Below are 144,179 nucleotides of genomic sequence, written 5' to 3' on the forward strand. Positions count from 1 at the left end.
ATCTTTAGTCCTCCCTCTTTCTTCCTCCTCATCTCAATTGTCCCTCTTTCTCTTCCACTCCCATTCCTATCCCCTTTTCCCCACCTCTCTATTTCTGAGGCATCTTTCCTCCTTTTATTTCCTCTTTATTCTCCCTGAATCCCCCATTCACTTCTCCTTCTTTAGCTCACTATCCCTCCTGTCTAAGATTCCTTCATTTCCCTCCTCTGACTCCCCATTCCCAGTTCCCTTTTCCTCCTGCCTCCCCAGCCCCAATCACCAGATCACTTTTCTTCTAATAGAGAACCAAGTAAGTTAACTGGGCACAGAAATGTCAGAAAACTATTTTTATATAAAATAAAAAAAAATTACATTATTTAAATTGGAACTAAATGTAAAATTATGCAAACTTGCCACAGAGTTTGCCAACTCTTGCTGCAAAATCTGCCACTGGAAACCGGGTATTCCGAATATAGCTGGATCACCTATTTCCACTAAAATCTAATTCTAATATTAGATGTTTAAAAATCATTGTCCTTGGAATATCAATTTCTAGTTTAAAATTATTTAAGGAGATAATCCTATTTAAAATGATCAATAGAGTTCACATTCCCTAAAAGTACAAATGAAACTACAATTTGGCTCTCTCTCACACAATTATAGGCTATTCATATTAATAAGCACTGAATGTAAAACAATGGACAGAAATAACGGTAACATCCTTATTGTCCATATGCATATATTAAGCTATTAACTTAAGAAGTTACCATACTGGGTCAGACCATGGGTCCATCAAGCCCAGCATCCTGTTTCTAACAGTGGCCAATCCACTGCTTATTACCAATGTAGCTAATAATCAGTAGCTACTCCCTAAGTTAACTTGATTAATAGTAGTTTATGGACTTTTCCTCCAGGAACTTAGCTTAACTGCCTTTAAAAAAATTTTAGACAACTGCCTTAATCACATCCTCTGGCAATGAATTCCCTTAACTGTGCATGGAGTGAAAAATAATTTTCCCTAAAAAGTTTTAAATGTGCTACTTGCTAACGTCATGGAGTGCCCCCTGGTCCTTGTATTATCTGAAAGCGTAAATAACCGAGTCATATTTACCCTTTCTAGTCCTCATAATTTTGTAGACTTCTATCATATCCCCCTCAACCGTCTTTAACTTATAATTAGATGTCCTACGACGAAAAAGTTTTAAAAAATAAGCAAATCATCCAAAGCCTCTCCTACTGATGTAGGGATCTTTCAAACACCAAAGCAATTTTAATGAGAAAAAACGCATTTAAGAGACTAACTTTGGCTGATGTAATGCAAATCAATGGGGGGGGGGGGGGAGCGGAATAAATCAATACAACGAAAACGCCCCCAACAGAAAACGATCGCTTTCCCAGTGATAGTAGAAGGAATCACTGGAAAGAGATCCTGCAATCCCTCCTTCTACTGTTAACTTTTTAGCGCCGAGTCGCCATATTTATGTTTTATAGACTATAGGACTACAAACATGGTCGCTGGTTATAGCCCGTTACTGCAATCCTGGTGACCTCACAAGCTGTGTGCAAAACCCCCTTCACCTACACCTGTTTCCAAGTAGGTAGTTTTCCCGACAAATTGGGCTACTTTTTAAATTTATAGGTGGTTTTTCTGTAACAGGTTTTGATTTTTTTTTTTAATCACGCTACAGTCGGCAACGAACCACGACTCCCTCCCTCCCTCCTTGCTTTCACATTCAGCTCCCATAAACATCGAGGAAAGAGGGGTACAGAGTCCGACAGACCTCTGTCAAGTGCATGCTCACCAACACAGGCAGGTCACGGACTACCTTCCGGTAAGAGCCTCCTGGAATCCTACTACTGCTTCCGGTTCTGCAGTGACTACAACTGCGCATGCTCCTTGTAGGCTGCTACTACTCCTATCCTAGGGGGTGTGATTCCACCGCCGTTCCCGACTGTGTAGGAGTAAGCAAGGGTTGTGTTTTGAAACAACAGCGGGTCCACATGAAATAACTTGAGGGTGGTAAGAAATATTTAACCATCTTTACTGCAGGGAGTATTATTTTCTAATTTTATGATTATAGTTTGCCATAATGTCAAGGTTTGCCACAGTGCTACTCGGGAAGGAGCACTGTTGGTCTGTTGTTGCCATGAGAACGTGAAGCCCGAGCATGCGTATTCACCTCTGTGAAGCAGAAGACAGTTTTACTTTCTGAATCCTCCTTAAAATAAGCAGGTACATACTGGAAGTCAATATTTTTGTAATCAAAAAAACGCTCAATGGACCTCCAAGTCTGAAGTATACCCGTGCATTTAGAAAGCAAAATAATGATGGTACTAAGTTTGGAAGGAAGAAAACAAGTTTTTGAAGAGCAGATATGATCAGTTGCTTTTGTACCTACCAATTCCCACAGCAGTACTTTGTAGGAGCTAGAGACACTTTGCACTGTATTGTAAGATGCTGTTATATATGGAATTGCAGTAATTGATTTTGTTGGTGATTAGCACAGTAGTAAGATATTGTCCATTAAGGAAGTTGCAGAGTTGGTAGTTGTGGTGGAGGACCTTATGGGAGCTATAGGAGTTTAAATCAAATTTTTCATTCATGTCTCATAGTTCAGATCGCAGTTTTCTTAAATACATATGGGAAGAATGGTTAGGGTCTACCCAGACCTTTCCAGGGCCACCCAACAGCGGAGGAAGATGTTCATAACAATGCGCCCCGAGGTTTTGGCCAAAGGAGCAAGTTTCCTTTTACGGTTTCCTTGCAAATGTGTTATAAAGTCAGCTGGTAATACATATATTTTTTTCATGCCCGATCAATTGAGACAGTTTCTAGAAGGGGGGGGGGGGGGGGGGGGGGACACATAAGCCATGTATAAAGAGGGCATATAGTATGACTGAGGCCTAATACAGCAGCTATGTTATATCAATTTCCTTTGTTCTCCTTTGATTTTCTCCTTGTTCCTCCTCCCTTCTTTTCCAATGAAACGGAGAAAAAAAAGATTTCACATAAATGTATTAGTAAATACATGTGGAGTATGTATAATGTTTCAGAGAATTAAGTTTCTGTATTTCCTCACAAGGTTGGCCTTGTTATAATATTTGAAACGAATAAAATGTAAATTAAACAAATAAATAAATTTAAAAAAATACATATTTTTCACCTACACCGTACAGTATTTTTTATTTAAAATATTTATATTCCACAGAATACAATACATTTTTTTCTATTTATATTGAAGTACAAAACATATTACTGTATTAGGCCACTCAAATATTCAGAAATAAGGATCAACAAACAAGTTTATAGGCAGTGGTTCCTGAACTGGGTTTCATGGACCTGTAGAGGTCTGCAAGACCATCATAGGGAGTCTGCTGTAAAGGAGGCAAAGTGTAGCTGCTAAGAAAAAGAGCAGACTGACCTCACCTTTTAGGAGCTCTGCTTTAAGGCTTCTGCTATCTATTCCCACTGCCTTATCACATGCTGAGAGGAACATAAATTGTGCCATGCTGTATCAAATCTTTCTCCTGATCTAATGTGAGTAGTGCAGTCGACAGACCAGTCCTGTGGGTGAGGTGGATCAGATCCCAGACCAGGAAGATGTTATCAAATATGGTCCATCTTGAAATTGTGTAGGAATGGTTGGGGTGAATCACGTCTTCCAGCAGAGAAATGAGCTGCAGCAAGATCACTTTTGCCACAGACTTAAAGTCTGTGCACAGCCGCGAGACTGGACACCAGTGCTTCACATTGTGCATGTCTCCCTTTTTAGTTATTAGAGTTAACACTTCATGATGGCATGACAGCAATAACTCTCCGGTCTCGAGAGCTTCTGCTAGGACCCACAGAACGTTATGTCCTAGCTCACTCCAGAAGTGGCAATAAAATTCTGTGGTCAGCCTGTTAATATCCAGAGACTTGTTATAGGGCATCAAACTTGGGGCTTCAGGGTTCAGACAGATTTAGATGTCTATCTAACCTCCCTCTGTTGCCCTGACTGACCATGAGAAGCCCCTCCTATAAAATCCTGAAGGCACCTGGTTTCAAGTGGCCAGCGCCACAGCGCTAAGACAGCGACACCTCCAGGCAAAGGACACCGGGGCAGGCCCATCCACACACCACCAACTGCTAACAGTGCCAGCGAGAGAAAGAAAGAACAACAACAGAGAAATAAAGGCAAGTGCCTTTTAAATTACTGGGACCTCAGAGAGGGAGATCATGATCCCTAGCCACGCCCCCCCAACCCGACGTCGCCAGCGCTGCAGCGCTAAGACAGCAGCACCTCCAGGCAAAGGACACCAGGGCAGGCCTACCCACACACCACCAACTTCTAACAGCGCCAGCGAGAGAAAGAAAGAACAGAGAAATAAAGGCAAGTGCCTTTTAAATTACTGGGACCTCAGAGAGGGAGATCGCGATCCCTAGCCACACCCCCCCCAACCCAATGTCGGCAGCGCCACAGCGCTAAGACAGTGACACCTCTAGGCGTCGCGTGCCGTGCGTCGCGCGCTGAAGGGGCGCAACAAAGGGGCTCTCCCTTTTGTGCACTCCTTCGTGCAATCCGCAGTGCCAGCAGTACATAATCTCCAGATTTTCTCCGAACGTTAAGATGGCAAACCATCAACCCTCCACAATCTGCAAGGACAATAGAAATGGACCAAACACTGACAACAACTGGAATGAAAGAGGTACGAAATCTAAAACAAAACTTAAATATCAACATACAACCATTACTCACAACAACAACAACACATCTCTTTGTAACTATCTAACACTTTCTTTCCTACTCTTTAATGCCCAATCAATAATAAAAAAAAAATACCAATCATCAATGACCTTCTCCAAGATGAAAAAACAGACTTTATAACCATCACAGAAACATGGGCAAAAAACACAGACACAGTAATAATCAACCAAATCAACAACTTCACCTATAGAACTTTTTCTTTACCCAGACCGAAAAAGAAAGGCGGAGGCCTAATGCTCTTCACCAAAAAAAACCTACCGATGAAACTAATTCCAACAAGCAATTGCTCTTCATTGGAAATTTCACTATTTGATTCTCCACACTTACAAATTTGCCTAGTATACTGCCCCCCCCCCCCCCCCCCCCCCAATACTCTCGGAAAAAAAACTGCTCACCACTTATTAAATTTTTCCTGACCAAATTATCTATTAACAAACCCATAATTATTCTTGGTGACTTCAATTTACACATTGACTCTACCCCCTACTCGCCTGCCTGCTCCTCAGACATTGATGCACTATCATCACTGGGTCTCAATCAAATTATCAATGGCCCTACACACAAAGCAGGTCATACACTAGACCTAATCTTCATCAATTCCAATTTTTGGTCTAACCACCAAACGAAGATATCAAAAATACCATGGTCAGACCACTCTATCAGCCACACAAATCTATTTTCAAATTATAAACAGCACCACAAGAAAAAACACAATCAAATCCTTCTCCTATTGTCCACCTTTCTCTATTGAAACTCTTCAAGTAGATCTTCAAACTGAACTAACAAATATAGATCTATCAAACACAGAAAACGCAACATCTTCCTGGATCACCATAACAAAAACAATAGCAGATAAGATAAATCCCATAATAACAAAAATGATAAAAGAACCAAAAAATCAGAATCTCTGGTACAAAACAAAAACATCAGAGTAGCCAAAGAAACTCAGAAAAATAGAGAAATTTTGGGAGAAAAAACAAAACAACCACACTACTAAACACATACAGAACACAACTAGCCGAATACAAAAAACTCATCCATAAAACAAAAAAAGACTTCTACACAAAATAAATAACCAAATACCAACAAAATCCTAAGATGCTCTTCAACATAGTAAAAAGCCAGAGTGAAGGCAGAAGCTATACTTCGGTATATAAAAAAATCTAAATAAATAAAAATAAATAAATAACAAAATCATCTTTTGACAATCACTTTCAACACCAAAGATCAATAGCAATGACTTGCAGACTTCTTTAACGAAAAAATCAAATCCTCATAAATAACAACCTAAAAAACGACTCACAAGACCAGAAATTACTGAACATTCAAACAAAAACCTGGTCCAACTTTGAAACAGCATCTTCCTTAGAAATTGAAATGATCATTAAAAAAATGAACCCAGCTAACACCCCTATTGACGCCCATACCCATTACAACAATAAAAAATCTTGAACCACCAATAACCAAAACATTAACTAAAATTGTAAACCTTTCCCTCATGGAAGGAAACTACTCAGAATGCCTAAAATCGGCAATCATCAAACCCATTCCAAAAAAGAATAATCTAGATCCAGAAAATCCACTGAACTACAGACCTATATCAAACCTCCCATTCATTGCCAAAATCATTGAGAAAGTTGTCCACACTCTACTCACTGACCATCTAGATGAAAACAACATCCTCTTACTTGCTCAATTTGGCTTCAGAAAGCAACTGAACACTGAAACCCTACTACTTGCAATGAATGACTTCGTACTCAAAGGTTTTGAAAAAGGCCAAAGTTACCTTCTAATCCTGCTCGATCTATCTGCAGCCTTTGATACAGTAAATCACTCTATATTGATTAATCGTCTATCTGAAATAGAAGCTAAGAAAACAACCCTTCAATGGTTCTCCTCGTACCTGTCACAGAGATCCTACCAAGTGTTACTTAATGATTCCCTCTCAAAGAAAATCAACCTAAGCACTGGAGTTCCCCAAGGATCCGCTCTTTCAGTGATGCTCTTTAACATCTATCTGCTCCCATTATGCCACTTCCTTTCATATCTGAATCTAACCCACTTCATCTATGCTGATGATATTCAAATATTAATCCCAATTAAAAAAATCACGAGAAGAAACATACAAATTAACAGCCAATTACCTAAACAGCATAAAGGAAATACTAGCCAACCTAAAACTCATCCTCAACTTCGACAAGACTGAATTAATATTACTAGACAGAAAGAACAACTCTCCTCAAATACCACCGCTCAACCTCATGAATCAAAATTCGATCATATCTCCAATCAACCATGCCCGCAACCTCGGAGTAATTATTGACAGAGAACTTTCATTCAAAAACCATATATCAACAAAAATCAAAGACGGTTATCATAAACTACTTACACTCTGTCATCTAAAACCTTTTCTCTCCAACAATAACTTCAGATCAGTCCTCCAATTACTAATTTTCTCCAATATAGACTACTGCAACTCTCTTCTTCTCAACTTACCTCTAAACACCATTCGCCCACTCCAGATCCTGCAGAACGCAGCTGCAAGAATCCTCACAGGAGCAAAAAAGCATGACCACATCACCCTAACACTTATTTCACTTCATTGGCTACCAATAAGATACAGGATTGAATACAAAGTCCTATCCATCCTACATAAAATTATATATGAAGAACAAGAAAATTGGCTAAGCCCCTACATACAACTACATACCCCAAGCAGAAACCTTAGATCAAATAAAGGGACTCCTAAAAACACCACCAACGCAGTCAAATCAACTCACCTCAACCCAAAAAAGAGCAATCTCCCTTGGTAGCCCAAAACTTTAGAACTCCCTACCGACTAAGCTCAGAACTCAAGAAAACCTAAAAACCTTCAAAAAGGAGTTAAAAACGTGGTTGTTCAACAAAGCATACCAACTCACCCAATGAACAACACAACATCATCGCCCTCCAATCCAACCTCATGAATAATAAATGAAATTCATCACATCTAAGTTTTCATAAATAAGAAATGAAACAAAAAACTGAACTAAATCCTTTAACATGTTATCCCCTATGCTTAATAACAGTTTGTACTTTGCATCCCTTGTTTAACCCCCCTTATCCCTGTAACCTTATTTTGTGAACCATTATGATGGCGTTATTTTGACATTTCCGAATGACAATATATAAAACTCATTAAATAAATTAAAAAAAATAAGTGATCTGGACAGAAGAGAGCAGAGTAGAAGTGTGGAGCCCTGGATCCAATGCTCTCCGAATCCATAAAGAGAGACCCTTCCATAGACAACAGGCAAACTCTGCTTCTTTGCTCCCCTCCTCTTCTCCAACCCATATGTAACCCCCATGACGGGATGCATAAAATAAGGGGGGGGGGGGGGGGAATTCCCTATTGTTTAAGGGTCATCCCTTCCATCTTTTGTGTGAGTTCTTAATGGCAGGTCATGCAGATGGTGAAGTCAACCTGGTGGGGACAGCATGCTACAAATATCACGCTCATGTGCTCTTTACTGTATGGACAGGGAGGCCATCCCCTCACTCCCTTTGATGATCTCTGGCTGCATCCATAGACCCAGGCTAGCTAAATAATGGACACAAACACACTGTATCAATTCCAAACAAACTTGCAACTTTATTTTCTTGTATAGCCAGCCAAAAACTATTTACATGGATGAGCAGATGTTTCACATCATATTGAACAAGCCAGAAAATCATGGACTTCCATTCAGTAAGATTATTCTTTTGTTTATTCATTTCTTTGATTAATTGTCTCTTATTACAGTTATTAAAACAGAGTGGTGCACAATAAAAGCCATAGTACTAAAATAAGAACTAAAATAACTACTCCTGACTATTAGGGGCCAACCTGTTTCTCTCCACCATCTCTTCTCTCCTTCAGTCCTATTGGAGAGTCGGTTGGTTCAAACATACCCATATAACATTCTTATCCAATGGGCACACAAATAAAGAATTCTTGCACCATACAATACACCATTCCCTTTTTCCAAGGCGCTTCTCACCTTTCACCATGGTCATGGAGTTCTTTACCCCAAACTCCACCTCATCATTCTTTATTGCTGACTTCCCTGACTGCAGCATTAACTAGGGCACCTGGGGGCAATATTTTATTACAATTTGTCCCCTCTTGCACACAATTTCTTCACTCTGAGCATCTTACTTTGCACCTTTTGGCTAGTTCCTTAGAAAGACAACACTCCACACTTTGAGGCAGATTTTATAAATCTGCGCACACGCGTACTTTTGTTCGTGCACGCGGGATTTCAATAGATACGTGCGTAGCCGCGCGATTCCATTAAAATCCGGGGTCGGCGCGCGCAAGGCTGCCCAAATCGGCAGCCTGCGTGCGCCGAGCCGCGCAGCCTGCCTCCGTTCCCTCCGAGGCCGCTCCGAAATCGGAGCGGCCTTGGAGGGAACTTTCCTTCGCCCTTCCCCCACCTTCCCCTCCCTTCCCCTACCTACCCCCCCCCCCCCCGGCCCTATCTAAACCTCCCCCCTAACTTTGCGCGCGCCGGGCCAGCTGCCATGCTCCGAATTCCGGTCCGGGGGCTGGTCCGGAGGCCGCGGCCACGCCTCCCCCGCTGTGCCGTCCCCGAAACGCCGCGTCACTCTCGGCCCGTCCCCGAAACGCCGCGTCACTCGCGGCCCGCCCCCGACACGCCCCTCCATGCAAGCCCCGGGACTTGCGCGCGTCCTGGGGCTTGTGCGCGCTGCCGAGCCTATGCAAAATAGGCTCAGCGCGCGCAGGGGGGGTTTGGGTTAGGTTTTCGGGAGGATACGCGCGTACCCCTTTGAAAATCTACCCCTTTGGCAACAGGCCTCTCCATTTCATCACTTGCATTGGAAAAGGTACAAATAAAGGGGGTGGAACAACTCCCCTAAGAGGAAAGGCTAAAGAGATTAAGACTGTTCAGCTTGGAGAAGAGATGGCTGGGGGAGGATATGAAAGAGGTCTATAAAATCATGAGATGACTAGAATGGGTAAATGTGAATCAGTTATTTACTCTTTCAGATAATAGAAGGCCTAGGGGGGCATTCCATGAAGTTAGCATGTGGCACATTTAAAACAAATTGGAGAAAATACTTTTTCACTCAACGCACCATTAAGCTCTGGAATTCATTGCCAGAAGATGTGGTTAGGTCAGTTGGCGTATCTGGGTTAAAAAAAGATTTGGATAAGTTCCTAGAGGAGAAGTCCATAAACTGCTAATAGTCAAGTTGACTTAAGGAATAGCCACTGCTATTACTGGTATTAAGAGATGGGATCTATTTAATGTTTGGGTTCTTGCCAGGTGATTGTAACCTGGATTGGCCACTGGGCTTGATCGACCCTCGGTCTGACCCAGTATGGCAACTTCTTATGTTCTTAAGTTTATCTGAGGGAGAAGGCACTCTCTCATGTCCATCTGTGCTAGATTCCGTGGACCACACACATCCAGAACACTACAGGGCAGTTCCCCCACTGGATTAATTCACCCCACTCCTGCAGTTCTCCTTTTTGAGCCATTTGGTAGCTCCCCTGCAAGAGAAAGAGCCCACTTCTTGCTACTGCAGTGCTTCTCTGTTTTGGTCCAATCATGAATGGGAATGGACTCCACTTGACCTCTTCTTATCCTCAGGCCTCTTCCCTTAAGGAGGAAAGCTCCCTGCAAGGACCCATTCCCCTTAAAGGCTCCCTGGGCCTCCCAGCCTATGGGCTGCGTACTTCAGTCAGTTACATAACTGGAGGTCCCTAATCCCCACTCTATATATGAGAAAGCAGGGAAGGAAAGGGCGACAACCCACCATAAACTTTCCTCTCTATATTTCCTGCTTTCTAGAATCCACCAATAAGAGAACCCCAAACTATTAAGAGAACATACATGCTTTTTTCACCAAAAGCACATTAAACCAGCAGTTTCCAACCAGTATGTTGCAACACATCAGTGTGTCCCAAGCGCACACAGGTGTGTTGCCAGGCTTCCTGCTGGCCCAGCTGCACCCCCTGCCCCAGCAAGTTGCAAACTCTTCCTCCACCCGGACTTAAAATGCTGATAGCCTGGGCGGAACGTGGCAGGATTGCTGGAAGAAGCACTTAGCGGTACTAGCAGCATGGTCTCTTTTTCCCGTGACCCAGAAAAGGAAGTGGTATGCAGCGACCACACACACAGGAAGAAAAGACCATGCTAGGTACAAGTGCATGCAGCATCGGCCTGAAAGAGAAGAGCAGTGCGGCCTGAAGCAAAAAGAGGAGCCACATCAGCCTCCGTGGCTGATGGGACTCTTTTCTTGAGGTCTTAAAGGCTGGAAGAAGAGGAGACTGTTGCTGCTCATTTGTTCTTTGGTGGGGGAGAGACAGAGAGTGAGTGAGTGAGCGAGCATATGTGTTTGAGACTCTGTGTGTGTTGTGTGTGCATGACAGCATATATGTAAGTGAGTGATTGAGAGCATGTATGTGTAAGTGTGTGATTGAGAACCTATTTGTGTGACAGAGAGCATGTGTACGTGATTGAAATCCTTTGTGTGTGAGAGAGACAGCATGTATGTACGGTAAGTGTGTGATTGAGAACCTGTATGTGTAAGTGAAAGAGAGCATGTGTATGTATGATTGAGTCTGTGTGTATAAGAGAGAGAGTGCTTATGTGTAACTGTGTGATTGAGAGCCTACATAAGTGAAAGAGAGCATGTGTATATGTGTGTAATTGAGAGCTTGTGTGTGACTGAGAGAGGAGAAAGTTGAAAGCAACGCCCCCCCCCCCCCCCCCCCCCCAATTCACAACAATCTTAGGGCACCTGGAAATCAAACATTTCCAGGTATTGGGTTTTTGTGTCTGCTGTTTGAAATATTTTATTGGTGTCTGGAAGTTTTTGATATGAGTTTTTAATTATTGGATATTCCATTCATCAGCTGTTTTGAAATAACCTGTTCTTTTTATTAGTATGGTTTTCTCTGAGGACAAGCAGGATGGTGGTCCTCACACATGGGTGACATCAGATGGCGCTCTGATGTGGAAAACTTATGTCAGAGTTTCTAGAACTTTGACTAGGCCCACTGAGCATGTCCAGCATGCCCTATACTACGCATCCAAGTGGGATCCCTCTACAGTCTCTTCTTTTCCGCAAAGCTATAAGCTGTGCGGTGTGATTGAGCTTCACTTTGATTGTTTTTTAGCCTTGTAGAAAACTTTCTCTCTTTGCGTTTTTTTTTTCACTTTTTTTCTTCTGAAGTCTATCGCTGGGTCCCTCTCGGTGCCTTCCCATAGTGTCTCTAATCAGGGTTTTTGCCGTTTCAGGAAAGTTTCCTTTTCCGGTTAATTCCCCCCATGGTAGCGGTGCCTGTCCATCGGTGAATGCCGCCCGCCGCCATTGCTTTCGACTTTGCGGCCCTTTTTTTTCACCCCATGATGGCCACATCTGGTTTTTGCCAGTGCCCGGTGCCCGAGGACTATGTCTATCACTGATCCTCATGAGGTATGTATTCTCTGCCTGGGGGCATCACTTATGCGCCCAGATGATCCCAAAGGGATGTCAGCTTTGATTCAACAAGATGGATGAGCTTATTGGGTCGAGGAAGTGCGAGCCATCGGCATCGGCCATCAATGGACCTTGGAGCCGCACCGATGGACACTGCACCATCGACATCTGTGGGACTGTCAGTTCCGTCGGTGCCATTGGCAGATAGGGGAGCCAGAGACCAACCGTTGTCTATTCTGGGTCGAGGACGCCAGATTCATCGTCTTTGGGCCTCGACAGTGGGGAAAGACCGGGCCAAGCATTGAGGGATGCCTAAGAAGCATCCGCACCAATCCCCGTCAATGCATAGTGCCGGGCATGGAGATGCACCAGCTTTTGCAGCGATGCCCCTGAAGTGACCCCATGGCGAGGAGATCCCATCCTCTATCGGTGCCAGGGTCTGCAACGGTCTCCACCGGTCCTGTGCCAGTCGTCGAGCCACCTTGCGGTTCCAAAGAAGATCTGACCACTCCTCCTTTCTCTCAGTCGGTGTTGGCATCGGCAATGTTTGAGGAGGAGCTGGAGCATCGAGTCCAGCTGGCAGAGTCTCCTCATTCAAATTGTCCTAATCACGGATGCATCTACTCTGGGGGTGGGAAGCTCATGTAGATGCGCTTGGTACCCAGGGACTTTGGTCTGCCCAGGAACGCTCTTGTCAAATCAGCTTCCTGGAGCTTCAGGTGATCAGGTACACACTATGGGCTCTCTGAGATCGGCTGTCCAACAAAGTTGTTCTGATCCAGACCAACAACCAAGTTGCCATGTGGTATGTCAACAAGCAAGGAGGCATGGGATCATACCTCCTATGTCAGGAAGCGGTCCAGATCTGGTCATGGGGCCTATCCCACGGGATGGTGCTCAGAGCCATTTACCTGACTGGGACAGAGAACGTGGTAGCGGACAGACTGAGTCGGGCTTTCAGACTCCACAAGTGGTCCCTGGACCAGGAGGTAGCGAGTTGGATATTCTGCCTCTGGGGGAGCCTGGACATACATCTGTTTGCATCCCCCTGCAACAGGAAGGTGCCTCGGTTCTGCTCCCTACACAGGATAGATGGCAAACCAGCCTTTGATGCCTTCGTCTGTCATTGGGGCAAGGGTCTTCTGTAAGCGTATCCTCTGATTCCCTTAGTGGCAAAGACTCTCTTGAAGCTTCGCGAGGACAAAGGGACTATGATTCTCATAGCCTCCTCATTTGCTAAGATAAGTCTAGTTTCCACTCCTTCGGGAGTTGTCCATCTGGAGACCTATCAGTTTGGGGACTTCCCCAGATCTCATCATGCAAGACCAAGGCAGACTGTGGCATCCCAACCTCCAGGCCCTGTTGCTCACAGCCTGGATGTTGAGAGGTTAGTTCTGTAGCCACTTGATCTTTCAGAGGATGTGTCTCGGGTCCTGGTGGCTTCTAGAAAGCCTTCCACTTGTTGCGTCCATCGGTCTTCGACAGCTTCGCCCCGCCTACCTCTCTCTACTCTCTGCTCATCCTGCTCACCTTGGACTGATGGCCGCCGCGGCATCTGCTTGCCATTCTCTCTGGCGTCCCCGAACCGGCTTTGGTGCCTCCTCCCACCATTCTCCTTCAAGGTACCTCTAGGGCGCGCGCGCGCACGCCGCCCTCATCTTTAACTCCATGTTGGTGCGGACCTCAGGGGCGTCCCCCTGTTCTGACGTCACGACTTCCAGGTATATCTGCCTACAGTATTTGCTAGCTTGTTGAATTAGCAACAGGATTCTTACGGATGGGATTCGTTCTCCGTTCCTAAGCTACTCTGTCACTCCAACACTATCTGGAACTCTTACTACCCTTCGGGGTCTCTAATGGGGTACCGCTCCTCGGGGGCCTCTCTGCTTCTTTCAGGTGCTATCAGGAAAACGGTACTCGCTCCTCGAGGGCCCATGTTCCATGTGTCGCTGCCTGCAACCTCTACCCTTCTACTTGGAAGAACTAACTTACAATTACCATCAGTAAGTACAGAAACCATCTCTCTCCACAGTACTGCTTCACTGGAATCAGGTACTCGCTCCTCAAGGGCCTGCTCTCTGCTCTGGTGCCAGACCTCTCGTCTAGTGGAATCTCTGTTACTGCTATGTGAGTACAACGCTACCGAGTCTCTCTGCTCTAAGGGATCAGGTACTTGCTCCTTGAGAGCTTGCTCTCCATATCTCGGAGCTTCTCCTATTTCTACATTGGGACTCTGAATGTTAATCTTATTGTGTGCTCATAACTCTCAGTCTCTTTCCACTACAGCACTGCCTTGCAGAGGATCCGCTGATCCAGCGTTCTGTGTGAGACACGCCCAGCCGGGCTCTACAACCACTACTCACTACTGCCACCTCTGGTGGTCTTTCACACTGTTTAATAAAAGATTCAAATCTGTGTTTGTCTGTCCGGAGTCTAGCCTGACACCGTGGTCCCTCACGGGACTGCCCCCCCGTGGGTGCGGTCAGCTGCCACAGTGTCCAAGGATCCACCATAATACCACTATAAAGTCCTATGGACTGAAGTAAAGGAGGTTTTCCATGTGCTGTGAGCAGAAGGCCCTAGATACATTCTCCTGCCCCACACAAAAACTGCTTGATTACCTTCTACACCTATCAGAGGCTGGCTTAAAAATCAACTCCGTTAGAGTTCATCTTAGTGCAATTGGCGCAAAGCACCATGGTGTAGATCAGAGCTTTCCAAACTTTTCATGTTGGTGACACACTTTTTAGACAAACATAATTTCACGACACGGTAATTCAGTCTACTAGTAAACCAGAGGTTAAAGGTTAAACGAACGAAACATATTTCGACAATTTATGTATGTTTCCTTAAATATATACATAAATAAAATGTTTCACGACACAACCTATCTCATGAAAACCTTAAATTTATATTAAAAATATATATTCCGATTCATGTTATTGTTATAATTTCTGAGAAACAATAATAAAACAAATTGTCTGTCCCCCACACCCTCATCTCTCTCCTCCCCCCAGCACATGTCTGTCCCCCCAGCACGTTTGCCCCCCACTCACTCATCTCTCTCCCCCCAGCACAAGTCTGGCCCCCACACTCATGTACCTCGTCTTTTTGATTGTTGCCAGTTAAGTGCTTCACTCCCTTCCATGATCACCAGACACTGCTGCTTGCAGTCAGTACTCCTCATGGCCAGGCCTCATCGGCAGCAGCAGCCAATGCAAGGATGGCTGGGCTCGTTCCACCCACCAAGCCCCCCCAAAAAACGCGATTGACAGCAAAAATCACCCAATAATAAGCAACCCATAAACTGAAAAAAAAAAGTGAATCTCTAGAAAAAAAAAAGCCCAAACTCGCATCAGAGTTGACCGGGCTTGCGCGACACACCTGCACACTGCAGGCAACACACTAATGTGTCCCGACACACAGTTTGGAAAGCTCTGGTGTAGATGATATGCCCATCTCTGTACAGCCTATAGTTGTACATTTTATGTGGGGCCTGCTTCAATTGAAGCCTCCCCTAAGGCCTCCCACTGTGTCTTGGGTCCTCATCATAGGGTTAGCTCAGCTGATGAAAGCTCCTTTTGAGCTGCTGCTCACCTGTGATCTGAAGTACTTGATTTGGAAGGTCATATTTTTGGTGTTGGTCACTTCAGCAAGCTCCAGGCCTTAGTAACTTATCCACCTTATACTAAGTTCTATCATGACAGGGTGGTCTTGCATACGTACCCTCAGCTCCTGCCTAAGGTGGTGATGAATTTCCCTCTTAAACAGTCAATCATCCTGCCAATGTTCTTTCCCAGGCCCCATTCTCACCAAGGCGAACAAGCACTGCACAGTTTGATCTGCAAGCGAGCCTTAGCCTTCTGTTCAAGCGGACAGAAGCCCATAAACAGTCCACCCAACCTTTTGTTTCTTTTTTATTAGAAATAAGTTGGGCATTTCCATTGCCAAATAGACACTATCACATTGGCTAACAGATTGCATCTCCTTCTATTATGCCCAGGCGGAACTGTATCTTGGAGGTCAAGGCTCATTCTGTCCGAGCCATGGCAGCATCAGTGACCCACTTGCAAGCAGTTCCCGTGGAGGAGATCTACAAGGCTGCGACGTGGAGTTCTCTCCATACATTCACATCACATTACTGGCTGGATAGGGATGGCCAATGCAACAGTAGGTTCGGCTAGTCTGTCCTTCGGAACCTGTTTGAGGTGTAGAACCCAGCTCTCCCAACCTGGGGTTCATTGTTTGGGTTCAGGCTGTCTCCTCTCCTCTGTTACCAACAGCGCCGGTATTATTGTGCCTGTTATTACCTGGTTAGGTGTTGTTGGCCTCCTTTTTGTGTTGGGAAGCAGCCTATAGCTAGGAATTCACCCATGTGTGAAGACTACAATCTTGCTTGTCCTCGGAGAAAGCAGAATTGCTTACCTGTAACAGGTGTTCTCAGAGGACAGCATGTTGTTAGTCCTCATAAAACCCACCCGCCACCCTTCGGAGTTGGGTTTGTCCTATTTTTTTATTTTAATTGTAATACTATGGTACAAGACTAAAGAGGACACATGGTATAGGGCATGCTGAGCATGCTTAGTATGCCTAGTCAAAGTTCTAGAACCTTTGTCATAAGTTTTCCACATCGGGGTTCCATCTGTTGATGCTACCCATGCGTGAGGACTAACATCCTGCTATCCTAGGAAAACACCTGTTACAGGTAAGCAACTCTGCTTTTCTGCTATTAATATTATATTTCTTGATTTGTTTTATGAGGACTGGTGATGTTTCTCTTTTTCCTTTGTTGTACTGCAAACAGATTATCTGGCTTATTGCTGTTTCTAGTTCAGTTTTGGTCTGCATATTTTTATTTATGCTTTATGGTCTCTTTATTCTTTGTTAGGTGAGGGTCTGCCCATGTGACTGAGGTGAAGTATTCTGTTGGCATGTAGTTTCTGTGTAGGGCTCTATAGCAGCCTGACTTGTTCTGTTTTCCTAATAGGAGGAGTATTGGAATTTTAAGGCCTGATGTAATATTTTCAGTTTTGCATTTTCTTAGTAAGATGGTTACTGTTCGAGTGCTGGAAGCTGGTGCTGTTCTGGTATGGGAGGTTTATTATTTATGTAATTTCTGTTCAGAAAGATTGCTTATCTTTCCCGTTTGTCATTCTTAACCATAAAAGTAATACTGGGCCTTTTTTTTTTTATTTCTGCCATGGATTATAATGAGCAGTGTGTCACACTTGTGAACGTTGTCTGTCAGATGTATCATGATGGAAAAAAGTTGAGAACCACTGCATTAAACAATTACATCATGACTCCTTTCCCTAAAATGCCATCTACTGGTCATTTCATGGTATTACATGATCATTATTTAACATTTGTTAACTAATCAAGACATGATGAGGGTAAGATCTTCCCCACCCAGATGGTTTTATACATTTTGACAATCACTTAAATTATTCACAATTGGACCATTGGTAAACATTTGAATGGTGTTACAGAAAGTACCAAAAAGTCCAGCATTCTTATTCTATACTCAACGAACCTGTGTTGCTATGTTATGACCTTCATATTAGGCTTCATCGTATAGCTTTTTGAGAATAACTTTCAAACTCAGCCTTATGTATAATCATTGGTCATTAAAAGTTCATTTTTTAAAGATTTTTTTTAGAAAATAAGCCACATCCCCTTATTTGTGCAAATTAACTGTAATCTATAAGTTCAATTTTCTTCGTCTCATCACTTATCTTAAAGCTATTTGATGATTAAAGCCTTCTGCTCTGAGATAATTCTGCCCGGTAACTCTGCCCTACACGGGACCGTGTTTCAGATTTAACGATCCTTTTTCAAGGGCTTAAATCACTGCAATAAAGAAGGTTCACTATATGAAACTTTTTAACGTTTCCCTACTTTCAAGATGATGGCAAATGCTAAAAATTCAACGTATGACATTTAACAAATTCTCCTGGCACTTACTATTGCAGTCATTGTTCAAATATAGCGAAATGGCGTTCCATTTCTGATATCAGCGGAAAGACTGCATTTTTTTTCAGGCTTTTAAAGGACCGGACTGTCAATCATAACAGCCGAAGTAATTGAGAACTACTTAAAGTTGAAAAACGTGAATAAGTCCGTTCTTAGCTGGGTCCTCCGACCGGATAGGAAACTGATTAAGAATTTTTTGCATACTGACAAACAATCACAAATAAATCCAATTGTAATTGCAATTGCCCACCTCCCTCCTCACGAACTTCATGTATTAGACCAAAGAGTTACCAGTCAGAGTTATCTCAGAGCAGAAGGCTTTCATCATCAAATAGCTTGAAGAAAAGTGAACGTATAGACTACAGGTAATTTTCACAAATAAGGGGATGTGGCTTATTTTCTAAAAAAAATCTTTAAAAAATGAACTTTTAATGACCAATGATTATACATAAGGCTGAGTTTGAAAGTTATTCTCAAAAAACTATACGATGAAGCCTATTATGAAGGTCATAACATAGCATCACAGGTTCGTTGAGTATAGAATAAGAATGCTGGACATTTTGGTAATTTCTATAACACCTTTATACATTTTGACCCAGAATTTTAAAAAAGGGTCAACTCAAGAGGGTAGCCACACTTAGAGAAGCACAAGTCGCAATCCATTTCCAAAAGGTTGTGAGCACATGATCTGATGTAAACTCTCTGCCTTTGATAATCAATAAGATCCCAGAGGTTGGGCTTTTTCTCTTTATACAGAGTTTGCAGATCTTGATCCCTAAGCTGAGGCAGATGCTTCTCAAGATCAAGTATTTGTCCCCCCAAGCTTTTGAATCCCAGTATCATGTCTCCTGCTCTTAACAGAGGCTTCCATCACAGACTCAGTGAATAGAAGTCTGCCTTTTAGTCATTCCAATTATTCCTAAATTCCCAATCCAATGCCATGAATTCTTAGTGCTTCAGCAAGGAGTTAGTGAAGTGTCAATAGGTGGCTTGGGACTCTGATGACTGAGACCTCACAACTACAGTCACAGTGTTATGATCTGTGGATGGCACCAACCTAATGACATTAGACCGGGATCATGATGCCAATAGACTAGATAGATATAAGCTGGTTAGTTTGAGATTTGGTAGCAGAGGAGAGGAGACAGCCAACTAACCCAGTTGAATGTATTGGACGCTTTGGTGTGATATAATCACCAGCGTGTCAGCCAGAGAGAAGCAGCAGACTAAACCCCTCAAGGCAACTAATGAAGGTAGGTTAGGATGCCTGTTATTGTGGTCCTGTACCTCAAGGGTACAATTAAAATCATCTCAAGCACCATACCATCATCAGCATTTAAGCTGCCCATATAGGCTAACCCCTAGTAGAAGAACTGTTACCTCCCAGGCCTCTAATTTGAAGCATACACATTAAAGAAAGTTAATGATTTCACTCTTGAGGCAAACTCGGACATGCAGCAGTTGTCCTGGCCTCACAACCTTCACAAAGAGTACCTCAGGCTGTAATGTCTCTGCATACAGTGTCACCAGGAGAGACTTCATCCTTAGCTTAATTTTAATTGGTCCCTCACTACTCCAAGATAGTGTTTAAAAAAACTATAAGGGACCTGTGATTCCCCAGTGGTGGAAGCTGGAGGCACTGGACATGGCGCCTCCAAAACTGGGGAGAATGCTTCCATTAATGTGACCTGCACCGTCTCCAGTAGCACCTCTGAAAGGGTTATGTTCATTGTTGTTGCGACCTCAGGAGGCTCATTGATGGGGGAGGAGCAACCTCCAAAAAGACTGCAGGTATTGCTGCTTCTTCCTTCAGCTCTGTAGTAGTGGACACTTCCATTGAGTCAGTTTCTCTGAGAGTTTAGATACCCCCCTTCTCCTTAGCCATTACCTCTGGCTCCTATTCTCCTGAGGCATCATCAACATCACTGATCAATTTGAGCCCAGAGTCTACTACTGGGATCAAGTCTGGCCAGATGTTAAATTGAGGGACTCTTCCTCCCTCCCCTCCCCTCCCCCACCATAAACTGCCTGAGGCTCAAAGGCCTGCGAGCTGGCCACTGGTGATTGAAGGGGCAAGAGGTTATCTCCTGGAGGAAGAAGATTCTTTTCACTTATAAACCATTATGGCCTTGGAGAAATTTGCTAAAGGAAATCTGATAAAGGACTTCTCTACTTAGAAAAGATGTTCCGGAATCAGACCTCAGGTGGTGTATCTGCTGGGGGAGAGGTCTGACATTTCAGGCCCTCAGATCGTGGCCCCTCTTAAACATAGGGATTGGATTTTCTGGGTCCAGGCCACCAACTCAAACAGATGAACTGGACAGATAATTCATTGAAGACATCCATAAGGTGGGAAAGAAGGGTGAAGTGTTGCTCGTTGGAGATTTTAATCTGCCAGATACATATTAGAGTATCCCTTCTGTGGCATCTACAAGAAGTAGAGAGATAGTGGATACCCTTCAAGGGGTTCTTCTCAAACAAATAGTAATGGAACCCATGAGAGAGGATGTGATACTTGATCTAGTGCTCACTAATGGTGATAATGTTTCTAATGTTCGGGTAGGGGCTCACCTGAGCACCAGTGATCATCAGACAGTATTATTCGATTATGCAAATAGGATACACAGAAGTCACACGAAGACCTGAGTTTTGAATTTCAAAAATATAGACTTTGTCAAAATGGTGAAGTACCTGGAGGAATAATTGGAAGACTGGGAGGAAATGGGTGAGGTGGAACAGTGGGCCAAGTTAAAAGAATTACAAAGGCAACAAATCTATGTGTTAAAAAAAGAAACAAGTAAGAGGAAAAAGAAACCAATCTGGTTCTCTAAGGAGGTGGCTGGAAAAATAAAGGCAAAAAGAACAGTGTTCAAGAAGTATAAAGGATCCAAAAAAAAGGAATACAGGGAAGAATATCTGTTAAAACTGAGGGAGACGAAGAAAGAAATAAAGAAAGCAAAAGGTCAAGTGGAAGAAAGGATGGTCAAAGAGGTAAAGTGAGGCGATAAAACATTTTTCAGATCTTTTAAAGAAATAAGAGAAATAATATAGTGAAATTGAAAGGTGACAAGGAGCAATATGTGGAGAATAACAAAGAAATGGCAGAAATAATAAACAAATACTTCAGTTTGATATTCACTAAAATAGACCCTGGAGGAGGACCATTGCTCGTTAACAAGATCGTAGATGGGGACAGAGTAGACAAAACTCTGTTTACAGAAGAGAATGTATGGGAGAAACCAGGCAAACTGAAAGTGGATAAGGCATGGGGCTGGATGAGATACACCCCAGGATACTGAGAGAGCTGCTGAAGGACCTGTTCAATAAATCCCTGGAACAGGAGTGGTACTGCAGGATTGGTAACGCCCGGAGCAGGCGTTAATTGCTGAGCGCTACTAAAACTAGTACAGAAAAGCAGAAAACACTGCTTTTCTGCACTGCCTCCTACTTAATATCCCTTGGGACAATGCTCTTGTACAGGACCTTGGGATATTAAGTGGGAGGAACAACTCTTTAAAAAAATAATTAAAAAAAAAAAAGTTTAAAAAAAGTGCTGGCAGGGGTTAGGAAAATGGACGCTGGTTAATTCAGCGTCCATTCTCCAAACCTGACTACCAGCACCAGAAGGAGTATATAAATCAATATTAAAGTGTCGGGCACTTAATATTAATTTATTCACTCCTTCACTTATTGCCCATTGGTCCTTTTCACTGACATTTGTCAGTGAAAGGACCAATCCCCTTTCAGGACTGCCTTCTGAAAGGAGATTGGTCCTTTCACAGACATGTAACAGTAAAGGAACCAATCCGCCCAATTTTTATCACGTCTCCACCACAATAAATATTTATACAAGACATCCGGCATCTATCTCTTTTTGTTTACCCTCACGGCTTTCATAGATCGCCTACCTTTTTGTTTCTTGGTCTCTCTGGGCATTGTCATAGGCCCCTCCCTCCAGGGGAAGTTCTATAAGGTAGGGTAAGGCGGCAGCTTTAGGCGGTAAGATTTGGAGACGGTAAAATTGCCCCCTGAAACCTTCCTGCCATAGCAGCCTCACCCTTCATTCAGGCAAACGCTGATGGCAGGAAAACCTGCAGAATGGCAGCGTGGAGCAGTGACATGCTGGCGAGGTTTTGTTCAGTGCTGCTCCTCCGAGGGGAGGAGCTAGCAATTTATAATACTCCGTAGGCGGAGTTAATGGTCTGTGGTGGGTTGGCTCCCACAGAGTGGCAGTCTGAATGATACTACTCGTAGTGTAAGAAATGACCACTTGAAGAAAATGATGAATCCCTGGGCCGATGGCAGATGACAGTGCCCCCAGGAGATCCTGAGAGGAACCACCAGCTAGGCTAGAATATGAGATAACACAATAGTTCTTTAATAGACTGGAAGCTGGACCACCAGGGGTGGCAGTAGTGAGTCGCTGTGTTCAGCAAGGCTGAAGTCCTTTTAATACTGGAATATAATCTCTGGGTCGCTGAGCTGTAGAAAGAGACTAGAAGTAGTGAGTAGACAAAGTATAATGGATACAAGATGGTACACTCACAATAGTGGATGTCAGCAATGGTCTCTATGCCACAGAGAGTCTTCCGTATATTAGGAACAGGAGCCGTAGGCGAAGGGGATCTGCAGAGGGGAGTGTGAGGGGCACAAATCAGGGGGGCACCGAAAAAATCGGGTCAGGGGCTTCAGGCTGCTCCGGGAAAATAAAAGGAGAAAAACCTAAAATGTCCGCTGTTCCCGCGGTTTGGCGGCCTGGGAATGGCGGGGCTAAACATTTTGGAGGCCTGGCTCAGGGTCCAGAGGGCATCGGGGACTCTGAGGACCCTTCCCCACCCAGTAAGCATCGGGATCAGAGTCCTTCCCATGAAAGCCGGACAGAGGAATCCCCACAAGCTAAGCACAGAGGAGATCGAGGCATGGCCCCGAGGTGGGGGAGGAGCAGCAAATGAAAGAAGCTGAGCTGCCGGGGCTGAAGGAGCGGAGGCACAGAATGAACTCTGCATGCTCCTATCTCACTCTCTAAAGCTGCAAAACCAAAAAGGAAGGCAGGAGATTACTCCTGAGCCTGCCAGATAATACTGTTAAATATTGTTCTTTTTTTTGTTTTGTTTTTTTTTAAACCTCTGAGGAGGGACAAAAACAACCCTTGCCTTGCCATTGCCATTGCCATTCCGGGGACGACGAAGAGAGCGGCATGCAGACACGGCAGTAGCCCCCTTCCCAAGGCTAGCGGAGAGAGAAAGGTGAGGCACAGAGGTCGAAGCCGTCTGAGACCGGACGCAACAGTATGAGAGGGGGTGTGTGTGTGTGTGCGTATGAGAGGGAGGGTGGGTGTGGGTGGATGGCTTTATGAGAGGGTGTGTGTCTATATGAGATGGAAGGTGGGAGCATCTATTAGAGGATGTGTGGGGTGAGTATGTGTGTGTGTGTGTGTGTGTATGAGAGGGTGGTGGGGGTGATGTGTGTGTATGAGAGGGTTGTGGTGTGTATGTGTGTGTATGAAAGGGTTGTGCTATGTGTGTATGTATGAGAAGGTGGTAGGGGAGTGTGTGTGAATGAGAGGTTGGTAAAGGGGGTGTTTTATATATGAGAGGATGTGTGTGTATGTGTATATATGAGAGGTTTTTGTGTGTGTGCATGTGGGTGTCTATGAGGGAGAGTGCCTGCGCACGTGTATGCATCTGTGAGAGTACCTGTATATATGTGTGTGAGAGAGGTTAAAGTTTGTGCACCCTCCTCCAATCTATAACAAACTCAGGAGGACTGGAAATCTAAAGTTCCCAGATATGGAAAGTGGGAGATTATTTTTTTTATCCTTATTAGTTTTAATTATTGGATGTGATATATCTGCTGTTTTGAAATATTTTATTAGTGTTTTTAATTGACTGAATTTATCAGCAGATTTGACATTCTTTTTATTGGTATTTTTAATGTTTGATATTTCTTGATTGTGTTTGCATTGCTTACAGAGTTTGGCTTCTTGTGATTTACAGTTCAGTTTTTGTCTGCACGTTTCAATTTATATTTTATGATTTCTTTATTCTGTATTTGGTGAGAGTCTATCTGTGCTCTGCATGTGTGACTGAGGTTATGTATTCTTCTAGCATGTAGTTTCTGGGTAGGGATTTACAACAACCTGGCTTTAATCCAGTGGTCCCCAAACCTGTCCTGGAGGGCCACCAGCCAGTCGGGTTTTTGGGATATCCACAATGAATATGCATGAGAGAAAATTTGCATGCACTGCCTCCATAACATGCAAATTTTCTCTCATGCATATTCATTGTAGATATCCCAAAAACCCGACTGGCTGGTGGCCATCCAGGTCAGGTTTGGGGACCACTGCTTTAATCTGTTTTCCTAATAAGAGATGTAATGGTGTTTAGGGCCTGATGTAATATTTGCAGTATGGCTTTTTCATAGGTTGAGTGCTGGCAATTATGATATGGAAGGCTTACTATGTTGGAATTGTAGTTTAGTTTTTTCCTGGCTTTCTGTGGACAAAGTCCACACCCAAAGCACTTTACCATTGTTATGTTTTGGAATGGATGTGAATCCTGGGCCGAGGTGAGAGATGACTCCGCCCACAGGGAGGAACCCTGTAGGCCTCACCATCGGTAGGCACGGTCTCAGAGGCTTAGGACACAACTGTAAGAGAGACTTTATTATAGAGGAGAAATTGCAGAACCCGTGGAGCGGGGAACTGCAGTTAAAGAACAGTTCTTGAGCAGAACCCGTGGAGCGGAAACTGCAGTAGAGATACAGTTCTTGAGCAAGGGGTATGCCCAGGGTGATATCTCAGATGTAAATATCCTGTAGTGGCCCGCGGAGCAGGGCAAGCCAGGCAGCCTTCTCAGTAGTGAAGCAATTACCTCAGGTGTGCAGATCCAGTAGTGGCCCACAGCGCGGGGTATGCCGAGGATGACTGTACAATGATGGTGATGCTGAGGTAGTCAGAGGTAGAGAAGCTCAGAAGGTTCCTGAAGAAGTTGAGGCAGCAATCTGCAGCGCAGGGTATGGTGAAGCGAATCCTGCTGAGGAGAGCGCGGTAGTGGCCCGAGGCACGGGGTACACCGCAGGGAATCTCAGCAAGGCTTGGTAGAGTTGAAGTATGAAGAAGTACTCACGAGGCGTGGTTCCAAGGTAAGTCCTGAGAAGTAGAACAAACAGGAGTTCAAAGGCAGGAAGGCTCTCCGAGTAGCGGATAGCCTAGGAACCAGAAGCCCCTGAGGAGCGGGTACTCAGAACGCTCACACAACAAGCCAGGAACTGGAAACGATAGTCCAAGTGTAGTGGATTAGGCAACGAGGAAACTCCTTGCTAACTCATCAGTGCATAGGGCCGGTCTGCTTAAGTACAGGTAGCGAGACTACGTCATCTGGAGGGGACGCTCCCGAGGTTCCCGCCATGACGTGTACATAGCTGGCCCATGCGCACGCGCGCCTATGTGACTCCAGAAGCAAGATGGCAGTCGGCAGCGCTCACACCCTTCAGGATTGCCAGAGAGGTCAGCGGTGACTGGCAGAGGCCGCCACTCGTCCTAGATTTGATGGTGCAGCGAAAAAAGAGGTGAGCATGAGAGGTTGCAGCCGTCTGCGACTGGACGCAACAGTACCTCCCTTCTTAGGGCCCCTCCTTGGGGGTTTTGGTTTCCTAGGATGGAAAACTGGAATTTACGGATCAACTCCTTGACAAGGATATTGCTTGCAGGCACCCAACTATTCTCCTCTGGGCCAAATCCTTCCCAGGATATGAGGTACTCCCAGCACCTTCCGTGTTTTCTCACATCCAATATATCCTTGACCTGATAGGTGATGTCCTCTTCAGCTATAAGAGGTTGTGGTTCAGGTGTCTTCTTCGAAAATTTCGATAAAATGAGAGGTTTGAGAAGGGAGATGTGGAAGGCATTGTGGATGCGCAGAGAGGCAGGTAACTGTAAGCTGTAGGTGACGGGACCCAGGGGTGAAGCTGTGAGAAAGGCCCAATGTATCTAGGTGCAATTCGGGCAGAAGGCAGTTTTAGGCGGATGAAGTGGGTACTGAGCCATACCTTGTCTTCAGGTTGACACTGTGGAGCGGCTTGGTTGTGAGCATCGTAGAATCTTTTGGCCTTCTGTCCAGCCTTCTGAAGAAGTTCCTTGGTGTGCTGCCAGAGTTGATGCAGCTCTTGTGCCGACACCTGGGCTGCTGGAGACGGTACCGACAACGGAACTGGTAGAGGAGGTAAAGGTTGTCGTCCATAGACAAGTTGAAAGGGTGATGACCCTATATACGCTGATGGATGAGAATTCAATGCAAATTCGGCCCATGGAAGCAACTCAGACCAATCGCTTTACCTGGAATTAACATAGGCTCGAAGAAATTGTTTCAGTGTGTGATTTCTTCTTTCAGTTTGTCCATTTGCCTGTGGGTGGTAAGCGCTTGTGAAATCCAGAGAGATGTCAAATTTTCAGCATAGAGCCTTCCAAAACTTAGCTGTAAATTGGAACCCCCTGTCAGGATATGTCTTGGCAGGGCATGGAGACGAAAGACATGACGGATGAATAGTTTCACCAATTCTGGAGCCGCAAAATGGGCCATTTTATAAAAACGGTCAACTGTTACCCAGCTGGTGTTATTGCCGTCGGACACTGGTAGGTCAACTGTGAAGTCCGTGGCAATATGTGTCCACAGTTCAGTTGAGGCGGGTAGTGACTAAAGAAGTCCCCAAGGATGACCCGGCAGTGGTTTCTGTCTAGCGCAGATAGGACATGACTCCATGTAGGCCTGAACGTCTTTTTTCATGGAGAGCCACCAGTAATACCTTTTGTAGAGCAGCTAAGGTTCGGGATTGTCCGGGATGACCTGCGACGAGAAAATCATGGGCCCATCGGAATATCTTCTTCCGGAGGGTCTGTGGAACAACCGTTTTCCCAGCTGGAACCGTGTGAGTTACAGAAAGAAGTACCCTATTAGGGTCGATGATATGACGCGGAGTGTCAGGAACATCTTCTGTAGAAAAGGAACAGGATAAGGCATCCACGTGAGTGTTCTTGTCCTCTGGGCGGTACTTCAAGAGGAAGTCAAAGCGATTGAAAAATTATGACCAACGGGCCTGTCTGTGATTTAGGCTTTGTGTGTGACGCAAATATTAAAGGTTTTTGTGGTCGGTGTAAACCGTGTTTTGATGTTGAGTGCCTTCGAGCCACAGGCGCCATTCCTCAAATGCCAATTTAATCGCTAAGAGTTCCTTGTCTCCTAGCCCATAGTTTCGTTCGACTGGTGAAAAACGCCGAGAAAAGAAGGAACAGGGATAAAGGGTATGGTTGTCAGCATGTTGGCTAAGGACTGCTCCTACCCCAACGTCCGAAGCATCTACCTCAACAATGAAAGGTCGTCGGGGATCTGAGTGGCAAAGAAGAGGCTCTTGAAGGAACGCCTCCTTGAGTTTTTGGAAGGCGATCACGGCTTCAGGGGACCATTGAGAAGGATTAGCTCCTTTTCACGCCATGGCAGTAAGAGGCACGGTCAAGGTGGAATAATGATGAATGAATGATCTGTAGTAGTTGGTGAATCCAAGGAATCTTCTCAGAGCTTTAAGTCCAGTAGGTTGGGGCCAGTCTCGAATACTCTTGGTCTTTTGCGGATCCATCTGGAACCCCTGGCTGGATACCACATAGCCTAAAAAAGGAACTGATTCTTGATGAAAAGAGCATTTCTCTAATTTGGCATATAAGTGGTTGATTCTCAATCTCTGGAGAACCCTCTTGATGTCCAGTTGGTGGTTCTGGAGGTTCTGGGAAAAAACCTGTATGTCGTCAAGATAGACTACTATGCAGGTGTAAAGCATGTCCCTGAAAATTTCATTCATCATGTTTTGAAACACGGTCGGGTGTTATGTTTTAACCTGGTTTGTGGGCCCTTGGGTCGTGGAGAGAGCTGACTCCACCCACATGGAGGAGCCCTGTGGGGACTCTCCACGACAGGCAGGGTCTCAGCAGTAATGGACACAAGAGTCAGAGAATATTTATTATACAGCAAAGAGAAACTCGAGGAGCGGGTTTGTAAATTCAGTCCTGGAATTCAAAGACCTGGGATGGATTCTCCGGTAGTGGTCCACAGGGCGGGGTAACCCGGAGAATCCTTGCTTCTTGATAGGCCTTGTGCGTGGTAGCTCCGGTAGTGGTCTGTAGCACGGGGTAGGCCGGAGGCAGATGTAGGTAACTGATACAAGACAGCATGGATCCGGTAGTGGTCCGCAGAATGGGGAAACCCGAGGATCCACACAGCAATTCAGACGTGGTAATGTAGAGTAGATCTTGTACTCACAATGCAGTAGAGAATTCGTCGTAGCAGCAGTGGAGGTCCGATGCAGGAGAAGTCACTTAGCTGGTGAAGGTGAGACAGGCAGAAGAGGCTCTCCGAGGAGCGGATAGCCCTGAGTGTAGCAAGGCCCCCCAATGAGCGGGTACCTGAGTCAGCCTGGACCGCAGGAACAATTTCGTGAATAGTGTGGCTCCTTGGAGCCTATCAAAAAGTTCGGAGATCAATGGCAGTGGGTAGCGATCCTTCATAGTGATCTCGTTCAGGCCCCGGTAGTCTATACATGGGCGAAGGGAGCCGTTCTTCTTGCCCATAAAGAAGAACCCGGCCTCAGCAGGAGACTTAGAAGGTCGAATGAAGCCCTTTGCCAAGTTCTCTTGGTTATAGGAGGGCATGGCCTGGGTTTCCAAGAGAGAAAGTGGGTACATCCTTCCTCTGGGAAGCTCGGTATCAGGTAGTAGATTGATGGCACAGTCAAAAGATCGGTGAGGTGGTAGAACGTCTGCCGCTGCTTTAGAGAATACATCTTGATAGGCGGAGTATTGTGGAGGTAGCCCCGGAAGGGATGTGGTAGTGGTCATGCGTGTCATAGGAGTCACCACCTCAAGACATCTCCCATGGCAAGACTTCCCCCATTGGGATAGTTGAAGGGTGCTCCAGTCAATTGAGGTGTATGCAATTGTAGCTATGGTAATCTTGAGTACCACCAGATGTATTGCCTTATCTAGGACTAAAAAAAAGAAATGGTCTCTGTGTGAAGAGACCCCGTGCGGAGACGGATAAGTTGAGTGGTAAACGAGACCTCACCAGGTAATGGCTCGCCATGGATAGAAGACAAGAGCAGTGGTGTGGGTGTCCGAACGGTGGGAATTCGTAGGTGCTCCACGAGTTGCCTGAGTATAAAGTTCCCACCGGCACCGGAATCCACTAAGGCTAATGTGTGGAACTCAAGGGCTTCGGAATTAATAGAGACTGGAAGGGTCAGTGGAGGAGATGGAGAGGTTAGACCTAGGAGGAGTCCTCCGGCGGATCCTAGGTCTGCGAATTTCCTGGACAAGATTGGACAGGTGGGAACAGCGTGACCAGGTTGTCCACAGTACATGTAGAGCCCTAGTCTTTTCCAGTGATGCCTCTCTTTATCGGATAAATGACTGCGGCCCAGTTGCATGGGTTCCTCTTCTTCAATAATGGGTACTGGCATAGTCTGGGTAACCGGTGGTGGACGAGAGCGAGGAACCCCCAATGGCATCTTCTTGGAAGCTTTAAGCTCCTGTGAGTGCTCAAGTAGCTGATGATCAATACGTCCAGCTAAGTCAATGAGAGAGTCCGAGTGATCAGGAAGCTCACGTGCTGCTAGCTCATCTTTAATGCAAAAGTTAAGGCCTTCCAGGAATATAGTCTGTAGGCAATCCAGGTCCCAATGTAGTTCCGAGGACAAGGTTTTAAACTCAGTAACATAGTCAGTTAAATATTTGGTACCTTGTTGGAGGTACAGGAGTGCAGATCCAGTGACAGTCTTGCGAGCGGGATCATCAAAAACAGAACGAAAGAGAGCAAGGAAGCCGGTCAAATCTTTGAGATTTGGATCATTACGCTCCCAAAGAGGTGATGCCCATGCCAGGGCTTTCCCATCTAAAAGAGACAGGATGTACATAGTTTTGGATAATACGTCTGGAAAGTAGGTAGGTTGCAGGGAAAAATGCATACAGCACTGATTCAGAAAGCCCCTACATAACAAGGGATCACCTGTAAAACGTGTAGATGCAGGCAAGGGTACGTACTGTCGTATAGGCAACGCCTTTGAAGTGGTGGAGAGTTTGTCAGGCGTAGAAGTAGAGTCCAACTGAGAGCTCAACTGGTTGAAAGCGTTAGCCAAAGTCTCTAGTATCCTCTTTTGTTCGGAGAGTCGTTGGGCCAGGCCAGGGCCTGGAGGGCTGAGACCTGAGCTGGGTCCATGGAGTTAGCAATCTGATATGTTTTGGAATGGATGTGAACACTGGGCCGAGGTGAGAGGTGACTCCGCCCACAGGGAGGAACCCTGTGGGCCTCAGCATTAGTAGGCGCAGGCTCAGAGGCTTAGGACACAACTGTAAGAGAGACTTTATTATAGAGGAGAAAGAGCAGAACCTATGGAGCAGGAAACTGCAGTAGAGATACAGTTCTTGAGCAAGGGGTATGCCCAGGGTGATATCTCAGATGTAAATATCTGGTAGTGGCCCATGGAGCAGGGCACACCAGACAGCCTTCTCGGTGATGAAGCAATTACCTCAGGTATGTAGATCTGGTAGTGGCCCGCAGCGCGGGGTATGCCGAAAATGACTGTACAATGATGGTGATGCTGAGGTAGTCAGAGGTACGGAAGCTCAGAAGGTTCCTAAAGAAGTTGAGGCAGCAATCTGCAGCGCAGGGTATGGTGAAGTGAATCCTGCTGAGGAGAGCTCGGTAATGGCCTGAGGCACGGGGTACACTGCAGGGAATCCCAGCAAGGCTTGGTAGAGTTGAGGTACGAAGAAGTACTCATGAGGTGTGGATCCAAGGGAAGTCCTGAGATGTAGAACAAACAGGAGCTCAAAGGCAGGAAGGCCCTCCGAGGAGCAAATAGAGCCCCCGAGGAGTGGGTACTCAGAGTGTTCACACAACAAGCCAGGAACTGGAACCGATAGTCCAAGTGTAATGGATTCAGCAACAAGGAAACTCCTTGCTAACTCGTCAGTGTATAGGGCTCATCTGCTTAAGTACAGGTAGCGAGACTACATCATCCGGAGGGAGCGCCCCCGAGGTTCCCACCATGACGTGTACATGGCTGGCCCATGCGCGCTCCTATATGACTCCAGAAGCAAGATGGCAGTCGGCCATTCCGGGAATGCCAGAGAGGTTGACAATGACTGGCGGAGGCCGCCACTCATCCTAGATTTGATGGTGCAGCTAAAAAAGAGGTGAGCATGAGAGGTCGCAGCAACCATAGACCTAATACCATATGGGATCCAGTAAACAGCCTTGATTACTATGAGAAAGATAGTTTATTAAATCTATTAAACTATTTTATTGAAAGTGTGTTTTTTTGCAGTGCATGCCTATATAATATAATGTTGTTGTGAGTGATATTTTTACTTCAGAAGATTGTACTTTGAATGTCTGTTTTCCATATGCAATCTGCCTTTTTAGGTTGGGGAAGTTAATACATTTTAAAATGAAAAAGAATGCATAAGTTTTAATTATGTGGGGAGAGGAGGGAAGGGGAAATGAAAGGCTGTAAGGTTTGTCTAGGGCATCTAATAGCCTTGTATCAGCCCATAGAGAGAGTGTGTCTCACACACAGTGCACACACACCATTCATCAACTTCTCACAACCCCAGGGGTTGTGAAAAAATGGCGAAACTAAGGAGTGACCCGTCGGGCTCCTATGCCCCAACCCACCATTCCACACAATTGTTGCTGGCTCAGAAGACCAAGAAGCCAGTGCCAGGTAAAAGATCCATCACTGGAGCTTCAACCCAAACGTAGCCAACTCGAAGTTCCAAGTAAGGAACCAAGCATAAAGACAAGGAAAAACCCAAAGGGGTAGTCAGTCACAGTGGCATCAAGATCCACAAGTGGTATTCACTGCTGAATAACTGGAAGGTGGTTCTGAAGTAGACGTCCTAAGAATGACAGAGAGGTCTTCCTCTCCCTCGTCAAGGGACAGTGTATACTCGGGCCTTTCGCAGGTATCAAAGCATAAGCGACAGCGGCCTCAACTACAAGAACCCTTGATGAAGCAGCATAAGTACCGTCCAGAGTCTCATGTTCAATCATGGTCTCAAAGGGAACCAAACTCCGCCATCCTTCTAGCAGTACTACCATGAAAAACCCCATCTGAGCGTAGCCAGCCACATGGGGAGGAGTGACATCCTTCCCTTCCCAGGGGAAGGAGAGCAGTCTCACAGGCAATGTCCCAAATCTCAGATATCCTGAAGAACTTTTTTGACACAATGCCAGATACCCCTCAGAGCAAGATTCCCTCAAGCGAGTCAAGAGGACAATATCTCCACAAGATAACTGCCATCGTCCCCCTGGGCAATGAAAGAGTAGAGGAAACTACTCCCCAAGATTTTAGTCCTATGGATTAGAAAGGGGAAGCGAATGTCCCTACCTCCCCACCAACGTTTCCAGGATCTAAGGGGATACCATCTAAGGGGATACCTTCTGATCCACCAGGAGGACCGCCTGAACCGTCTTCGCCTCCCGAAGACTTAACATATTCAAAATTTATAGAAAAGGTAGGATCCTTTCTGAAAATTGAGACAAAAAAGATACCAGACCCAAGGGCGGAAGTTCATGGAATATTAAAGATTGTTGAGATTCCATCGGAACCAACGGTGCTCCTGCCACAGGCAGTTTTAGAGGACCTACTGGATAAATCCTGGGCTTCCCCATTTTCGGGTTCCACTGTTTTGAGAAAAACAGATTAAAAAATTTAGAATACATAAGTCCTCCCACTATGGAGCGGTGCAGCTGCCCCATGCTTCGGTTGTCATTGAATCAGCAATGAAAAAAGCCAAGAAGACAAGACTGTACTCTAATACACCACCAGGTAGAGACAGCAAATACCTAGATGACTTTGGAAAGAAGATGTTCCAGAGGCCCATGCTGAATACTAGGATTCAGCAGCACTAATTTTATATTACTCAATATTTGTATGAGTGTTTACAAGGGTTGAAGCAAGGAAGTCCTTCTAGTGCCGATGGGCAGTCACAAACACAGACTCATTCGGCTTGCGCCATCTACTCAGAATAGTTTATGAAGCCTTTGACACTTCGCAAAGATGTCAGCAACTGCCATAGAGGCTTGTAGAATCACCTGACTCAGAGCAAGCATCATACAGGACGATGTCCATGAAAAGCTAGCCGACCTCCCTTGCAAAGGGGATAATCTGTTTGGAGACAGACTCTGTGAAGCAGTATTGCAATTAAAAGAACAAAGCGCAGCAGTCTCCTCACTCACGTTCCTGACAGAACACTACCCCTCTAAGTGTTATTATCAGTCCTATAAAAGGCCATTCTTCCGACATCAATATAGGTCATTTACTTCTTATCGGACACTGCCTTATCAGACCCAAAGGCAACAGCCTCAATAACCACAGGCAGGGAGTCACTCAAGAGCCCCACACAACAAAAGGGACCAAGCCAAAAGCCACAGCAAAGTTTCTGAGTAGGACACGGCCACAGTCATCAATAGTGGTGGAAGGAAGAATATCCACTTCCTACCAGGAATGGTCTTCCATAACATCGGACCATTGGGCTCTCAGTGTGGTAAAGAATGGTTATCAGCTGAACTTCCACTTAGCCCCCCACCTACGCTCAGAGAGATTGCCAAAATCTGGATCTCCTTCACAATGAAGTAAAAGCGCTTCTGGAGCAGAATACCATCCAACCACTGCCTCTAAGACGGCACAGTCAGGGGTTTTACTCCCAATATTTCCTCATCCCCAAAAAGGAGGGGGCCACAGACCTATTTTAGATCTTCAAGCCTTGAACAAGTTTATTCAGAAAGAGAAATTCAAGATGACATCTCTCAAAACCATTCTGCCATTTCTGTAACCCAATGATTGGATGTGCTCTTTGGATCTCAAGGATGCCTATGCCTATATTCCAGTGCATCCAGTGTCATGACGATACCTTTGCTTTCAACTGAACACGACACACTATCAATACAAAGTACTTCCATTTGGCCTATCCTCATCTCCCAGAGTGTTCACAAAATGCCTAGCGGTGGCTGTGGCTCATCTTCACAGGAAAGGCATCAAGATATTTCCCTATCTGGATGACTGGCTCCTAGTCTCCTCAAGGCCAAAAACACTTCTTTCACACCTTCAGCAGACCATAGCCTTCTTGGACAAATTGGGATTCATAATCAACTACGAGAAGTCTCACCAGATTCCCACCCAAGTCCTCCAGTTCATTGGGACGTTGATAAATACCAAGCTCTGCAGGGCTTTCCTTCCGATGCAGTGAATCCAGACCTTTCGCAAACTGGCTTTTGCATTGAAGAATCATTTGAGTGCCTCGGCTCATCGAATTCTCACAATGTTGGGTCATATGGCAGCAGCCCTATATGTTGTACCACACGCCTATCTTCATATGCAATGTCTGCAGTGGGGACTCAAAGCTCAATGGTCTCAACACAACCAACCAATGTCTCATCAAGTTCTCATAACTCGCTCTATGACCTTGGACATATATTGGTGGCTTTCCCCCCAAGTTATGCAGATGGGAGCACCATTTCAAACACCAGAATACCAAATCATTATGATGACAGATGCATCCATCACACTGGGGTGCACACGTGCTACACCTAAAAACTCAAGGAATTTGGTCACCGCAAGAGAAACATCTGCAGATAAACCTACTAGAGCTGAGAGCTATCAGTAATGCAAGCTACACCTTTGTACGTATCCTCGCTGAGAAGTGAGTGATGGTTTACACAAACAAGTAGCCATGTTTTATATAAACAAAGAAGGAGGGTCCGGTTCGCGGCACTTTGCAAGAGGCAGTGTTGATACTAGAGTGGGCACTGAATCGCTCCATCTGGTTACAAGCCAGGGATATGGAACACAGAAGCTGACAGGCTCAGCAGAACATTCCACCCCCACGAGTGGGCATTGAATCAAGAGGTTGCATAAGGTCTAATCAGAAATTGGGGAACACCCAAACAGACTTTTTCACAACAGAATCCAACACAAAACTGCCACTGTTTTGCTCCATCTTCCCCAGCACTCGCAGAATCGCCCAGGACATGTTTCTACTACCCTGGACGGAAAATCTATTCTGTGCATTCCCACCTATACTCATGTTGGGGTGAGTGATCCAGAAGTGCATAACAAACGAGTCAGATCTCATTCTCATTGCACCAGCATGGCCCAGACAGCCATGGTAGGCCTACCTTGTCCATTTGACAATTCAAACCCCAATTCAGTTGGGAAACCGGGAGGACCTTATATCATAGGAAGGGGGCATGCTACTTCACCCCCTCTGCATCTGACGACTAGGGGGTTGAAAGGCAGGCCTTAAGTCACCTCACTCTCCCAGCAGACATTGAAGATATACTTATTTCCGCTAGGAAACCATCTACATGGAAGAATTATGCTGGCAAATGGAGCACTGGATCAGCAATAGACCCGCTTGGCAGCTCCCCACAGAAAATTCTTCAAGATCTCCATCTGTTGTATTATTTTGGACTAGCAGTGTTGACCATTAGAGTGCATCTCGGTGCTATCGCAGCATAACACCTTTCGTTGCATGGAGAATCAATTTCTACACATCCACTGGTATTCTCAATTCATGAAGCGGTGCTATAAAACTTCGGCTCCGATCACCAAATCAACGGTTCCTTGGGACGTTAACATAGTTTTGGAGAAACTTATGCACATGCCATTTGAACTGCTACATTCCACCTCAATGAAATTCCTGTCATGGAAAGTCTTATTTCTACTAGCCATCTCATCAGCAAGAATAGTCAGTGAGCTACAGGCCTTAGTTTACTATTTTCTGTATTTACAGTTCTACCATGATATAGTTAACCTGCGAACTAACCCAGTTTCCCTCCCTAAAATAGTCTCAGCATTTCATTTGAGCCAAACAATCACTTTACCAACTTTTTTCCTGAAGCCATATCTATGGAGAGAGAAAAAACTCTTCATACTTTGGAGCTTTGGCTTATTATATTCAAAAACTCAATTCCTGGGACGTAGTTCACAACTGTTTCTCTCCTTCAACCCGAATGCACCAGGCTTGTGTACATTGGTGAATTGGTTATCCCAGTGTAGACTCCCAGATGGAGTAAAAGCACATCAAATCCGAGCCATGGCAACCTCCATAGCTCACCTAAAAGATGTACCGATTTTGGATATCTGTAGGGCTGCTACTTGGTCCTCTCTGCACACTAGGGATGTGAATCGTTTTTTGACGATTTAAAACAATCGTCAGATATATTTTAAATTGTCAAAAATCGTTAGAGCCGCGATACAATAGCAATTCCCCCGATTTATCGTCAAAAAATCGTAAATCGGGGGGGGGGGGGGGGAGGGCGGGAAAACCGGCACACCAAAACAACCCTAAAACCCACCCCGACCCTTTCAAACAAATCCCCCACCCTCCCGAACCCCCCCAAAATGTTTTAAATTACCTGGGGTCCAGTGGGGGGGGGGGGGGTTCCCGGCGCGATCTCCCACTCTCGGGCCACAGCTGTGTTAATAGAAATGGCGCCGGTGGCCCTTTGCCCTTACCATATGACAGGCGCCGGCGCCATTTTGGTTCCTGACACCCGACGTCACGAGTGCAGGAGATCACTCCCGGACCCCCGCTGGACCCCCAGGTATTTTTGGCCAGCTTGGGGGGGCCTCCTGACCCCCCCACAAGACTTGCCAAAAGTCCAGCGGGGGTCCGGGAGTGACCTCCTGCACGCGGGCCATATTGCCAATATTCAAAATGGCGCCGGCGCTACTTTTGCCCTCACTATGTCATACGGGTCGCCGTATGACATAGTGAGGGCAAAGGTAGCGCCGGCGCCATTTTGAATATTGGCAATACGGCCCGAGTGCAGAAGGTCGCTCCCGGACCCCCGCTGGACTTTTGGCAAGTCTTGTGGGGGGGTCAGGAGGCCCCCCCAAGCTGGCCAAAAGTCCCTGGGGGTCCAGCGGGGGTCCGGGAGCGATCTCCTGCACTCGTGACGTCGGGTGTCAGGAACCAAAATGGCGCCGGCGCTACCTTTGCCCTGTCATATGGTAAGGGCAAAGGGCCACCGGCGCCATTTCTATTAACGCAGCCGTGGCCCGAGAGCGGGAGATCGAGCCGGGACCCCCCCCCTCCCACTGGACCCCAGGTAATTTAAAACATTTGGGGGGGTTCGGGAGGGTGGGGGATTTGTTTGAAAGGGTCGGGTGGGTTTTAGGGTTGTTTTGGTGTGCCGGTTTTCCCGCCCTCCCCCGATTTACGATTTAAAAAAAAAAAAACAAACCATGACGATCAGATTTCCCTCCCCCCCCCCAGCCAAAATCGATCGTTAAGACGATCGATCACACGATTCACATCCCTACTGCACCCCCTCACATCACACTACTGCCTCAGACTGCAGACTAAATCTGATGCAGCAATGGGAGAGGCAATATTATGCTTCGCTACTCACACTTAAGCTGTCCACCACGAAGAATTAATTCTCTTACACACTATTTCTTCCTCTTCAGAGAACACTGTAAAGACTCTTAACTTAGAGTATGCTCTAGAAGTTCTTAGCTGGGGACTCCCAGAGAGCATGGCTACTTCAGCCTGCTTATCTGGGGGAGGGGGAACAAGTTTGGTTACTGTAAACGGTGTTTTTCATAGATAGCAGGATGAATTACCCATGTGTCCCCACCCTTCTCCCCCCCCCTACACACACACACACACACAGCTTCTACCTTCATTCTATCTCTATTCTGTCCTCTTCTACGTTCACTGCAGGTTGATGCTTTGTTTTCACTGACAAGAGACATTTAATCGCGCAGAAACAGGCGCACAGGGCACAGCTCTGTATGAGAGAATTCCTCATCAGGCCGCCAGGGGGACATCCCAGAGAGCATGGCTAATTCATCCTGCTATCTACAGAAAACACCATTTATGTTAAGCAAACTTGCTTTTCTCCTCCTTTACTCTAATCCCCATTCCTTTTTCCCTCCTTCCTTTCTTACCTGCTAGCCCAGGGCTTCCCAAACTGTGGGTCAGGCTCCAAATAGAGTCATAAGTACTTCAAATGAAATAACTTTTCAGGCACCAGCAATAGCAGTTTTAGTAGTGGAAGTTATTTTATTTATTTATTTACAGGCTTTTCTTTGCCGACATTCGTAAGGCACATCATGACGGCTTACATTGAACTGAAAGGAAGAAAAGACAATAAACAAAAATACCATATCGTAATCAATGTGAGGAGAAACGATGTACATAATATGAGGCAATATATAACAGGTCTTGAAAGCAAATCAAAAGGCAGAAAGGGGAGAAAAGAACTTTGTACATTCTATACATCATTATCTTTATCCATGGAGTTTGTATGTTGGGGGAGTGTGGCTCTTTCTTTTCATGAATTTCTAAGGTAACAAGAAGTGCCACATGAGGAGGGATTAGGGCCCCTGCAAGGCCTGTAAGCTTGAGCCAGCCCACGGGCCCCATGCTGACTTTCATTAATACTACTGCTGCTGCTTGCAGATCACTGTAGGGCTTGGGATCAGCCATGAGGGGAGAGGAGAACTAAGTGTGCATTGGTCAGTGGGAGAGTGCTTTTCCTCTACTTCAATCAGAGATGTAGGTTTATAGTTTTTATATATTGTATCGGTTCGTACTTCGTTTTTCCTGCAGTTAACTTCATTTTATCCAAGTTTCGGAGTTTTGGGTTTTTTTGTATCACTAATTTCGTCCCATTAGCACACACTAACATTTTCAGTTAGCGCGCTCTAACGAGACTTAGTATGCGCTAATTCCTGTTAGTGCGCACTAACACAAAATTCAAATTTTTCCCGAATTTTGGCGAATTATTGTTCATTTCGGGGCACTCCCGAGTCAGGATGAATTAGACAATTTCTTTGAAATGAATGCACTTCTCTAACTTCCATCCCACACTAACATTTCTATCATTTATTTCCACCCCAAAAGGGGCTTTGTGCTCTTGGCAGCTGTCCCTTTTGCCCACCCCTAATTACTGCCCTGCATTTCAGGGACTTTGTGCATTCCTCAGCTGGAACCTAAGCACAAATTCTCCCTCCAGAACTCTGAAATCATGGGCCCTGAATCTGGCCATTAGATGACTGCCTCCCTCCCACCACCACCATCAAGAGATGTGAATCCTATTTCCACAGCAGGGCCAGATTTGACCCCCATAGGCAAGGTTGGAGAGAGAGGGACACCCTGAAAATCATTAAGTGGGTGAAGCTTCCCCACTCTGGATTCCTATAGCAGTGCCACTTTGAAGCAGACAGTAGGAGCGTGCTGCTCCTCTACAGAGTGGCGGTCCTCTTCTGCCAAAGTATTTGGCGTCTTCAAAATGTGGTACCCTAGGCAATTGCCTATGTTGCCAGTACCTAAATCCAGGTTTGCTCCACAGCATCTCCAGCCTCAGTTGACCCAGGGAGTAGAACTGAGTGGTTAGCGGCATGCTGGGCATTGTCAGTGTGCCTGTCAAAGTTTCCCGAGCTGGGCTCCATCCGATGATTCATCCATGTGTGAGGACTGACATCCTGCTGTCCTTGGAGAATACCTGTTACAGGTAAGCAACTTTGCTTTGTTTTGTTTTGTTTTGTTTTATGGAGCAGGTATCAACAGTCCACAGCCTCTAACTCCTTCCCATAGAAGGCCATGAAGGAATTTCTGGAAGGGTTTGTTCTTTGAATATACTGACCTAATATTTCTGGTTTTGAATTTGTCTGAGACTTAAGTTACAGGTGATTTGAGTGACTTGTAAGTCACAATCTTGCCTGTTTGCCTCCTGAGAAAGGGAAATGATAACTTCAATTTTATTTGCAAAAATGTATAAATTACTAAAAAAATGAAAAAGGAATAAATTGTTGACCCTATGATTAAGCATGACCCACTCTGAATGTGCTTATACAAATTTGTGATGTGTGTGGGGGTGTTATAATGGTCTATTGTAGCAATATTTCAGCTGTGTCTTAGCATATAAAAAAATTGTACTTGAATACTTTGAAGATTTAATCTTTTTGATGACTGCTGTATTTTATTTGATTTTCCATATGATTTGCATTCAGTATTTTTTACTCTTCTCTATTTTGTGATTTATAAACATTTGAATGTTTCTGTTTTGTGATCCCTTCTTTCCTCTAGTGGGTTCATTTCAGGGTTTTACACCTTTCTTTGTAGGACTTGTGCTGCAGACCTTGCATAATTTTAATAGCCATTTGATACAAGGTCTACAACACAAACCCTACAAAGAAAGGCTTAAATCATTCAAAATGTACTTGCTGGAAAACAGAAGGAATAGGAGGGGCATGATAAAAATGTTCAGTTATTTGACACGATTCAGTCAAGAACAGGCAGGTGAAATGTTCCATTAAAAAGGACATTCAAGGTCTAGGGGTCAGGATATGACTTGAGAAAATGCTTCTCTGCTGTGAGAGTGGTAGATCCTTGGAGAAGCTTACCTGCAGAGGTAGTGGCTATCAAAATCATGACCGAATTTGAACATTCTTGGGACAGACACTGTCCAAATCAGGTGGCAGTAACTGATAAATCTTGAGTGTTTGCTCAGTCTTTTGAAACTTTATGGAATGACTGTCTTATGAAGAAAGGCTCGACAGGTTAGGGCTCTTTAGCCTGGAGAAGAGATGACTGAGGAGACATGGTAGAGGTTTTATAAAATCATGAGGGGTGGGAAACAATTTGATAGAATCAGTGATTTACTCTTTCCAAGAGTTCTAGGGCTAGAGGATGCTCCATGAAACTAACTAATAACAGATATAAAACAAACTCTAGAAAATACTTTTTAAGTCAATGTTTAATTAAACTTTGGGATTTGTTGCTGTAGAATGTAGTCAAGGCTAGTAATTTAGCTGATTTTATAACAGGTTTAGGCAACTTTCTAGAGGGAAAGTCCATTAACCATTATTTAGCCAAATAGACTTAGGGTCTCCACCTCTCACTTGTGGGAGTGAGCAACATGGAATGAGCTTTCTTATTTGGTATATAATGGGTATTTCCAGGTTACACAGGCTGGCCACTGTTGGGAGATAAATGCTAGGCTTGATGGACCACTGATCGGACTCAGTTTGGTATTTTTTGTGTTCTTAGTGGGCCAAAAAAGGAATAATTTAAGCCAGTAGGCAAAGAGTCCAAACTGGCATGGAGTGGACATGGTTACAACGCTAACATCAGCAAGACAGCTGCATTCAGCTTCCAAAAAGACTGAGGTAAAAGCGACATGGAGCAGCCATAGTTATACCCCTGACACAAATGATCATGCTGAGGACAGAAGTGGGAACAGGGTTAAAAAGTCAGGAAAAAGACAGTGGGGAGCTGGTTTAAATGTGGAATTTATAGGCTCAAGGTGGTGGGAAACCAGAGACTAAGAAAACTGGGCAGATTATATGGCCACCTGGTCTTTATCTACCATCATGTACTATGTTACTATATATGTTGCTGTTTCGTAACCCCCCTGCTCCTGTCTGTTCTCTATCGAGTGTCCTGATAATACACTGGAGATTGGTTCTGTAACTCTGAAGATACAGCACAGGTCCTGGCAACATCTTGCTCATGTACTCCCCACAGTCATTGATGTCACTTTTAGCAACCATTTTGTCCTCTGCAGCTGCATCAACCGACTCCCATGCTACAGCCTCATAGAAAGTTTGTCCTTTCTTCTCATTTTCAGACTGCAGGGTTCAGAGCCTGTGAACAGTAATATATAAATATTAACTCTTTTTGGTTTTTACAGTCCTTAAGGGGTCATTTTGTAACAGCCATCATAAGAAAGTCAGCAAATATACACATCAATTACACTAGTTTTTACATTGGACTTGTGTTTGCTTAAGTCTCCTTTGAAAATTATCCCTGCAAAACAACGTAGCACAAAACTGTGTGTGCTAATTTGTGCAGAGGAAATTCTCAGGAAAATGTAAACACACAGTTTTGAAAATCCAAAAGTATGGGTTTTGAGTCCAAAGCCCGCCTGACCTCTACCCCTAGGAAAACCTTCACTCAGTCAGGGTAAAGCTGTGCACATACAGGACATACCCAGATACGTTTGCCTGCATATCGGGCTAGCAGTTTTGTACCAAGCCATTTTTATGGATAAAACTTCTATTTTACATGCAGAAATACCAATTAAAAATTACCCTCCCTGGACCTATTTCAAACTGGAGAGCCAACCTGTTTGTCCCATTATAGAGGTGAACTGCACATCAGAAAGAGCAGATTTGGCCAACTTTGGGAACTTGGTGCTGAAAGCCAAGTGAGTGTGAGCTATCTTACAGTGAGGGCTCGCGAGTCGCTATTGCTGCTGCTGAAAGCATTCACTGTTGCCATCAGTAGCAGAGCAGCCAGTGTATGGCAAAACTTCCCACTGCCCCTATTTCCAACAGTGTAGAGAGATGGTGGGGCTTGAGGCAGACTGCACCATAATTCATGGACCCCGATCCAGTTCCCTGAAAATGTCAATACAGATGTTCCCCTAAACAGTCTCTGTCCAGGTGAACTGGGTCTTTGACTCGGAAATGTGCTTAGTTAAGAAAGAGCAGGGGTGATATGAGGAGAGTTACTTTCACCTGAGGGGAATTTTCAGCATGAATTTCTTCTTTATAAGTGAAGTTTATTTTTTTAAGGTTTCTCATGATTTTTCCCTTTTCAAGAAAAATGTTAGTGAAAGTGAGCCCTACAGATGCTTTTAAAGAAGGCTACGTTTTTTATTCTTAGCTTTCTTATTTTTAGTATCTGTTGCTCTGTTCCTGGGGATGTACTTGACACTCTGCTCCCCAGGACTTAATACACAGGACAATTAAGCTAATTGCATTATGGAGCCATTGCCCATAAGACTCCTGAGGAGTAATTAGTGCCTAGCTGGAGATTTAGTCCACTTAATATCCATTTATCTGTAATAGTGCATTTTAAGGGCAACTCTTTTGAACAAATAAAAATCATAAGAAGAAATCTACCATTCCAGAGAAACCTTAGTTTTCCTGCAAACAGTACTTTTGTAGTAGAGCACAGCAAGGAAGAAAAGCCTGTCTCACAAAGGACTTTCCCATTAGCTAGGAACACCAGAGACAGCTCTCAAATCAACATTTATGACACTGTCTCCTTTAAGAACTAAAGAGCTTCTTGTTGCAGTCTAAAATCGGAGATTATTATCTTTGCATCCTTAATTAGACTTACCTTGCCCCACCAGATATTTCGTGTAGCCATCTTATTTTGCAAGGTAATTTACATGTTTGGTTTTACTTTGTGACAATGGACTGTTACAATGCGTCCTTAATGTGTAGCACATGCCTTCTGTTATTCCCACCCCTTACCCATTTTGCATAAGAACCCATCAACATTGCCATGGGGGGGACCTATAGGCTGCTATGCTCATCTTGTGGTAGCTGTACTAAATAGAAATTTGATACAGAGCAAGAGCTGAGCTAAATGATATCAAGAGGTGCAGTCATGGTTTACAAACTGATGGCTGAGGCATTGAGGGATGGGATTTGTTTTGGTTCATTTTTTTTTCTTTTTGGGGGGTTTTCATTTTCAGTTTGTTTTCATATTTATTTCAGTTCAGTCCGTTAGCCAAACTGACATAGACATTAAATTAAAAAAAAGAATAAACAAATAAAATGGGCCTCCGCAGGGCCCCTGCCACTTTCTCAAACCCCAGGGTTATCCTGGAGCATCCCTGGGCCCCTCTGCCTCCATGCCCTCCGCAAATAAATTGAGGCTGAGTCCTCCCGCAGCCCTCATTTACCCTTTCCATGGGGGTATTCCTCTGAAAAAAGGGAAGTAACAATTCCCAGTCACTCTTGCGCCACCATTTTCCTTTTTAAAACTGGTTCCGGGCAGCCTTGTGACCGTTGCCAAGTTTGCCATGAACATAATGGTGTCGGTCTCAGAGATCGCCAGTGCCATATTGTCATTCGGCCCTACAAATATATAACTATACAACAAAATGGTGTCAGCCAGCCGTGAAACCGGCAGCATTTTGTTGACTCAAACTTGGCACTGACCTCATGGTTGGCAGATGCCGTTTTTAAAGAGGAAGCCAGCAGGGCAGAAGTGACTGGGGAACACTCCTGCACCATTCATGGAGGAAGACCCCCATTAAAGGGGTAAGTGGGGGCCAGGGGAGGCCCCGGCTCTGGTTTATTTGACAGGAATGTCTGGGGGGGGGGGGGGGGGTGAGGTTAAGGGGCAAGGGAAGTCCCTGGCTGGGCTTGTATCAGCTCAGCCCAGGGAAGCCCCAGCCTCAGCCCTGAGTTGCTGGCAGGGGATGGGTGGAATAGAGGCCTGGGATGAACTCAGGACCTGGAGAAGCTTCTTTTTAAAACATTGTGTTAAATGTTTTGGAAATAAACATTACAACTGGGGTACTCCAGGGATCTAGTCTTTCCGCAACTCTGTTTAACATATACTTAGCTCCACTCTGTAAACTTCTAAGCTGTTTAGGTTTAAACTTTCAGATTTATTCAGATGACATACAGTTTTCCTTTCCTATTTTGTCTTCCTTAGCTGCAGCTTTACAGGAACTAGCATTATATATAACAGCTTTCTTGAGATGGTTATGTCATAACAAATTAGCCCTAAACATCAAAAAACTGAAATAATCCTCATTTTGAGGCAAATAAAGATTGAAGATCTACCAGCCTTTCATTTTGAGAACCAGAAGATAATAATTCCGAAAGTAGTATGTGATTTGGCTCTTTTTAGATACCAGACTCTCAATGAAACATCAGGTACAAAATTTAGTTGTCAGGCTATTGTAAATTAAGAATACAGAGAAAATTTAAAACTTTTGTAGAACCTGATGATTTTAGGCTAGTACTCCAAACCTTGATCTTTCCCGGCTTAGAATTTTGTAACTCTTTATTTCTTGGAAACCCGAATAATACCTTCAGACCCTTTCAATTGCTGCGAAATTCTGCGGCAAGAGTCTTAACAAGTACACGTAAATATGACCATATAACACCAGTGTTTTTTAAACTGCATTGGCTACCAGTACGATATAGGATATCTTATAAAGCACTCACCTTACTTCATTGCACAATTTACAATAGCGATGAGTCATGGTTAAGTACCGGATTACATCTGTATACACCATCTAGAAACCTTTGATGAGCAAACAAAGGTTTGCTATCTGTCCCTACTATTCAACAGGTGCACTTGGGAGAAGTTAGGGAAAGGGCAATATCAGCAGCAGGGCTCATATCTACAATATAAATGGGCTCTGACCGACAGCCCGCAAATGCGCAGTAGAGAGCGGCTCTGCCCGACATGCCGCACATACGCAGGTGAGAGAGCACATCAGTCAGAGCCACTCTCTACTGCGGGTGAGAGAGCACTTCGGGCCGACAACTTGAGCCTGTCCCTCCGACGCCGGGAAGGGGGGAGGGAGCTGGGATGGCAGGATGTCACGCACAGGGACAACAGTGAAAAGACTCATGACATCCCCCTTGGCCGCCGCTGCAGCTCCTGCCACAACCACCGCCTCTGGCCCATCGCAGTGTACGGGGGGGGAGAGGAGGTTGGTCCGACAACAGCCTGAGCCCATCCCTCTGCCGCTGGAGAAGGGGGTAAGGAGTAGGGACGGATGGACCAGCACGTAAAGGGACAGCAGTGAGAAGCTACAGTACACAGGGAGGGAGGTATGGAGAGAGGCAGGTCCCCATAGCAGCGCCCCTCGCCCTCTGCATCTCACAAGTTCAGCAGGGTTCAGCCGGCCCTGTAGAAGAGAACAAGAAGGAGTGGAGGAGGGCTGAGGGAGAGGGAAGGGGTTGTGGATGAGGTGAGAGGGGAAGGAAAGGGAAGATGAGAGGGGATGGAAGGAAAAGGGAAGAGGATATGAGTGAGTAAGTGGGAAGGGTAAGAAGTTGTGGAGAACAGAGCAGCTCTCTTTTTTCCTATGGGAGGGTTTTTTGTTTCGGGTTTTTTTTCAAACATTTCAGGAGAATAACACCTTGTGTTGGAAAAACTGATTTGCAGACTTTAGTACTAATTGTCCCCAATCATTAGGTGTAAACCTTTATATTTTTTCCCATGAAGATATTTTCCTCAGTTTCTGTGCATGCATGCTTCACCATTTCTCCTGTTAGACTCATGTCTCATGCCAAACTTCACTTAGCAGGTTCCATAACATCTTATGGTACTTTCTGTTCATCCCCTCTAGAATCCTCTAAATTACTTTGCCACCTCAACCTCTTCTGTCTCCGGTCTGAACTTTACCAATATGTGCATATGACAATTTTGTCACTCTTCATTGAACATTTTTAGTCCATGTTTGTCTTGTGTTGAGAACAGACTGGAGCCCAGTAAGCTTGTTGGGATCTAACTGAGATCTGACTGAAATGGACTTCCTATAACTGGCTTTGTTACTGCTCTCAAAGCGACACATCAGCCCACTCAAAAGTTTACTCCAGGTGAATGGAAAATGTGGTAGAAAGATACATACATTGTCCCAACTGTATTAGATACAACTGGTCTGATTTAAAAAAAATCTTTCAGGCACCTCTACACAAGTTGCCTGTACATATTGCACCCTCTGAGCTCCAGAAGGAAACTTTCTTTGGCACAGTGCAAGCATTAAAAAGGGCATTAGCAGTAACTTTGAGAGACTGAGATTACTCTCTCTCTCTATCTATACAAGGAAATCTTTCTTCTGTGGTGACAATGCTAACCCTTGCTGAGTTAAATCTGCAAAGTTTACACTATCTGCCGGGCATCAGATGACAGCATGTGGAGCAAGTCCTGAAATACAGATGTAAATAGCTTGTTTTGGTTCTTTTCTCACCCCAAGGTTTAAATCACCATAAAAGAGCAGCACACACCTGCCAGGCATCTGTAAAGGACCATGTTTCTCTGAAGGTCATGAGTTGCCTGGTCATCGTGATACAATCAGATTCTCAGTGATGGTACCATGGTTGAAAACAGGAATGTACTTACTCTATGTTATACATACTTCCGTCCTCGGGTTCTGGCTTGCTGAATTTCGTAATCCTGTATGTAACTCCCTGTTCAAAGTTGATAGGCCTGATGTGCTTTGAGATCTGCCAGTCAGGAATGGTAATTTCCTGGAACTTGTAAACTCTGCTGCCCTCCTGATGTTCCGTGATTTTGGTTAGCGGGCAATTTCTCTGCCATTCCACTTTCCGTGCAGCACTGGCCATGCTAAGAGGCTTCGCAACAACAACTGACAATTCACAGTAATGCCCACACTAGTCCTCAAAACTGCATCATCTTGTTTTTCCACTGACTGCTACATTGCCTTTGTAGCAGCACTGGGTATGCCCACCTTTTTATACTGTATCTTACACCCTGTTACATGATCGGAGTGCAACTGAGTCAGGGTGCCTAAGCTGAAGTTACACTGGCAAGTGACATGCTATCTCAGTGATTTGAGAACTTGCAGTAAAGGGGTTAAGGAAAGAAGAACTTGCCTTGTTTTATTTGCTCTCCTGTTACTAGACCTTCCAGTTCTAACCTGTTTATCATTGCAAACAGAATGGCAGGTACAATAGTGTGTGTGTGTGACAGAAAGAATGGTATTTTCCTGAAGTAACGTTCTACATAGGGCCAGTGCTAGCATTTTTGCTGCCCTGTGTGAGCAATTACTATGCAACCCTCTCCTCTGTTTTGTTTTTTTTGAAACACAGAATTTTTATTGTTTTTCCACTAACCAACACAGAATAGAGACTGTCATTCTCACACTCTGCCCCAAGCCTTCATCCCCACTGAAAAAGCCCTGCTTCCTCTAGCAATCTAAACTTTCAGAATTGACACACCCCCTTGAACCTATCTTACCCAATCTACAGGTCCAAAATGCCTAAATTGGGCAGGATTGATCCCCAGGTGCTCCTGCCCCACCAACTGGTATGTAAAAGTAGCATTCATTGGCTAGCACTGCATTCACTGCTGTGGTGCTATCTAGAAAAATCTGCAAAAAAAGAACCATATAGTATTAGGCCTATTGTAACACATGTTGGGTGTGGGTTTGGCCCTCGGAAAGTCTTGAGAAAGCTGAATGACAATAACAATATAGTAAACATTCCATACCAAAACAGTACTCACTGCCAGCATTCAAAACAGGAACAACCCTATCTATGAAAAGGCAATACTGCAAATATTACACCCTAAAACTCTAATAAGCATCTTATGGTGAAAACAGAACAAACCAGAATGCTATAAATTGCTACACAGAAACTACATGCTAGAATACCCCACCTCAGTCACACATGCAGAACACAGACAGACCCTCAACAAATACAGAATAGAGAGACCATAAAGTATAAATAGAAATGTGTAGACAGAAACCAAACTGTAAACTGCAAAAAGCCAGATTCTGTATCCAGTGCAGCAATGGAAAAACATATAACCATCACCAGTCCTCATAAATAAAACAAAATCAAGAAATATAAATCAGTCAAACTAGTAAAACCATACTCAAAACTATTTCTAACTAGCTGATGAATAGAATAACATCCAAATATGAACCCATATAATAAGTTTTAAAATGTTTCCAAATAACAGTAAAATATTTCAAAATGGCAGACAAATAAGATAACCAGTAATTAAACTAAAAAATCTCCCACTCTCCATACTGAAAACTTTTGAGTACAATAACCCTGAGCTTGTCATACATTAATCAAGCAGCACAAACTTTCTACATATACACACAAACACATGACTCAAGCAGCTACCCTTCACACAGACACACACAATTCAGGCTGGATCACATTCATATACACACACAGACAGAACCCAGACTGGCTCCCATTCACACTCACACACATACACACCTCAGGCTGTCTCACAAACACACACAACCCAGGCTGGCTGCCATTCACACATACACACAACCCAGGCTGGTTGTCATTCACACACCCGCACAACTCATGCTGGCTCCCATTCTTTCTCTCTCTCTCTCTCTCTCTCTCTCTCTCAAACACACACACACACACACACACACAGTCCAGACAGGCTCCAATTCTCTCTCTCACACACACCCACAACCTAGGCTAGCTCCCATTCATAGGCAAACACTCGCATAACCCAGGCAGTCTCCCATTTGCACACACAAGCTAGGTAGGTTCTCCTCTCTCTCTTACAGGGTCATTCTTCAATTTGTGATAGGCCGTTATCACGCGCGTTACGGCGTTATCGCATGCAATAATCAGCACATCGGAAATTGCATATGCAAATTTTAAATTTCTCGTGAAGTGGGAGGGGTTAGGGCAGGATTAAGGTAAATTAGGGGCTGGTAGTGCTGCGAGCGATGAAGTATCGCACATTAGCGTGGGGAATTTCACCGGAAATAGCTATACCTTTTTCGAGGGCGCTACGGGGGAAAAGGTTAGTAGTGATGCCAGTGTGATGTGGCAGGCTGCAAATTTGCCTAGCCACGCCACTTTTTCCAATGCGGTCACTATCTTTGCTATAAATATAGCATTTTGAAGAATCTAGGCCTTAGATAGGCAAGGTAACTCTTTTACCGGCAGCCCCAGAGCTTTTCCTTCTGCTGCTTCACATGCTGTTGCATGCCCATTTGTAGGAGGAGCTGATCTGCCACTGCAGGAGCCCATTCTGCTGTTCATCCTCTTTGTCGATCCTACAATATTCAAAATTTGCAGCCTACAACCTCCTCTATCTCTTATCTCTTACATCATAAGATCAGCATAAAGGAAGATTTAGTTCCGTGAGATCTGAATACTGCAGGGCTGGCATAGAAGACAAGCTGCGGAACAGGCTTCCTTTTCAGCTCCTGGAGGGGTCCTGTCATGTGGGTCTTTCTTCAATCACTGGTGGTATGGGGTCCACTGGTGGTCTCCTGGGCCTTATTTTCTTTTTTTGGCTGCCAGGGGGTTGTGGAGGTGGCAGTTGGGGCAGGGTGTTTCCAGGTCATGTAACAATTGGGAGGGTGGGCTTTCAGAGGGTACCCAGAGGCCATGGATTAATTTGGAATTTGAGGGGCAAGGCCCTCAATGTCAGATCTTTTTTTTTTGGGGGGGGTGCTTTGTGGGAGGGTGTTATGGCCCACATTAGTTCTAATTCTTTAGCAGGCTGAGGAATAGGGCCTTCCGGCCTTCAGTATTGGGATGTGTTTTTTTAAATTTTTCAATATAGCTGCTTAAGATTAAAGTTATCTAAGGAAATGATCTCAAATAACTTTAACCCTACTTCAAAGCATGTCCAGACTTAGCCGAGAAAGTTATTTGGCTAACTGAATATCGGAGTTAGCCTTATAAGTTATCTAAGTGAACTCCACCCTGGAATTATCTCCAGTTTATCCAGATAAATACCATACCAATAACTCAAAAGTTATCTGAACAAATCACTTTGAATATGGACCTCAATATGATTAGCTATAGATAGAGCCCCCAGTTTCCTGCAGCATGTGTTTTTTTCAAGATTCTATGGCAATGATTAGGAAATTTTGTGGTAGATTTTTCAATACAGCAGTAATGTGGAAAACTTGCATAAGTTTACATAAAGATTCACACCTCTGACTATGCTTAAAAAAAATCAGTTTTTATATTGAAAACCATTCATGTTGTGTGTGTTCAAACAATATGTAAACTATATAAAATAAAAAAGTACCATGTGCAAAACTCAAGAATTTATCAAGTTAAGACATACAAGTTATACACTTTTAACAGTGAAATGTCACTTCATTTTGAATTGAAATAATGTAACCATCCTTTTTCCATTTTCTTGAGAAAGTACTTGCTGTCTCCAAATATATGAACTCCTGGATGCTAAAAATGCCCTTAACATCAGCAGTTTGTCATACTGTTAATTACACAGAAAGATATGTGCACATTTATTGGACAAATAGTAACGGATACAAAAGGGACTGAATTAGTACAAGTTTGAAACTTGTCAGCAGCAGTGTCAGTCATCAAGGCTTCTATGAATTGAAATGAATGCTCTCTCTGCCGGCTGTAGGACACCAGCAGCTGCAGACTTCAGAAAACGCAGCCAGGTCTTTGTAAATGGTGTTTAATTGGCCATATATTCATTCTCACACCCACCCATCGACGACCACTGACAGAGGCCACCTAAGTCCAGCCGGCCCCGGCACCCAAAGGCTCAACCCGCGGGGAACGAGGGCTGGTATTGGTGAAGCGCCAGCCGGCCTCCGTCCGTCAGCCCTCTCTGCCTGCCGACGGTGGGGACCTGTAGGATCCCTCCTACGGGTAGCGTCAACCCCACCTCGGCCCAAGGGTCCACCTCCGGCACAACAGTTTCTGTCTACACATTTCTATTTATACTTTATGGCCTCTCTATTCTGTATTTGTTGAGGGTCTGTCTGTGTTCTGCATGTGTGACTGAGGTGGGGTATTCTAGCGTATCTTTGTATAAAGATAAAATCCTTCTGTAGGGACATTACACCATCCAGAAATTATATCAAAATAATCTTTGGTTGATAAGGATTTAAGAAATCTCCTCCCCCCTCCCCCCTTCACTTGAGGAAGGGAGTGGGGGAATAGCAAAAAGATGGTTCCCTTGAGGTTGTTTGTAAGAGGAGGAGAGCTGAGACTGAAAGCAGGCAGGCACCTTCTAGATTTCTTTAAAAGATTGAATTACGAGGTGGAATTTTGATTGTGTATCAGATTGTAAAATATATTGCAACAAGCTAATTATAATAGACAGTTTCTGTCCTGGCTGCACAATCGTGGGAGGCTAGAGCAGGGATGGACAAACTTTTTAAAACAGGGCCAAATTACTGGTGCTTATCGGAGCTGGGGGGGGGGGGGGGGTCGTCCCCCCCTTAGAACTCCATGAGTGGGAGGAGGAGGAGCAGGGGCAAGTACACCCCACATTGAGAGGATCAAAGTAACAACCATACCAATGAAAAGAAGAATTCTCTATACCTTGGCCTCTCTGCAAATGCAATTTGTTTGCTGCAAATCTGCCACTGCCAGAGTTTGACTGGAACAAGACTCAATGACCAGATCTCCCCAGTGCTCTCATCCCTTCATTGACTCCCTGTCACATGGCATATAAAATATACATTTCTATCCCTAATATTTAATCTACTCAACAATGAATTTACAGCCTGGCTCAGTACCACGCTCCAAGTATGTAGACCAATGAGACATCTACACTCCACCACCAAATGTTTACTGGAAGTACCTAGTCTTAAATTGGCAGGATTGGACATAACCAGGGACTGTGCTTTCTCCGTTGCAGGTCCATACTTATAGAACTTTATTCTGGACCACACCCGAAATGTCTCATGTGCTAAATCCTTTAAAAAGACATTGAACACATAATTGTTCACTCTGGCTTTTAAATGCACCTGTCAGGATCCAATGTAATGATTATTTATTTTTAATTTTTCTTTGTAAGCCTAAATTGATTCTGCTGTTGTCTGATTTTTATTGATGTTTGCGTTTTTAACTATGTATGTTTTCCTGTAAACCGCTTGGTAATCACAGTAGAGAGCGGGCTATAAATCTTTTAAAATAAATAAATAAAAATTCAAAACAGTTAACAAATAAAGTAACATCGAATAGTTAAAAGCTCATATAAAAATGTTCCAAACACCCATAAAATATTTTGGAACAGACACATCAAATAATACCCAATAATTAAAACTAGTAAGTATTTAAACAATTCCCCATTCTCCATAACTGGGAACTTTTGATTTCCAGATGTCCTGAGATTGTCATGGATTAGCAGGCAGAGAAGAAGGAAGGTTGTTACATACACATGTGCTCTCTTTCTGTCACCTACATACACATACACATGCTCTCTCACCCACCCATATTGACATGCTCTCTCTCATCTATACACTCAAAGCTCTCTCACCCACCTATACACACAATGCTTTTTCACCCATCCGCATATATACATGCTCTGTCACCCACACCCACACACATACACAAACACATATGCACATACCCAGGCAAGCTCCTATTCATTCTCTCACACAAACACACAGATGAGCTCCCATTCATTCTCTCTCTCTCTCTCTCTCTCTCTCTCTCACTCACACACATAGGCTTCCATTCATTCTCACACATAGACCCCCAGATGGGCTCCCATTCATTCTCATACATAGACCCCAAGACAGGCTGCCATTTATTCTCATCCCACCCCCTGCCCCAATCATGATCCTATTCATTCTCACACCCACACACAGACCCCCAGTCATGATATCCATAACTGAGATCAAATAAGATCTGGCTTCGCTGGGACACCGTGTGGACGATATGGACTCGAGAGTGGAGAACCACGTGGCGATGCTGTCGGTACTAGCAGGCCAGCATAAATCCTTAATGGCGGAAATTGAGACTTTGACTGACAAACTCGAGAATCTTGAAAATAGATCCAGGAGATCAAATCTGAGGATTCGAGGGATTCCTGAAAATCCTGACTATCAAAATTGTTCTGAAGTAGCGGAAGAGTTCTGTAAATACCCCTTATCTGGCAAAAATAATCTAGATGGAGAAGCACCACAGTCGGAATTCTGTGTAAAAATTGAATGGGCGCATAGATCCTTAGGCCCCGCAAAGACAACAGGCCTCGGGACATAGTGATCAATCTCTATAGCTTCCAACAAAAGGAAACTGTTTTAAATGCTCAAAAGAAAAACAATGCTGGTCATGGAAAGGACATGATGTGTTCATTTACAGTGATCTTGCTGCAAGCACGCTGCGGAAGCGCTATGATTTGCGGGAAGTGACTGGAGCCCTTCGGGCGGCTAATATCAAATATTGATGGCTGTTTCCTTTTGCCCTACTTTTTCAAATCAAGGGAACTTCCTTGGAAGCTGCCGAGGCCTTCAAACAAGCAGGACTTGCGGTATCATTTGCTGTTCCTTCAATCCCTTCACATTCCACGTTGGTGGTGGATCCAACTCCAAAATGGCGGCGTGCTGGTCAGGGGAGATGCCGACTATGCAGGTAAGAAGATAACCATGGCGCACATCTCTCAGACAAGGGCTGACTGCAGCAACAAGATAATCAACATCTGTTAAACTTTAGGGATTACCCTTACACATTTTTAGCTGCTAGTGGGAAAAATGCAAAATATGCCGGGACAGGCATTCTTATATCTGCTTTACTGGTGCATGACTTGTTATTACAGGTTACTGACCCGGGCGGTAGATATGTCTTGGTGAAATTACGCATATAAGGGGACATCTTTACTTTTCTCTCCTTATATGCACCCAATCAAGGTCAATCTCAATTTTTCTCACAAGTTCTTCACCTTTTGAAACACCGTGGTGAAGTCTTCATTGTTTTAGGGGGCGATTTCAATACTGTTCTTCAGCCCGACATGAACAGTTCTAATAAGCCTATTTCTAAATTACCCAGTCCTGGGAAGAGCTTGAAATCCCTTATGGGGACTGGAAACTTGTGGATGCTTGGCGCCATCTTGCACCGCAGGTCATACACATTTTATTCGGCACCACACACTACTTAATCTAGAATTGATTTTTTCTTATTAGATAAAACATTATTGCCCAGAGTTAAGGCAGCAGATCACAGATCAATCACCTGGTCCGATCATGCCCCAATTAGCATTGATATTAATCACCCAGCAGCCCATCGTAAGTCAAAACAGTGGAGATTAAATGAATCCTTACTCAAGGATTCTACTTTTGTAGCATCAACTGAGGATCACTTAATGGAGTATTTCCAATTAAACTCTCAGGATACCCTGTCCCCAGGAGTTATATGGGAATGCTCTAAAGCAGTCATAAGTGGTCTTTTTATTTCCAGAGCAGTAACTTATAATAGAGAAAGAGAAAGAAATTGATTGCCCCTCTTAAATTCTATAGAGCTCCTATCATGACAACACATGAACACACAGTCTCAGGGTGTCTACTGTAGACTACAGCTGGCTAGGGCCGAATTGGGTAGTTTGGAGGACCACAGTCTAGCTCATGCTATGGGTTTAGCTAAACAAACACATTATGAAGGGGACGACAAGGCTGGTCATTTTCTAGCTAGACAATTAAAACAAAGAACAGCTCAGAGCATTATTTCAAAAATTAATGATCAGAGAGGGGAAATTCATACAGAAGCAGCAGAAATAAAGGCATGCTTTACAGAGTTTTATGCCACATTTTATAGCAAAGACCACACTATAATGGATAGTGATATTGAAGATTACTTCATACAGTAGAGATGCTTTTTCTTAATGATGCCCAGCATCAAGAGTTGGATACCCACCATTAAATCTCTCAAAATGGATAAAGCACCAGGTATGGATGGTCTATCGCGTGCCTATTACAAAAATGTTTTCCAGGATCCTGGCGGTACCCTTGGCTGACTTCTTTAACAGAATCCAGCAAGGGGGTGCCATCCCAATACAGACTAATATTGCAGGGATTACTGTGCTTGCAAAACCTGGGAGAGACCCTACTTTATGTGGGTCTTATAGACCCATCTCGCTTATAAACTTAGATCTTAAAATTTTAGCAAGAATTTTAGCTCTGAGACTAAACAAATACCTTCCTCAATTGGTTCATTTAGACCAAGTTGGATTTGTGCCCCAACGCATGGCAGCTGACAATGTCAGGAAGATCATTGATCTGATATGGTGGGTCCACAGGGAACAGATCCCCTCCGCTCTACTTTCCATCACTGCTGAAAAGGCGTTTGACCTTGTACATTGACCATTTCTATTCAGGACCTTGGAGCGGATGGGATTTGGCCCTTTTTTCCGACAATGATACGTACTTTATATGATTCACCGTGGGCAAAAGTCAAGGTCAATGGAGAATATGGGGAGGAGTTCTTGTTTGGCAGAGGGACAAGGCAGGGATGTCCATGGTCCCGCCTTCTATTCTCCCTCTTCTTAGAACCCTTTGCATTTAAAATCAGGAATACCCCTTTAATTATGGGTGTGAAACTGGGGACTAATCATTTCAAATTGTCACTCTTTGTGGATGACATTTTATTCACTCTAACAAACCGAAGAACCTCACTGACGGCAGTGGAAGATGAGCTAAAAGACTTTAGCAAAGACTCTGGATTTAAGGTCAACTTCCAAAAGCCAGAGCTTCTTAATATCATTTCAATAGCTGATGAGGTGACTGTGATTAAGAAATGTTTTCCATTTCATTGGCAAAGACTTCTCTAAAATATCTAGGGCTACATATAGGACCTAATATCGAGGACTTATTTACTTTAAATTATATACCTTTAGTGTAATCCATAGACAGTGACATTGACCGGTGGAGGAGAGGCCCCTATTCCAGGATAGGGAGAATAGCGATTACTAAGATGTCCATACTTCCTAGATTCTTATATTTATTTTCATCCCTCCCAATTTTTATTTCTACTCTATTCTCAAAAGTTGGCAGAAGAAAGAATTTGATTTTATTTGGAGGAGGCATCCTCCAAGAGTAGCAAGACGTGTACTATTCTTGTCAAAAATGGAGGGGGGACTTGGAGTGCCCAACTTAGTTTGGTATTTTGTGGCCTCCCAGCTTAGAGCAATACTGGACCTGGGTCGTACATCCTCTATAAAACAATGGATTTGTTACGCCCGTCGGTCGCAGATGGCTGCGACCTCTCATGCTCACCTCTTTTTCTGCGGTATCTTCATTCCTTGGATGAATGGCGGCCTCTGCCAGCCACCGCCAACCAGCCTGGCGTCCCTGGGACAGTGTGGGCGCTGCCAACCGCCATCTTGGACCAGGGATCACTTAGGCGCGCGCATGGGCCGCTCTTGTACATGTCATGACGGGAACCTCGAGGGCATCCCCCTTGAATGATGTCATCACCTCCGGTACTTAAACTACTCGGCCCTTCACTGCTACGAGTTAGCAAGGACTTCCTTCCTGTTGAATTCTACTCATTGGACTTCCGTTCTAGTTCTTCATTGGGGTGAGACACTCTGGGTACCCGCACCTCGGGGGCCCTATCCGTCTCTGGTTATCCGCTCCTCGGAGGACCCTCTGCCTTGAACTACCATTGGTTCCTCTTCTTGGAACTCCCTCTGGAACTGCCTTCTGTGAGTAACTACTTCTTCGGACTTCTGTTATCTAAAGCCTCGTTTGGGGATTCGCTGCAGTGTACCCCGTGCCTCGGGCCACTACCACTTCTCCCCTGAAGAAACTACTGTGGTATACCTGACCTATTGACTTTTACTGCACTTCAAACAAGCCTTCTCTTTTTCATCTTTGAGACTCATCTCTGGCGTACCCTGCTTGCAGGCCACTACCGGATCTACACGTCCAAGTGCCCTCCATTACTGCAAGACTTTCTGGCATACCCCGCCCCTCGGGCAGCTACCAGATCATCATCTGTGACATCACCATCATTAGGTATACCTCCTGCTCTGAACTTTACTTTCTGCTATCAATAAAAGACTATTCCATAGCTTTGTCTGATGTTGCTGAGACCACGCCTGCCAGTGGTGAGGCTCACAGGGCTTCTCCCTGTGGGCAAAGACACCTCTCACCTCGGCCCAGGGGTTCACACTAGAACTAACATAAAAGGATTTTATTGGAGCAGGCAATAGTGGGAGGTATGCCATTGAGAGATATGTTTTTTGTAATTTTCCTCCTTTCTCAAGTTTATTGTAAACCGGCGCGATGTGCTCGCACGAACACCGGTATATTAAAAGCTGTTAAATAAATAAATGTTGTGGCAGCCACAGAAATACTGGCTTCCTATACAGACTATTCCTTTGTCCCTACGAAATACATTAAGGATATGGGAGCACTGGAAAACTCAACTAGTGGGCAAATATTCTTATTTTTATCAATCCGCACTATTTTCTAACCTAGCTTTTCCTGGGCATAGTTCACCTTTGTTTGCTTCTTGGAAGAAAAGTAGGGTCTACACGATTGGACACATAATCAAGTTAGGTAGGGTCTTATTGAGGGAGGAGCTGGAACAATTCTATGATATTGGGTCCATCAACTTCTTGGCTTATGCACAGATAAAGCATTTTGAGGACTCCCTGAAGAGAACCCAGGTGCTACGTGAAGGCAGATCTTTATTTGAAAACTATTTCTTACATAGCGACTCAATAAAGTGAGTTATTTCTAAAGTTTATAGGCTTCTTATCAATCAAGGCATCTACCCCCCTTCCCATGTGGCTGGCTGGGAGAAGGATTTGGGTCAAAGTCTGGGACCAAAGGCATGGGCAAGGCTTTGCATAGTGGCTAGTAAATGTTCTATATCGGTACGGCTACAGGAGCAATGCTATAAAATGATGTACTGGTGGTACCTCACCCCTGATAGACTCTATAGGATTTATCCACGATATTCACAAAACTGTTGGTGGCAGTGTGGAGAACAGGGGACCTTCCTTCACATCTGGTGGCAGTGTGATAAAATAATCGGCTTTTGGGGAAGGGTGTTTGAGTGGTTTGGGAAACTTCTTCACATCCCTTGCATACCTAGTGCCGCTTCAGCGTTGATTAATTATCCTATACCAAGATTGAATAAATATCAACAGAAGTTCAGCGTGCATGTCTTTATTGCAGCCAGACTCGTCATAGCAACTCATTGGAAACACGAGCAGACCCCACCTTTCTCTCGGGTTTTAGTCCATATGAATTGATTGTTCCAACTGGCTTCTTTAACTGCTGTTAAACATGATCGCATTCCCTCCTTTATGCCCTACATTAAGTATCATTCCTTACTCTTTTGGATATATTCTTTTTATGTAATACTGCGGACTGATGTTCCTTTACATGGATATTCTATTGGGCTTTTGTAACCTTTGGGAAAGACTCAAGAAGAGTATTTCAGTAAACAATTATCTATTGTCTCATTATAGTGCTATTGCTATCCCTAGTCTGGATTTTTTCTTTAACCTTGACTAACGGGAGGAGGATGGGAGGGGAGGGGTATGAGGGGGTACATTTGATTTTATGTGTCATGATGATTCAAAGATGTTATTGTTATGCTGTCTACTGAGGGGCTTTGTTGCCCTGTGGTTGTATTTTCTTTAATACATTAATAAAATCTTAATAACAAAAAAAAAATGCTCTCTATTCTTGGAAGTGAGTCCCATTTTAAAGGACATTCTGTTTAAAAACATAGATATGCCATACTGGGTCAGACCAAGGGTCCATCAAGCCCAGTATTTCCAACAGGGGCCAATCTAAATCACAAGTACCTGGAAAGTACCCAAACATTAGATAAATCACAAGCTACTATTGCTTATTAATTACCGTAATAGCAGTTAATGGATTTTTCCTCTAAGAACTTATCCAAACCTTTTTTAAACCCAGTTACACTAACTGCTGAAACCACATCCTCTGGCAGTGAATTCTAGAGTTTAACTATGCACTGAGTGAAAAAGAATTTTCTTTGATTTGTTTTAAATGTGCTTCATGCTAACTTCATGGAGTGCCCCCTGGTCCTTCTATTATCTGAAAGAATAAATAACCGATTTATATTAACTTGTTCAAGTCCTTTCATGATTTTGTAGACTTCTGTCATATCCCCCCTCAGTCATCTCCTCTCCAAACTGAGCAGCCTTAACTTCTTTAGCCTTTCCTCATAGGGGAGCTGTTCCATGCCCCTTATCATTTTTGTCGCCTTCTCTGCACTTTCTCCAGTGTAGCTATATCCTTTTTGAGATGTGGTGACCAGAAATGCACACAGTATTCAAGGTGTGGTCTCATCATGATGTGATACAGAGGCATTATGACATCTTCCGTTTTATTTACCATTTCCTTCCTAATAATTCCTAACATTCTGTTTGCTTTTTTGATTGTCACAGCACACTGGGCTGACGATTTCAATGTATAATCCACTATGATGCCTAGATCTCTTTCCTGGGTGGTAACTCCTAATAGAACTTAACATTGTGTAACCAAGGCAAGAGTTATTTTTCTGCCAAAAAAAATTTTGAGTAGAGAAATGCACCTTTTATGTAACGTTTGGATGGAGGACTCCAGAATTGTTATTATGTTGACTTTCTGAGCTATTTGAGACCAGAATCTTTGATCAGGCACTGTGCACGTGCTATCATTTGTCTTTAGGTGGAGAAGTTCCCTTCTGCATAGTGTTTAGAAATATGCCCTGTGGATTGGGTTTCCCCAAGATGAGCCTTCCTTATCAGCAAGGCAGCTTCTATTGTTCCATCCCCCTTTAAATTGAACTACTTGGAAACCTTCCCAGCACAAGCAGAAACACAACTCCCTTGTATGCATATCCCTTGCAGCAGAACTGCAGCATTCTGGTACTCTTTGTTCAATGAAGTGCTTTAATTACAGGGTGTATTTTCTTCACACTTCATGGTGCAGGGGCATCAGCATTTACTAACTGTTAAGTCTACTATAAATCTTGTTGTGTCCTCCATTTGGATTACATCTTATACAAAGGCTCAGGACAATTTCCAGGGTGTGCCAATGTTGCTTCATGCTTGAATATTGGGCCAAGCTTATAAAAGTTGAGTTCTTAGTTTGTTCCATTTAGGTTTTAAATGAAGAAGGAAAGTGAAAATGCATTGTAGAACCCACCTCAGGGATTGAAAGACCTATAGCTTTACTCATTTACAGGCCGATACAGTACAGTGCGCTCTGGCAGAGCGCACTGTTAACCCGCGTTTGGACGCGTGTTTTCGATGCGTTAACTTTACCCCTTATTCAGTAAGGGGTAATAGCGTGTTGAAAACGCGCGTCCAACCCCCCTGAAACTAATAGCGCCCGCAACATGCAAATGGCCCTATTAGTTATTCCCGCGCGATACAGAAAGTAAAATGTGCAGCCAAGCCGCACATTTTACTTTCAGAAATTAGCACGTACCCAAAGGTAGGCGTTAATTTCTCTCGGCACCGGAAAAATTGAGCGTCGGCTGTCAAACCCACTGACAGCCACCGCTCTTGTCCAAAAAGAGGTGCTAGGGACGCGCTAGTGTCCCTAGCGCCTCTTTTTACCGCGTGCCCTAATTTGAATACATTTTTTTTCTGAATTGCGCGCACAGGAGAGTGGCCTGTGTGCGCGCCGGGAGAGTGGGCGCTCGCCCGCTCTCCCGCGATTTTTACTGTATCGGCCTGTTAATCTTTTGACTTTCCGAGATTGTCAGTAAGGATGCCAATTACTGCTGAATTGTAAGAACATAAGAATGGCCAGGCTGGATCAGACCAATGGTCCATCCATCCCAGTATCCTGTCTGAAAGTGGCCCCAGAATCACCAGATGAAAACCAGAATCAATCTAATTTTTCCCTGTTGATCTATAACAGTATGAAGCCACTTGGCCTCTACCCAGCCTAAAACATCTGTTTATATCCTTGTCTTCCAGAAATGCATTTAGACCCCTCTTGAACCCTGTGTGCTGCTTGCTGTGACTACATATGGCGGCAGCTGACTCCACATTTTAACTACCCGTTGACTAAGGAAATACAGTCTTGTGTTCATCTTGACACTGCTAGCATACAGTTTGATTTGATGCTCCCTAGTCCTAGTATTTTTGGACAACATGAAGAACTACTTGCTTGTGATTTATTCATTTCCAATCATGATCTTTAAGACCTCTATTATGTCTCCCCTCAATCTTCTCTTTTCCAAGCTACACAACCTGAATATTTTAGCCTTTCTTCATATAAAGATGCCCCATTCCTCTCACCATTCAGGTCACCCTTCTCTATACCTGTTCGAGCACCAGCACATCCTTTTTGACATGGGGCAACCAGAACTGTATGCAGTACTTCAGGTGTGGTCACACCTGAATTCTGTAGAGAGGCACAATAGTATTTTCAGATTTGTCCTTGATGCCTTTCTAAATTATTCCTAATATACAGTTGGCATTTTTGGCAGCTGTTGCACACTGTACGACAAGTTTCAGCATGTAGTCCATGCTGAAACCATCGTTGTTCTCTCCAATCCCTCTCTCCCCTGACACTCCCTTCAATCCTTATGACGCTGAAATGTTAGTGATACGAACACCTGCCCGCTAGGAGCTGTAATGAGACCACCAACTTATTTTACGTAGGCCACTGTGAGGGAGTCTACAAGAAACTTCCTCAGACCACCTTAAGAGACCGGCCACAGCTATCTGGCCTGGTCCTTCTTACGTCCCAATCCAGCAAGGGATTCTGGGCCTAAAGAAGTTCCCATCAGCCTGGCATAAAAAGACAGGATCCAGAAGGGTAAGAAAGGCCCCGGGAGGCAGGCAGGAAACCAACCTACGCTAAAACCAGCTATGTTTGATGGTGTTTTGTAGCAGAGCAGCAAGGTGAGCTGCATTTACTTTTGGTTTTGCACTGTAAATAAATTTGCACAGAAGGAAACAGCCAGACTCTGCCTCCTTATTCCTCCTGGTTGTTTCCCAAGCTGCTATCACTCAAGTTGCCACACCACCAAACAACTATCCTATGGGAAATCTTTTATGGAACAGGAGAGGCATTCCTTGAAGCTCTGTGCTCATCTGCAGTATTTTCACCTAAAGCACCATGGACACACAAAAATTAATGTACCCTTGGTTGCTAACTGCCCAGCTTGAACTGGACAGACCACTTTTCTGTTCATCTGTACAGAGTCTGGTCAGAAGTACTGACTGGACACTAAAATTCTGCCACCTGCGGCAGGCAGCTCCTTTCCTCTACAGTTCTGCACCACTTCCTGTTACAGACAGGGGAGGGGACTAAGGCAGAACAAGCAGCACGAGAATGCTCTGCCCTATCTCCTCTCCCCATGCTGTGATTGGCAGCTCTGGGGCATTGGGGGTGGGACCTCACCTGAGCACACTCTCAGGCTGATACAGTACAATGCGCTCCGATGGAGCGCACTGTTAGCCTGCTCTTGGACGCACGTTTTCCCTTACCACTTATTCAGTAAGGGGAGGAAAATGCGCATCCAACCCGCGGCACCTAATAGCGCCCTCAACATGCAAATGCATGTTGAGGGCGCTATTAGGTATGCGCGCGGGATACAGAAAGTAAAATGCGCGCGGGATACAGAAAGTAAAATGTGCAGCCAAGCCGCCCGAATATTGTCCAACACAAAGAAAAGGGATCACATCACCCCCACACTTATTGAACTACACTGGCTCCCTATACAGTCACGAATTCTTCATAAAACCCTCTCGATCATACACAAGAGTCTATTAAATTCCAACCTCAACTGGCTTAACCCCCCCCTCTTACCCCGTACCTCCATGAGACCTACACGCCCAGCACTCCAAGGAACACTTCATGCCCAATCTATCAAATCTTTTAAGCTCTCCTCCACTATTAACAGAGCCTTTTCTCTTGCCGGCCCCACTATATGGAACTCACTGCCCCATGATATTCGCATTGAGACCTATACCCCCGCCTTCAAAAAGAAACTTAAAACCTGGCTCTTCCAGCAAGCTTACTCCATCACACCCCCTATTACATAAATCCCCCCTACGAATGTTACCCTACCAATGTTACACTGATATCCTGGTATGAACGCCTTTATGCCTGCCGATTTTGTACTGTGCACTAATCTGTATATAGTTATTGTTATAGTTCAATCCCATAGCATATACCCATAGCATCTAATCATTGATGTGTGTTTTATGTAAGGGCTCCTCCCAAAAAATTATTTATATGTTTCCTAGTTCACTATGTTATCTGTTATATGTAAGGGCTCTGCCCAATGGTTTTTGTTCACTGTAAACCGATGCGATGTGCGAACGGTCATCGGTATAAAAGAAACGTTAAATAAATAAATAAATAAATTTTACTTTCAGAAATTAGCGCCGACCCAAAAGTTGGCGCTAATTTCTTCCGGCACCGGGAAAGTGCACAGAAAAGCAGTAAAAACTGTTTTTCTGTGCACCTTCCGACTTAATATCAAGGCGATATTAAGTCGGAGGTCCCGAAGAGTAAAAAAAAGTTAAAAAAAAAAAAAAATTGAAGTCGGCCGGCGGCTGTCGGGCCAAAAACCAGACGCTCAATTTTGCCGGCGTCAGTTCTCGAGCCCGCTGACAGCCGCCGCTCCTGTCAAAAAGGAGGCGCTAGGGACGCACTAGTGTCCCTAGCGCCTCCTTTTGCCCGGATCTACCGCCGGACCTAATTTAAATACTGCATCGGTGCGCGCGCCGGGAGAGCGGGCCTACTCTGCTGCTCTTCCTCCACTGCCTCTCTCTACTGTGATTAGAAGATGTGGGGAGAGGAGATGGGAACACAGCTCAAAATTTCAAATCCCCCTGCTGGGCAAGTCACTTTTCCCTCAATTGACTCAGGTACAAACTTAGATTGTGAGCCCTCTGGGGACAAAGAACTACAGTATCTGAATGTAATTCGCTTTGAAGTGCTAAAAAGCGGAATATAAAAATTAGATAAATAAAATCTCCCTCTTCTGGGCTCCTCTAGCAGCACTTCCTGCATATCTCAGGAATTCCTCAGAGGAGAGAGAGAGGCACAGAGGAAGCAAATAAGATGGGATGTGAGAGAAAAATAAGAAGATGCAGGGAATGGAGAAGAGAGATGGAGGGGGGCAGGTACAGGCTGGAGGGGGTGGAATAGAGAGGGAGGTGCACAGGCTGGAAGGGAGAGCAAGAGGTACCACATGGAAGGAAGGAAGGGGAGAGAGTGGGCACAGGGAATGAAGGAGGGAAAGAGACAGAGGAGGGCGTAGCGGCTGGAGGAACAGAGACACAGAGGTTGTCACAGGGGATGGAGAAGGGAGAGAGTCAATAAGGCACAGGTGAGGTTGGAGGAAGAGAGAGAGTAGGATCACAGGGGCTAAGGATGAAGGAGGGCACAGAAGAGGGGAGAGAGAAGGTGCATTGGGTCTGTAGGAGACAGGAAAAGTGACAAGGGAGGGCACAGAAGACAGGATGGAGATAGATGAGGGGCAGTGGGAGAGGAAAGAAAGACAGTCGAGGTGCAAGGAACAGAGGGAAAAGAGGCAGGAGCAGGGGACAAATATATGCAAATTTATGCTAATATAAAAAGGGGATGGGGCATCTCCTCCTCCCAGTCCTCAAGTGTCCAATCATGGTCTATGAAAAAGTTGGTACCCTAATGTACCCTGAAATTCACTAATACTTAGAAGCCCAATTGCCGTTCTATCACATTACATAGAAACATGGAAATTAATGTCAGACAAGGACCAGAAAGCTTGGCCAGTTTGCCAGTTCCTGATACCACAGAGTCTACATGATCTTAGGCAATGGCCACTGCTTTTCTGTGGAAAAAATTTGGCCTTCAATGTCGCCAAAGTGAGGAAGTTCCATGTATCCACATTTTGTGAAGAATTATTTTCTTATGATTTGAATCCTCATACCAAGATCTCTTGTTCTAAAATTTCCTTTCCCCATTGAAAAATGCTTGCTTCTTGTACATTATGATTTCTATGTATTTTCTTGCATAGCAGGTCATTTTAACACCCACCTTGCACCAGGTTTTCACAGGGAAAGCTAATGTGCGGTATTTAAAATACTGAATGTTATCTGTGCATGACAGCATTTACCACACATTAAAGCTCTTTTGCAGCTGAATAAATGACTCCCTGCGGAGTGAATTTTCAAAGGAGTTACTCCAGTAAAAGTAGCATATATAGTAGCAATTTTCAAAAGCCCATATATTCACATAAAGTCTATTTACACCCATAAAACATTTTGAAAATTCAGAGAAATTTCAAAGGAGTTCTGCATGTAAAAGTACAAATTTTCAAAAGCCCATATTTTTTATTTTATAAATCCTCTTGAAAATTATCTCCTTAGATTGTAAGCCCTCTAAGAACCAGGAAATACCAATTGCAGGAATGAGCAAACTGGTGGGCGCCCCCCCATGGAAGCGTGAACAGTCCTGAAGGGGAGACACACTGGCTGCCCGGCCAGGCGAAAGAAATGGCTATGCCGAGGATGATCTGCAAGCTCAGGAGGGAGGGAGCTGCCAAAATGTAGTGACATTTTAAGAATGCCACAGCATAGCCATGCACCTCTTTTGGTGGGCCAGGGAAAGGAGCTGCTTCTGCCGTGGAGGACCCATGTGGAGAGCCACTGTAATGGTCCAGAACCCAGGAGAAGCTGCCACCCTCAGGCCTCAGCCCGAGTGGAGTTCCTGCTACTGCCGGGTTCCTACCCATGGAGAGAGATCACAGCTGCTGCCTACCGAGGAAAAAGAAGTGGTGAGATTAGGGAGAGGAATAGGTAAAGAGGCCAGAGTGTATGAGGATGTGGAGGGGTGTGGGTGAAGAGGTGGGGAAAGGAAAATAAAGGCAAAAAGTTAAATAACCAAATGAAAGCATGAGAAAATTAAAAAGATGAGCAAACTAAGAACATAAGAACATGCCATACTGGGTCAGACCAAGGGACCATCAAGCCCAGCATCCTGTTTCCAACAGTGGCCAATCCAGGCCATAAGAACCTGGCAAGTACCCAAAAACTAAGTCTATCCCATGTTACCGTTGCTAGTAATAGCAGTGGCTATTTTCTAAGTCAACTTAATTAATAGTAGGTAATGGACTTCTCCTCCAAGAACTTATCCAATCCTTTTTTAAACACAGCTACACTAACTGCACTAACCACATCCTCTGGCAACAAATTCCAGAGGTTAATTGTGCGTTGAGTGAAAAAGAACTTTCTCCGATTAGTTTTAAATGTGCCCCATGCTAACTTCATGGAGTGCCCCCTAGTCTTTCTATTATCCGAAAGAGTAAATAACCGATTCACATTTACCCGTTCTAGACCTCTCATGATTTTAAACACCTCTATCATATCCCCCCTCAGCCGTCTCTTCTCCAAGCTGAAAAGTCCTAACCTCTTTAGCCTTTCCTCATAGGGGAGCTGTTCCATTCCCCTTATCATTTTGGTTGCCCTAAGAAAGACACAAAAACCGAGAGAAAAATAGGAAAGACTAGTGGAAAAAAAAATGGGGGCAGGGTGGGCTAGAATTTTTCTCAGCTCCTAAAAAATGTTGGCTGGTACCTAAGTTTTTTGAAAGATGTCCCAGCCCTTACCATTGTGTTGTATGGCTTCTGTGTCTGGGTGTTGTGCTTTGGGGGGGGGGGGGGGGGAGCATTTTTTGTCTCTGTGTGTGTGATACGGTTTGTCTGCCTGTATCTGTCTCTGGGTGTGGTGTGTCTGCCTGTGTTTTTCTGTTTAGGTGTGGTATGTCTCTGTCTCTGTGCCTGTCTGAGTGTTGGGCTTCTGTCTTGCTATGGGATGTCTGTGTGTGTGTTGGGGGGGGGGGGAGTCTTTGTCTCTCTGTGTTTGTCTGGGTATGGGGAAATTGTGTTTGTCTGTGCTGTGGGATCTCTGTGACTGTCTGAGTATCAATTTCACTCTCAGACAGACACAGAGATCCCACAGCAGACTCTGTCTGTAGGGGTATGAGGTATCTGTCTCTCTGTGTCTGTCTGGATATGGGGTATGTCTCTCTGTGCCCATGTGTGTGTGCGAGCTTACTCTTTTCAACAACCTGAAGAGGAACAAAACCAGTGCTTTGAGCTACGGCATTATGGCTGCCTGGTGAATACCCTTCACGTAGTAACACGAACAATATATTGCACAACCCCAGTAAACCTTTTTACTACTTTCAAATAAATTTTCCAATGAAAATGCTTTTATTAAATTCCTTATAAATATACTGCACATGCTTTAGACCATCAGCCCTATTAAAAACCATTCATAATTCAGTCATACCAATCATACTGCATCCCACTTAAAAAAAATTCAGCACCCCTGCTTCGTGTTATAACAACTATGCTCTTCTATGCAATAATAATTCTCTATAATCCTCTCTTTCATGTTATTAGGATAAAAAGCACCACTGAGCAACAACTTAAAGTTCTGCTTATGAGTTTTTCTTATAGATGCTTTTTCTGCTTGCAGTATGATTGGTATGACTCAAATACAGATACCGGAAATCTGATAGGTGCCAGTGTGGTTTGTTTTGCTATAACTGCATAAATGGAAGGGGGTCTGTGTAGTTCAAAAGGTTTGCTAATCCCTGACCTACTGTATGTACCTGAACGTATTCCACTGTGAAGTGGCTGCCCAGTCATAAAAGATGGAATATAAATAAAAAATGAATGCAAGTAAAATAATTGTACCCTGGAATTTGCAGCAATAATATGTTTATTGTAAAAACTTGTTTTATTTATGGGATTTATGTGTTTTATTATAGTACTAATGCACTACACTATATTGTACTGTCAGAGGAAGACCAATGCTATTTTGTGATTTCCTAACTTTGCTTCGTAGCCATAAGCTTCCGTATTTGTCCTTGTATCTGTATTGTAAACGCTGGTTTGGGAGACCTCAGTGTTTTGCTCCCATTCACTGCAGAAAGTCAAGCAGAGACCAGATGAAAATCTAACATCTTCGATATAAATAAAAATGTAAAATAGTTTGGACGAAATCGATAATCTCAGAAACGACTGCACCAATAGCTTTCAAATTTGGACACAACCTTGCTTTCACTTTCGGCAAGGTTCTTCTCTATCTAGATTACATAGATGTCACACGGTTACAGATAAAAACATGTTTTTACATGTGTGTGGGGAAAACAGTGACTTCTGTTGGACAGACATGCAATACACGCTATCTACCTTGGGAAATGAAGCTGCTGTACTGCGCATGCGTGGACGGGAGCGCACGTCGGCCACAGCGGGACCAACATGGCGCTGGAAGGAGCAGCAGTGGCGGCGGACCGGCGGCAAATATCAGGCGAGGTGGTGTCGGCCGGCCGAAATTCGACATCTGGGAGGAGCTGCGGCGGCGATCTGGTACGGCTCACGTGCACGACAGGGAGGGATCCTCGCTGATCTCGTGCCTTCGGGAGCGGGCCACCGCAGAACCGCACAAGAGTGAGAGGGACGGGGAGGGGCAGCTGGGAGGGCATTGCGAGCCGGAGGGGATCAGAATCAGGGAAGGAGATTGAGAGAGGGTGCGGTGTCACTGACAAAAGGGTAGGGAATAGGTGGGGAGAGGTGACAGTGAGGGGAGGGTGAATGAAGGGGGCGGTGAGTGTCAGGGGAGAGACACAGGGGAGAGGTGAGTGTGAGGCGTGAGAGTTGGAGTGGGGACAGGGGAGTGAAGGGGGGGTTAGTGACAAAAGGGGGAGGGGTGAGTGTGAGGGGAGAGAGTTGGAGTGGGGACAGGGGAGGAAAGGGGGGGTGAGTGCCCAACGGGGAGGACGATGTGTGACTGAGGTAAATGAGCAAGGGGAAGGGGGAGGGGGGGAAAAGAACCTGACTCTGCCACTGCAACGCGTGGCGGGCCACCGCTAGTATTCACATAATATGTTTTTGCAGGATTCCCTTCATGTGTACAGGCAAGTCCGCATGTTCTGTCCCTAGGCCTGACAAAGGGTTCCAGCCAGGATTCCATGGCCAATTTCCTTTTTTTTTGCTCTGTACCATTGCATGTGTTGCAATCTACAGCACACAAAGGGGCCGATCTAATAAAAGTGTGTCGAAAACGGGTGCTCGCATTAGACGCCCATTTCCCTAATGCTCGCCCATCCGCCTCTCCTGGGTGCCCGATGCGATATGGTAATGAAGGGCAATGCTAAAAAGGATGAGCTAGGAATAAATTGTGTAGGGCACCCAGGAGACGTGGCTTTGCGGGGTAGGAAAAGGGATGCTCAATTTGAGAACGCCAGTTTACCTAACCGGCACACAGCCACGGGTTAGGAAAACTGACGCTGGTAAATTGAGCATCGGTTTCCCTAACCTGACCACCATCAAGACATATATTTTGTCATGATGCTGCTTTCTGTGGGCCCTCCTACTTAGTATCGCGATGATATTAAGTCAGAGGAATAACAGAAAAAGAGTATTTTGGGCTGTTCTGTTGAGGCTTGTAACGCCTCAAGACTTAACGCCAGCTCCTGGGCTGGCATTAATGTTTGCAGGTTAAAACGTGCTTGTTGGGCGCATAGTGGGGTAGATTTTAAAAGCCCTGCACGCGTAAATCCTACCGGATTTCCGCGCGCAGGGCACTCGCTCGCCTATTTTGCATAGGCCGCTGGCACGCGCGTAAGTCCCGGGGCTTGCTAAAATGGGCGATCCAGGGGTGTGTCTGGGGTCAGGGGCAGTCCGGGGGTCAGGGGGCGTGGCCAAGTGCCCCGACAGCGTGGCCTGGCCAGCCGGCAGGCGTAACTGCATCGAACAAGGTAGGGGGGGGGGGATTTAGGTAGGGCCAGGGGGGGTGGGTCAGATAGGGGAAGGGAGGGAAAGGTGGGGGGGGGGGGAAGACAAAAAAAAAGTTCCCTCCGAGGCTGTTCCGATTTCGGAGCGGCCTCGGCAGAAACGGAGGCAGGCTGCGCGGCTTGGCGCTCGCAGGCTGCCGATTTTGCGCAGCCTTGCGCACGCGTGCTGTTTTTTAAAATGTACCCCAGTGGGTTTTTTTGCATCGGGGATACTAGCTAATAGCCTCATCCACATGGCATTTACATGTACTGAGCGCTATTAGCTACGCACTGGTTTGGACTCGCTAATCCCATTATTGCGTCGGGAGTTATTCTAGCACTTCCAAAATGTGCATCCAACCAAGAGGCAAGTTGTGCACTAGGCTGAGTGCACTATATTGCATCGGCTTCAAATTCTGTAACTTTGCTGGGGTTTTGCTTTCCTTCCTCCCACACATAAAGGGTGTGTTCTCAACTGCAAGATATTTCTGACAAGAAAAGTCAGCAAACCGGCTGCTGCTGGTATTTTTTATTTTACTATGTTACCTGCACATTTACAATACCTTGAGGCATTTTCTCCTTTCACAGAATAAACAGGCAGTTCTTATTATATTTAAGCTTGCTGATTTTAATTTGGACAAATTATTTTGGCTGCCTTTAGTCCATTTGAACACCGAGAAATAAAAGTTTGACAAATAAAAACAAAACCCTATTTATTGGTCAAAAAAATGTACTGTTAGCCCAAAAAGATTTTATATATATATATTAATCTTTATTTCAGTAATTTGTCTTCACAGAGGCTAGCAGGATACCTGACTGGCTGAAGAAGCAATATTTGTAAAAGCCTGTTCTGTGACATAGCCCTATAAAAAAATAAATAAATAAATAAATTATATATATATATATATATATATATATATATATATATATATCAAACTGCCTGAGTAAGAATAAGATGCATAGAATTTTTCACAGGATTTACTGCATGGGATATTATCACTATGACGCATTCCATCTTGGATTACATAACCTGGGGAAACAAAGAAACCCCTTGTTACCAGCTGTGTATGTTAATGACTTCTTAGCCTGCATCATCAAGTGTGAATTTGCTTATGGTCTATTTGACCTCTGTACCAGTTTAAGGTCACAATAGAGGATCTTCATGGTTTAGGATATGTGAGATTTATTGGGGAGTGATTTGTCAATTATTAACCAGTACAAAAATTGCTCTAATTTTGCTTTGGCATTACCCTAAAACATGACATTTTCTTTGATAAAGACGGAGCAATAATTTGCACCTGCCTTCTGGTGCATACTGTTCTTCCAAGCAGGATCCCAATAAAACTTTACAGTTCAATATTTCAGCAACATGTGCAGCTTGCTCTAAGGTGGAGAGCATGGAAGAATATTTTTGAGCCCTAGACTGCATGCAAACTTCAAAAGCAGAAGGGGAAAATGAGAATTTTTTTTTTATTACCCAGTTATTTTTGTAAACTGTGGCACAAAAAGAGAAAACGGGTTACAGATAGTCAATGACTGAACAGAATTTTAACTTTTATTCCAGGAATTTTGATTTGTAGTGTAATGCTCAATGAGATAAATTTGCAGATATTGGGTCTCCAAAGTATGTAAATATGCCATCTTCATTGTAGATATCTTGCAAATCTAATTTGCTGTAGTATTGCTAGGAAAGCCCTGCTCTAACCACTCGACTACACCCTTTCTCTTAGGGCCACATCCTCTCCTCTGCTGGAAGCCCAGTATTTTGCTTCTTATCAGGCAGTGCTCACTTTTTGTATGATCTTGGTGAATTATGTTATGGGTCACACAACTCTTGACTGAGCATTAAATTCTGCCATTCTAGTGCTGCACTTCTCTGGTCCCAAGACTGCCTCAAGATGGCCTACTATCAAACCACAAAACTAACATTGTTCAACAGTCGGCATATGCAAAAATCCTGGTTTTCCAGTTTGCAGCCCATTAAATAAGCTTTACTCTTTTGACATAAGTGTGTGAACCAGAGAAAGCTGGAACCGTGGATCATTTTGATTAGCAATACCACATTCTAGCGTAGGAGCAGAAAAATCATTAAAAAAAAATGATAGTTGACAAACCCACCACAGGAAACAAGGTGGTACATAAACTAGTTAGCTGCACCCCTCGCCTTTTCCCCAAAAGTTTATCTATCAAATCCTCCCCTCACCAATACCACCCAGCCTTGCAGGCCCACAAACAGCTAAGAGCACTGCATACTAACCACCAGCCTTCATTCTGCAGCAGTGCATAGCACTACCAGCGCTTACAGCTTGCTCTCTGGCTTGCCATCCTGTAGCCCCAGCTGCCCTCTTCTCCACATCCCCATTGGCTTCACTTCAGCCCTCATAACTGCATCAGCACTTCTACCCTGCAGCCCCAGAACCTCCAGCCCAAGTCTGTAGGATCCATACCATCACCTCCAGGCTGTAGTCCATAGAGAAAAAGATATTGCTATGCAGGAACTCAGGTGCTCTCTCTGTTATGTAAAGACAACTCTGTCCTTTTACACAGCAGAGGGTGTCAAAAGGAATGGACAGTCCCATTACTGCTCATTCTATACCAATCTGACTCACAGGCCGATTCAGCACCCGTTTGGCCACGCTTCTATTACCCCTTATACTGTAAGGGGTAATAGCGCCTTGAAAACGCGCGGCCAACCTCGCAAAAACTAATAGCACTCACCACATGCAAATGCATGTTGATGAGCTTATTAGTTAGTCGCCCAGGATACTGAAAGTAAAATGTGTGGCCAAGCCGCACATTTCACTCTCAGGAATTGACGTCTGCCCAAAAGGCAGGCGTTAACCATAGAAAGCACCGGGAAAGTGTACAGAAAGCAGAAAAAAATGCTTTTCTGTACACCCTCTGACTTAATATCATAGCGATATTAAGTTAGAGGCCCCAAAAAATTTTAAAAAAATCTGCCCTCTGGTTGGCGGATTAAAAACGGTTGCTCAATTTTGCCGGCATCCGTTTTCTGAACCCGTGGCTTTCAGCGGGTTTGAAAACAGACGCAGGTAAAATTAAGCATCTGTTGTCGGACCCACTGACAGCCGCCGTCTCCTTATTGGCACGGGTCCTCATTTAAATACAAAATCGCGCGCCCAGGACACCTGGGCACGCGTCAGAAGAGCGGGTGCTCAACATGGTAGCGCCAGCTCTCCCGCACTTTTTAATGAATCAGCATGTGAGTTTGTAATGTTATATCAGTCCCTGTATCTTTCTGACTCCTAAGGTCAAAGTAAAGGCTCAAGCCACTGCTTCTCCTTGATATTGGCCTGGTGGGAGCCAGTATCATGGAAGCAGTCAGGAAGAAGCTGTGCTGAAACATGGATTCTGCCCATGGTGCTCGTCCTCCAGTTCCGTGACCCTGCAGTCATTCCTCCAGGATTATTAAAAAAAAATTAAGAGCTGAATGGGGACTGACCCAGACACATCTCAGTGCCGCCTTTGAGTTTACAGGACTGTAGACATGTAAAAATTGTTTACAGCATCAAACTGAAAACAGCACAAACTGACAGCCCAAGTAAAAACAAAAGCCCAGTGAAAATAAACACTTGCATGCCAATTATAACTGTGGACAGATTTACAAGCAATTGGACGCGTGTTTTGGATGCGCTAGACTAGCATCCGATGCCGTAAGATTATTGCATCCAAAATGCTTAGCCAATAGTGCTCATCTCATGTAAATTCCATGTAGATGAGACTATTAGCTATTGCCCCCCATGCAGAAAATTGCTGGGCGCTCAATGCGCACAACACAGCAAATTTAACTCCATCCCCGGAGCTGACGTTAAGTCAATCCACGAGTCAAGGGCTCAGGAGAAATTTAAAAAACAAAACAAATGTCCGCTGTGGTTCCTTCATCTTAGTATCTTTGCAATACTTAAATCTAGTGTTTTTAGTGTTCAAGAATAATGGCTTGATGAGAAGAAAAAAAAAGATTATGGACACACAATATACACGCTCCAGGATGATTTCACCATCACGTGTAAACTGTGCGTCCAGAATTTATTTTTTTTCATCAAGCCATTGCATTTCAAAACCTGAAGCAGGATAAAACGGATACTCGTATTGAGCGCCCGGCCCCTGATGTGCATTTGAGCGCTAGGGATGCACAATTCTTCCGTAGCATGTCCTTTTTACCACAGCAGCTCATTTAAATATTGCATCAGGCGCCCAGATGTGGCTAAACTCGCATTAAGAAAATGGGCACCTTATTGCATCGGCCCATTGAAGTCTGCTGGCTAGTCCTGCCACTACATACTGGAGTTGTCCCCAGAGGGATTGCCCTCTGCATATGACACAACACACAAAGGATTTTAAATTGAGTTTATTTTGCCTGCTGTTACATAGGAACCAAGAACTCACAGTCTGTGTTTCCCCAAATGGCGCTGCTAGCAAATGTGAATCAGTGAGATGTGAGATGACGGTTTGTAGTGTATTCCATATGTCCAGCATGGACAGAGCACTATCACTTTGTAGCACACTGAGGTTCTGAAAGAGCTGAGCCTGCTACTGCTGTGTGCGTTTCCAGGACACAAAAATGGAGATTTCTACAGTACAGTACTCTCACAGTCATAGAATTTTAAAAGCAGGCTGGTTCCAAAACCATAATTTAAAATAAAGTACAGCAGAAAAAAAAAAATGCAGTCATACGTCACAGTAAATACCCATTCACCTATATACCCTCTGTTCATCTTAGTTCCCCCATAGCCTTTCATATACAAATGTTCAGCACCAATAAGACTATACAGGTAATCATGTGTATATAACCACAGGTTTTTTTTTTACATTGGATAGCAATTAAATGGAACAGTTAGAATTCAGTCACAATTTTAAACTTCCCTAAATCCAGCATGCTTTTTTTTTTTTTTTAACTGTATTTTGGGTGCAGCCGTCTTCTCCTGCTCCATCTCAGTCAGAACTGACTCTTGGACAGTGGCAGAGGAGTCTTCATTTGCAACTAGCCAGAGTAGTTCCCCTATCATCATCTTCTCTGGTCCTAGCTCTCTTCAGAGCCTAGTGTGCGCGCACCCTAGTTCCAAACACTAGGTGTCACTGCTGTGAAATGAATGGAACTCCCCAGGGAGTGCTTCCTCTGTAGCATCTCCAACCCCGGCCAGCCTAGGGAGCACCAGGCTGAGCTAATAATCCAACCCAGTTTTTTTGCTAGGCAGCACACAGTCCTGCTGCTGAGCTTCCAGGCCAGCCCAAGTTTTGACATTTGGGCAAAATTGTAGTTTTGCTTAGAACATCTTACTGTAAATTTCTGCAACTGTTTTGCTAAACTTATTAAAATCTGAACTATAAAATTTTAGATTAATAGGTTTTACATTTCTTCAGTTTAACACTGTAAAACGTCATGTTCTGAAATACCTTTTTAAATGTTTATATATATATATAAAAAAAATCCCTGTGAGGTAAAAATAAAAAAAAATATTAGATAACAGTTAACTTGATCTGTCCTGAAACATTTAGATCTTAGATGATGTAAACAAGTTCTGCAGCTTACTGTCTTGTAAAAATGCAACAGGTTGGAAGTGCTTTCATGGCTAGGGTCCCTGCAGTTCTCAATATGAATGAGAGACAGGAGAACCAGGTTAGCACCTACTTTGAATTTAGACTCAATCCTGACAAAATCCACTCCAGGGCTTACTCATTTCAAAGTCTGAAAAGTGTTCTGTGGATCTGCAAGGTACAAAATACATGGGAACTTGGACTATTCACCCTGGGTTTTGTGGCAGACCAGATGCCTACTCTGGAGAGAAAGCAGGAGGGCAACCCAAGTGTCATTCTCTGCACTCTGATGTCAGTGGCATCAGATGACAAGGCTCGTACAGCCTCATGGGGCCTACAAGGAACAGTATCCGGTTAAACTCTGCCAATATGGCAGGTACTCTTGTTCAGGTGTTTACTGGTTTGGTTAGATGTTCGGCATTAAAATAGTTTGTAGTTTTCTGCAGCGCTATGAAGCATTGTAGGGTGTGCTGTGTGCAATATGGCTTGTTTGGACTGGCACCAGTGCTGAAGCTTCAGCATTACCTTTAGCTAATGAGCAACAAAAATGTCCAAGCTGGGAAGCCTCTATCATAAACTAGAGAAATGAAATCCTCTGCCCCAGCCACAGAGGGGGCACTAGGAATAAAACCTCTGCCCCAGCCACAGAGGGGGCACTAGGAATACAGCCTCTGCCCCAGCCACACAGGGGGGCACTAGGAATAATATATTAACATGATACAAGTGACCAATCTCATGCAATCTCTAGATACCACCTTTAAATAAGTTTAATATGCGCTTATTATATAAAACAAAACCGCCACTATGTGCATGCTGGTTGACAGCCAAATAGCACATATTAACTTATGAAACATCTTGAAATTGTGCATCTGTAAATGCTTTCCAATAAATTAGGATTTCACAGATTTATTTTTTTTTAAGCTGTCCTAGGGCCACGATCCTCTTCCGCCTGCAGTAAAATGCTATTCCAGAATTTGGGGGGCATGTCAGGCAGTCGAGCAGTTTGGCTGGCTGCGTGCTCCCTAGTGATTTAGAATTGTCACTCTTAGCAGGTTTGCTTAATAGTGTGAGGAACAATGTATTTTCCTCATCCTTCATCAATCAATTTACAAATTACCAAACTTGAAGGCTCTCCATTATCCAAACAGTTCTCATAAAAACTATTTAATGTTTTGCTTGTCACTATAATCTTTCCCACAAAAGAAAAAAAAAACAAAAACTCAGTGAGCTTAAAGAAATCATTGTCAAAAATTAAATTTCATATGGATACATAATCTCTATATACTGTATGATATATCTCCACATATAATCATGGCACTTCTATCTTAAATTATTAAATCATGATTTTCATTCGTTTATGGTGTCACCAGGAAAAGTCTGTACTGTTTTGTTTATTAAAGTATGGGCCATTTATACTAACAAGTTTTTTCTAATTTTGTGTCTTAGGTGTTTATATGAGCAGCATTCTTCTCGTAATTCGGCAAACAAGAGTAGAAAATTTCAGAAAAATCAAAATGCTTGAGTTAGACTAGGGCAAAGAATGTAAAATTAGTTACCAAAAATCAAAGGCACTTTTTGTTGCCCTTGTTGAACTCAAAACAGCTGGGAATATGAAGACTACGTTTTTGCTACCTGCTGCAGTTTATGCCATATGTAAGTGTGGGGTTTAGGAGAAAATTTGTTTAAGAAAACAAAAAAGGTCCTATTCAGGCATAGAACAAAAAAGAAAAAACACCCAGCGGTGATTTTTAACCTGAAAAGACATGGACAGCAACACTCTAGCACTTTTAAGCACCTTGCCGCCCTGGATGCTACCTACAGCTAGGTGTCACTATAGAGCTCAAGATACATGGGGTCCACATCACCCCGGATTTTGATGGTTAAACCACAACACTGTGGCAAATGGCAGGAATGGGTCAGTGGCCTGTTTCTTTGGAAACAGATAGCTAGACTAATGATAACCTGTTCGTCCTTGCTCTCTTAGCCTAGAAGAAACCAAGAGCTGAAGACAAGCGAACACACCACAGAGAGCAATACAAACAAAGAAAAAATTTGGAATTCAATCTTTTAAAAAAAAAAACAAAAAAACAGCTTTGTTATAAAGGTAGATGCACAAAAGCCTGAAACAGAGTTGCTGATGTCAAAACTCCAGTGATGCAGCATCCTTTTGCACCATCAAAACATCACAAACGGGGTATTCTATGACATCCTGGTTTTATGAAATCTGCAAGGTTACAACTCCCACTCCCCCCCCCACACACATTTTCAAACATATCAAGGGGTTCCACAATGCACAAGACAAATGTGTGCATTAAGTAGTACTTGCAAGTGATATTGCTACTTGGTATTAAGAGTTCCACAATATGCATTACTCTAATACCAAGCCTCTGTACACTAAAAACATGTAAGTGAACAAAACAGAAGTTTCTACACTGAATAAAAATATATAACCTTACATACATGATACTGTATTTCATGTTATTTTTGGACGATGTCATAGAAACTAGTTTGTGATCCAGTGATAGTGGAAAAGTGTTATAGAAAAAAAAATCAAGTATCTATGTTTTTACATAATTGTGATGTTATAGAAAATCACTTTAGATATAATGGCAGAACAAAAAGTATCAAGCATCTACACACGCTTACACATACCTCATTTGTCCTATACATTTTAACTGGCCGGCAAAAAAATGACCCTGAGTGCTCACATGATTTGAAATGTGTTCTACCTCTCAAGGTACATGTATTGTTTTATACTATTGTAAAATGAAAACAAAGTGGTCTTTAGTAGCAAGTGAATGCCACATTCACACTACATACTTCTTGTAGTTAATATACGAGTCCAAGTCATCTTTATCTTCCTTAGGAGAACGAGCACCTGCACCCAGAAAGGCCAGGTCCAACCAGCAAATCTTGTCTGAACTCCACTGGAATAATGCTTGCACAACCAGCTTGGACAACTGTGGTTGAACCCTTTTACAACACACAGGGAGGCAGCAAATGTCTTGGTAAATCCAAGCAACTGGATTGCAGTAGAAAGAAGAGATGGTTCAGCATACAATAAGACTCCAATTCAGACAAGAGCCTCAAGTCTCATGATATGGGTGCCAGCCCATAATGAAATTTACTGAAGGTGTAGACACCGCAGCTGTTCTCTGGCAGACGTACTTAGTCCCTCGTGCATTTGAAATGTGCCCAGAACAGCAGCTTTAGCAGCTAGCCTTGCCTTTATGAAATGCCCAGTCAATCTCATGGTTGGCAGCCCTCACTCCATGCATCACAAATTCTTAAGTCGATTGTACAGCTCTCGCTTGCTTTTCTCTCCTGCCCATGTTCTGCTCTTTGTGCGAAATTTTTTTAGGTCTTCCTTGAAATCCTCATGATGCATGGGACGGTATCCTTGTGGCTCACAGTGTACCTGTGGTGGAAAGTAATTTAGTTAATGAAAAATGTCAGTCTATAAGTCACAATAGGGTTATCAAGGCAAAAATCGAACCACACTTAATTCAAAGTAAGTAAATGTTATAACATACAACTGGATTTAAAAGGTTTTTCCAGGGTTAAGGTTTACACAGGGGTGTTTTCAGTTGGCTTAGTAGCTTTGCTGGAGTTAACCAATTAAAGTACATGAAAATTCTCTGCCACTGGTTAAAATGTTAATGTGATCTATGTGGTCTCTAGACTGGAAAGATCTAAGAGCATTAGAACATAAAATTTCCATGCCGAGTCAGACCCAGGTCCATCACACCCAGCACCCTGTCTCAGATCTCTTAAAGTAGATCTAATGGAGAAATTACTTACCTGATAATTTGTTTTCCTTAGTGTAGACAGATGGACTTAGGACCAATGGGTATAGTGTACTCCTGATAGCAGATGGGAGACTGAGTCAGATTTCAAAGCTGACGTCAGCCTACATATACCCGTGCAGCATGCTTAGCTCTTCAGTATTCTCCTCGAAAAGCAATTGTGGATATGTGTGCTTTAATAACTTGATTAACTAGGACTGGTTCAACTGATTTCCAAACTGGAGACCGCCAGTGCACTCAACCGGATAACACCGACACCCGGCAACTATGGATGTCTTGAACTAGGGGTAATACCTGGCTTACCCGTGCTTATCTTGATCTCTGGATTTTTCACCCGACGTTTCCGGATTCCGGGGCAGCCGTGGGTGGGATGCTGACTCCATCTGTCTACAGTAAGGAAAACGAAATTATCAGGTAAGTAATTTCTCCTTTTCCTAGCGTGTAGCAGATGGACTCAGGACCAATGGGATGTACAAAAGCTACTCCCAAACAGGGCAGGAGGCTGCCCTTGGCCCACTTAGCACTGTCCTTGCAAAGGTTGTCTCCTCCAGGGCCTGGACATCCAGGCCGTAGAACATGGAGAAGGTGTGTATGGAGGACCAAGTCGCTGCCCGACAGATCTCAGCAGGCGACAGCATCTTGGTTTCCGCCCAGGACACTGCCTGGGCCCTTTTAGAATGGGCCTTGACTTGTAGAGGTGGAGGCTTCCCTGCCTCTACGTAGGCCACCTTGATTACTTCTTTTGATCCAGCGCGCTATAGTTGCCCGCGAAGCCGCTTCCCCCTGTTTCTTCCCGCTGTGAAGGACGAATAGGTGGTCCGTATTTCGCACAGATTCCAGTCTTTCCAGATATCGGACTAGGAGTCTGCCGACGTTAAGATGGCGAAGAAGGCGTGAATATTCCACGTCCTTATGTTCGTCTGGAGATGTTAGCAAGTTTAGATGAAATTGAGAAACCACTTTCGGTAGGAAGGAGGGGACAGTGCGTAGCTGTATGGATCCCGGTGAGAACCTGAGGAACGGTTCCAGACAGGATAGCGCTTGAAGCTCGGAGATGTGACGGGCTGAACATATTGCCACTAGGAATGTAGTCTTCAAGGTCAGGAGCCATAGTGACAGACCACGTGTTGGTCTGAAGGAAGTTCCCACGAGGAAGTCTAGTACTAGATTGAGATTCCATAGGGGTACTGGCCACTTTAGGGTTGGTCTGATTTGTTTGACCCCTCTCAGGAAACGGGAAACATCTGGATGGGTTGATAGACTAATGCCGTCCACTTTGGCTCTGAAGCAGGCCAGTGTGGCCACCTGAACCTTGAGGGAGTTGAGAGACAACCCCTTCTTCAAGCCGTCTGCAGAAATTCCAGGATCATGGGTCATTGCTGCTACATCAAAGGATTGTTTGAGGATGGCTTCTTGACGTCTGTCCTGGGCATCCTTGAGTGCCGCTCCTCCTTCGACCAGGATGGTTGTGCGCTTAAAGATGGCGCAGACCTTGGCGTCCACTTTTGGGAACCGTAGGAGTTCCTTGGCCATGGGTTCCAGGGGTATAGGGTACTAAGGCCCATACTCCTTTGAAGCTGGCCTCCGGAGCATTCCATTCCAGGTCAATCAGTTGTTGTACGGCCTGCAACATTGGAAAATAGCATGAAGCCTGACGGAGGGACACCAGGACGGGGTTCATCTTTAGCTCTACTGTGGTACCCATGCCTGGAATGGCCAGCGTCTTCAGGGTCAGAGACACGATATCTTGTAACTCGTCTTTGGAGAAGAATCGCAGTATGGTTCAATCCCTGGGGGGATTTCCCCTTCCTCCAGGGAGTCAGTCTTGTCCCCCAAGGTGTCTGTATCGCCTGTAGTGAGGCTCTTGCCTAGGTGGGGCATGTCTCGAGCGGTGCTTGGAAGATCTCGTGCTTCTGGTGAAGACTGGCACTGTATCGCCAGCGGTACTGATTGCGCCTGGACAAAGGTTTGTAGTCCCCTTTGAAGAATTCCACCCAGGAAAAGATACCTGGGTCCATATTGAATCCCGGCGGGTTTATGGTGGAAGCCCCTGAGGTGCCTTCCTGTGTAGGCGCTGAGTCGGAGATACAGAGGTCCGGTGTACTATAGTCAGTGGATCCGAAACCCTCTACTTGCTGTTGGGGGCCTTGCTTAGGTTCCCCCTGAGCCTCTTCGCACTACTGGCATAATGCGGAGGCCACTTCAGGTTGCACAGCTCTCAGGTGGCAGGCTGGGCAGAGGGCTTGTCCCTTGATCTTCTTGGCCGGCGGTGCCATGACTTGTGCGCGTGGAGTAATTCAAAACTTGTCTGTGTGCGTTGGTATGCGCGCCAGGAGACTTAGTTATGCGTTCTGGGTGCGCCGATGATGTGCATGCGGGATGCGCACGCAGGCTATCACTTTGTGCACCTGGGCGAGATGTGCGCGCCGTTGTGTGCACGGGCCTATTTGTGCGCTCGGGCCGTTTATGCGGGCCGCTATGCGCCCGGCACTGTAGTGCGCGTCGCTGTGCGCACAAGTCGGTTGTGCTGACAATACGGCGGTCAAGGAGGGGAAATGGCGCCGATGACCATGCGGGCATGATGTGAACCCCTCCCGGAGGGTCTCCACGTGTCCTTTGCCCACAGCATAACTGTACACAGAGTGAAAAAGTACTTTCTACAATTAGTTTTAAATCTGCTGTTATTAGTTTCATGGACTATCCCCTTGATTTAATATTTGAATAGGTACATAAACATCCTTTACCTACCTTTTCCACCCCACTCATGATTTTATGAACTATCATGCCCCCTCTCAGCCGTCTTTTCCAAGCTGAACAGCCCTGGCCTACATAGCCTCTCATCATAGGAGAGATATTCATCCCCTTTATCATTTGCATCACCCTCCTCTGCATCTTTTCTAGTTCCACTATGTCTTTCTTGAGATGGGAGCGACCAGAACTGTACAAAATACTTAAGGTGCAATTGTACCATGGCTCAATATTTTCCGTTTTATTCCTTTTCAGATCATTCCTAACATTCTGACAAGACACCAGACCAATACTCTCCATCCTTACCCCTCAAACAAAAATTAGTCTCTTCCCAGATATGCAGCCCACTGACATCTCAGATTACTTACTTGGTACTTTGGGAAGAAGTCTTTATATCCACCTTTCAAAATGTACAGCTCTGGATAGTGCAGGTGAGGGTACTCATTTTTCATTCTGTCTTTTTCTCTGGTGAACCGACACCTTTAAAGACATACAAGAGTGCTTCAGATTAATGCAGATTATTAAGTTTACACTGGTGCTTTCCCAGAGATTTCACACAAAGGAGTAAAGTTTGAGGAGCATGCAGAAGGAATTAACAAAATTAACCTATGGCAGAAAATATTTTCTTCTGTGTCTTATGGCGAGTTTATAGGTTCCGATGCCATGTAACAAACACAAGAATAGCCTATTGATGTCTTAGGGCCTGGGCTTTCAAGTCCACGCAGGCCCTTCTGCATCCACTCTGTCTTGTAATCGATTTTTGAAACAGCTAGCTCAAACACAAAATTTAAATTGACTGCACAGGAATGTTATTTTTAAATCAGTTTTATAATGAATAAAAGCACGTCACTGGAATGGTGATTTATCACTTATATAGATCCTTTTTTGAAAGCGTCAAATCATCCTCTAAAGCTGGGGTGCTCAAACACAGAGGGGGGCATTGCCCCCAAGGGGCCACAAACAAGCTTCCAGGGAGCCGCGAATGTCATGCCACAGGGGAAGGTACACGCGGCCGCTGCTGGACCTGAGCCCACCAGTGGCCGAAAAACAGAGAGGCCCTGCAGCCGAGATCAGCATGGAAGAAGAAGTGGTCCCGCCAATTTTTTTATTCTGCGGCGCCTGCACAGAGGCGGAGGCAGCAGTACAGGCTTCAGTGCCAAAAGCAGCAACGAGTGATTGGCTCCTCCCCAACAGCCATGCAGCAGCGACAGCAGAAATGAGACGCTCCGAGGCTGCCGGCAAAACAAAGAGAGGGGGGTCTGCTTTCAGTGTGTATATGTGTATGAACTGGACCTTGTGTGTGTATGAGAGAGTGTGTGTGTGTGTAAGAATGGGAGCTGGTCTGTGTGTGTCAGAATGAATGGGTTCCTGCCTGAGGGTCTGTGTAGGTGACAGCCTGTGTGTATGAGGGAAACTAGCTTTTGTGTGCATGAGGGGGGACATGGACTTAGAGTATGTGTATGCGAGTGTGTGGGTATGTATGACTGAACGTATGAGACAGAATGAACATGCCTGTGTGGATAAGCAAGAGAGGATAAAGTTTGGGTGTCCTCCTAGCCCCCTAATCCTTGAAAATCTCAGGGTGCCTGGAAATCAAGTTCCCAGGTATGACCAGCAGAGGCTTTATCCTCGGTTTTAATTATTGGGTGTTATTTGATGTGTGTGCTGTTTTGAAATTTTATTGGTGCTTGGGAAATTCAGTAGTTTTGAAATGTTTACTCTTTTATTAGTATGATTCTACAATTATAATTGATGCTTTATGTTTCTTGATTTTATTGTTTTATGAGGAATGGAAGTTCTGCTTTTCCATTGTTACACTGTAGCCAGCGTCTGGCTTCTTGAGTTTCCATTTCAGTTTTTGTCTGCATATTGCTGGTTCTAATTTGTGATCCTTTATTCTGCATTGGATGAGGATCTGTCTCTTCTCTGTGCATTGATCAAAGTGAGAGATTCTGCTAGTGTGCAGTTTCTGTGTAGGGATCTATAGCAATCGGGATTGTTTTGTTTCCCCCAGTAGGTGATATATTGGTATTCTGGGGCTCAGTGTAATATTTACAGTGCTGCTTTCACAGGTAAGGTTCTTGTTTGAGTTCTTGGTGTTATTACTGTTACGTTATGATAAGTTTGCTGTATAGATTTTGAGTGTCCTTTTTGTAGGGTTTTGTATTAGTTTACAATGTGTCTGGCAGTGGAAGATGTTTGTGCTGCTGTTACTGTGAGGTGCCTGTCTGGATGTGGTGTGTTATCTGCCTCTCTTTGTGTTTGTGTGTCTCTGTGTGATTGCCTGCTATTTGGCAAATGGTTCAATGGCTGATTGGTTGGTGAGAGACTGATGTGTATGAGAGTGTGTACATACATACACACACACAATTTAACCCAGCTTTGGTGGGTGGGGGGCCCGACAAATTGTATGGATGGAAGTGGGGACAGAGGATCAAAAGGTTTGCTCACTCCTGCTCTAAAGGTTCTGCTGAGATAGTTGTAATGTAAACCAATGAAGAACTCAAGGTCAACTAGAAAACAGAAATAAAATAATCCAAACTTCACATTAAATAAAGTTGTTATATTCAAAATACCTCCTTCACAGTTGGCCGGGGGCCAGAACAATCTTCCACCACAGAGGAAGGCTCACCTTTAATAGGAACGTTACACCCAACGCCTGCACAGTCCTGCCACTCCGCCTTTTCAGAGGCTGCTGTATAAACACTTTAGATTATGCTGCAGTACACAGCCAGAGGCAGACGTTAAAGAGTCCAGATTAAGAAGCAGGCCTTGGTTCAGTTTACTTATCGAGGGCCCTACTATTTTAGCCTTCACAAGGGATACGGAGAAATGCGGCATTTATTATTACTGTATATTTCGTCTCTGTGTTGTATTTTTCATAGCAGCAACAGACCCCTGAGAAAGCCAAAAGGTAAATTTGATAAAAAAAAAAAATTTCATGGCCCAATGTTGACAGGACAATGGGAAAAAATAATCCTAAAGCAAACTATTTGTGGCTAATCAAGCTGCCATGATGAGAGTTAGATTCAATACACTTACATTCTGGGACCTCTTTCTGATGAAAATTCACAGTGAAATATTAAAATCACCCTCTTCTCCTCATTCAGTGGCACAATAGGTTTCTTCAGCAGGTAGTCCTCCACATCTTGCTCCATAGGTAAGTTTATTGCACCCTGAGAAGGTACATTTCCAAGTAAATACAGGTGACAAAGACTAGAAAAATATAGCTTTACAGCAAAAACCATTATAATTTAAGGAAGAATATGAAGAGGGCAATAGTGATAGTGCCTGCAGACCTGGCAGTCCCACAAGTACTCTGCACCCTCGGGCCTCCAAGCTCATTGTCAGAGGGAAACCCCTTAGGGCAGAGCTTTCCAAACTTTTCATGTTGGTGACACACTTTTTAGACAAACATAATTTCGTGACACAGTAATTCAGTCTACCAGCAAACCAGAAGTTAAAGGTTAAATGAACAAAATGTATTTCAACAATTTATGTATGTTTCCTTAAATATATACATAAATAAAATGTTTCACAACACAACCTATCTCATAATAAATATTTGCAGGCTTCCACTTCCTCCATGCTGATCTCGTACATTGTGAGATCGGCATAGAGAAAGTGCTACTCTTGCACATTCCCAAAGATTACATGTGCCAATCACTAAAAAGTAATTTTTTTTTTTACCTTTGCTGTCTGATCTTAGTTTTCTAATCGGTTGGTCACAGGCTTTTTTTTTCCACCTTTCCTTTCTTGTTTTTTTGCCAATTCCTTTTACAGGGTCTTTTTTTCTATTTCTTTTCTCTCCATCTGTCTTCCCTCAAACACACAATCAGGTTCTCATTCTCACACGCTATCTCACACACACAGGCTCTCACTCACATGCAATCTCACACATCCACAGCTCTCACTCTCACATGCCTCTCTCTCATACATACATACATACATACATACTGTCTCTCTCGTGCACATGCTGTCTCACTCTCACACACACAGGCTCTCTCACTCCTACATGCTCTCTTGCTCAAGCACAGGCTCTCACTGGCACATGCTGTCCCTCTGCACGGGTTGCCGAAGGATGGGCTCTTCAGAGGCCCTGATCTTCCCTGGCCGTGACATGGGATCTGCAGCGGCCCTGCTATCGGGTTTCCTCCTCTTCTTGGGCTGCCGTGACGTGGGATCCGCAGTGGCCCTGCTATCGGGTTTCCTCCTCTTCTCGGGCCGTCGCAACGTGGGATCCGCAACGGCCCATTAATGCTGCTCTTCTTCTGTACGCAGCAGATGCTCCTCCTCCTTCCTGCCCACGCGGCTCCGGCAACGTTTTTCTTCCAGGGCTGCACAGGCAGGAAGGAGGAGGAGTGAACGTGACCCTTTTCTTCGGGCCGTGGTGATGTAAGCTCCACCACTGCCCGCCGATCTTCCTGCTATAGTTCCCTGCTTCCGCCGGCCCTGTGGACTGGGCGACACACCTCCACACTACAGGCGACACACTAATGTGTCCCGACACACACTTTGGAAAGCTCTGCCTTAGGGTACTCGCACACCCTGTCTGCATGGAGGCAGCCACAAAGTGCGGGCGGAGATTTTAAATAGCATTTTATCCTCCAACCTGTCCCCACCCCTTTTTTGAGCAAAGGGGGGGGGAGGAAGCATGTGTAATTTTATTTGAACAAAGTTGGGGGGGGCAATAATCAAAAGGCTTTTTTCCACATGTTAACATGCTTTTACTTAGGTAAAAAGCTTCACTTATTTCCTCCCATAATGTGCATCTGTTGTCTTCATACATTTTTAAAGGGGCACTCATTTCTTGAGTATAAAACACTGTTATACTGCGGTTTTGTAACCCTAAAAACATGGATCTCTTCCAGGGCTATCATTCTGAATTTTATTGCTCTTCTTTAAGCGTGGTTGTAAGTTTTTAAACAGGCCACAAGGCCTGCACTGTTTTAATTTCCATCACAAATAAGGAAAAGAAATGTAAAATGTAATGCATGAACAAAAAATGTGCACAACAAGCAGAGCAGTACTGAAGCTGGTGGTATGTCATGATCTGACAATCTGGATTCTCCCAGACTGTTTTCTAATGCTCAACATTAATCTGTGGTAATATGAAATCTAAGTGATGTATTACATAACGACTTTGTGAAACAGTTTTGTCATACCGACTGGAGCCTCTTGGTCTCTGCTCCCAGCCCCTTTCATGCTCTGCTTCCTCATATCGTGTTACAACACCTGAGGTGTGAGGCTCACAGGTACGACCTTGGTCAGAAGGACCTGTGCACTTTCACCTAACTCACACCATGTGTATTGGGTTTATGTTTGGAATAGTACATTAAGGCAGTTTTTACCTTAATGTGCCCTCCTTCATATTCATAGGGATATCTGCAGTCAATAATTAGATACCGTTCAACCAGGGATTTGAATTTTCCACTCAGCACAGCCATCATCTATAAAAAATAAAAAAACACAAGCTTATTTTCCATAACCTGTGCTCACTACTCCAGTCTTGCTGTAATGGACCTTGAGTTACTCACTCATACTTTTGTTTGGAAGCAGTTTAAGGGTTTTGTCTTTTCTTATAATACCCACATTTGCCCTTTCACAGTTACTGCAATTCCTTGTTTGTTTTTGACAAGCCACATAGCAATCTGGCGATTCGGCCTCTGGGCCTCTCCTGGCTCTGGCAGAAGCTGAGGACGGCCCTCTCTTATTTATTTAATTAAAAAAATGTTCTATACCGTTGTTAAGTTAAATACCATCACAATGGTTTACAGAAGGGCACGATAAAGAGAAATATGGGTGGTATAGATTACAAATTACTCATGTGCCATCATAGTACGGTAACAATTTAAATAAACTAGGTGTGTAAGTTAAACCTGATTGTTAGGAACAAATTAGGCAGTTTGATTTTTAACATTAATATGCTTATGTAGGTTACTAAAACTTCTAGCTTGGTGCATCCTTATTGCTCAACTATTTTCCTCCTTTTCTTTATAAAATGCTTGTTTAAAAAGCCAGGTTTTCAGAATAGTACTTATGCTTATCTTGATCAGGCCTTGGCAAAAAAAAGTCACACTTATTAGAGTCCAGTGCATGAAGTGTATGCGTTCTCCTGTTGACCACTCTTGTATGTAATTTCAGATTATAAGAACAGTATAATTGGATCCACATGTACTATGAGTGCACTGCTCAGAAATAACTCCTTCCATTACTCTGGTTGTAGTAGTAATCTGGGATCAGCCAGGTGCAGTATGCCTCAAGCTATCCAGACCAGGTCCCTTCTGATGCATTTTCATATTATAAAAATTCAAGGATCAAGCCATAGCTCTTTATCAAGAAATGGAAGTATTTGTTGAAAAGCACTTTTCATCTACAGCTAAAAGTGTTGGAGACGTCTGCCACTAGAAAGGGATCAGAGACACCCCAGACTTAAACCCAAAAACTAAATTGGCATACACCAACCCCCTCTGAGAAAACATGTTTTCCGTATAGTCTGTTGGCTGGGGCCCCCATCTTCTTTGATTAATTCATTTAAGCTCTGTTCCCCATCGACTTGAATCATGCCATTGCCAGCGTTATGCCAACACTAGTCCATCCCAGGAATGTAATGGACTAATGTTGGTACAGCTGCTGGTTAAGGGTCCAGAGTGGTTTCAGTTAGACAAGAGGTGGGTACAGCTACTTGGTTTGGTTATCTGGTGGTGGGGGGGGAGGTCTGGAAGGGATTCTGAGGCATGGTAAATGAAATGCATGTAAGTTCAACCTGGAACGATGATATCGGAGTCTGTGGGTAGGTAGCTGGTGGTGATGCTTACGGGTGTTTGGGTTAGGCTGTTTTTATCATAGTATTCTGTTTTAAGTTTGTTTTTATATACTGCTATTTCGTCATGTACACCATTCTGGGCAGCCTGATGTGGACCGGGAAAGTGGCTAATGAGTATATTAAATAAAACTAGGCAAAAATTATATTTCAGTACCACTCCATTTAAATATTTTTTGGCAAATCATATGTATACTTTTTATTTGCCAGCTAGGATACTGCACTGTTTATTGGCATAATCAAGAAGTGTTCTCTTTATACACTATTTAACTTGTACATATATGTTTTAATCAAATCAAACTGAGTAATTTTATTTGCACAAACTGCTTGGGTGTATTATTTTGCTCCTTTGCTATTTATTTTTTCCAAATATATTTTTGGAATTCTGGAACCCTGCCTGACCTTGCTGAGCTTTATTTAAAAATGCTTATATTCCGCCACCTCCAAAAGTCAGGTCAATACGGATCACAATAGAACAATCATAAAATCAACATAATACAAAGGTACATATAAAGTACTTAAAATACATACATGTATAGACTATTTAAAATACTTAAAATTGGTCATACTACTTCATCCAAAAGCCTCCTCAAAGAGCACTGCCTTTAATGCTTTTCTAAACATTTTAAAAGTTTTTAAAATCTTGCTGCTCTGTAAGGTTAACTGGCAATTTATGCCACTCATTTGGGGCTGAGGAGAACACACACCCTCTAGTTTAAACCCAACTGATTTTTTTAACTGGAGGAGTAACCATTACAATTGGGCACCCTCAGATCTCAGAGCACTGCCTGGGGTATAAAATGCAATATAATCATTCAATACACATGGAGAAAAAGTATTCAGGAGTTTAAAAACAATGGTTACCAACCTAGGTAAAACTTATTTACTATGCTCCATCTCCTCTCTCAGAGTCTGCTCGAGCCTATCCTATACCACAAAACAAGTTGATGAGATCCGAGCACCATATTTGTGTTATGTGCTTGAGAGTTCTGACAAATGTTTGGGCACCTAATATGGCTTAAGAGTGGTCATTAGCAGGTCAGTGTCCAAAAACACGTCCCAATTGGTTTGCTTTACCAACTGGGCCCCTATTGGAGCTGGCCTGCAGAGAGCTGAAAGGGTAGCATGCAGCACAAGCAAAACAGAGCACTGCAAAAGCCTCTTACTTACCATCTCAGGAGTGATGTATTTCAGATCTTGATGTCGCCCTTCAATTGTCTTTAGAAGATAGGCCTAGAATTTAATAAAATGACAATTATTAACTGCATCCCAGTAACATTTGGGCCAATGCAATATGGGTGCATAAAAAACGGGCGCTCAATGCCGAGCACCTGCTTTCTTAACGCATGCCCAGCCACTTCTCCTGGGCGCACGATCCAATATTTAAATGAGAGGTCACACTAAAAAGGAGGCACTAGGGAAAATTGTGCATCCCTAGTGCCTTCTTGGCATCGGGTGACCAGGAAAAGTGGAATCAGTGCAGTTTAGGAAAACAGACACTCAATTTAAGCGTCCGTTTTCTCTTGTTTTATCAGAACAATATACATGCATAAGATACAAGGTCCAGACAATGTATCTTGTGCATGAATAGTGGGTGCCCAGAATTTTTTTTTCAAGACTTTTTTTTTTTGTATCTGCTTTCTGTGGTTCCTCCTATTTAATGTCCTGACGATTCTACGAGGAGGAACCACAGAAAGCAGGATTTTGTTTTTTTCCAATAAGCCCTTGAGTGCGGCAGACCATTACGCCAGCCCTGGGCTGGCATAAAAATTTGCTGCGTTGCAATGGATGCAATGGCCATGTGGGAAATTTTTTGAATCGCATGGATTAGCTAATAGCCTCATCTACATGTACTTTACATGTGATGAGTGCTATCAGCTTCGAGGTGGTTTAGACCTGCTAATCCCTGCATTGCATTGGGGTTGTGGATGCACATCCAAAATACACGTGCAGTCGCATGTAAAGCCATGCGCTCAACTGAGGGCACTATATTGCATCAGCCTGCTTGTGTCTTATCGGCGGCTGTGCCTTTGTAAGAAAGCCTTTTTTTGTTACCTTTGAGAAGTCGCCAATGAGCTCCCTCTGATCATTGTCCAAAATGTTTTCAATTTGATCATGACAAAATGACTTTGATCTTCCTAATCTCATTTTCTGCAGGAGGAAAAATAAATGGATTAAAAAATAAAGTCAAAATTAAGCCCATTTGGTTTTGTTTCAACTTAGCACTGGATGTAAGATTTTACTATCATTATATACTTAACAGATAGTTGAAATCAGTGCCCTTGTATTTATGAGTCCAAGGCTAATATTTTCTGCTGAGGAGATTTAAAAGTGTAGATTAGGGGAGAATAAGTAATTGGAGTCAGCCCTTTTCTGGGTATTAAGACAGGGCATGAACGTGGGCCGCAAGAGTTTGGCTTGACCCCTGTATATTTTCCATTGTAATCAGCACCTGTTGCTGTAGATATGAAGCAACAGGTGCCCTCCTGAAACTTTTTGTCCCCTCCACTTCCTCATACCTCCCATTTTCCCCAACACTGCAATGGTCACACAGGCTCATGAGACTGTCATGTTCACCTCTATCCCCTGCCTCTGGTGGACTTTACTAGGATCATCCCAATATCAAGATTGCTGTGTACTAACTATTCAAAATCTCATTAGGGAATCAATTTGAGAGGCATTCTGGCTCCAACAGCATTAGCAGTCTGTCATCCTATTCTTTCCCTCTCTATGCAATTTGCTCCAGAATCATTAGGATTGCTTATACTCTTCTCACTTCAGTCCATCACAAGATTGGGCTAAAATGCTCTAAAAGGCCCTGTATGCCCTACATTTTGTCAAGAACATTTCAAAATGCACAAACGCTACTTGCAACCACAATCTTCAAGAAGTACAACAGCAGTGAAAAACAAATCTTCTAAAAAATGGATACCAGACACTCTGGTACAGCACTTACCGGCTCCTCCTCCTTGGGCTTCTCTTCAATCACACATCCAGTAACACTTTTCCTTCGTTTGGTTTTAACAGGAGTGTCATCATCTTCGGGTCTATCCATTCTCTTTAAAACTGGCCGAATTGCTCTGCTGGGCATGGAGGGAGACCGGAAGAGTCTGCGGCATTTACTCCGAATAATCATGTCCTTCAAAGAGAGAGAAATACCAGGCAGATGATCAGATACATGTAACGTCAAGCCAAGCGGGTGCACCCTGCTGGGACACTTTAGGACTGATTTGTGCACTGCCGTCTGTGTACACAGCATCAAGCAACATAAAATTGCATGGGGTGAACAACCCCCCCCCCCCAAGGATTTATAATTCAAGTGCAAGATCTTAGGATAATAAAATGTCAATGTGAATGAGGGCACATACTTGTGCTCGTTTGCCCAGTTAAAGCCAGAGCGCAATGCTAATCATTTGAAAGTTATGCATACCTCTACCATGTGTGGGCAGGCCCCACTTGTTGGCATTTTTTTTAGGTATTATCTTCTTCCCTGCTGTGTAATCATGTCACTGGATACATTCTGCATTATATGCAGGCCCAGCTCTTTCACTTGTATCCAAAGGATCTGCTAAACATCTCTGCTGATTAGCATTTCAACAACTACTAAACAGCACAGTTCTCTGCTTTTATCCTCAGGTGGGGTAGCATTTGAAATGCTAATTAAGTTCTCAGCACAAGCCTTCCCCCTCATTCCACCACTTACTGGCACATTAGGCCATAAGATTGCGGGAGAAAAACCATGTGATTCCTGGAAAGATGTAGGGATGTTTAAACTTGGGCTGGGAATAATAGGCAGGAGGTATACCCTTATATTTTCATAGTCTTGCATGGCATTACCACAATAATCACATGTCAGAACTGATTTTATTTGAAGCATTAGTACATGCATTGTGTAATAAGAGTGCTTCCACAGAAAATGTGACTTGGATTCCAAGCTATAAGGAAGTCAAGTTCTAGCTATCAGTAGCAAAGTGCACAATTTGCTATTGGGATGTAAATCTACCGAGAGAATGTGATGTTTGGTTAATTAGTGAAGTGTATAAGTGGCATTCCATATCTGGAAGACAGAAATTCTGGAGCAGGAACAGAGATGAGCTCTAAATGAGTGTTTTCTTTAGGATTATTTTTTCCCTTTGGATACTTGTACATGGTGCACTAAATATAACATAGTAAATTACTGCAGACAAAGACTAAAAAAGGTCCAGCCAGTCCAGCCTGCCCAGCAAATTAAGGTTAGTAACTGCTGCTCTATGCAGGTATCCCCATGCAGAAACGTTACCTATAGACACACAAATTACCCCATTTCTTCATTTCCATCCTCCAGCCACTGCTGATCCTCCGCGTTTATCCCACACCCTTTTGAATTTCATTACCATTCTTGTCTTCACCACCTCCTCCGGGAGGGCATTTCTCACAATCACATCTTCCTTGAAGAAACATTTCCTGACATTGTTCCAGAGTCTATCCCCTTGGAGTTTCATATCATGACTTCTAGTTCTACAGCTTTCTTGCCATCAGAAAAGATTCAATTCTTATGCATCATTAACCTCATTTAGGTATTTCAAAGTCTGTATCATTGCTCCCATCTCTCCTCTCCTTCAGGGTATGCACATTTAGGTCCTTCAGTCTCATTTCACAAATCTTTCTGTATGGACCCCATACCATTTTAGTCACCTTTCTCTAGACTACTTCTATCCTCTTTTTGAAATATGATCTCCAGAACTGAACATAGTACGCCAAGTGAGGCCTTGCCAGAGACCTGTACAGGGGCATCATCACCTTTTTCCTGCTAGTAATGCCTCTCTGCGCAGCCTGGCCTTAGCCACCGTCTTGTTACATTGCTTAGCTTCCTTCAGACCATCAGGAGGTATCACTCGGAGGTCTCTCTCCCCAAAAGCAAGACTCTGCACTTCTTGACATTGAATCCAGTCTTCCAAAACGTCAACCAAGCTTTCTTAGATCATGTCTCATTCTCTCTGCTCCTTCAGATATATCACTGATAGAGGTCTTAATATCGTTCACAAAAAGACAAACTTTACCTAACCCCCTCTGCAATATTTCTCACAAAGATAATGAGTAGAACCAGCCCCAGCACCAATCCATGAGGCACTCCAATTACTGTTCTCTCTTCAGAGTAGGTTCCATTTACCACTCCTCTGTCTTAGCAGTCAACCAATTTGTAATCCATTCTGCCACCTTGGGACCCACACACAGGCTTTTCATTTTATTCATTAGCCTCTTATGTGGGACCATATCACAAGCTTTACTGAAATCCAAATAAATTACATCAAGTGCTCTTCTTTGATCTAAGTCTCTAGTCACACAATAAAAAAAAAAAAAATCAATTGATTCGTTTGACAAAACCTCTCTCTGGTAAAACCATGTTGTCTTGGATCTTGCAACTGACATATCCTTTCCTTCATAAGAGTCTCCATTAATTTTACCCATCACCAAAGTAAGGCTAACCAGCCTGCAGTTTCCAGCATCCCCTTTGATACCACTTTTTTGTGAAGCTGGACCACAACTGCCCTTCTCCAATCTTGTAACACTGCTCCCATCTTCAAAGAACAAGTCCTTCAAAGTGGACCTGCAAGTACTTCTCTGAGCTCCCTTGGAATGTACTTCATCCAGCTCCATAGCCTTGTCCTTTCAGTTTTGCTAGTTCCACCCAAATTCTCTTCTGTAAATGGAGTTGTATACTCCACTCCTTTCCATACTCTTGTCAACCACCAACGGTCCTCCTCCATTGTCTTCTTTAGCGAACATTCAGGCCAATACAGTACAGTGCACTTCGACAGAGTGCACTGTTAACCTGCCATTGGACGCGCGTTTTCCCTTACCCCTTATTCAGTAAGGGGCGGAAAACGCGCGTCCAACCCGCCGAACCTAATAGCGCCCTCAACATGCAAATGCATGTTGAGGGCCCTAATAGGTATTTGCGCGCAATTCAGAAAGTAAAAAGCCAAGCCGCACATTTTACTTTCAGAAATTAGCGCCTGCCCAAAGGTAGGCGCTAATTTCTTCCGGCACCGGGAAAACTGCTTTTCTGTGCATCCTCTGACTTAATGTCATGGCAATATTAAGTCGGAGGTCCCGAAGAGTAAAAAAAAAAGTTAAAAAAAAAAAAATGTGAAGTCGGCTGGCGGGTCTAAAACCGGATGCACAATTTTGCCGGCGTCCGGTTTCCAAGCCCGTGGCTGTCAGTGGGCTCGAGAACCGACACCGGCAAAATTGAGCGTCGGCTGTCAAACCCACTGACAGCCGCTGCTCCTTTTGCCAGTTTCTACCGCCGGGCCTCATTTAAATACTGTATCGCGCGCACAGGCGAGTGGCCTGTTCGTGCACCGGGAGAACGGGCGTTCGCCCGCTCTCCCGCAGACTTTACTGAATCGGCCTGATTGACACTAACGCATGTGCCACATGTTACACAGCAACTGTCCTTTTCTGAATGCTCAGACCGAGATTCAATAACACAACTGCTAAAGTTGCCAACTGGCTCCAGATTTTCAGGATAGGTTGATCCATTCTTGGTTTTACTCCACTGGATTATTCTGATTTTCCTATTGCATTCTCTAAGAAAAGCAAGACTATATAAATAACTGCATGCAGGGGAGTAAAACCAGTGCTGGATGAACCTGTCCTGAAAATCTGGAGTCAGTTGCCAACCCTAAAAACTGCATGTGGACATATATGAAATATAAACATATTTTCTGTATTTGATAAGAACATGCCATACTGGGTCAGACCAAGGGTCAATCAAGCCCAGTATCCTGTTTCCAACAGTGGCCAATCCAGGCCTTAAGAACCTGGCAAGTACCCAAAAACTAAGTCTATCCCATGTTACTGTTGCTAGTAATAGCGTTGGCTATTTTCTAAGACAACTTAATTAATAGCAGGTAATGATTTCTCCAAGAACTTATCCAATCCTTTTTTAAACCCAGCTACACTAACTGCACTAACCACATCTTCTGGCAACAAATTCCAGAGTTTAATTGTGTGTTGAGTGAAAAAGAACTTTCTCCGATTAGTTTTAAATGTGCCACATGCTAACTTCATGGAGTGCCCCCTAGTCTTTCTATTATCCGAAAGAGTAAATAACCGATTCACATCTACCCGTTCTAGACCTCTCATGATTTTAAACACCTCTATCATATCCCCCCTCAGCCGTCTCTTCTCCAGGCTGAAAAGTCCTAACCTCTTTAGTCTTTCCTCATAATAGGGGAGCTGTTCCATTCCCCTTATCATTTTGGTAGCCCTTCTCTGTACCTTCTCCATCGTAATTATATCTTTTTTGAGCTGTGGTGACCAGAACTGTACACAGTATTCAAGGTGCGGTCTCACCATGGAGCGATACAGAGGCATTATGACATCCTCCGTTCTATTAACCATTCCCTTTCTAATAATTCCTAACATTCTGTTTGCTTTTTTTGACTGCCACAGCTGACTGATCCGACGATTTCAATGTGTTATCTACTATGACGCCTAGATCTCTTTCTTGGGTGGTAGCAACTAATATGTTATATGCTTTATTCTGTTATAATCTGCATTGAACACAGAATAGTGGAAGTTGCAGAATATAAGTTTCTGAAAATAAAATAAAAAACATGCCATAAAGGAGATCTGAAGTGGCAGTAAAAACCATGTTATAAACCCATACCGAATCACTTTCCTCATGCTTGACCAATGGAGCATTCAGCAGATTCTCCATCCCATAGGGTATGTCAGAGTCATTCTGAAGAAAAGGAAAAAAAATGCTTTTTCATGGAGTTTTTTCAGAGACAAAACTAATTTTTAGAATCTTCGTTGTGACTGAATGCTGATGCTGCTGTGTGTGGGTGACATTTGTGTCATAGCCAGGTAAATGCACTAGCATGACATCAAAAGTTGTTACAATAAAAGTTAAAAGAGGGGGGGGAAAAACCCCTACAGTACTCCACTCTAAACCAGGAATTATCAGGACACTGCAACATGTCTGTGGCATTTGAGGTACTCAGCCAGGGCAGTCGCTGGACTAAATAATGCCCTGGATAAGAGATGCTTTTGGTACCCTTTTCCCTTTTGAGGCTCAAATGCTGACTCCAATGGTCAGTGTGCCCCCCCCCCCCCTCAGCTTATCACCCAGGATGGTTCCATTCTTACCCATCCCTTGCGACAGCCCTGTACCCAGCCTTCAGCCCAAATGAATGCTGCACTAGGAAAACCAAATATTTCTCAGTGTTTCCTTAACTGAGCATTCTTTGTAGACATGCTGCTGTACAACATAAACCACAGGGTTGCATTAAGCAAATTCAGGTTTTAGTTAAAGAGGTAAAGCCAGTGGATGGTGAGATCTGAAACTTCAAGGTATCACAACTTTGTGCTCTTTACACTGTTAGTACTGATTTAACTGTATTAATTTCACAAAGATTATTCAGAAGGAAGCGCTGCATGTTGTACAGTGTCCCCAAAATAACACTCAGTGCATCAGCTGGGAATTGTGCTGAAGTCACATGCATCTTCCTCACAATTCCTCGAACCTAAAGGTAGCCCATGTTAGCCGAGTCACAAATTACTTCACACTCATTGGTCCACAATTGCAGAGGTAACAGATGATATCACTTAAACTAAAAGAACCAATCAGATCCTCCCAACACCTGACTGTGTTGGGAGGATCCGACTGTAAAACTCAGATTTGGTAAGGCAAATGTTTAAATCTAACATCCAAATCCCAATCTCATTCCATAGGAGGTTATTTGTAATGCTGCTCCAAACAGGAGCACTCCCAAGAGTTCCGAAGAATTTCAGAGAATCTGAGCTTTAACAAACAACCGCTACTCCCCGTTGCGTGCATAGTGTCCTTCTGAAATATTTAGAGGACATGGTTTGTAGGGTGAGCTTAAACAATGACATTAAGCAATCTTTTAGGTCAGGTGTTTTTGTATTGCAATATAACTTAGGGGGTCATTTATCAAATTGCGTTATGGTGTTTTTGCATGTGTTAATTGCCATTAATGCATGCGATAGCACCATAAAGCATGGTGTGATGCAAATCTGAAAAAGAGGAGGAGTTGGGAGTGTGCTCACAGTTTTGTGAAGCCCTATCACATGGCTTTAATACTGATTTTAACTGCATCTTTTTCATTAGTGTTAGGCTGGTTTTGAAGGGGGGAGGGAGGGAGGGGGGGGGGGGGGAGAGAGAGAGAGAAGAGACTAGCTGCAATGCCCTCATACTAGGTAGGTATATATAGCTGTATGGGAAGCCCACCTAGTAACTCGAGGTGAGGTTTAGCTATTAGTGTAGGGGTTAGGACTCACTTTGACATTCAAAGTGAGACGTACGAACAGAACAGTGCTCTCTTGTGAAGATTTGATGACCTTTGGAGTGAGGAAACTCAGCCAAAGATGAGATTTATGCAATGTTCTCTCAACCTAACTTGATGTTACCCAGGTAGAAAGTCCATCAAGCTATGTTGAGAGAACATTGCATAAATCTCATCTTTGTGTGAGTTTCCTCACTCCGAAGGTCATCAAATCTTCACAAGAGAGCACTGTGCTGGACGTACATCTCACTTTGAATGTCAAAGTGGCCCCTAACCCCTACACTAATAGCTAAACCTCACCTCGAGTTACTAGGTGGGCTTCCCATACAGCTATAAATACCTAAGTGTGAGAGCATTATGGCTAGTCAATCTCTCTCTCAGACAGGTCCTGATAGCTAAGCTGGCTCTCCAGGAGCTTCAAAACCACTAAAACTGGTCCACGGATCAAGACCGCAGGTTATGCCTCTCAAGCTGCTGGAGTCAGAGAAATACTGAGGGATCACAGGTGGCACACCAGTATATCTAGGGGGTGCTTTTCAGCTTTTCTGACTCCACCTGCTGGAAGGGAGGCATAACCCAGCAGTCTGGACTGATCCTGGTACGTACAGGGAAACAACAATTCTGAAATGTATCACAAAGTGTGAAAAGGTTATTGTTTTGCATAGGTATTAGTACATTTTGTGATAAACTGCCTATTACCATAAAACATGCCCCTTTTGCTATCGCTTGTGATATTTTTCACATTTTGATAAATCCAGGCCTTAATTTGGAAAAAAAACAATTTTGCACAGCCTAACAACTTATTCCTTACTTTTAGGTCCTCCTCATCTAGGATGTCCATAAAGCCATCATCCTCCTCTTCATTATTCATACAGAAGGTCAAGGAGGATCTATGTAGCAGCACCGGGCTCTCACTCTCCAGCACAGGATCCTCCTTCTCAGGGGTGGAGAACTGAAAGAGACACACAAGATGGAAAAGAGGTGAGAAACTGTCATTACAGCAGCATTCCCCTTGTAACGTAACTTGTCTGGAAGAGGGGCCTGTGTGGTCAAAGTTCATCTGCCACAACATCTGGATTACTCTTGCATTAGTCTGATAAATGGTTAATACAACCCACAAAAAAAAATCCAGTTCTCTCCAGGACAAGGCTGCTACTTAAATTCTGCAATCACAGTATAAAAATAGAGATGCATGATAAATTTTACCAATGCCTGGCCAGTCTGTCCATTTCAGGCCTGTGTGGAGAAATGATCTCTGAAATGTTTCATATGTACCTAGCATTAACCTACATGAGGGAAAGACTGCATCAGCGGCAAAAGCCATTTAGAGACATGCAAGCCTCAGTAGAAGGTCTGCTTATGCAAATATCCACGTGAAACAGCAGTAGAGCATGTTTGAAAGGAGAGTTCATTTCCACACGTAGAAGGGCAATGAAGAAAAATGTTTATTTTTCTAGTGGTATGTTTTTGGGCAGCATCTTCAGAAGGGACGATGTATAAGAGTTCTGGAAATCTGACTCTGTCTTCCATCTGCTAGCAGAAGAGCAGATAACCCACTGGTCCCCGGGTCCATCCGGCTACATGCTAGGAAAGAGTTCAGCCTGGACATTTAGACAATTAATTCATCTTGGTTAATGGAATGTATAAAGGCAATGCACAAATAGAAAGGTTTTTAGAAATCACAAGCAGTAGCTTAAGAGGTTTTGTTTTTGGTTTTTTTAGCAATGATTAAGACAAACGCATGGCACAAGAATACACCTTCATGTATGGAAATCTGCAACTTGTAAACTACATGAAAATATAGAGACAATTACATAAAGAAGCTGTGCAACTGCTACAATTTCATTAGCCAATGTTGAATGAGCATCTCCAATCAAATGAAAATACAGGAGCCCCCCCCCCCCCCAGGGCGCAAGCACTCACCATCAGAGCTGGGGCAGAGTTTGGTCTTTGGGCTAAGGTTTCCTTTTCATTCCCAGCATTGCAGGTGCGCAGTCGCAGACGGGAAGCTGGCCGGGATGATGGCCTCTTAAATACAAACACCTCCTGCAAAATCAAAGGTAAGCAGTTGCGTAACTTTGAACGCATTAAAACGGAAGCAGAAGCAAACATGGGAGACATTATTAGTCTGGCATCAGCGCTACCAGTAGGCCCCCTCCCCAGCACTTGTGTCAGGCACAACTGGAAAAGGTTGGGGGGGGGGACGGGGCACAGACAAGCTGCAGTCTAGAGGTAGAGGTCAGTGGGCAAAGGATGAAGGGGAGTGAGACAGGAAGCTCGTCCCTTTTTTCTTCTCCTTTGCTCCCGCCTACAACAGAGGAACGATAAGAGTTAGAATCAAGGGGGGGGGGGGGGGGCTGGTTTAGGTATTTGTCACAGCCAGAGGAAAAGGGGTGAGCTATCAGCTAATAGGGATATCAGTGGGGAAGTTACTTGGGCCTGTTGCCATGATTGCACCCCAAGGTGGTACGGGGGGAGGGGCGGTGTCTCCCTGAATCTGCTGGCTCCGAAAAAACCGATGCAAGGAGGAATAACAGCTGAGAAAGGAGGAGGAGTGCAGGCTGGCAAGAAGGCCTCACCAGAACTTATAACCAGCCTGACTGGCTGCAAGGCAGGTTAGGAGTTAAAATAGCCACTGACTAGGCTGACACAGGCCCATGTTGTACAGCATTTTGTGTATGTGCACTAAATAAAGTTTCATGCCTGAAATCCTTCACTTCATTTCTATGATAAGGTGGGTGGGGGGAGTTGAACTTACTGAGACCTGGAGCACTGCAGCTGCTAGAGGTAAAGCTTTCACTATTAAAATATCCACAATGCATCTAATCCCAAATGGCCATCAGACCAACCATCCATCTTTTCTCGTGATGCCCACTGCAAATCGCTCTTCTTTCTGAAGACCACCCTAAAATTGTACTTGCAACATTTGGTCCCATATCTTTATTTAACCTCCTCAAGGAATGATGGGGAAGGGAGGGGGGGCAGAGGCAAATGAAGAATTGTTGGGACATCATGGAGTGCCAGAAAATAAAAGGAGGAAGGGCAATACAGAGACATAAAAGGTCACAACAACACGTTGTAAGATGCGCCTTTTTTATTGGATTAAGTCAATATCTTTTATGACTCTCTTCCAAAAGTGACTTTCCCTTTCATCATGTCAAAGCGGAAGTTAGCAGTCCAATAAATGTGTCTCACCTATAAATTTGGGAGGCTAGGGAGTCATTTACTTACCTGTGTTAGGCATTTACCATATGGTAAATGGCCTAACGCAGCAGTAACATGCGATATTTAACACACCGTACGTTATCCTCCCCTGAAACGTGCAGGTATGGTAATCAGCTTTGCTTACAAATACATGCAAAGCAACTCAATAGCTAATTTTATGTAAATAAAATTATGTGGCTTGCCTGGAAAGTCTCACACTACATTATTTTCTAGAAAGTTAGCTACAGCTAGAGGCCATGCCCTGATGGGCCGATAAGCTCAAAGTGACGACACCCCCCACCCCTGGCCAAGTGTCCTAAAGATCTTTGGCGACCTCCTATCCCACCCAACCCCTGCTGCTCCTAGACACAGAAAAATACTTTTTTACATTTACAGAATTAGCAGTGCAGGTCCTGCGCCTCCCCATGTTCAACAATGCTTCCCCCATCCTAGCCCATCTGCCCACCCCGGCTCACCAAAGTTGCCCTGGTAGTCTAATAAAAGCCCAAGGCATCCCTTAGGCTCCAGACCCACTGAGGAATTTTTCCAAAAGCCTAAAAGTCAATTTGACTGCACAATGTTAAATAGCGCTTCACGTGCCCAAAGATTTGAATTTGTGCAGCTTCTGAAAGAGAATGTTCTACTGGGGAAAAGAAACTGTTTTCAGAAAACTTGAACAAAAACACAGTGTAGAAATTTTGCCCTGCTTTTAAACTTAACCCTTTCCAACAAATGTTTCACAATGGATTTTTGCAGAAGATTGTTTGCAACGTCTCTCGTGGAATTTTTTCTTTCCCCTTCCTGTCGAGGTAGGAAATTAAATATGTGCTAATTCAAAACCGCTTCAAGCAAACTGATACAGTCTCACACTTTTATCCCAAAATTTAAACCTGACCTTTAGTTAAAATTTAAGAGAATTCTGATTAGGTCCCGTTTATCAAAGCGTAGCAGGTTGTCTTGTTATAAACACACATGTATGTCTGTCCAGGCTATTCTTTGTAGAACCGAACCTATTGTAAGTTTTCTCAAATTTTCATGTGGTTTTCCATATTGATCATGGTTATCCTACCATTGGCACAGACATACATTGCATTATTAGAGCTGGGCAACACACATGCCCTGCTGAGCAGGAAGGATGAAGGCAAGGGTCGCTACAGCAACACCAAGCATTTTTCTGGGCTCCATGGCATACCTGACCTAGTAAGCCTTAGACAGATTTAAACTCAAATGAGCTGCATAGTGCCAAGGTGCCAACCCACACACACCGATTTTCCTTAATACAAGATGACAAATCTAGAAAACCAATGAACTTACATTTTCTTTGTCTTCTTCAGGGACTGAGGACTTTTCTGTTAGTTTAGAGACACCCAAATCTAGAGAATTAGAAATATTTTTCAAGGAAGGACTTGCACCCAGTAATTTCCCCTGGGGAAAAAAAAAAAAAAAAAAGAGAGAGAGAATGCAAATTTACATTCATTTCAATACAATTTTTGTGATTACATTTTTCGATGTGATTTGACAGTCAGCTAAGACGCATATGGGAGGTGACAGGCAAACACTGCAGGATTTGGACTGCTGCGGGCATTCCATGTGTCAGCTCCAATGCCGGAAAGCAAGTGCCTTCTGTCTTTACGCAAAAAAGTGCATTGTGGTTTTTTTCAAAGCCTGAACAGTTAGCCAAGTTTTAGAAATGCATCTAGGGGAGAGCATGGCAGCTGTGGCCGGATTTATGACAATTTAATATTTTTCCCATATATTTCTATTTTAATACTTCTAAAGTTTTTTTACCTTGTTTCCAGCTATTCTTCCCTCTCCCCTCCCTTTCTTTCTGCCATACTGAGCACAGTTAAGTCTCATCCTCCTTTCTCCATCACCCAGAATGCAACATTGAATTTCCTGCTTCAGAGCCAGTAGTAAGGGCCCAGATTAAGAGACACCAGTTTGAAGCCTCCTAGGTGGCAAAATTCCTTGCACTAGCCCCTATGTGGTAGTTTTTTCTCTGGTTGTGTTTTGTGAGATGTGCACAGCAATGAATGCTTACGAGTGGTGAATGACTATATACAGCCAACCCTCAAGGACTACAAGAAAAATGTTACTCATGCCCTTCCCTCCCCCAAATGCTGCCCCAGCAGAAACATGCAAGGTGCTGCTCTCCAAAGCAGAACAGCCAGCAATGTTCCAGGGACTGGAACAGCCAGTTCAGGGACTATGACCCAGCATGCAAAGGGACTACCACAAGACTGTCAGCATGTGTCAACTAGGGTTGTCAACTGGCTCCAGATTTTTAAGATAGCTTGATCCAGTCCTGGTTTTACCACATTGCATGCTGGGACTTGTAGTCTTGCTCTTCTAAGGAAATCCAATAGGGAAATCAGAACTACAGGGTCCTGCATGCAATGGGATAAAACAGGACCGGATCAGCCTGCCCTGAAAACCTGGAGCCAGTTGGCAACCCTAATGTCAACTCATTCTCCTCTCTCACCAGTATCCTGTCTGAAGAGGAAAGCTGAGGAAGAAGGGAACAGAGCCACCACAGAGACTGCCCAGCGCAATGTCACTGGAAGTTCTAGTCTGGAGAATAACAGCCCCCCATGTCCCCTCAGGGGATCTATCAGAGTGAAGAGAAGCAGTGGGGAGTCGGCTGCAGTTCAAGAGCTTGAAAGTGCTATCAGTGGTGCAGAAAAGTAGCTGTGATCAGTTACATTTCTGATAGGAACCAGCACACTACACTGTCTTGCAAACAGACACCTTCATAAAAGTAACTCTAGATTCTGCCTAGACTTCTTGTGAAAGAAATGGCTAAGCCTCAAGAAGAAATCTAAGACATTCTTACTCACAAAAACTTGGATCAAATGAACATCAAATGGTTCATTTCAATGTTAACTGAAGCGGCTGCCAGTATGTTCACTCACAAGGCAGAGTGAAGAGGAAGCTCAGACACTCAGTGCAACAAGTTTGCTTCCTATTGTGCCCACATTAACATTTATTATGTGTTTTACTTTTTAGTTGTGTTATGTGGTTGATGTAACTAATTTGTATGGTTTTGATGATAATGTTATACTGTTACCAGCTTAGGATGGTTATAGGAGGGTTGTAAAATATTTTAACTAAAAAAGGATGAGAAAAAAAGGTCTCCCAAAATGCTTTAGTATCTTCTGGGAAGAGCACAAGCATGAGCAAAGGTCAAGAGAGGTTAAAAAGTCTTCAGGGTTTCTCTAAATAAATCTGAAAGCAAAGGTTAATATGGGTGAATACTGTGGACAGCCCCCACCCTGCCTCATCCTACGTGAGTCTTCATAACAGTGGCTATAAAATTCTTTTCATTTCTAGCAATGCTCTCCCCCGTCTCTCCCTGCCACATCTCTGCTATTTCTCACTCTCTCGCTGTGGTTAAGGCAGCTAGCTACATTATACAAGCTTTAATCTCGCAGGCTGGTGAAGAGCTATTATGTAAACAGGTTTCCAGCCTTCCACCCAGCCAAGGCACTCCTGAACTCTTAAGGCGTTAGGGGGGATAAATACAAGTTTAGCCTGTGGGCAGTGGTGTTTCGAGTTATTCCCATTAAAGGGATAGGGGGGTCATGGACTGGCAATGATTCCCATGCTCCAGGTCCTCTAACCGCTGCACCTTTTAAGGGCTAACTCAGATGAGACATGACCCAGCTGCTAGAGGTGGGGGCATGGGCCAAATGTGAGGGGGCTAAGGCACCGTATTGAGCCAAGTGTTTTCAAAGAAGTCTTACCAAGGGGGGGGGGGGGGGGGGAGAAAAAACCTTTAAAAAAAATTGCAATCTTTCTCCCTAAGCTCTTAAGAAAGCTACTGGGAGATCTCTGCAGCATCCAAAATGGCGATTGCTAGAGACTTTAAAGACGCTTTACACAGCACATATATTTATTTTATTTATTGCAAAGACTTGGGATTTATAGGATACCTTCTGTACTTGAATGTAATCCACTTTGAAATGTCGGAAAAGCAAAATGCAAATTAAATAAGCTATAAAATGCAACTTACCGGCAAGGAATTTATTCTTCGAATTGGCAGACTGGTGCTACAAAAGCAGAGGAGAGAAAGCAATTAGAGGATTACAAGTACTATTTCCCTTGACTTTCCTCTTTTTTTTAGTCTCAGAAGGCTGGTTATGCATGGAAAGTAGACTTCCAATGAAGAGAGGCATTAAGAAGAAATAACTGCGAGGGGACCTAAAAAATATGGGTCTGTGTTTCGTTGAAGGGTCTACATTTTTCAGCCCAAAGCTTCAAAACAATATAAGGCTGACAGCTCCACTAAACTCTGCTGCTGGCCACGCTCGTCAATCTCAATGGCTAATTTTTTTGGCAGCTGGCGTCTTCGTGTTACAGTGTCAAAGCCGCCTGGTATTGTTCACCTTCCAGTGACAGCTTTGGTCTGAGCAAGGCACATCCTTCAACGAAACAGGGACCCGTGTCAGGGAATATAATTGGAATGAACAGCTGTGAACATCGTTGGGCTGCCAAAAGAGAAATACGTGTATTGTTTTTAACTGCAATAACTGAAAATCATTTTTGAAAAAATGGACTGATTATGACCATATGATTAAATGTAAGGCAATATGAAGGCCAACCAAGCCAATAGTGCCTATTATGATGGTCTTGAGAAATCCTAAAAATTCATGGCTTATTGGAGGAATCTCCATTGTTATAGTCTAGTTTATTGTCCTCCATCTTTTGACAAGTTCTTATTGGGTATAAATCACATTCAATATTAAAAAGGCAGAGCAATAGATTTCCTGTTTAAATCCAAATCTGGACATACTTAGAAGACTGACATTTTAACCATTTGGGAGCATGTCTCATTAAAACTACTTCCTGTTATTATTTTTCTTATTGCTCCACAGAAACCTTTTGTTCATAGGAAAAACAACTGGGCAGGCAACTTCTCAGCCATTGGTACCAGACAGCTTATAAAGCTATTCAAGATGGGGTCCGAAAAGAATACATGGGACATTTTCTGTTCAGGCCAGCCCCATATTCTACTCTAGGGTCTTGAATGCTAAATAAATGTCGCCCATATTTCACATCAATGAACAATACAATCCGCGCACTTACTCTTTGATTACTTTCCCGGATTCAAGAATCGCTCTCTCAAAGCTGCAAAAAAAAAAAAAAAATCAGAAAGGGCTTAGATGCTTCTCGTTTTACTATCAGATGCAACACAAACAGAACTGAACAGTAAGGAAAGTACAGCCCAGGTGGCTTCAATAGCAGGGCAAGGTCCACCTACTTCCTTTAACACTCTTGAATCTTTAAAATACTATGAAACCCCATCAAAAATGAATGGCTTGCATCTCCTCTTTTTTAAGACATCCCCCCAACCCCCATTTTGTGCCTGCAATAAACATACAAGTTCCTCAGGGAACTTTTTGAAGTTCAAACAGTCCCCTCAGGGGATTGTTTGAACGCAGAGCTGTAAAGAAGCACTTTTAGCTTGTATTTTCCCATACAAAAAGAAAACATTAAATCGGTGTAACATTCACAGTAGCCCTTTAGTAACAAGTATGATTTAAAAGAACAATGTTGAATCCATACAACATTGGGGCCTGCCATATGATCTAGTCTATAGTTCTAAATCACTCTAAAATCTAAAAAAAGTGTAAGAACTTGTATAAAAATGCAACAGCGCTTTAAAAAAAAAAAAAGCCTGCTACAGGATTTCTGCATCTACTGTAAGAGGTTTAGCACAGCCAGATCATTTCTATAGCTCAAGCTTTAAGGTGCACTGCCTCCCACCTGTTTGCAAATGTGATGCATTGTTTGGCAAAAGCACCAGATGCCCAATTGAGGCGTCACGCCAGTCCTCACAGCTGTCTGCTGCTAGCGGAGCAGAGCTCAGCAAGAAGCAAGTGTGGTATGACAAAAGGCGGGTGGAGGGGGAAAAGATCCTATTCAGGGCAGAATGAAGTGTGCTCCTATTCAGCACGTGGAGGCAGGCCCCCTCTGTTCCAGCCAGACAATGCAAGCAGAGGCAGATGGGAAGCGTGCCCAAACCCAATTAACTCCCGTATTTAAAAAAAATAAAAGAAGAAAGATTATTCTTTTGACAAGCCAGGCACTTACTCTGGTGGAATTCAAGCTTCAGACCAGCCTCTAACCCTCTCCCTCCCTCCTTTTAAATATCCCCTGCTTCAACACAGTTTGGTCCTTTGAGACTGGACACACTGCGGCCAGCAGAAGGCTGGAAGGTTTAGGAATGTCGGCAGATGTTCTGACTGGGATTTCAATGGTGCCCTACACACCATCTGGCGCCACTCCTCTTTTACTTACTGTATTTCAGAATGCAAAATGTGATTCTGTGGAAACACCTGGCAAAGGTGCAGAGCGAGCCAGCAAGGAGCCATATTTATTCCATGCACTTTCATAAAGGAATTTGTTCAGAGCTACACCAAACTCCACAAAATCACCACAGCATGGTAGGGGAGAGAAACAGTTTGAATGGAATAGAGAATCCAAGGAGAAGAAAAAGGTAAAAGGATATCATTTACAAATTTTCAAGTTCAAATGTTTTAAACTTGCCAACATTTTTGCCGTCTCCTGATAAAGGGAGCTTAAGCTCTTGAAGGCTAGTCACAATGTTCCAAGTTAGTCCAATTAAAAATAAAAAATAAAAAAAAGTATCACCTATAACTTGTTCGTTCACCTTTATTTCTACATATCCAAGTGGACTGACACAGCAATCACGCTACTTTAATCAACATTCTGACAAGATGTGATACTCTTACACCCTTGCACACATGCACCTCCTTAGAAAAAAAAAGCCTGTGCATTATTTTGGGGAAATGTTTAACCCAGTAGTTTGCTCCTGCTGCTTTAGGGCATGCAGGTCAATCAGAACCATGGCTGGGATCTAGGCCATGAACCTTCATTCACAACCAGGTGGAAAGTTTTCTATTTTAAAACCCCATCCTAATTCACTTTAATCTGGCCACTGAAGCAACAGTCCTTGGCATCCCGGTTCCTCCCACAACCCTGTAATCGTGGGAGCCTAAATCCAGCCACTCAGTGTTGCTGTTGCCCCAGCACTTATGTTTTCCTCCCTGCCCCTTCCCTCCCAACTGAAGGCTGTGAACGCTGCCTCCACAGCCTCCTCTGCCCCAGGGAGCAGATCTCAGCTGGGAATCAAGCCTAGGCCCTTCCCACATATGCTACCATGCTAGCTATACAAGCTTTTTGATAAAAAATAAAGGAAAAACATTGCATGAGGAAAAAACTAAACTGACCACAGGAATCTGCACCAGGAGGCAGATACTGAGCACCACGTAGCCGGATAAGTGGCAGCATTTCAATATTCAGCCGCGTTTAGGAGATAAGTACTTAACTGGCTAAGAGGGTCCTTTATCAAAATGCAATGTGGCCTTATCGCGTGTGTTAACGCCCTACTGCAAGCGATAATGGCCGCATCCCAGAGGTGTTTAAATGAGGGAAAGGGAAGGAGTGTGTGCGGGGTTATAGCCCTGCAGCGTTGTGGTCGATAATGTTTTCCACATTTTATTGCCAGCAGCACCGTGGGAAATAAAACTACAGCGTTTCCTGTGGCTCTATGGGTGCGAAAGTGTGCGGCCCGCCCGCAACCACGGCAGGCAAAAATGCACCGCCGTGATGCAACCGGCCGCACAATTTCACCCCCTGCCTCTTCATTTAGCGCAGCTCATCATTCTACTAGAAATATAGCAGAATGATGAAATCTATAGCTATAAGTGATGGGTGGGATGGGGACATAACGGGAAGGAGCTACTTATCCAGTTAACTTACCGTAGGGTTTATTATCCCGCTGTAAATACAGCGGAATGATGAGCCACAGGCAGAAAAGGAGCAGGGGGGGGTGAGACAGTAAAACATTATTGCCTGTAGCAGTTTGTTCCTATGCTTATCTGCTCTCCTTATAGTTTTTTGTATCCCTTACCCTTCCCCTGTTACTTGTAATTTCCGTTGCTTTTGTTCCATGTAAACCGAGGTGATGTTTCGACTAACATCGGTATAGAAGGCTTTTTAAATAAATAAATAAATAAAGGCAGAATTTTTTTTATCCCGCCCCTTTCCCTAATTTAAATCCTACTGTCACGATGCGGTAGTTATCGCATGGGGTTAGGGCCCTAACGCACGTGGATAACGACCCATTGCGATCTGAAAAAAATGACTCCCTAGCCAGCTAACTTAGCACCGCTGAATATCCCAGCTAAAGCCAGGATTCACTGTTCCGTGCAGAACGATGAAGCCTGCGCTACGGTGGTGGGCGGGCCATAGCACCACCATAAAAGGTGGTGCTATTCCCCGCGCTACAGCCGGCGATAACGTTCACAACAGATTTCCAAGGCATTTGTTTGAACATTTTAACTGTCAATAAGCCTTATCAGCTTTGCGCATTTCTACCTGTACTTTATATATGAGAGAGAGAGAGAGATCGAATCACCTCTTATTTTCGTTTTAAAAATATACATGCATGTTTGAAGATTTTTAGGTTGCTACAATGTTTAAAGCTAATTTTTGTTGATTGTTATTTTATAGATTTTCTTCAAGTTTAAATCGTTACATGTCCAGCTTCTTCTTTCATTGCAACACCGTGCTGGAATAATTAATACTACGTGACAGACATTGTATTAGGTCCTTAGTATTTCATTCTACTTTAAGTATTTTAAAGCTTAGCTATTTTGCATATAGATACATATAAATTATTTTTTTTAATTTTATTGTTCAATAGCATTAAAGAATTGTGCTATTTGCCGATTCCATCCCCTGATGAAGCCATTACTGGCGAGACATTACGGCCTTTTGTCGGGCTTGAAGAACAGTTCTATGCTATGCTAGTGTAGGATCAGCACCGACAAGTATAGGCTGTTCTGATACAAGATCATGTCATCGCGGCATGCTCAACTCTTTACAAGATCATTAATCACCATCCACCTTCTTATGGAAAAACTTAAACATTAAAAAATGCTGCTAACACAAAATGTTATCTATAGATTATGTATATTTAGTTTAATTTTTGTTTATTAAAAGTATCACAAAATAACTGAAATTGTTTTCCTAAAAATTTCAAAAAATGTTGTATATTGTGAATATTTTAAGCAATAATGTTCCTTCATATGTCTATATCTATACAACACGTATATGTATTTTTTTCTTTTTACCAGAATGGAAATTAAAGACACGTGATATATGTTGCTATTTCGTGCTGAGACAGGCAAAAAAACAAGACATGAAGCCCTGCCCACTGACAAAAACAGGACATCTGTGCTCCGGAAATGTCACACCACATCTACCACACTGTTACTTTGAATTCAGCAGTGTTTAAAAGCAGATCGCTCTGCTGGATTTCCTGAAGCAGTGTACCACAGAGTTGAATACTTTTTTATTTTTTTAAAAAGGTGTTTATCTTTCCTAAGATTGGCTTGATCAGCAAGTATTCTCTGTAACAGTAACTTTTCAAATCTAATTTTGATTGCCAACCTCCAGGCAGTAGTACATCACCCTCCATTCCCTCACGCAAAGTCTAGGATTTGGGGGGTTTTTTCGTCCTTTAAAATTCCAGTGTAGCCCCTGCAAAATAATGTGAGAGAGGCCACTGCAGTATAGACAGGAGACTGATTTTGGAGCATTATATACCCCGAAGTGAGTACAGGCATCTTCTGGATAGTGTGATTGCAGGGCCTGAGCTAGATAGTGAAGTAGCAGGAATTACTGGGAGGAGCTACTATAACAGAAGAGTGTGTCATGGAGCTGGTCAATCGCTATCTGGTTTCCCAGCTGACATCCTACGCTCTTACAGAGGATCATGTGGAACAAAGAGGGAGGAATCTCCCTAAGAGGACTTTTCCTGGATGTATGAGTAACTGACTGACTGTCTCCCAAGCGAGGTAGAGAGGGGAAGCAATAGTTTAATCCCTGAACAAGGAGCTGGGGCAAAGATGATTTTTGTAAACTGAAAAGAAGTGTCAGCTCATATGGACAGGCAGCTGGAAATTCCCTGATGTTCTGCAGGAGGACAGAGAAACTGGTATAGTCTATTCTAGGGAGCTGGGAAACGACTAATTCAACTGCTCAATACAGATTTCCAGAACTCTATATTCATTTTCACCGATTCCTTCCTGTAAAATGCAGCCTGTATATGATTATTTCTTGTAAATAAAGTCAGCTCAGTTGAAAACCTCATCATAAAAGTGATCTGAAGTCAATCTATAGTTTGACAAAGGCCTTTATAGGCTGCCACAGAGAGCACTAGCAGTCTTTCACTGGGAGCGATGTCACATCACACCATCTTCCTGACCACGATTAAAGAACTCCAAAGTAATTGGGCCAGTTCCCCCTGATCTCATATTTACATCAATACAAGCTCCAGAAATGCCCTCTTTATATACAAATGACTGTTCATTGGAAAGCTAATTTCCAATGATTTAAGAGTCTTGAGACAAATCCCCGCTGATTTTCACTCAAGGGCTCAGGACTTGCACACATTAAAATAAAATGTCTCTTCTCTATAAAGAAATGAGATGCCACTGGAACTCAAGAGTTAAGCAAGGACAGCATTAACCCTACTATGCCTGGAGTGAGACTTTTCAGACTGGCCAAAAAGCATTCAAAGCCAATGCCATGCTGCTCAAAACCTGCAGCCGCCAGCAACAGAGCTCCAGTGTCTTCCATGCACTCACTCTGACATTCTTTGCTCACAGTAATGCTGTGGAGGAATTCAGCCAACAGCTCCATGTTACATAAACAGATAATAAATGTGTTAATCTAAGCAGTGTTTCCCCAACTGCTGTGCTGTGGCTGCAGTCCTATTTCCTGGTTCCCTCTTGGCCTGCAGGATGTCCTCCCAGCAGCAGGGGGAGTTGGAGAGCAGCACTTATCGGCATCTGCTCCTGCTTTCCCCTCTGCAATAGAAACTGCATTGGAGGAGGGGTGTTCCTGTAGCCTCATGAAACCTGCTGGCTCCATGCAGTTCAGATTGCAGAGGGAAGATGGAAAGAAGGAAGAAGCAGCACTTTGTAAGCCTGCTCAGACTTCTTCTGTACAAGGACTGGGGCGAAGAACGGGAAGCTGTATATGCCACTAGGTGTGGGGGGAGAGTGAAGGGAAGGTGATGATGTCAGGGACTGAGATTAAGGGAAGGTTATGAGAGGGGGTGAGGGAGGATGGAAGACTGTGGTGATTATGTTGGTGGGGGAGAAGAATGCAGGGAGAGGGAAGATGATTATGCCAGGGGGCGAGGGAGAGAGCAGGTGATGCCAGGGGATGGAAGGGAAAAGAAGGTGATTGGCACTGGGGTTGAATGAAGAGGAAAGAGAAAGTGATGATGCCAGGGGGTGAGGGAGAGGGAAGCTGATAATGATGCCGGAGAAGAGATGGAGGGAGAGAGAAGGTGGTGATGCCAGGAGGTGAGGGAGAAGGGTAGAAAGGAAGGTGGTGACAATGATGATGGTACCAGGAGGAAGGTAATGATGTTGATGCATGCAGGGAGGAAGAGGTGGTTGGAGTGGGAAAGTGATAATGCTCAGGGCGAGGAGAGCAGATGAAGGGAGAAAAAGTGATGATGATGCCGGGGGGTGGAGGAGAAGGAGATGGAAAATGATGATGTCAGGGAGTGGGGGGAGGGGGGAGAGGTAGAGGGCTAGAGGGCTAGAGAAAGTGATGATGCCAGGGGGTGAGAGAAAGAGAAGGAAAGAAGATGATGATGTGAGGGGAGAGGGGTGGGGGAAGAGGGAAGGAAGAAGGTGATATCAGGGTGTTGGGAAAAGAAAAGGGAAGAGAAATGTAATGGTACCAAGGGGTAGGGGGAGAGGGAAAGTGATCACGATGCCAGTGAGATAGGGTGGGGAGGGAAAAAAGAAAAAAAAATCATGGTGAAGTGGCTTGCATCCCACAACGAAGTGAACCTTGTGCCAGGTGTGCTATGAAACAAAAGGCTGGGAACCACTGATCTAAGAACTAACCTCTAATATAGATGTTGAAAAGACTGGAGAAACAAAAAAACAAATAGAATATTTGGTACAAACCGATTACGTCATTCATGCACAAATAGTATCAGCCCCAAAATATGTCACAACTCGCAGTGGTCACCAAGCTTCCTAAGGCATCCAACAAAAAAAAAAAATCCTACAGCAGTCGGCTGCTTGCCCCTCAAGCATTTAGAATCTGTGACAGAATCAACGCACCACTGGCATTTCTAAGGCTCGCATACCTCCATTGGTATTAGTTAAGTGACAGCAGGCAGTTTACTGCTCGCACCAGGTTAGAAGGGAAAAAAGTATTGCAGTTGCCGTGTTAGTCCACTTGAACATATAAAAATGAAAGGTCAACTTGTTTCACTACATAATTAGGCCTTAGACCATTTCCTTTGCTCTCATTTTTGTTTTTACGGTTGTAATTGTATCCTGAGAAAGCACAGTTCTTGTCTTCTACAACAACATATAGGAAAAGGAAGATGGGAACTTACCTGTCGTTGATCAAAACTGGGTCCAAGGGGCTAGGAGAATCCAGGCAGAGGCCTGTGCAAACAAAAAAAAAAAAAACACTTAAGGGTGCTTTGAAAAGAAAAAGGAGGACAGAGGGTGGAAAAGTGAGCCTCTTTCACACCTTATCTGCTGGAAGTTTCAGCAACACATTCTGAGTCAGCCAATTGTCCTCAAATTCTTCGTGTTTTTATGCACAGTTAGTAACTGGCAAATTCAGAATAAGAAGCACTAATTTTAGTTGTCCTAGTTCTTTGCCATCTGTATTCAGGCTGTGATGGTCAGGCCCAATTTCCACTTTACTATATAGGCATGAGTGTCTATCAACTTTTCTTTCTAGTAATATATAATTAGAGAGCAAAAGTTACAGAGCAGATTTAAAAAAAAAAAGTTACCTATACAGCAAATTCCTTAGAATTTATTAGATGAACTTCAGTTCTCAAAGTTTCACATTCTATGATTTTAGTATGTGAGTCCCAGGGGTTTGTGACCTTTAAGTGTCAGGCTGGGAAGTCACAGCTAACCTATGTTTATTAAAAAAAACAAACCTTGAGAGACAATCATTTTTTTTTAAATACCAAACCAACTTCTGGCAAACAGCCGCGATTAACATATCATTGACATTCAAGCTGGTTTGTTTTTTGCTTTCATGTACTCTAGTTCCAAAACAATTATCACTATCACGTGCTGGGAGTAATTTTAATACATGGTCACCTCAAAGCCTACTTTTAGTTTAGGCAAATTTTAATAATATACTAGAGAATAGAAGAGTGGGGGGGGGGGGGGGGGTTTGTTTTGTTTTTTTAAGGAAATCAGAATCATCCCATGGCTTGAAAGCAAACAGGATTCCTTCCAAAAGAAAGGTTTTTGTGACATTTGTGGTCTGCTTTTTCCTTCCCCATCAGAGGGATGCAGAAAGCCAGCTCCTCTGAAATAACCCCAGCCAGAAGCAACTGCAACTTGGCCAACAAACTGAAATGTGCAGTAGCAAAATATTAAATTGAAAGCTACAAAGGGCAAAGAAGAAAGGAGCTCATGTTCACACAGCCTGTCAGCCTAGCTACATTGCCAACCCAGAAGAGGGCTCCAAACTCCAGAGAAATAATTTTGTATTAAACAGCTTTTTTCTCCACACAAGACAATGTATTCAGACTTGATTAACTACTGAGTTACTTGACAGCCTTAACTAACTACTCAGTGAGTTAACCTGAAGTGCCTCTCTGGTGAATTTTCAAAGGAATTATATATGTAAATGTAACATGCTATTGCAGAAATTTTCAAAAGCCATTTACCCACATTAAGTGCACTTAACATGTATAAAACCTATGGACAACTGAATGGCATATATTCTAGCAATTTCAAAAGCCCGCTTACATGGGTAAAGTACATGACTCAGTTTTAAGCACATAACGCTTTTGAAAGTCAGGCTCTAGAAGTTTAAATTTATGATTTCCAAACTACTGCCCAGTATGCTGGGTGCCATGCATTCAGTCTTTTAGACTGGCACAGTTTGGGAGCATGTGGCTCCTTTTCCTCAGGGAACTTAGGAGCTTCAAATCTAGTTAAAGCAGAAAAGAAAGAAAAGTAGCAGTGTAGCACTGAACCTGATAAACATTGTACTTGAGAAACATATGGCTAGCTTTCTGCTGTCAGCTGCCAGACCAACAATCACCACTAGAAGGAAGCCTATTGGTTCTCCCTAGTTATCTGACTGGGATGCCAAAGTGTGCCAAATCCTAGCAATGGAATGGTTTCCTGTTCTACTTACAGAAGATTTAGTATCATTTGAAAGCACCTGGAAGACTTTGTCAAATTAATTTCAACACCATGTAATTTCCCATGCACATTTTTTTTTAATTATCTGTACAAGACATGCTGAATTGTTGTTACTAACTTGCATTATTAATAACAATAAAGACAAAAGTTTAAAACGCAGTAAGAACTCACCTGCATCAGATGACTCTGTGGAATCAGTGCGCATCAGGGAAGGAGATTCACTCTTTAAGGACATCCCCAGCTTTCTTTTCGGAGTGTCGCAGTGACTGGAATGGGATTTAAGATTTTTTTATTACTTTTTTTAACAAACAATATCTGTTTCTGCAGTCAATTTCAGTTGACAGCTCAGAAGTCAACCAAGATGAGCAAAAAGGCCCCATTCTCATACACAGAGCTGACAAATACAATTCCCCCAGGACCAGGAGCATTCTTTACTGCAGAATCAGATCCTGATATCATGGTAAAAAATACTGGGGGGGGGGGGGGGGGGGAGTAGTGAGTAAAGGAAGTGAAACTGAATAGGAACAATTTATTTTCTATTCTGATTGCTATGAGAACCAGGTATAAGGCACACACAGGGCTGCATATCCGGTCTTTACTCAGCAGATAAAATCAAATTATCCAATTTCTTTTGAGAATAAACTACTAGGACATTGTATTTCTAAAGATACAGGGCCGGATTTACTAACCGGCAGATTTTAAATGCCCGGCACCCATAAATTTCGGCCCTTACATGCATGGCCGGGCCTTATGCGCGCCAGGCGAATTTTCCAAGAGGCCCCACCATGCGCGTAAAGGCCGGTATGCACTCAAGTGCCGGGCCGGGACAGTGCTATTTTTTGTTGTCCCAGCTGCTGGCGTGCACAACTTACTTCAGCTCAAGAGATAAAGTAAGTTACTCAAAGGTAAAAAAAAAAAAAAAATTGGATTTAGGGTTTGGGGAGGAGAGGGGAAGGGAAGGAAGGGAAGGGAAGGGGAGGGGAGGTTAGGGTAGGAGGTAGAGAATTTCCCTCCCAGTCCGCTCCTAATTGGAGCGGACTGGGAGGGAACTGGGGAAGGCCGGGATGCGTCGCTGCGCGAGATTGCATAATCCACCCCCCCCCCCCTTGCAGGCGCAGATTATAAAATCCAGCGTGCATGTGCGCGTGGCCCCAGGCTTTTATAACTTGTGCGCACTTCTTTGAAAATCTACCCCTAAGGCTTTTTCCCCCATTCTGTCTATGAGGAAAAAAAAAAAAACTTGGTAACTGTCCCATGGTTACCTAAAATTGCTTGAACATTCTGTTGATTATTTTAACACTCACAATTTTCTAGGTTTTGTTTTTTTTAATTTTTATTGAAAAAAATCTGCCAATCTCACTGACAAGGCTAGTTCTGTCCATCAGATAAAGTCCCCCACCTGATTTTATATAAGGTCTGAATCGTGCTCTATAAGCATTAGTGACAATAGTGTAACCTAGGAGAGTAAAACCAAAGTCACTCCTCTGCTCAGTGCTCAACTGTATAAGAGCTGCAGGAAGTCCAGTGACAAAATGACCAGGGCATTTCAGATACTAGCCACTGCTCTCTTTTTGTAAGTGTCTAGAAGCCATTAGACAGTCAAATCTAGTGAATAGATACACTGACATTTATTTGTAATCTGGATTAAAAAATTTCAGATAACCCAGACAATGTTGCATACATATCCGAACACTAGTTTATTCGGGTGCTTGGTATCTAAGACCTGCCAGTTAACCAAACAATTACAATGAATTCTGCTTGTTTGCGCCCACCCTTAACACCTTCCAAAGATGTGCATGAGCTCAGAATGTATTTAATTTTGACATCTCTATATTTTCGTATTCAGTAGAAAAGCATTTATTTCGGTGCTTACTTTACAGCGAAGAGACAAGTTATCAGCACAGCAACCAGGAGGTGAAATTTATGTTAGAAACAATAAAAAATGAGAGCAATTAGCTCATGAACTGGAAGCAAGGAAGAATATAAGATTTTCAAGCTCCGTCACAGCCCTTACTTGAGCTGTAGCAAAGATGTCATGGAGCACAATGTAGTTGAATATTTTGAGCACAAATGAATTGGGTGAGAAATATAAAATAGTGAGAGCGCCACGAACACCTGCATTAACTGAAAATGTGCACACCTCCGAAATTCTTTAACTGCATATGCAACTGATTGTATTGTAGCTCTACTTGCGAAGTTTCCCTGTATCAAGTCACCCCTCCCCATTTTTTTTAAGAATACATTCAATTCAGAATCATCCAGGACACTAGGGAGACTGAATGGAGAGGATGAATAATCCAAATTTGTGTATCCTCAGCACAGCTCAGCCGAGCACGACCCACCTTCCTGTAACAAACGTCCACAAATTACATTAACTAAAAGGAAGCCAAAAAGAAAAAGAGAATACAGAGTTTGACACCTTTCTAAAGAGCTGTTTAGGTGAATGCTTATGAGTTAAAAACACAAGTTAATCGGAGGGATTTGAAAAATGTCTAAACTTGTTTACGTAATGAGTTTTGTGTGAAGGGTTTGGATTCAGAAGCTGCTGTTCCCTAAACCCCCAAGCTAATGAATATATTAGTCCCCTCACAGTACAGTCCAGGCAGCTTGGGGACTCCTAGAGCAAGCAGCCTGCTGTACAGCACAATCATGGCTGAGCAGGGCCTAGACCTGTGATAAATAAGAAAAAACGTCACAAATAATGGGATCAAGAAACACAGCATTGTCCTTTGAGCCCAAAGCAAGCCTGAAGATGTATTTGGAACCTGATAACAGACAGAACTGCATTAATGGTACAGTTACTTGTTCAGACTGGTTGCACTCCTACTCATGCATTAAGTCGGGTCAAGAATATCTAAGGCCTGGAAGCATGGCAGGCCCTTCTGCTCGGGCAGTTTTAAAGCCCGCAAATTGTATTTTTCTGTAAATCAATATTAGCCAAAAAAAAAAAGTTCAGTATCAGTATTACTCTTTACTTCCTTTCAGTCTTTCCCCAGGGTTTTATTAACTAAGGAGTCTGTTTCTGCCATGCACATGAAAGTGAGGTTTCAGCTTTTTTCGCAGCTCAACATAAAAAAAAAAAAAGACTCTGCTACTGTAAATCTAAACCAAAGCCATGGAAAAAGCATTTCTATCTAGGATGGCCAACTGTCCCAAGGTTATCTGAAGGAAATTTAGGACATGTGGGGGGGGATCAGGAAATATGTTAAAATCCCATTGAAATGCACTGAACATACATATACACACACACACACATTGTTTTTGTTTGGGATTTTTGCACAATACAACAGAATACATGCAAAATTTTGTAACCAAAGAAACAGAAATGTCCCTCCATAAAGTAGGCCAGCTGATCAACCTGTGCCAGTAACAACAGAAGAGAACCAACTCACTCCGAATAAAAGGAAACTTACCTGCCAAGCCCCGTGAGATTGTTCAAGTTGAGAGTCAGATTAGTCACCGGTGACATAACCCCTGCTTCAGGGGAGAAAAGCCCCTTTACTCCCGGGAAGGTGCAAGAGCGGCCAGGGAGGACTCTGGGCCTAGCCATGCTCTCACTGCCGCAGGGGCTGAAATCGCCCAGGATCTCATCCAGATCCATTCTGCAAAGCACCGAGAGACTCAAGCTGGTTTGGAACTTCGGCGTAAAAAAATATCCTCAGGCTGTTTCTACAAACGTTTTCAATCCGAGAAAAAAAAAGAACTGCAAAAGCATCAAATCAAATAGATAGGCAGTGAAATGTTTAGTCAGTTACTGAGAGGAAATGATCATGCAGGCCTATGGCACAATAAAGCCAAAGAAAACCCTCCAACTATGGACATCTCTGAGTGTCTTCAGCAGCGATCATCCCAGAGCAGGCTCGGAGCTCGGCAGCTAACAGTGTGTGCAGTGCAGAGTCATGTTATGTTATTGTACAGAAAAGGGTTACTTTTTCTCCCTCCCAAAAAAAAAAAAAAAAACACGATAGCAAATGCTGAAAACAAAAAGATCAAGCAGGTTAAACGCAAGCAAAAAGCAAAAGCAGCAGCAGCAGGAAAAAAAAAAGTGGGGGAGAGGAAAGCCAGCCTGGCTCCTCTGAATTCCCTACATAAGTCTAGCTCATTGTTCTAATCTGAAATGAGAGAGAGAAAAAAAAGTTAGAGGAGAGGCGTCCGCTCTTCCCGCAGCCTCTTGCTGTTTCCTCTCCTGGCTCAGTAGCCTGTATTTATATTCGAAAAATAACAGAGCCGGGCGGCAAGCAGACAGCCAATCAGCCGGGGCCTGCCCGGGAGCCCGGAAGGCCGCAGAATGCCGAGCTTGGTGCCAGCAAATGAGAAAGGCCAGCGGGGGGAGGAGGAGCAGCGCCACTACAGACTTTGCATTTCATATTTCACCGGGAGGGAAGGGCTGGCCTAATTTCTGGCGCTGCACACTGTGTGGGTGGGTTGTGTGTACATATATACATATATATATATATATATATATATATATATATATATATATATATATATATATATATACACCGAACGTTAAATAGTTCAAAAAGCAAAGCTTGCTTCGTGGAGGTGCTGATTTTTCTGGACCTATTTTTCGGACTTTTATAAATTGTCCCTGTTGTGGCTCTTGAGCAGATGGCCGGGCGGCGGCTGGGGCTAGGCAAAGTTTGCAAGTGCCAGCCAGAGTGACGCGAACCTTTGCACCCCACCCCGGGCGAACTGTGTTACCCTACTGTTCGCCTTATTGTCCTCGCCACTGGCTCTCTCCTTCTATGATTAAAAAAAAAGCATATCTCTAAAACTATATCGAGCTGTATCATTTTTACTCCGGCCCTGCCTGTTCGAGACATTTTCCCTCATCGTGGTCCTGGCTCCTTTCACTTTTACCTCACCTGCAGCTGAATGGGGGTGGGTAATACTGAAGTGTATATGGCAAATAAGTATATTTTCCTACTAGTATACGTATAATTTCCATAGCGCTCGTAGACATCTGTGAAGCAAATAAAAGCACTAAGCAGCATTTCTCCTTTCTCCCCTTCAATAGTCCTTATGACTTGGTGGTTTCCTGGGAGAGTTGCCAGGGCATTCTTTTCTCCCCAAATGTCCCTCGCTGTATCTTTTATTTTAAATGTCAGCAGCTATGTTACTGTGTTATGCAGAGCTAGATTAAGACACGCTGGAACCCAAAGCCATGTCAAAATTAAGAGGCCTGATATCATTACAAAAATGTAAAATGTGAAATTTAATAATAATTTTGTTTGTAGAGGCCCCTCATAAACTGAAGCTGTAAGCTGTAGTTTTAGTAGCTTGCTTTGGTGGAAACATATAACAACAATGCTGAGGATGCACCTCCAGCCCTCTGGGGCTCAGCTGGCAAGGGTTCCCCAGAGTCACCTGGGCATGGGGATCTAGGGACTGGATTTAGTGATAGAATGTGAAAAGCAGGAAATAAAAATAGGAAGCTTTAAGTCATGAAAAATATTCTAAACTTTAACATCCACACTTAAAACTGTGCAATGTTTAAGCCATTTCTATGAACTACAGGTTTTTCTGCATTTTGTAGGTCTGTGGAAACATGCTTAGTGCATAGGGCCTGTAGCATTTTTCCCATAGATGGAAAATTATTTTTATTACTATTTAGAAAATAGGAGTGAACCTTTAGTACATAGGCCCCTTCATTTAGGGAATTTCAAAACCTACTATATTGGGATTTGTAATCTGCTCTGGGGAACACTCTGTTCTAACTTTGCTGGCTTATGTATGTCACCCAGGTAGAGGAGAGATGCACTGGAAAAAAGAGAATTAGCTGATCTGATCAGCCAGCTTTTTTGATTCCCTTCTTTGAGTTTGTATCTCTCTGAGGCTTGTTTTCCACAGCTTCCTTAGGGATAAAGACAGACGCAACACTAAATCATCGTCTCTCCCTTTGTTTTGTGTTCCATAAAGTATTTTTTTTTAATTAATCAGCTTTTGTAAAATCTCTGGCAGCCTGGGTATCCATGGGGGAAGTGGAGTGGCCAGGGGTGGGGGGGGATCATTTGCTCCCCTCCCTCCACCCCCAGGATTTCAGAAACTAATTGTGTTTGTAACAGTTTCTTTGATTTTTTTTTTTGCTTTGTACATCTCCATTTTTCATGCCCCAGCACCCTCTGAACATTTTCTGCAGGCACTCATGAGTGGAGAGCTTTTCGGATAATTTATTTCACACAAACTAATTCAGAGAGATACTATAAAACTAAGAATGTTATTCTTATTCCTGGGCCTCCTTTTTTAATCTTCTTCCAAGACATTGTTACTCCTTACATTATATTTATTTATTTCAATAAAAGGTGATGTCCACTCTCACTTTTTTGAAGAAGACACCTTGCAGCTGTTTGTACTATAGTCATTTGACTGTACCATATAGTGCTAAGGCAGATTCTTGGTGATCAGCATTGCAGCACCCCAACTTATAGTATTTCTATGCAAGGTGGTGGGGGGGGGGGGGGGGGAATAACTAAGCTAGGGTGCACTTTCAAATCAGCAGTATAAGACGCTATCTTGATAGTGCTATTTGCTGTAACTGGAGATTGTGTTATTTAAAATAATTGTTTTGTTACTGCTTCTGCTTCAGGCTCCGCAGTTTTTTTAATGTGTGCATAAAGAAGAATCAGCAAGCTGCTAGTAATATCTAATTGCCTGAGTGAGCTGAACCATCTTTCGCATGAATATCAATGAATTCTCTTTTCAGAAAGGCTTCTTCTATGCTGCGGTGCCTTAGGCACAATTCTTATGAGCATGGAGGCCGGCATGTTCTAAGCTAGGCCAACTCAAGCAATCACCTGCAGCTTGTTTGCTCAGTTTTCCTTGCACATGTTTCCTTAGCAGGACTGGCATACCTGCCCTGTGCACTCTTATTTAAAGAGAAATGATGAATGTTTTACAGCAAAACTAAATCAACACTTTACAAAGCTGGCTACCTATAGCCGCATAAAGTTTGCAAGGTCAGGGCGGGGGAGGAGAGGCGCACTGGATGGAGGTATGTGGATACCACATCACCCTGCAGCTAAAGTTAGTTCAGGGGTGCCCAGAGAACTAGAGGGTATTAAAGCTGTCATGCTTCCACTGGAATGTGAAAAAAAAAAAGCATTGTAGTTGTTGGGTGACAATGCACTGTGAAACCTGTGTGAATGTGAGTGCACTTAGCACTTCTCTCTTTGCTTTAACCCAGGTAACCACTTTGCTTATCATTTCTGATTCTGGCTGTAAGGCGTTAATTAGCAGATTAAAGCATTGTCATTAGAGGTTAATAGTTTAATCCACTAGAGAAGCTCAGCCTGGCATCTCATACATACTTTATGTAGATTTCTGATGTAACTGTTTTAATGTAATTGCTATAAAAATAGGGGGGGGGGGGAGAGAAAGAAAAAAATGCAGGGAATAATGACATTCACAAGAATTTATGGTTATGGGTTCATTCAATTTCCCATGGATTTTCTCCTTTTACAAAAAAATAATAGACTAGAAACCATCTCAAATTAGCAAAAATTGGCACAGCATAAAAAGGGTTGTATTGTGCTTTTGCTACTGATTGCAGTTAACATTTGTGTAGCATTATTAGAGGTATACAGTGCAGTACAACTATACATAAGAGACAGTCCCTTCTCAACAGAGCCTGCAATTTATTCAAGACAAATAAGATACTTAGAAACTTTCACTTATTATGTAAAATAGTTAAAAAAACAAACAAGAGTACAGAACGGGAGAAAAGCTTTAGTAAATCAGGCCCATAGTTTGTACCTGACACAATGGAGGACGAAGAAGTTGCAGTAGTCTAAGTAGGAGATGTTAAGAGAGTGGATATGTTCAGATTTTGGTGATGTTAATGAGAAAGAAACATGTTTTAGTAGTATTTTGAATAGAAAAAGAGTGAGAGAAGTTGAAAATGACCGCAAGATTATGGCATGAGTGGATCAGAAGGATGACAAACATATCCCAGCCCCCTCCTCCTGTCTTGTCCTCAAACTGGAATGCTGCTGTCTAAATTGTCAAAGCTGTGCATGGCAGACTTCTACAACAAAAATGCAAATGGGATCAAGGACTTGTTAAGAAACTAGATTTTCAAAGACACAGTAATACATCTAAGCTGCATGGCTTTGCTTTCATCATACTTTGATACACTACCTATCTAAATGCACAAATGAGCCTATCTGAGGATCTAACTAGAAAATTACTTTGTTTCCTGGACTGATTTGGGTGCATTTTTCTCACTTTAAGCTACGTTTTTACAAGCTTTGCATGCCATTCTAAAACATGTTCATGTTTCTTCTTGACAGAAATGCCACCTGAATCACTGGGATATATCAGATGAAGCAATTTTATAAATTTAATAAGTGATATCATCATTCCAGATTTGCCAAAAAAAAAAAAGTAATTTGTCCATCGTGTTAGTTCATTTTGATATGTAGAAATAAATGTTGTAGATGAAACTCTTTTACTAGACTAACTTAATATATTTGTGATTAGCTTCTTCAGGGCTGGTGCCTCACCAAAGCTAGTGCTAAATGTATTTCCTTAATCCAATTTAAAGGTGTCACCTTCAACTTGTTTGGTGACCTTTATTTCTACAGATTTGAAAAGCAAATCATTTTAAATCTCTGTGAGTATGGATGCTATGTAAGTCCACTGGAATGCACTGAAATAAAAGTTAACAAACAGAAAAATAAAATATAAGGTGATATCTTTCTGTTTGGACCTAAGGAAGGGAGTGTTAACTCCCAAAAGCTGATGATACACTTATTCATTAAGGAGGTCATTTTCAAAGAGTTATACAGGAGTTATAAGTGTAAAATTAGGAAATATGGAGGTAATTTTCAAAGGAGATCCGTGTGTAAATGTAACTCCGTGTTAATTCAGAGTTATTATGCATGAATTGTTATAGTTATTACATGGATAAAATCTCGTTACATATTTTTATAAAATAGTTAGAGAAAGCATGTGTCTTCCTACATTATACATTTGCATGCATAGTGAAACATATGTGCATACTTTTGGGGCAGAAGTATGCAGCAGCTCCCACCATATAGTTTATAAAATACCAGCAGAAATCTCCGTCTGCCCAGTTATGCGTGCAAATGAGGTACCATAGACAATTTTGAAAGCTGGGTTCAATGAGAGTAATTTTATAACATCCCACGTAGGGGCTGACAACCACATGTACAAAGTACACTCGGACTTCAGATCTAAATTTCAAAGCAGACGTGGGTATACAAATCCACTTTGAAAATTAGTAGGAGCGTACACCCTGCAGTGCGGCATGGGCACACATGTTTCCACCTGCTAGAGAGCAGATGTCACTCTCCATGCGAACATTTCCATGCATACTTTCAAAAACTGAAAGTACTTACATAAATGATTTCCCTACCCTCAGGAGTACCTTTTTGCAGTATGCATAAAAGTACATGTAAAATCCATCTGTGCATAGGTTTACATGTACAACTCCCCGAGTAATTTTCAAAAAGCCCATTTTTGTTATGTCGGCTGGCCATGGAGCTCATGACCGGCCTCTCTCACCCGACATTTTGCTGCCACAGTGGGAGCGGACCCTGGCTCCCCGGCAGTAAGGGAAAATGGCCAAAGTGACCCTCCGTCTTCACGGTCCTGCTGGCCACTGCCGCACCTCAAAGTTTCCTTGTCTTTCACGGTGGAGATGCAGCTACCTCCCCCTCTTCGGCCTGTCGGCCCTAGGCGCGCATGTGCACATCTCTCCAGGATTTAAAGGGGCTGCAGCGGGAAAGCTGCCTGCAGACCCAGGTGAGGACATCAACCGGCTCTACTATTTAAGGCAGGCTCAGTCGCCCAGAGCCTGCCTTGGCAACAGGACTCCACAAGGTCCAAGGTCTGTTAGGATTAATAAGTGTGTGGGCCCTTTGGCCGAGATGAGAGGTGGTACTGCCCAGGGGGAGGAGTCCCGCTGAGCTTCACCGTTGGGAGGCGGAGTCTCAGCTGGTGATTGATATACAGCAGATATGTAGATGGAGAAGGAGAGGTTGACCCCAGGAGGTGGGCCACGGAGCAGCAGTGCAGTCACTGTCGTCAGACTTAGCTCGGGAGACTGGAGTCAGGCAATAGCCGTGGCACTACCCTTTTTGCCACCCAGGTTTTAGTGGACTCCAGCGCCGGAGAGAGCTTTATACAGCAGGAACTCGTGGACTGGTATCAGATTTCCACATTTCCCCTGACCCCACCATTGGCTCTTTCCTCTGTTCATGGAGACTTCCTTCCCGGCTTGGTGACTCAGACCACACTGCCACTTAAGTTGAAAATTGGACCCGATCACACAGAACTCATCTCCTTCTACGTCCTTCCTAAAGCTGTGAATCCAGTTATTCTGGGCCTGCCATGGTTGCAAAAGCACCAACTGCAATTTGACTGGTCCACAACCGACTTCATCCACTTGGGTCCACGGTGCCCGGAATCTTGTTTAAGATCAGAGGAGTCTCCCTGTTGGTTGGTCATGGCTACCGCTCTCCCTAATCATCTTCTCCTGGGTAAAAGGTCTCAGGAGACTCAAACCAACATTAGCTCTCTCTGAAAGTTTATTTTAAGGATTGTCTTTGTACAGCTAAAGGAACAGCTAGCTCAAAAAAAGCCGAACATGAAGATCTAGTAAGGGCTCAACCTGTGGGGAATGAGGGCTGGTTTTGGCGAAGCTCCAGTTGGCCTCGCCTCCAGATGGTGGAGACCTGTGGGGGTTTCCCCTGTGGGTGGTGCCAACACCGCCTTTGGGACAAGGGTCCACCTCCGCAACAATTTTCATGCACAGAACCACATTTAATGTGCGTAAATCCTTTGGATAATTATTTTCTGTTGTAGAAAATTTGTGCGCAAATGTTCCCATACACATTTGCACCTGCTCTCTTGCTGGTGTACACGTGCATGCCTCTGCTATGCTAAGTTATGTGTGGTCCTGCTCATTTTTAAAGTGGACTGAATTCTCCTGTCTGCTTTGAAAATTAGGGCTGGATGCCACATGTACTTTGTACACACAGATCTCAGCCCTGCATAAGATGTTATAAAATTACCCTCTATATTTGTTTCTTTGGGGTTTTTTATTTCTTATTTCTATGCATTCATGTGGATAACTGTTGCAAATGTGGACCCTTGGACCGAGGGGGAGTTGGTGCTACCTGTAGGGAGGAGCCCTGCAGGTTCCCACCATCAGCTGGTGAAGCTGGCAGGAGTAGAGGCCCAACTGGAGCCTCACCAGTACCAGCCCACATTCCCCTTAGGTTGAGCCCTCGGGTGCTGGGGCGCCTGGTCTTGGGTGCGGACCTCTAAAGTGGTAGAGATCCATGAAGAAGGAAGGCATTGCAGGCCAGCATGATGAGGAAGCAGCGAGAGGACAGGTCAGGTTCAGGCTTGTGGTCAGGGCAGGCTGAGTTCTTTCAGAGTCAGAGTCCCATCAGAGGTCGGAGGCAAGTGGAGAACAACCAAGGTCGGTGTCCAAGCAGTAGTCAGAGGCAGGCAGAGAAGAAGCAGAGTGAGAGTCCAAGGCGAGGTCAACACAGAGATCTGTCCGAGTGAACAAGGAGTGGATAGGAGGCAGGAAGACACAGGCAGGAACAGAGGACACCAAAGGCTGGGAGAAGAGATGCTAAAGACTGACCATGAAGAAGATGAAGATAAGACTGAGGAGCACAGACGGCAACACAGGAACCAGGAGCAGGAATGCAGGAACCAGTTATAGGAACACCGCAGTGGCAAATATCTCTATCAGGAGGTAGTGGACCTATTACCGCGGCACTGGAAGGGTTTCCAAGAAGGCCTTATATAGGAAGGAGGCTGTGAGATCATCAGAAGATGCCTCTGGTGGATTCCCGCCACTGGACCTTTAAATAACATGCAGTCGGCATATGCACACCCTAAGAAGGAAGCCCTGTGAGCAGAAGCCTTGGAAGGAGATCGCACACGGTGGCCCATCGCACAGCAGGGAGAGGAACTGAGCCGGTGTCGACGGAAGTGCAGGAAGTGGAGCTGCGCTGCTTCAGGGGTCAGCCCTGGCATCGGGGAGCATCAGAGCCTGGCCAGGAGGTGAGTGTAGCAGCTTGCGGGAGGCCGCGAGCCGCCAAGCGCAACAGTACCCCTTCTTTACCCCCCCCCCCCCCCGGGGGTTTGGGTTTTTTGGGTTGTGTAGTGTGGAATTCCTTGAAGAGACTTTTGTCCAATATGTTGGAGGCAGGTTCCCATGCATTCTCCTCTGGGCCGTACCCCTCCCAGGAGATAAGGTACTCCAATCTCTTGCCTCATTAACAGATATTTAGAACCTTCTTTACCTGATAGGTAATGTCTTCCTCTGAAGAGACTTTTTGTGGCTCCAGTGATTTCCTAGAGGGCCACAAGAGGATTAACAGCTTTAGGAGAGAGACATGGAAGTCATTGTGGATGCTCAGAGAAGTAGGTAGCCATAGTTGATAAGTCACTGGTCCCATTTGTCATAAGATTGGAAAAGGATCAATATACTGGGGAGCAAGACGCATAGAGGGCATCCAAAGGTAAATACGAAGAATGCTGAGCCATACCTTGTCCCCAGGCTTCAATTGGGGTGCTGGTCTCCGGTGTCTATCAGTTGTTTTCTTGGCCCTCTCAGCTGCCTTTTTGAGCATCTCTGTGGTGTGCCGTCATAGTTCTTTGAGTTCCTGAGCAGTCACATGTGCTGCCTGTGAAGGGATGTTCAGCGGGACTGGCAAAGGAGGCCGAAATTGTTGCCCATAGACAATATGAAAAGGGGAAGATCTTGTGGTGGTGCAAGAGTGGAAATCATGCGAGAATTCCGCTCATGGGAGCAAAGATGCCCAGTCATCCTGATGGGCATTGGTGTAGACTCATAGGAAGTTTTTCAAAGTGCAGTTGGTCTGTTCAGTCTGTCCGTTGGCTTGAGGGTGGTAGGCCATTGTGAAATCTAATGACATGTTGAACTTTTTGCAATGGCATTGCCAGTACTTAGCTGTAAACTAGGAACCTCGATCTGAGCCAATGTGACTGGGCAGTCTGTGGAGATGAAAAATATGCCGAGTGAAGAGTTGGGCCAGCTCTGGCGCCATAGGAAGAGCAGGCAATAGTGTGAAATGGGCCATCTTAGAGAAGCAGTCAACTACGACCTAAATAACCATGTTGCCATTAGAGAGAGGGAGGTCCACTACAAAGTCAGTGGACAAATGGGTCCAGGGTTCCCTGGGGGCTGGCAATGGCTGTAAGAGCCCCCAGGGTCATCCCACCAATGGTTTTTGCAGCGCACAGGTGAGACAGGAATCCACATAGGCACAGACATCCTTTTGCATCTAGGGCTACCAATAGAATTGTTGGAGCAGGGCAAGGGTCCGGGCTCATCCAAGGTGACCTGCCAAACATGGGAATCGTGGGATCATTTCAACACTTTTTCTTGAAGTCTGCGTGGAACAACCGTCTTCCCTGGTGGGATGGTCATGGTGGCAGCGAGGAGGATCTGGGCTGGATCAATGATTTTTTGGGCAGCACTGTATTGTCTTGAGACAGAAATGAGCAGGAAAGTACATCCGTACAAACATTCTTGGCTACTGGCCTATATCGGAGCTCGAAGTTGAAGTAGGCAAAAAATAAGGACCAGCGATCCTGCATTGTGCTTGGCGGAGGTACACCAGGTTTTTATGGTCAATGTAGTTGGTTATGCAGTGTTATGCGCCTTCTAACCAGTGATGCCACTCCTCCAAAGCCAATTTGATTGCCAGGAGCTCTCTATTGCCAATTCAGTAGTTGCATTCCGCTGGTGAGAACTTTTTGTAAAAAAAGGAACAGGGATGTAGGACTCCTTTGAAGGACTGCTGACTTAGTATTGCCCCTACCCCGATGGAGGAAGCATCCACTTCAACAGTGACATGGCGCATGGGATCTGGATGATGCAAGCAGGGCTCCTTCAGGAAGGCAGCCATTAAGTCCTGAAAGGCCGTCACAGCTTTAGGTGGCTAGAGTTTGGGGTTGGCTTCTTTTTGTGTGAAGGCCATGAGAGGCACAGCTATCTTGAAATATTTGTTAATAAAATGTCTGTAATAGTGAAGCCTAAGAATCTCTGCAGGGCTCATAGTCCATATGGCTGAGGCCAGTCCTGAATACTTTATAGTTTGATGGGGTCCATGTTAAAGCCCCTACTGGAGACAATGTATCCCAAAAAAGGGAGGCTTTCCTTTTAAAACAAACAGTTTTCAAGCTTAGCATACAGCTGATTGTCCCAGAGATGTTGCATTACCCGGCGATGAGATGTCAGGTCCTTGCAGAAGATTAAGATGTCATGGAGGTACATTACAACGCACATAGAGAAGGTCCCAGAAAACCTCATTCATCATATTTTGTAATACAGCGAGAGCGTTGCAAAACCCAAAGTGTATCACCAGGTACTCGTAGTGGCCATCTCTTGTGTTGAAGGATGTTTTCCATTTGTCGCTGTGTCAGATATGGATTAAATTGTAAGCTCCCCGTAGATCCAGTTTGGAGAAAATTTTTGCTCCCTGCAACCGGTCAAACAACTCAGAAATTAAAGGTATGGGGTACTGATCCTTCCTGGTAATTATATGTAGACCCCAATAGTCTATGCAGGGGCGGAGAGACCCATCCTTCTTACCCATGAAGTAGAATCCTGCACCTGCCATGGAGTTGGAGCGATGGATGAATGACTTGTCCAGATACTCTTGAATGTACTCAGCTATCGCTTTCATCTCCGGGAGAGACCAGGGGTAGACTAGGGTTGCCAACTTTTCTATAGACCAAGACTGGACACTTCAGGACTGGGGGGTGGGGGAATGGGACCCCCTCATTTGAATAAATTTTAGATCCTGCCAGTGAACTGCCTAAACAGTGTATCTTTGCATCTGCAGAACCACTGTGAGCTGAGGGCTGTGCTGGAGCCAGGGTAGCCCCAGGACCATGGGGTGGATGGCCTTGTCTAAGACATGGAAAGTCAAGTGCTCAACATGGAGAGAGCCGGTACAAACTTTCACTGGAACTTTGGTGCAGGTAATTCTACCCATGAATAGAGGAGAGAACCAGAGGAATTGGGCATGAGAGTGTGGGCATTTGCAGGTGATCCACAAGGACCTTAATGAAGTTTCCTCCCACTCCGGATTCCACTAGGGCCAAGGTGGTAAAATCCTGCCTGCCCATGTAGGTGGTATCTGAGAAAGTTAATGGGGGATCCAGAGAGGTAAGGACTAGAGTCAGCCTCCTGATGTGCCCTAGGCTCTAGAGTTTACCGGCTTCTCTGGACAGCATGCAATTTGGTGACCTTGCCCACCACAATAGAGACAAAACCCAGCCTGGGTACACTGGAGGTGCTCTTCAGAGGTCAAAAGCCCTCGCCCAAGTTGCATCAGCTCCTCTCCACAGGTTCCAGAGGAAGGTGGCAGCACCGAAGAAGGGGATAAGCACCAGGGGCAGCTAGTAGCAGCCATGCGCTTCCTAGGAAATAGGAGCTCCCGGCTATGCTCCTGGAGGCAGAAGTCAATCCAGCCAGTCAGGTCAATAAGGGTCTCTAAGGATTCTGGAAGTTCACAAGTTGCCAACTCATCTTTGATACAGAGTGACAATCCCTCTAGAAAGATGGGGCATAGACAGTTCTCTCCCCAGTTGAGTTCCGTTGCCAGGGTCCGAAACTCAATGGCATAGTCTGAGAACAACCAAGCCCCCTGGCGGAGGTAGAGAAGATCCAAGTTACAGGCTGCCTGGAGACCGGGTTCATCGACCATGGTCATAAAGGCGCAACAAACCATTGGAGGTCCCGAAGGACTGGGTTGGAGCACTCCTACAGGGGGGGAAGCCCAGGCTAGGGCCTTGCCATCCAGAAGGGAGAGGCAATAGTCGGAGGCAGGTGAAGAAGAAGGAGAGTCAGAGTCCAAGCCAAGGTCAACAGAGAGATCCATTTAAGGGGAATGAGGAGCGGAGAGGAGGCAGGAAGACACAGGCAGGAACAGAGTATACCAAAGGTTGGAGGAAGAGATGCTGAAGACTGACCACGAAGAAGATGAAGACAAGACTCAGAAACACAGATAGGAACACAGGAACCAGGAACATTTTCTCTACAAAGAGGTAGAGGACCTATTGCCAAGGCACTGGAAGGGCATCTAAGAAGGCCTTATATATGGAAGAGGCTGCGAGGTCATCAGGAGGCATCTCTGGGGGATTTTCACTGCTGGCCCTTTAAATAGCATGCAGTCGACACGCACCCTAAGAAGGAAGCCCAATGAGCAACGGCTTCAGAAGGAGACCGCACGCGGTGGCCCACCACACAGCAGGAAGAGGAGCTGAGACTGCATCAGTAGAGGAGCAGGAAGTGGAGTCATGCTGCCTCAGAGGTCAGCCTATTCCTGGGGGAATTCTGCGCAAAAAAATTTAAAATTCTGCGCACAAAAACTGAAAATTCTGCGCACAAAAACTGAAAATTCTGCAAAATTCTGCAAACTTTATATTGGTCAAAATAACACAATTTACATGACAATATTTAAGTAATTACATTTTAAATTATTACAGAAAAAAGTTATTACTTAAAGTTGCAGACTTTTAAATATTTTGAGCAGAATTTCCCTAGAAATTCACTGTAAGAGTGACCTTTCCACATATACACACACCCTCATACAGGCTCCCTCACTCTCTCGCACGCACACATCCCCACATACAGGGCCCTCTCATACACACCCACACAATCTCCCTTTCTCTCTCACACATACATCCTCATATAGGCTACCTATATCTCTCTCTCACGCAGCCCTTCACATAGGCTCTGGCTCACACATACACAATCCCTTCACACAGGCTAGCACCCTCACATACACATGACCCCTTTTTCATACACACGAGCTCCCAATCTCTCACACACATATACACTCCTTCACAATCTCCTCATATAGGCTCCCTCTCTCTGAAACCCACACTCAAGCATCCCCCCACTCCCCCTCTTACCAACCAAGCTGTCTCTCACCCTCCCCCACACCCCCTCTTCTCTCTCACACAACATTCTCTCTCACTGGCATCCCCCTCCCCTCATATAGGCTCCCTCTCTCTGAAATCTACACTCAAGCATCCCCCCCACCCACCCTCTCTTACCTCCCATGCTCTCTCTCACACCCTCCTGATCTCTCTCACTCTCTCCACCACCCTCTTACCAACAACGCTCTCTGTCACCCTCCCCTCTCTCACACACACATTCTCTCTCATCGGCATCCCCCCCCCCATGCTCTCTCTCACACCCTCCTGCTCTCTCTCACCCTCCCCTCCCCGACACACATTCTCTATCACAGGCATGCCGCGGGATGCGCTCCATTCGTGACAAAGACGAAGGGGGCCTTCCCTTTTCGCCGCCATTCACGGTGAAAAGGGAAGGCCCCCGTGTGCCGCGAACAGCACGCCGGGCCTTCATCTTCGCTGTGAACAGAGCGCGGCACATGGGGGACTTCCCTTTTCGCCGCGAACGGCGCGCCGGGCCTTCATCTTCGCTGTGAACAGAGCGTGTGCTGCGAGACGCGCTCCGTTTGCAGCATGCCGGGGTCTCCTCTGCTATTTTCTGCGCAGAATTTGGCAATTCTGCGCAGATGGGGAATTCTGCACAAATTCTGCATTCCGCAGTAGCGCAGAATTCCCCCAGGAGTAGGTCAGCCCCAGCGTCAGGGAATGTTGGGGCCCGGCCCGACCAGGAGGTGAGAGTAGCGGCTCACAGGAGGCCGCTAGCCGCCAAGCGTAACACTAACTCAGCAGCCATATTACTGTATTCCAAAAGTTTGCCAAGAAATGCATTGAGTGCAATAAAAATATATCACCGTATCTATTTTGTTTGTTGGCCTTTTTTCTGTGCAAACTTCTGTAAAGAATTAGATGATGATTTGGGGAGTCAAACTCAGACCATTCACCATATACAGTGAAAACTACAACAGCCTTAGCCTTTTTGGCCCTGGATCTCCTATAGGGTGGAGGAGGGGGCCCAATGGACATTATTAATTAGCCAGTCTGCCCCATACAATTTAGTAATGCTAGCCTCAGTACAAGTCAATATATTTCTTTTCTGTTTGAAAGACAACCATTCGCAGAAAGTGATGAGAGACTTTTCTAAAATAGCTAATTTCCCCTCATTTTGGGATGTAATAGGACTCATTGGTGCAGCGTGACCTGTCAGAGACTTTTAGGCACAGAATATCTTTTGAGTCCTTTGATATACAGCAGGCAGTATACAATGTCCGTGCATTAGCATTGCATTTTCTTTTCTTCTGCAATCTCTCAAGTTTTCTACCTTTGTTTTAATATCTAATATCTCTGTTAGGAATGTCCACGGGAATAGTTTATTGATTTTGTTTTGTTTATTTTGGCTTTTTTTTATGGTTGTATTTTTTGTATTTATGCTTATAAAGTCAGAAAACAAACTGAACAAATGCATGTCCATCACTCCATAGCTGTCTTTCAGCAGCATTAATTTTTCTAGCTGCACTTTTTCCATATTTATTATTTTGGTAAGAATTTAAAGTTAAGTATTCATGTTCATGTATTAAACTCTTTACTACTAGAAATCCTGTCTCTGCAGATTGAAATTGTATTTGGTCTTTGGGGAGCTTTCTAGCAGTTGCTGTCATGTTATCAGATAAAAAGAACGTGGACTCCTTGAGTCCAATTAAATATGCAAACTGGATGAATAATGGGAATAGTTGCAATTTACATGCATCTGGGTGGGCACATAATTAGAGGTCCAGCTCTAAGAAATCTTCTTAGGTCTGTGGCATTCTAAAGGTTCCAGTCACCCAAATCTGGGATGTGGAAACATTTCCAGCATAAAAATATGTGTTGGTTTTGGTGATTATTGTTGTATCCCATGGTAAAAAGAAAACCCAGCTCAGAATTTCCGTGTATCTGCATTGTAAATACCTGGTCTGTTAAGCCAGTTCCTGCTTGGAATGTACTCCATATTAATATACATTATCCAGAGAAAAACATTGGAATGGCCTTGGTCCTGACCATTCCAAATAAATGTTGATCTAGTGTATTTCCTAAAATATTTTGGGTAAAATTAGTAAATATGATTCTGATAACCCTTTCATATTTAATTCTCTTACATTATCCAAGTACAAGAGAAATCTTATAAATACATAACTTTCATGCACTAGAAAAAAATAAAAAGGAATAACAATTTTATTTCCCTAATGGATATTTACCCAGAAAAATCATTTCCATTACACATTGTTTGGAGAAAACATAATCCCAGCCCAACAGTAAAAATGAACAACATTTATTACACAATCATAGAAGCTGCCAGGCAAGGTATCAATAATAAAGACAATATCATTAATTTTTAGGACTATGGATGCACAGAGTCAATTTAAAGATTTTGCAGTCAAAGACAGAATTTTGCATGAAGAGCTATTATTTCCACAAGCAGAAAAAAATGAAACTTTGTGTTCTCTCCATGTAACTCACAGGTCACAGCTGCTTACTTTACTGTCTGTAAAACATTTCTTTTAAATGTATGATTACTACTGAGTAAAAATGCAAGATGAGAACTTAGGAGGATTCTTTCAGGGGCCTACACCTCTGGATAAAGACATCCCATTGCCTTGATGACACCAATTCCAGAAAGAATTATCCTGAACTTTGCATTCTCTCTTGTATGTTACCTTTTCTTTGTCTAGGGAGTTTTCTGTGTTTGGAAAACGAATCATGCGCATTCACTCTAGAATAGCTGGTCTTCTGCATATTTTTAATAAGGTGATCTAAGGACTTCCTGTGGTGGAGTGAACAAGGAGTAAACGAGAGGGAATCCTTTTATCAGAGGCAATTGAAAGACAGAGGCTTCTGCAAAAGTAGAAGGAAATGTTAAAATAGCTAACTAAGGAGCAAGTAGGCAGAAACCTGTTGTTGCAAATTTCAGATGGCTTTTCAATGCACATAGATTTTCAAAAGGTACAGGTGGAACTGGCTTTATCCTCTTGTTCTTTCACCTCATCTCCAAAGAGCTGTAGACTGAATGTCTCTGTGCCTGGGACTGTTTTATCACTACCTTTTATCAGGCAGTTTAAATTGGATCACAAGTAATGAAATGCACCATTCTGCTTTCAACATAATGCAGGTAGGTACAATCTTGTGCCATATCTATGTTCTCCCTCTTGAGGAACCACAAAAAGTCTTGCTCCCCTGATAACAGACATCTTTAAGCAGATAACTTTTGTTGCTATTTACATTTTATTAATAGAGTACATGCAAACTAATATCTTGGGTACAGCATCCATAGTAACATAGTAAATGATGGCAGATAAAGACCAAAATGGCCGATCCAGTCTGCCCAGCAAGGTGTTTAGAGTTGTAACCTCTGTCACACCATGTAGGTTACCCCCTAGGCCTTCTTTTTAAGGTTGTAACTGCTATTCCATGCAGACTATTCCTATGCACAAAAGTTACCCCAGGTTATCCCTGTTGTTCTTCATTTCCATCCTCTTGTGACTAGGGACCCTCTGTGTTTCTCCCATACTCTTAAATTCTGTCAGTATTTTTGTCTTCACCATCTCCTTTGGAAGGGCATTCTAGTCATCCATCACCCTTTCCATGAAAAAATATTCCTTGACTTTCCTGAGCCTACTCTTCTGGAGCTTCATACCATGACCCCTAGTTCTAACAGATTTCTTTCCAGTGAAAAAGGTGGTGGTGGTGGGGGTTGTGCATTTTAAAAAACCTTTCAGGTATTTAAAAGTCTTTATCATAACTCTCCTGTCTCTCCTTTCCTCTAGGATATAATATTTAGGTAGACAATTCTCATCTCATATGTCTTTTGGTATAGATCTTGTACCATTTTGGTTTCCTTTCTCTGGACCACTTCTATCCTATCACTATCCTTTATGAGATACAACCTCCAGAATACAGTAACCAGGTGGGGCCTCATCAATGGTCTGTACAGGAGCATTATCACTTCCTTTTTCTGGCAGGTTATGCCTTTCTCTTTGCAGCCTAACATCCCTCTGCCTCTTATCACCACCTTGTTACATTGCTTTGCTACCTTCGGATCATCAAACATTACCACCTTGAGATTTTTCTTGATCTCTGCACAGCGGTCTCTCACCCTATCATGTACAACTCCTTTGGATTTCTGCATTCCAAATGCATGTCTCTGCATGTTTGCATTGAAGCTTAACTGCCAAGTTGTTGCTTTTTCCTCATCTGTCTTGTTGCATCCAGTGGACTGCAGAGCAGGCCAGCGAACCGCCACCCTTACCTTCACCCTGAGCCCGACATTTGGCCTACAGACACCAAGGAAGACCCCTGGATGAACGTGCAGCTGACTGCTGCGATCTGCTGGCTCCTGCTGCTCCCGCTGATGCCTACAAAGCTCCTATTTCAGATGTGCAGCAGGTCGCCACACACTGCCTGCCTTCGATGCTGCCAGCTTCCCAGACCCTCCTAAGGCACATGTGTGCCCAACCTGCTTCCTCTTAAAGGGTCCACTGCGGGAAATCACTGTTGGCGCCTTATGATGACATCACCATCCTGGACCTTAAATGGCCACTCTAGCACTTGCTCCTTGCCTCAGCAATAGGTCGACTACCTTAGTAGAAGCAAGTTGCCCCAGCGTGTTCCTGGTCTTCATTCCTGCATTCCTGGTCTTTATCTTGTCAGCTTCTGGTCTTCATGCCTGAGTTTCTTTGTCCAGTCCTGTGGTCAGTCTTCAATTCTTCATCTTAGTTCCTGTAGTCAGTCTTGGTTCTTCAGTTTCCTCTCCTACCCGCCTTTGCTGTTCCTTGCCTCCCTCCCTGCCTGTCCATCCTGTCTCCCTTCAGATGGATCTCTGGTTCTGTCTTCAGCTTGCCTGACATTGACTCTGATTGAACTCCGCCTGTCACTGACTGCTTCTTGTCCATGATTGAAATCCTCCTGCCACTGACCACTGCCTGACTGACCAACCTGAATGCCGCCTGTCCTGACCGCTGCCTGGTTCTGACTCCGCCTGTATTCGGCCTGCCCCAGACCCTGACTTGTGACTCAACAACAGATCTTCACCTCATCATCAGAGGCCCGCACCTAAGTCCTGCTGGTCCCAGCACCCAAGGGCTCAACCTAAGGGGAATGAGGGCTGGTATAGGTGAAGCTCCAGTTGGGCCTCTGCCACAGCCAGCTCCACCAGCTGATGGTGGGGGCCTGTTGGGCTTCTCCCTGCAGGTAGTGCCAATTCCTCCTCAGCCTAGGAGTCCACGCTCACAACATATCTCACATATTGTATTCTGTATATACTGTATACCTGTATATAATTAACTTCTTCTATCTCTCTTTATTTCCTCCACCCCAGTTCAATAGTCCTTGTTAATTGTAACTGCATCTCTTCTTCACATTTATCTATGTTCTTTGTTGTATTCATTGCACCCCTGTTTTTTATGTAAACCGACATGATGTGAACGCTTCATGAATGCCGGTATAAAAAAACCTTAAATAAATAAAATAAATAAATAAAATATTGCTTTTTGTCAGCTTTCCAGCTCCAGCCTCCCCCCTTTGACATATTTGAAAAATATGCTGTCACCTCACTTTTCCTGTTTAGCAATTCTTTCTTCCACTTACTTTTGCTATCCTGATGTCTTTTCTTATCTCTTTCAACTTTACCAGATATTCTTCTCTATGTTCTTTTTAAGATCCTTCATTCCTTTTTGAATGCTGATCTCTTTGCCTTTTTTTTTTCAGCCACTTCTGAAGAACCATATCAATTTGTTGCCATTTCATTATTATATCTCCTTTTCATTTGGCCCACTGTTCTACCAGCTTTATCTGTTTTCTCCCAGTCTGCCAGCTTCTTTCCAATTGTACCAAAGTTGATAGTTTTGAAATCCAGGACTTTGAGCTTTGTGTGACTTCTCTCCATTTTGGTCATTATATCAAACCGTACTGTCTGATCAGTGGTGCTTAGGTAAGCATCTACCTGGACATTAGAGACATTCATATATATATACTGCACAACCTTCATATATTGCTGCCCGTTGGCATTAGAGTTTATGAGTGCTTTTGTCTTTCTGCTTTTTCTCCCTTTTATCATCCCTCTTCAAACTCCCCTTCTTAGAGGGATACCTCCTCCGAGCAGAGCGAGATTTAGCATAGGCAACATAGTTACAAGCCTAGGACTGGGGAAATCTGGGAAACGCCCCCCCCCCCCCCCCCCCCCACACACACACACACACTCTCCAAACTCTGGGGGACCTCCCTCACACCCACTTCTCTGCCTATGGATGCCATAATCTCAAATCCAGTCCTGCCTCAGGAGTGTCCCCTTTGTGCTGCTCTTTGGCTGGCATTAGCAATCACAGAAGAGGAAGCCATCATCCCTCCTTCTTTAGAACAGCCAGGCTTGTCCAGCCCTAACTAACAGACGGGCCGATACAGTACAGTGCACTCCAACGGAGCGCACTGTTAACTTGCCATTGAACGCGCGTTTTCCCTTACCCCTTATTCAGTAAGGGGCAGAAAACGCGCGTCCAACCCGCAGAACCTAATAGCGCCCTCAACATGCAAATGCATGTTGAAGGCCCTATTAGGTATTCGCGCGCGATTCAGGAAGTAAAATGTGCAGCCAAGCCACACATTTTACTTTCAGAAATTAGCGCCTAACCAAAGGTAGGCGCTAATTTCTTTGGGCACCAGGAAAGTGCACAGAAAAGCAGTAAAAACTGCTTTTCTGTGCACCCTCCGACTTAATATCATGGCGATATTAAGTCAGAGGACCCGAAGGGTAAAAAAAAAAATTAAAAAAAAATTTTGAAGTCGGCCGGCGGCTGTCAGGTCGAAAACCGGACGCTCAATTTTGCAGGCGTCCGGTTTCCGAGCCTGTGGCTGTCAGCGGGCTCGAGAACCGACGACGGCAAAATTAAACGTCGGCTATCAAACCTACTGACAGCCGCCGTTCCGGGCCAAAAGGAGGCGCTAGGGACGCGCTAGTGTCCCTAGTGCCTCCTTTTGCCCGCTTCTACCGCCGGACTTAATTTAAATACTGAATCGCGCGCACAGGCAAGTGGCCTGTGCTCTCCCGCGGACTTTACTGAATCGACCTGAGAGTTACCAGGCCAGCCCACCATGAGTACATTTTTTAATCAAATATCTAGAATAGTCTGGGGTCCTTACATAAGAACACTACCAAGGGGCTTACAAGCAAAAGTTTCGGATCCCGCATATAGTGGATTGGAACTGCATATAACTGCTAATCCTTTGGCAAAAAGATGAGAGAGGATAGTTTTGCTGGAATCGGGGGGGATGGGAAAGGGAGTCGGGGGTTGTGGTTGCTGTATAGTTATTTCACTTTTTACTAATTTGTTGTTGAAATGAATAAAGACACTAATAAAAAAAATATCTAGTTCAGAGTATTTGTGGTATATACTATATTCTGCAACATGTTTTCAAGCTCATTTTAGTTCAGGGCTTAAATTTGTGGGGGGAAGGGGTGGAACGCAGTTCCCGCACTTCCTTTCAGGTTTAAGTGGCAGGGCAACAGGGCTATTCTGCTCTAGCCCGTCCCCTTCAGGAAACCTGCAGGGAAGAGAAGAAGAGGGGCTGATCCTGAAACACAGAGAAGAGAACAGCCACTCTGCTCTCTAATCCAGCCCCCTCCTTTCTTGTTCCCTCTCTCCCCCACGTCTCCTTCTATATTGCAGGGAACAGAAGGGAAAGGGGGTATATTGAAGCAGACACTGCAGAGTAAAGAACAGACACAAAAAAATGGTTTGAATTAGCACAAGTTTGAAAGTTGTGAGCAATAAAGCAAATTGTCAAGGTTTCAGTTCTGGTCTTGATGAATGGGACTGCTGCTCACAACTTTCAAACAGGCCGATACAGTACAATGCGCTCCGGCCTATATTCAAATCCCACGTTAATGAACCTATTTGGCAGTACTCTGCAATGCAGGCAGGCATGCTAAATGGCAGACTTCTTTGTGCACTGTTTTCAACGCCAGATTTTTAACTCCTGGTCACAGATGGAGTTAAATTTAACTCATATTTCTGGTGGCCAGAAATACCATCCCTGAAGCAAGTTTTCAGAAGGGGCTTTAAGAAATAGAATCTATGGGAACCCTTCCTGATGACCAGGGCACTGAGCATACGATTGAAGAGATTGGATGGGTGGTCAGGTCAGGCCAGAGTGCCTGGCTGCTCTATTGTAATAGGCGTGCCAAACAAGCTCGGGAGCTTGACACGGGGGGGGGGGGGGGGGGGGGGTGGGGCTGATTCCCTAACCTAATAATGTTCGTTTTTGTCACCACAAGAATTAAATAAATAAGATACTGTAAAAAAAAGCATCTTTGATATTCTTTAGTGCACAGACTACTAGATCCACAGGCATGTTAAACTTTAAAGAGCCAGTTAAGGATGTTGTGGGTGCTCTTGAAGTCACTGTTGGCCATGTAGCTCCAAGGCTGGTAATTAGATTGAATTAAGATTTACAGATCAGGTTGACCTAGGAGACCAAACACTCCTCATTCAAAGCCATGCAGACCAGCACTTTAAACTCAAAATCAGCGATGTGCTTAGTTGAATGGGTCATATTCTATGGCCAACAAGAGGCTGTGCATGGGGGTGATAATAGCACTCCCAGACACTAGCAGGGCAAAAGATTGGGACAGTTTATAAGCCAGGGACTTCACAAAGGCTTGGCCATTCTTAGCATTGTAATATTTCTTGAAGAGCTCCCAGAGTACACGGTTTGGGGCGCAGTGGTGCATGCTGGGATCCAAATCATACACAATGCTAACATTGCTGTCATCATGTGAAACTGAAATGCCTGTTTTGTGGGATGTTAAGCGAACAAAGTGTGAAGAAGTTCCCTCCAAATACAAGCACAACCACAAATCTTGATAATATGTTCCTTCAATGATGCAGTAATGCAAGAAGCTCTCTGCAGGAGCACTCACCCCTAGGAAATCTGTCACATAAACCAATGTCTGGGTTTAGGGCATCCCAAAGCAGACTGACCAAATGTTAATGCCCAAACCAATTCTCTCTAGGACAGGTGTTATATATAAGTCAAAGATGAAACCGTTTGTGAATATTTGCTCTTTGAAAAATCAGGATATTATCCTTCACCAACTGCTTATAGTATAAAGTCAGGCAATTTGGGTGGAGGATCAGTGTCAGTTGTATTTTATTTTTTTTAACAAAGCCGTCAACATTTTCTCTGGATTCATGAATGACAAACAAGTTACTCTCATATCTTTTACGTCTGTTTGTACTGCACTTCTGATTTTTATCATGGATCTTCTCTGTGACTCCTGTTTACTGCATTTTTTTAACTCATGGTATATTTGCATGCCATTAGCTTATTTGCATCCCATGTTAACAAGTTTTCTTATCCTGTAAGTAACCAAAAATCTGCACTAATAATTTGTGTAGATTTTTGCACCTTGGCCCCCTTGTGCAGAAATCTTCTATCTAATATTATTGTGCTAGCCCTCTGATTCAAAAGTCACACGATTTAGGGGCCTGACTTCACTCCAAGGCCCTGCGGGGGGGAGGGAGTAAGGTGGGAGTTAGCTTGATGAAAGGTCCTAAATTAAGTACAGGATTGATGTGCTAATAAAATCATTGTTAAAAAAAATGCTCTTCCAAAGTGGGCTATCACATATCTCTGCATATCGTTCCTGCAATGCAGAATGTAAAACAGGCTTTACAATTGTGAACAGACACTTCTAGAACACACAAAATGATAAGTATTGGAGTCTAGAAAATAGGTTTTCATTTGAAAGGAAATAAATCTTCCACAAACGTTTTATTTTACCTTTTTGTGCGCTGCACTGTTGCTTGTTTAAAATTGGGTTTCTTGATTTATTAGTAATTGGACAGCACTTCAGCCTGTTCATTTTAAAGACTTAGGCTAGATTAAAATGCTCCAGGTGACTTTATAGCCATGAATGATAACATGGTAGGCCCTCAGAAGGCTGAAATAACTTGTAAATTACAAGCTGTTTTCTCTAATTTACTGGCTCACACAAAGGAAACTCTGGACTATCTGTCAACCTCTTACATCCCAAGATTACCACTTTTGGAGCAAAGATTACATTTTTAAAAAAGATGTTTGAGTTGGAGTTTTGCATATTTTTTAAATATTGTTTCTTGTTTTGTGTTTGGACATCTCCCATCCTGTTATGCCCGTCGGTCGCAGATGGCTGCGACTGCTGTTGCTCACCTCTTGTCTCACTGCACTGACTCCGTTGGGTAGACTTGCGGCCTCCGCCAGCTATCACCAGCCTGCCTGACCCTTTTCCTGGGCCTCCCTGGACGGTGTGGGTGCTGCTGACCTCCATCTTGCCCTTGGAGTTCCTTAGGCACGCGCGCTGTCAGGCCAGTCTTATGCAAGTCATGGCGGGAACCTCAGGGGCGTCCCCCCCCCAATGACATCATTCATCGTGGACTCTTAAGCTGGCTGGCCCTGTCTGCCTAAGACTTGGCAACGAGTTCCCTCATTGCTGAATCCGCTTCACTCACTATGGACTTCCCATTCCAGCTCCTGCTTCCTTGGTGTGAGACGTCCCGGTTACCCGCTCCTTGGGGGCCCTTTCCTCATCTCTGGCTATCCGCTCCTTGGAGGGTCTTGCACCTAGGACCGCTGCCTGCCCCCCTGGGGCTTCCTCTGGAACCACCGCTATTTCTACAGTGAGTACTCCGCTTGTGGAACATTACCGTATCATCTCTACTGAAGAACCCTCATTGGCGTACCCCGCTCTGCGGACCACTGCTATATCATCTCTACTGAGGAATCCTCATTGGTGTACCCCGCTCTGCGGACCACTACCGTATCATCTCTACTGAGGAACCCTCACCGGTGTACCCCGCTCTATGGACCATTGCCATACCATCTCTACAGAGGAATCCTCTTTGGGTATATCCCACTTCACAGACCCCGTGTCACCTCTGTGTCTGTGTGACTTTTCTGATACACGCCCCGCTCTTTGGGCAGTGTCGCTCTACTTCTCTACAGAGACTCAAGAGCTGTATCTGACATCGAGCTGTATCTGACATTGGCGCCTGGTGCTGACGCTCTGTGGCTCCACCCCCTGGGGCCATCCCCTAATTCCTTCTGTCCTCTTAGTTCGCTCTCTCTCTGCTCTCTCTCCAGTACCTGATGTTCTACACACCCAGTAGCTGAGACCTTGCCTCCCGATGGTGAGGCTTATGGGGCTCCTCCCAGTGGGCAGTACCATCTCTCACCTCAGCCCAGGGCCCACATACCCACAAACCCTAACAGATTACCAAGTCCATGGACCTGGTACAGGTCTCGGCGCTTCAGGCCATCCCTGGCCTGGCCCAG

The 144,179-nt window shown here is 44.0% G+C and overlaps 1 protein-coding gene and 1 long non-coding RNA gene across 2 annotated transcripts; one reads left to right on the forward strand and one right to left on the reverse strand.

Moving 5' to 3' along the window:
* Positions 1 to 1,894: 1,894 nt before the first annotated feature.
* Positions 1,895 to 105,425, forward strand: LOC115087229. The gene is made up of 4 exons (XR_003855466.1): positions 1,895 to 1,999; positions 99,260 to 99,423; positions 100,422 to 100,502; positions 104,132 to 105,425. It is a non-coding gene; the product is annotated as an uncharacterized LOC115087229 (long non-coding RNA).
* On the reverse strand, positions 74,564 to 120,072 carry CDC25B (cell division cycle 25B). Its single transcript, XM_029594141.1, has 16 exons — positions 119,315 to 120,072; positions 116,073 to 116,167; positions 114,110 to 114,161; positions 106,732 to 106,773; positions 105,659 to 105,695; positions 102,961 to 103,071; positions 100,366 to 100,488; positions 99,254 to 99,394; positions 96,801 to 96,875; positions 92,100 to 92,282; positions 91,199 to 91,294; positions 90,314 to 90,376; positions 87,672 to 87,770; positions 85,363 to 85,496; positions 82,689 to 82,800; positions 74,564 to 79,184 (listed from the first exon to the last, which is right to left on the reverse strand). The coding sequence occupies exons 1-16, from the start codon at positions 119,500 to 119,502 to the stop codon at positions 79,044 to 79,046; spliced, it is 1,692 nt and encodes a 563-aa protein (XP_029450001.1). The 5' UTR covers positions 119,503 to 120,072; the 3' UTR covers positions 74,564 to 79,043.
* Between the last annotated feature and the right edge of the window lie 24,107 nt (positions 120,073 to 144,179).

Source organism: Rhinatrema bivittatum, chromosome 1, assembly GCF_901001135.1.
Source record: "Rhinatrema bivittatum chromosome 1, aRhiBiv1.1, whole genome shotgun sequence".
NCBI lineage: Eukaryota > Metazoa > Chordata > Amphibia > Gymnophiona > Rhinatrematidae > Rhinatrema > Rhinatrema bivittatum.

Coding starts and splice junctions, on each gene's coding strand:
- CDC25B (XM_029594141.1), bottom strand. CDS start 119,502: ATGGATCTGGATGAGATCCTGGGCGATTTCAGCCCCTGCGGCAGTGAG. Junction 106,774..114,109: donor CCAGTTTTGATCAACGACAG/GTAAGTTCCCAT, acceptor TTTTTTTTGCAG/CTTTGAGAGAGCGATTCTTG. Junction 100,489..102,960: donor CTGAAGAAGACAAAGAAAAT/GTAAGTTCATTG, acceptor TTGATTTTGCAG/GAGGTGTTTGTATTTAAGAG.